This window comes from Chionomys nivalis, chromosome 19 (assembly GCF_950005125.1).
Source record: "Chionomys nivalis chromosome 19, mChiNiv1.1, whole genome shotgun sequence".
Lineage (NCBI taxonomy): Eukaryota > Metazoa > Chordata > Mammalia > Rodentia > Cricetidae > Chionomys > Chionomys nivalis.
The window spans coordinates 59,339,132-59,474,715 of NC_080104.1; the positions used below are offsets into that span (position 1 = coordinate 59,339,132).

The 135,584-nt window shown below is 47.2% G+C and overlaps 2 protein-coding genes across 6 annotated transcripts; one reads left to right on the top strand and one right to left on the bottom strand.

The window, feature by feature from the left end:
- Positions 1 to 13,734: 13,734 nt before the first annotated feature.
- On the bottom strand, positions 13,735 to 75,715 carry Mapk14 (mitogen-activated protein kinase 14). Of its 3 annotated transcripts, none has more exons than XM_057794412.1 (12): positions 75,202 to 75,709; positions 52,064 to 52,193; positions 50,115 to 50,173; positions 39,189 to 39,300; positions 38,531 to 38,560; positions 38,213 to 38,260; positions 36,714 to 36,828; positions 36,252 to 36,323; positions 22,459 to 22,538; positions 21,356 to 21,434; positions 17,202 to 17,375; positions 13,735 to 16,012 (listed from the first exon to the last, which is right to left on the bottom strand). In XM_057794412.1, exons 1-12 carry the CDS (start codon positions 75,315 to 75,317, stop codon positions 15,945 to 15,947), a joined length of 1,083 nt encoding a protein of 360 aa, XP_057650395.1. In that variant the 5' UTR covers positions 75,318 to 75,709; the 3' UTR covers positions 13,735 to 15,944. The 3 variants fall into 3 exon arrangements, with proteins under 3 accessions (XP_057650395.1, XP_057650394.1, XP_057650396.1); XM_057794411.1 differs by lacking the exon at positions 22,459 to 22,538 and adding an exon at positions 26,953 to 27,032 and having other exon boundaries at positions 13,736 to 16,012; positions 75,202 to 75,708; XM_057794413.1 differs by lacking the exons at positions 13,735 to 16,012; positions 21,356 to 21,434; positions 22,459 to 22,538 and adding an exon at positions 26,953 to 27,032 and having other exon boundaries at positions 17,217 to 17,375; positions 75,202 to 75,715.
- Positions 75,716 to 77,175: 1,460 nt separating this feature from the next.
- Positions 77,176 to 130,427, top strand: Slc26a8 (solute carrier family 26 member 8). 3 transcript variants are annotated; one of them, XM_057751310.1, is made up of 20 exons: positions 77,176 to 77,238; positions 83,758 to 83,953; positions 94,104 to 94,243; positions 99,347 to 99,463; positions 100,438 to 100,619; positions 102,478 to 102,642; positions 104,289 to 104,438; positions 107,276 to 107,358; positions 111,043 to 111,190; positions 112,298 to 112,411; positions 113,726 to 113,803; positions 116,153 to 116,248; positions 117,033 to 117,139; positions 117,228 to 117,297; positions 118,236 to 118,328; positions 118,416 to 118,547; positions 120,828 to 121,208; positions 123,768 to 123,822; positions 123,917 to 124,101; positions 129,484 to 130,427. In XM_057751310.1, exons 2-20 carry the CDS (start codon positions 83,772 to 83,774, stop codon positions 129,970 to 129,972), a joined length of 2,967 nt encoding a protein of 988 aa, XP_057607293.1. In that variant the 5' UTR covers positions 77,176 to 77,238; positions 83,758 to 83,771; the 3' UTR covers positions 129,973 to 130,427. The 3 variants fall into 3 exon arrangements, with proteins under 3 accessions (XP_057607293.1, XP_057607294.1, XP_057607295.1); XM_057751311.1 differs by having other exon boundaries at positions 102,478 to 102,606; XM_057751312.1 differs by lacking the exon at positions 94,104 to 94,243.
- The last annotated feature ends 5,157 nt before the right edge of the window (positions 130,428 to 135,584 follow it).

The window sequence follows — 135,584 nt, forward strand, 5'->3', positions numbered from 1 at the left end:
GACATACACAAAAATTTTAAAAAATATTAAAAGAAAATAAGGGGAGATAAATTAGGAAGACATCCCAGCATTGAGTTCTGGTCTTGACAGGTGTATGCACAGATACGTGCATAAAAAAAAAATCCCAACTGGGTGGTGGTGGTGAATCTCTGTGAGATAGAGACTAGCCGTGTCTACAGAGTAATTGCCAGGACAGCCAGGGCTACACAGATGCTGTGCTCTATGTGGTACCATACAGTTTGCGAGCTTCGGGCAAGGGGCTGGAGGTTGAAACATTCAAAGACACACAGACAGGGAGACACGGACCTCTAGTCACTGGTAAGAAGCCCTCTACTCAATAGCACCACGGAGGCTAATATACCCAACAGTCAGGTGGGCCGACAGGTGAAAACTTTATCCTCTGATCCTCAAGGCCAAGGCTCGTGAAGCAGAGCTGGTAAACAACTTTGACACAGCTTTCAGTAACTCAAATCAGAAGGAAAGTAAAGATCTCTAGTAGGAAAGAGCAGCTGGAGGCCAGGACTCCAAATGGTTCCAACACGCAGAGAAACCCCAAAAGAAAATTAACAATTGGGTTCAGCCAGGTGTAGGGCCGAGCCCCAGGTGTGGAAAGAGGCGCTCTCCGGCCTGCTTTCCTATGGCGCCCCCTGGTGGAAAAAGGCAGTAAGAACAGCTCATCTAAGAGATGCCTCTCAGGGGTCTCTCCATTCCGGACTCCTTGATCACCTCCTCACAGCCGGCTCCCCATGGCTGGGAAGATGTGGTCCCAGGCAGGTCTGACTTTGTCATTTTTACCAGTTTTGTGCCCTGTGAGTGTCTGGATACTGTCCTCATCGCTGCTGGTCCCCAGGCACTCTGCTTGTTCCCCTGCTCAATAAATTCTTTTTCCCCTTCTTTTTAAAGATTTATTCGTTTTTATTTTTTATGCACATGGGTGTTTTGCATACCATATGTGTGTAGTACCTAAAGAGTCCAGAAGAGGGAGGCAGATCTTTTCCATTGGAGTTACAGTCGGCTGGGAGGCATCCTGTGGGTGCTGGGAATTGAATCCAGTCCTCTGAAAAGGAATCAGTGCTCTCAACTGCTGAGCCATCTCTCCAGCCCTTTGTTACGACGTTCTTGGTGCGCAAGTGGCCAGAGATGATTGGATTTCTGGGTTCAAGTGGAAAGGAGGTGGGTGCCATTTGAAGACCCAGAAGACTGGATTGGAGGCAGTAGTGTGTGCTTGGAATGGGGTCCACTGCGGAGCATCTAGGGGTGGAATCGCTGTTCAGTGGCCTTGATCTGTCATGGGCTTTGTCTGTTTATTGACAGGATCTCCTACAGCCCTGGTTGATTTCAAACTCATTGTATAACCAAGGGTGTCCTTGAACTTCTGATCTTCCTGCTTCCACTTCCCCAGTGCTGAGATTCCAAGTGTGGGTCCCTAAACCCAATTCTGCCTTGCTGGGGATGGAATGCCAGGGCTTTGTCAACTGAGCCACATCCCCAGCCCTCTGCCCCTTTTCCTGATGCCAGAAGTGAAGTGGTGTTCACAAAGTTCAGCCTAGGGTGATAAAGGGCCTGGCTGGAATCCGGGGTCCTCTCCACTCTCTGTGCAGTCACACCAAGCTTCTATTCTGGTGGTGACTGTTTCCTCCAGGCAAACGTCCATGGTGGCCTTCAGAATCCCTGGGCCCCAAATCAGGACAAGGAAATAAATGAAAGCGTGGCTTGGTGATCATGGTTATGGGGGATGTTAGCCTTCTCGCACGGCATCATCTATCCCTGCTGCCACCAGCCGGGTCTATGGCCAGCGAAGCTGTAAGATTTAAGAGGGGGCTGGGTGGTGGTGGCACATGCCTTTAATCCCAGCACTCAGGAGGCAGGGGCAGGGGGATCTCTGTGAGTCTGAGGCCAGCCTGGTCTACAGAGCTAGTTCCAGGACAGCCAGGGCTGTTACACAGAGAAACCCTGTCTTGAAAAACCAAAAAAAAAAAAAAAAAGAAAAAAATTAAGTTATAAGATTTAAGATAGTCTTCATGAGTCATCACCTGTGCTGGGACATGACCTGATGGTGACTCAGCTGCTCATGTCTTTCACACTCCTGCAAGTAACCCCAATAAACTCATTGCTCTGCCAAGCTGGATGTGGAAGGGATCCCTATCTTTGTTGGTCTGTGGCCTGCCCCTGGGCGGGGGGCGGGGGCAGACCTCTCTCTGTATTTCCCCAAGAAAAGTCATGAATCCTATTGGAAAACACGGTATGGGCCAGTGAGAGGGCTCAGGAGGTAAAAGTGCCTGCTGCCAAGCCTGACGATCTGAGTTTGAATCCACTGGGACCCATGCGGTGAAAGGAAAGAATCAATTCCCACCAACTGTCGTCTGACCCATACTCGACGGTATGCACACGCTGTTCACACAAGATGAATAAATACAGCCGGGCGGTGGTGGCACACGCCTTTAATCCCAGCACTCGGGAGGCAGAGGCAGGTGGATCTCTGTGAGTTCGAGACCAGCTTGGTCTACAAGAGCTAGTTCCAGGACAGGCTCCAAAACCACAGAGAAACCCTGTCTCGAAAAACCAAAAAAAAAAAAAAAAGAATAAATACAATGTAAAAAAACTCATAAGGGGCTAGAGAGATGTCTGAGCCATTAAGGGTGTGAACTCGTCTTCCAGAGGTCCCAAATTTGGTTCCCAGCACCCATGTCCAGGGACTCACAAGTGCCCGCAGCTCAGGAGGTCATACTCCTCCTCGGGCCTCCTCGGGCACCTGAATTCCACACATGCACTCACACACACACATGCACACATCACACACGTGCACACATCACACAGACACGCACACATGCGCACAAGCACACACACTCACACACGTGCACTCACACACACACGCACACACACACATCATTTTAAAAGTCATTAAAAAGTCCCTTTAAAGCAGGATCCTCCCTGCCTCCTCTAGATCCCATGACTCCACAGAGCCCCTAGGTTTCAGGGCACCCACACTTCCTGGGTGTGCTCCTGTAGGTCAGTGTCAACGACTAGGTCACACCCTTTACAGCTGTGTGACCTTGAACAGGTGAGCGCAGGCCTCTGGGCTCTGTCACGTGTTCATGTTCACGTGTTAGTCTGGATGCACATCCACCTTATCAGGAACGGAGGAGGTTGTGATGACTGACACGAGGCCCTTGGAGTTCCAGGCCTTGCTTGAAGCTCTCCCTCCCTGCCTGCAGAACTGGACACAGCCACAATCCACCACCGCGCCTGGCCTCACTGTCCCCAAGCCCTTCTGTGACTCTCGTTAACGCGCTGACTGTTCCTCCAGACGAGAACGCTGAGTTCAGGAGGGTCAGGTCTTTGCCTGATGCGTGTTCCCAGAGCCCTAGTAGCACCCATTGGTGGCAGAGGAGGGAATGTCAGGAGTGGGTGGGGCTTCATCACAGGCACTCTTGGTACCACTGTGTAGCTGTCATTTTGCACCTGATGTGTAAGCCAGCTTACCTTCCTGCCTGGGGCTGTGCCAGCTCACATGTCCTGCCAGCTGTGGCGATGGGGTCATGACCCTGCCCAGACTCCCGAGCATCCTGCCTGCCACCTCAGGGCCAAGATGCTTCTCCAGGACAGAGGTCACTGGGTCTGACTGTTCCACTCCTTCTAGGTAAATATCTGTGTCTCCGATCAGGGTCAAAGAGACCAAGCAGGCCTGGGCTGGCAGCTGTGACCCTGACTGCAGCTCTGAATTTATGTCCTTGGCTGTGTGGCCTTAGATAAGCCAGGCAGTCTCTCTGGCTGCATCAACTTTTGAATATATATGTGTACCAGCCTGGTCTATAGAACGAGTTCCAGGACAGTCAGGGCTACCCAGAGGAACCCTGTCTGGAAAAAAAAAACAAAAACAAAAACCAAAAAGAATTGAACTGGAGTCCTCCGGAAGAGCCAGCAACCCCAGAGTGGCCAGTGTTCCGACGGGGTCCAGCCAGTCGCTCCTGCCAGAGTTCCTCCAAGGAGTCCTCCTCAGCCACACTTGGGAAGGGCCCCCTGCTCCCCTTTTGGGATCCAATAGGAGCTCTCTTGACTTCAGTTCTGCACTCACTTTCCAGAAAGTTCCATCTGGCTTTATAATCGTGGCTCCCCTTTTCATCACTATGCAAATCTCATGACCGGACCCCTTTTCTCCTGGAGAGACATGGCCAGTGCTGGATGAGAAGACAGCTCTAGGTCAGAGGCGCACGGAGGCAGAGTGTGTATCAGTGGCCATGGTGAAAACACCTTACCTCACCAGCTCACCCAGACCAAACCACAGCCCTGGACGTGAGGAAGCACCGAGTACTGGGCACCAAGCCTAATGTTTTTTGAGACAGGGTTTCATATATATATGTACATATATATGTATGTGTATATGTATACATATATATGTATATATAATTGTTATTATTATTTAAGAAGCACTTTAGAAGAGACGGAAAAGAACATCTCAGAGCCAGGCACACGGTGCCGTGACACAATCAACACATACACCGAGAAAACGAGAAAGGAAACTGAATAGCATCTTGATTGACAGGGATGAGCTCCTCCCTCATAGCGTCTTCTGCCACTCCCTCTCACAACCAGAGGCCGCACCACCTACCTCTGGGCCCCGGGAAGGAGGCTCCGGAACAGTCTGGCTCAGTGTGAGCCTGGCCTGATTGATGGCCTGCCCCGTGATACCCACCCTGCATCTCCCAGGCACCTCAGGGCAAATCCTCACCATCTTTCGCCCTCCTTGAGGAGTCTGTGCCTTCCCGGATGTCTTCCTTGTCTTGTAGCACCCACGCCCGCCATTCCCGCATCCTCCTTACTCACGGAGCCGCTCCTTGGACTGTCACCACTCCTGGGTGTTTGGTCCTGTCTGGAAAGTCCTTCTTTGATTTGCTGAGGTCACGCCCCCTCCCCCCCCCCCCCCCGACTCCCCCAGTCTGGCTCAACAGCGACTTGGGCTGGTCCCTAGAGCCTGCGCATACAGGTTTCCCCTCCTCTGGTAAAAAGAATTAAAAATGAAAACGGTCTGGAAGTTTTTAAATGAGTCCACAGTGCAAGTTTTGGGAGGGCAGAAGCAGCTCCTTTGTCCCTGAGGTCCCTGACTACTTAGCAGTGTGCAAGGAAGCTTTGCTTTGTTTATTCCGAGGTGACTGGGCACCTACCAAGACCCTGAGGGCGCCACTGAGTGGTGGTGCACACCTTTAATCCCAGCACTCAGGAGGCAGAGGCAGGCAGATCTCTGTGAGCTTGAAGCCAGCCTGGTCTACAGAGCTAGTTCCAGGACAGGCTCCAAAGCTAAAGAGAAACCCTGTCTTGAAACAAACAAGACCCTGAGGGTCTGGGGACAGTGCCACATGCTTGTTCTCAAGCCGTGTCTGTCCTTGGGGAAGAAACTGCATAGCGGACCTGCTGCAGGGTAGCGGGCCTTGAGGACAGCCAGCCAAGAGGAAGTTCGCTCCTTCCTTCCACCCTGTGGGCCCCAGGGATCGAACTCAGATCTTCAGGCTTAGCAGCAAGCACCTTTACTCGTGGAACCATCTTGCTCCCCCCACCCACATCCATGTCTAGTTATTGGCTTCTCAGCCCTGACCCCACTGTATATTCACTCAGGTGAGCCCTCGGCGGTGGGAGGGACTGCCCTCACACTGCAGAATGTTTAACTTATTCCCGATCTCCCCCACCCCACATGCTAGGATCATGTCAAGGGTGAGAGCCCAAAGTGTATTCTAACCCTGCCAATAGCCCTTGGTGCGCAGATTATACGCGGCAAAGAAGGCAAAGTCATTTGAGTTTCTATGATTTAGAAGTTTTTACATTTAAATTTTTTATTTAATTAATTTGTGTGTGTAGGGTGTGCACATGCCACAGTGTGTGGGGGTAGGGTCAGAGGACACACTTTTGGGAGTCCGTTCTCTCCTTCCACTGTGTGGGTTCTTCTGGGGATTAAACTCAGGTTGTCAGTCTTGGGAACAAGCCCCCTTACCCACTGAGCCATTTCTCCAGCCCTGATACAATTCTCTGTGTGTGTTTCAGATCATGGCTATGTTGCCAGGCTGGCCTTGAACACTGGATGCTCCTACCTTAGCCTCTCAAATGTTCCGGCAGAGGATTGTGACCTGTGAGTCTACCCCTAAATAAATAACCTTTTATTATACTCAATTCTGAGCGAGTATGGGATTTCTTTTTAGCATCCTTCTTCAGCCCTCTGCATCAGCAATCTCCAACAAGCCACGGAAACCCAGGGACTGAGCACGGATGGTGGGAGCCCGGAAAGCAGGGGTCTCTGAGAGCAGCATGGGTTTACGAGCAGAGCAGCCACCCTGCCCTGCGCCTGTAGCTGGGACACTCTCCATCCATTGCGGCCACAGCCCTATCATAGTCATAGGATGACACGCCTTCCACGGGGGTTCCATCGCGCCTGCGCAACAGCCCAGAGGAACCGGGTCTTAGTTTCACAGTAGATGATTGCCGTCACCGCAGTGGGCATGGTAGAGCCCGCTCAGCAGGTCCAGGAACACCCAGGACAGGACACACAGGCCTTGTACTCTCAGCAGTGAGTCAGGGAGATGTTCAAAGGTGCGTTTAGCCTGGAAACGGCCTCCAGCGATGGGCACTGGGAGGCTCTGCTCTAAGGGCACCAGGAGGGTGACAGCCATTGCACACAATTGTCTTCTCCCATCACAAAGTGGGTATCACAGCGGGAGAGAGATTCGAACTAAAAATTGGACGTTTTAAAAATATTTATAAGTGCCGGGCGGTGGTGGCGCACGCCTTTAATCCCAGCACTCGGGAGGCAGAGGCAGGCGGATCTCTGTGAGTTCGAGACCAGCTTGGTCTACAAGAGCTAGTTCCAGGACAGGCTCCAAAACCACAGAGAAACCCTGTCTCGAAAAACCAAGAAAAAAAAATTATAAGTATGTGCACATCTGTGACTTTGTGTGTGGGTTTGTGCACAGGAGTACAGGTGCCCTTGGATACCAGAGACCAGAGGCATGGGATCCCCTGGAGCTGGTGTTACAGCAATTGTGAGCCACCTGCCAGGAGGGCTGGGAATCAAACTGGGGTCCTCCGTCTCCCCAGTGCTGGGATTAAAGGTCTGTGCTGTCACTGCCCCTCCCCCCAGGCTTTAATTCACTTTTATATTTTATTTAAAATGGAAGCCAGGTATGGTCGCTAAAGCTTTTAGTCAAAATATTTGGGAGGTAGAGGCGGGAGGATCTCTGTGAGTCTGGGGTCAGCCTGATCTATAGACTGAGTTCCAGAATAGCCAGAATCCCTTGGGTCTCAAGGCCTCTTCATATGTAGTTCTCGCAACTCACAGTGGTTACACTGTGATCAATCGATCTGGCAGCAGATCAATGGATCTGGAGTCAGGACTCTGCTGATACGACCCTAGGCGTTTCCCACACACCTGAACGTTTGTAACGGCTCTGTCCCGGTCACACACCTGACCCGAGGCTGTGGGAACTTTAAGCCCAGGTTCTTCACTTTGAAACCAATTCTCCCCTGTGGTCCACTGATGGATGACCCAGCTAAGAAACCCGTGGAAGCAAATTCATTTAATGACGAGATTTCCTGTCTGTGGTAATGAAGGTTGCTTCTGAACAAAGTAGCTCAGTCCCTCCATCCCCCCTGCCCCCGCCACGGTTTACTTTTGAGAAATGGCCTTCATCCGCGTGCACTAGGGTGACCAAGGAAGAAAGAGCCCCAACGGAGGAGTTGCTTCCATTAAACTGGCCGCTGGTCACATCTGGGGGGCATTTTCTTGATTGATGATTGGTGCGGGAAGGCCCAGCCCCCTGTGGGCGGAGCCACCCTGGGTGGGTGGTGCTTGTACTTGAAAGCAGGCAGAGAGCCAAGGGAAGCAAGCCAGGAAGCAGCATTTCTGCAAGGCCTCTGCTTCAGTTTCTGCCTCCAGATTCCTGCCTTGACCTCCTTCAGTGGTGGGCTGTAACCTGTAAGCCAAACAAACCCTTTCCTCCCCCAAGTTACTTTTATCACGGCAATATAAAAATAACTAATACAGTTTGGTACCAAACATACTTTATCCTTTTATTGGGGAGAAGGGACTCAAAAAAAAAAAAGATTTAATTTTATGAGTAGTCTTGTTTTACCTGTGTATGTCTTTGAGCGTATATCTCTATACCATGTTCGTGCAATGTGGGCAGAGGCCAGAAGAGGGCGTCGGAGCCCCTAGAGTTCAGACAGCTGTGAGCCACCATGTGCTGGGATTCGAGCATGTGCCATCAAGCCCCACTCGCCGCGCCTCATTGGCTTTCTTGGCTGTGAAGTATTTCTGTCTGCACACACTGCTGCCGTGAGCCGGGAGGTCGGCTTCACCTCTCTGTCGGTACAGGAGATGCTGTCTGTCTGCCCTCCAGGACAGTCACACTGGAGTGGGACAGTGGGTTAGGCTCCTGGCGGCAACCAGCCTCACGGAGCCCTGCCATTTCACCCTCGGCAAACCCTTTAGCTTTGTGGTTTCTGGGTTTCATTTCCTCCTCCATGGCCATTCTCCCTCTGTCTGGCAATGATTGTGGCTCCCAGAGAGGAAGCAGCTACTCAGTCATTCTGACGCAGCTTGCTGACGTCATGCACGTATGATTCCATCTACATTTTTTATGACGGTTACTTACTCTGTGGTGTGGGGAGCACATGAGCCATGGCACGTGTTGCGAGTCTAAGGGCAGCTTTCAAGAGTCGGTTCTCTCGCCACCCTGTGAGCCCCTGGATTTGAACTCAGGTTCTCAGCCTTGGAGGCAAGCACTTTTACCTACTGGGGTTATAGGTGAGGCATGCCTGAGACCTTCCTTCTGAAATGTTTGAATTTTTTCAAGACACATGTCAGTCTTTAAAAAGGTCATTTATTTTATTTTTCCCAAGACAGGGTCTTACCACGCAGTTCTGGCTGTCCTGGAACTTACTGTGTAGACCAGGCTGGCCTCAAACTCATAGAGATCCACCTGCCTCTGCCTCCCAAGTGCTAGGATTAAAGGTGTGCGCCACTAGGCCCAGATAGCTGTCTATCTGAGAGCCTGGCTGTGAGACCCTGCAGCCTTTAATCCCATGGTGCAGATTGCTAGTTTTAAAAGGCATTTTCCAGGGACATGAAGACAGCAGAGTCAAACAGATGTACTATGATCCTACACACATAGGCTCATGCCCAGCCCCCTCTGACAATTTAAAGATAAAAATATACAGCATATAAAGTCTTAGAATATTTAGAAAAGAATACAAACTATCTTTTTTCATTTTACATAATCCCAGTTCCCATTCCGTCTTCTTCTGTTCCCTTTAAACCCCTCTCCCCCTCACCCCGTCTTTCTTTCAAAAGAAGATAGCCTGTGTCTGGGATGTCAAAGCCACATCTCCATGTTACAGCAGGCTACAAGATGTTGCACTTGAATGTGTTCTCAGGAACAGAGGCATGGGACTCCTGCAAGACTTCAGATTATTTTAAACTGGTAATATCTGTAACATCTGTGGCTGGTACACATGGGGGAAGGGAGCATGGGTGCTGCTGGCGTCTAGAGAGTGGAGTCAAGGGGCGTCTAGAGGGTAGAGTCAAGGGGATATCTAGAGGGTGCAGTCAAGGGGGCATCTAGAGGGTGGAGTCAAGGGGGCATCTAGAGGGTGGAGTCAAGGGGGCATCTAGAGGGTGGAGTCAAGGGGGCATCTAGAGGGTGGAGTCAAGGGGACATCTAGAGGGTGGAGTCAAGGGGGCATCTAGAGGGTGGAGTGATGGAGGAATTACTTTCATTTAATAAAGAAACTGCCTTGGCCCATTTATAGGCCAGCCCTTAGGTGGGTGGAGTAAACAGACAGAATGCTGGGAGAAAGAAGCCGAGTCAGGAGTCGCCATGATTCTCCCACTCCAGACAGACGCAGGTTAAGATCCTCCCTGGTAAGCCAGCTCGTGGTACTACACAGAATATTAGAAATGGGTTAGATCAATATGTAAGAGCTAGCCAATAAGAGGTTAGAACTAATGGGCCAGGCAGTGATTAAAAGAATACAGTTTCCGTGTAATTATTTCAGGTAAAGCTAGCCGGGTGGCGGTGGGAAGCAGCCCTGCCGCTCTTATTACAACAGTGGAGTCAAGGGGGCATCTAGAGGGTGGAGTCAAGGTGGCCTGCAAAGGGTGGTTCTGTGAGAAAGAATTATCGGGCCGAGATGGCAGCAATGGCAAAGTTAGAAACCCTTGCTTCAGATCCCCCAGAAACGCTGACTGTGGGGAGGAATTCACCAGGCCCTCCCGCTGGGGTATGGCCCCTCCCCTCTGGGAAAGGACTCCTCCCCTCTGGGGTATGGCTCTCCTGCAGCCAGGAAAAGGGTTATGAGAACCAGGTCTTCAGGCCAGGTTTATTCTTAAGATCTTCCTCGTTGTGATTAAGAACCAGACATTCTAGCTGCAGACAGCCAGAAACGCTGATGATGTTTCAGGGTGTAAACCTCTAGGAGACTCTTGGCCATAGCTGGGCAGAGTGTGCCACTCTCAAATCCGAAGACTGGGACGTCCATTTTAGATCTTGGAGTTTCCGATTAGAGACACCCAACTGTTAACTCTGAAATCCAAAATGTGCCTGGTCCCAAACATTCTGGGGATCCTCAACCTTCACCACTGAACAGTGAGAAAGGGGGAGGGCATACTTTGGGAATGTCACTGCTTTATTTCCCACCATGCACCTCTGATGACAACCGTGGGTCTATGTGGGGCTCCCTTGCACAGATGGCCTCTGTACTGGATGTGTTTGTGTGTTAACTCGACACAGGCTGGAGTCATCATAGAGGAAGGAGCCTTAGTTGAGGACATGCCTCCATGAGATCCAGCTGTAAGGCATTTTCTTAATTAGTGGATGTGGGGCGAGCCCAGCCAACTGTGGGTGGTGCTGTCCCTGGCCCGGGGCCCCGAGTGCTATAAGAAAGCAGGCTAAGCAAACCAGGGGGAAGCAAGCCAGTAGACAACTCCCGGGCCTGGCCTCCACATCAGCTCCTGCCTCATTTGAGGTCCTGGCCTGACTTCCTTCAGAGATGAACAGCATTGTGTAGTGTAAGCTGAATAAACCTTTCCCTTCTCTACTTGCTTTTTGGGACTAGTGTTTCATCACAGCGATAGAAACCCCAACTAAGACAGCCTCTTAGGTTGTCTCCAATACCTTCTACCAGGGAGAAGGTGGTGCTCAACAGCTGTTTTCGTCTTGCACTTAAGAACTTTGGGATGGGGGGCTGGAGAGATGGCTCACTGCTTAAGAGTGCTGCTTGCTCTTCCAAAGGTCCTGAGTTCAATTCCCAGCAACCACATGGTGGCTCACAGCCATCTGTAGTGAGATCTGGCGCCCTCTTCTGGCGTGCGGGCATATGTGCAGAATACTAAGAATACTGTATACATAACAAATGAATGAATCTTAAAAAAAAAAGAAAACTTCGGGATGTGTATGTAGCCATAGGTGCTGTGGGTGTGTTCATATTAGAACACACAGAGTGCATAAAGGAGGCCCCCATTCTATGCATTGTTACTGAGTCCTCCTAGTTACCAGAGAGAGGTCAGTCACCAGGATAGAAACACTGATGGCAGATACGAGGACCTGCTGGTTGTGTTCTCTGGACAGCCTTTGGATAGTCCGAAGCATAAGCCTGTGTCAAATAAGACCGAGTAGATTCACTGCAACTGTCTCCTGTCTTGCAAACGATGATGGACCTGGTGAAACAGATACAAAAACTAGACAACTGCCGGGCGGTGGTGGCGCACGCCTTTAATCCCAGCACTCGGGAGGCAGAGGCAGGCGGATCTCTGTGAGTTCGAGGCCAGCCTGGTCTACAAGAGCTAGTTCCAGGACAGGAAACAAAAGCTACGGAGAAACCCTGTCTCGAAAAATCCAAAAAACTAGACAACTAAAATCTCCAGTAAAGCTACCGAAAAGTGGGAAGTTAGACTCAGTTAACAGTAAGGGAGACGGAGGGTACTACGATGTATTGGTAGGTGGAGAGGCCATCAGGTATTCTTAGTCTTTTTGTCTGCATGTTTGCATGTATGCAGGTGTGCATGCGTAAGGCTAGAGTCATTTCTTAGGCACCGTCCACCTTAAAAAATTATTTATTTAATGGATGTTTTGTCAGCATGTGTGTCTGTGCACTGCCTCTGGTGCCTTCACAGGCCTCAAGTGGACATCAGGCTGCTTGGAACTGGAGTTGGCAGCTGTGAGCTGCCAAGAAGGTGCTGGGAATTGAACCTGAGTCTTCTGCAAAAGCAGCCAGTGCTCTTAACTGCTGAGCCATCTCTCTAGGCCCCACGTTTTTTGAGGCAGGCTCTCACTGTCCTGAAGTAGACTATGCTGGCTGACCAGGGAGCGTGAGATCTGCCCGTCTGGGTTTGCACGTGAATGCTACCCTACCTAGACATCTGTACAAGGTTCTGGGGATTGACTGGGTGCTTCTGACTTGCAAGGCAACTCCTCCGCTGACAGAGACATCTCCCCAGTCCACCTTTTGGGCTTTTACAGAAGTTAAATCTGTGACCACATTGCAAAATACAAATGATACTGTTTCATTTGAAAACCGAACACTGGGATAATTCTTTGTTCATGGATATGAATTGTAAGTTAGGAACACATTTTTGTTAGCTGTTTGGGGGTAAGAGTAGCAACCAGAGGCCTCCCCTTTCCTCTTCCCGTCTATATCCTAAGAGGCTCCGGTTACCATGTGAAGTTCATTCACCCAAGTTTCTGGGTCAGTTCTCCTTGGTCTAAGCAGGCCCATTCATAGCCCCAGGAGAGCTGGGTCCAGGTCTGTTAGCCCCCCAAATTGTTTAATTTGTATTTTTATTTGGTTTTATTTTATTTATTTTCAAGTTTCTCTGTAGCTTTGGAGCCTGTCCTGGAACTAGCTCTTGTAGCCCAGGCTGGCTTCAAACTCACAGAGATCCTCCTGCCTCTGCCTCCGAGTGCTGGGATTAAAGGTCTGATTTTTATTTTTATTACATTAAAAAATTCTGTTTATGTGGAGGTCAGGACAACTTGAGAGTTGGTTCTTTCTTTCCACTATGTGGGTTCCTAGGATTGAATTCGGGTTGGCAGGCTTGCTGACAAGCCACTCTACTCCTAAGCCATCTTGCTGGCGTAGCTGAGTTTTACCAGAGCCACCCACACCTGCGTGCTAGCTGAAGCCACCTTCTCTCATGCTCACAGGAAGCCAGGGGATAAGAATGGAGCCTACACCAGTGTTGTGGCTATCAACATTATTTCCAGCTGGCCGCCAGAAAATGGCTCTCATGGGTCCAAACGCCCAGCTGTGTGCTTCCTTCACTGTCCTCTCAGGATAGCCGGGGACCCTGAGAGCCTGGCTATGAGACCCTGCAGCCTTTAATCCCATGGTGCAGATTGCTAGTTTTAAAAGGCATTTTCCAGGGACATGAAGACAGCAGAGTCAAACAGATGTACTATGATCCTACACACATAGGCTCATGCCCAGCCCCCTCTGACAATTTAAAGATAAAAATATACAGCATATAAAGTCTTAGAATATTTAATCAGAAAGCAACTTAAAATTCACTGTGTAAGAGTGGTCAGTGGCGCTGACAAGGGCCAAACACTAAGCAGACAGGTGGTGAATCCCGTGGTTTCAGTCTCAATGCAGCGAGGCCGCCTCAGAGGGCGTGGGGCAGACTGGGCATTCTCCCATCAGAATTTCTGGTCACTGGGATTCAACTTGTACATCAGTTCACGCATGCTACAAAAAAATAATCTTTGGACCCTTTCAATCACATGACACTGTGGAAACAGATGTTTGCCGGCACAGCCCAGGCTGCTCTTACCATGTGTGAACTAGACAGCTCTAAAGGGTCTGCTGGAAACACGTGCCAGGCCATGCTGAAACCATCACGAAGAGGAACACAGTAAACTTGAGAAAGCACTGAATTTGAAAAATAGGCTTTATTTACCCAGTGGTATTGCCTGACATCCTATGGCGTATGGGACTACAGCCGAGTTCATGAATACACACAGAACAGCAGTTCCCTCATTCCCTTGTTTTCTGGAGGAGAATCTGGGAGATGGCAGCATTTGGCTATGGATGCCAGGAGCTCTTCAGCCAGCTCCAGTGAGTCCGGGCCCTGGAGCACGGCCTCTTAACACAGCATGGTCACATGTGCAAAGACATCTGCAATAAAGTAATCTGCGCAGAACTGTCGGGAATCACACTTGCCTTCATAACCAGACATGCCACTTGGATGCGTCCTGCGGGGTGTGGGAGCCGAGGTGCACACTGAGTGGCAAGGCCTGGCAGTCTGCCTCCTTCTTGGCTCCGGATGATGCAGGGTTCTACCCTGGCAGTCTGGAGCATGCATGTCCCTGCACTGATAGAGAATAGAGACACCTTGACCTAAATACAAGACCTGTCACAAACACTGGGATTGGCTGTACATTTTCTTATTACACAAAAGGCTTAAATATATGGGTCCTCATATAGCACAAAGTGCCTGAAATTCAGAGTTATGCAAACAGTTCTTCACCCCTGAGGATTTCATCTTTATAAAGGTGAAAATACAAAACATTAAAATAATTTGCCCTTTCTCCCCATCAGAAGGAATCACATTCTCTCAGGATTCCTAAAACACACAAAATTCCAAGACAAAATTGATTTCTCCCCAAATCAACACTGAGACCGCCAATCAGTGTCAAGCTGCCGGGAGGACCCTTCCAAGGAAAGGTGCCTCTGACTGCCTGGCTCTGCCTTGTTCTACTGAGTGTTCTACTGAGAGAGACTGGAAGGAGTCCTGGCTCACAAGCCTTTGCTCCTCACTTCGATTCAGAGTTTCTTAGCTGGTTATCACAAGTGAGGAGAACACGATTTCCAGAGCTGAGGACATTCTTAGGAAAGGCCTCGTTTCCCCTTGATTGGTGACAGTCAGATGGCAAGCCTCCAGGTGCTGTCCGTCCCGTGTGTCACTGCACCGTGAGCACCTGGAGGATCAGCTGTGCTCAACACAGAGGAGCGCTGGAGTGAGGAGGCAGGAGCGTGCCCATGGCATCAGCTGAGGCAACGTGGACTAGGGTGGCCAGGAAGTCTCCACGTGCCCGGCAGTCAGACGGGGTTGTACAAGCATGCAAACACAACCGCACTCTGCTAGACGTGAAGAGCACACAGGAAGCGGCTGACGGCAGGAACCTGCAGCTGGCACTGGAGATCTCTGTACTGAGGTGAGGGGTAAGCACAGACACCGCTCACTCCTGGGAGAGGGAGGGCGGCCACACAGACATGCATGCACATGCGTGCACGCACGCGGAAACACGGAAACACACAGACACACAGACACACAGCCTCCCTGAAGCTGCCTTGTTTCTTCCAGCTTACTACTGGCCACCCAACAGCCTGCGCACTCGCCTGGCTCAGAATGTCAGCAGCTGCAGTTCTGGAACTATCTATGCGTCCTTCTCCTTTTAAGGCACAGACTGGCAGCTTTGGACACACCTGTCAGGCTCTGGGGACCACGGTGAGCAGCCAATCACAGCGAGAGCCCAGGAGCTAGGTGCTCCTCTTCGGCTGGAGGCAGGGCTGGGGGACGGCCTCTCTGTACCACTGTGTTGTGTGGTAAAGGCAGGGACACAAGAGAAGCCAGATTGGCAAAAGTGTAACTAGGAATAGGGATAATTGTACTCTGCACTTAATACATCCCTAACAAGACAGTAGTTTCCATCAGGCTGCCCAGACTCTGAGAAAGCAGGCAGAGGCTGCCATGGAGCATCCACAACTCATGAAGCGACTTCCATCCGCAAAGACAGACAGACAGACACACACACACACACACACGAACACTATGCACATACATGCACCCCCTTCCACCATGAAGGAATCTTTCAACAAGAGGCACTTGAATGATATTTGGAGAGTTCCCATGAAAAGGCCTTCCTCTCACAGTGAAGTGGGATCGACAGAACAGAACCAGGTGTTCAGGACTCCATTTCTTCTTGGTCAAGGGGCGGTGGCACAAAGCTGATGACTTCATCGTAGGTCAGGCCTGTGACCGGGAAGGAAGGGTGAGCTGTGAGAACTGAGACACTCCCTCATCCACCTTGCTACTTGCTCACGACCTGCAGCATGGATTCACATGGGAGGCTATCCCGCCACTCATTACTGCTCAGGGGCAGTCAGCACCAGGTACTGCAGTGGACAGGCCTAGCTCTGGGGGCTAACTGGAGAGCTGACCTTGTGATTTATGAAGGAATTTGACATTGGATGAAGGAGATGTGGCTCTATTCATGGCAGTTCCTAACAAGGCCAAAGGTAAGCTATAAAAACTCTTGCCCTGGCTGGGCAGTGGTGGTATACACCTTTAATCCCAGCAGAGGCAGAGGCAGGTGGATCTCTGTGAGTTCGAGACCAGCCTGGTCTACAAAAGCTAGTTCCAGGACAGGCTCCAAAGCCACGGAGAAACCCTGTCTTCAAAAACCAAAACCAACCAACCTCTTGTCCCAGCTCTATCAACTGGAACACTGAAAATGCACTGGCCCTGCTTATTCCAGAGATGCTGTCAATGCAACCACGCCCCCGAGTCTCAAAGCTCTGTCAGTGTGCAGAGCTGTACACTCTGAGAGCGCGCCTACAGACTACATCAGGGAACGTATGCACCAAAGACCATGGCTGTAAGTTTAGTGAGCTGGCAATAACCATTCACAAGGGCTTTACTGAGACAGGATCTCATGTAGCCTCGGCTGGCCTCAAACTACCTATGTATGCAGTGTGAATGACCCCGAGTACCAGAACCACAATACTAGGTGGCCATTGATGAGTTCTTATTTTTCCCAGAAAAGTTTTTTTTTGTTTGTTTTTTGTTTTTCAAGACTGCTTTTTCTGTGTAGCCCTGGCTCTGTAGACCAGGCTGGCCTCAAACTCACAGAGATCTGTCTCTGCCTCCCAAGTGCTGGGATTAAAAGTGTGCGCCACCACCATTTGGCCCCAGAAAAGACTTTTAAAAATAAGTTCTCGGGCTGGTCATGTGGTTCAGTGGTAGAATGCTTGTGGAGTATGTGTGAAGCCCAATAAGCCAGGCATGGTGGTACACATTTTTCAGCACTTAGGAGGCAAAGGTAGGTCTGGTCTACAGAGTCAGTTCCAAGAGAGACAGCCAGCCCTACAGAGAGAAACAACAAACCAAGAATAAACTGAAATCAAGCTCTTGAGCCATGCTAGCCCGCCGCTGGACCTACTTTTCCACTCATCTATTAGGAGGTCCCTGCTTTCGAAGGACTGGTCGTAAGGGTCGGCCACAGGCTCGTCATCAGGGTCGTGGTACTGAGCGAAGTAGGCATGTGCCAGGGCTTGGGCTGCCGTGATCCTCTTATCTGAGTCCAGGACGAGCATCTTCTCCAGCAGGTCCACAGCTGTCCACGAGAAGAGAACACATGACATTAGTGCCACCACCACGACAGCCAAACAAAGAATCTTCTCAGGTATCTGCTCCTGCATGCAGCCCCTTTCCTGTGTGTGCATGCATGAAGCTAGCTGGCACATTTGAAGAAAATTACTGGAGGGGCTGGAGAGATGGCTTAGTGGTTAAGAGCACAGGCTGTTATTCCAGCGGGCGGGGGTTCAATTCCCAGCACCCACATGGCAGCTCAAAACTGCTTGTAACTCTAAGATCTGATTCCCTCACACGGACATACATACGACAAAACATCAACGCATATAAAAAATAAAAATAAACTATATATGTGTGTATTATTTAAGAAAAAAAATTACTGGACTGGGCAGGTATGTATTTCCCTGAACATTCTTCATGTCCTGGGTTTGAAACCCAGGACAATAAACAAACTGTTAAAAGAAAGCGTAGAAACAAAAAATTTGGGTTGGGCGAGATTGCTCACACCTTTAATCCCAGCACTTGGGAGGCAGAGGCAGAGGCAAGAGGATCTCTGTGAGTTCGAAACCTGCCTGGTCTACATAACAAGTTCCTGGACAACCAGAGCTACATAGTGAGACCCTGTCTTACCACCCCCAAAATAACCCCTCAAAAACAAAGCAAAATATACTCCCCAAAACCAGGCTTTGAAGAAGCTTTCCTGCAATGTCAACACTACACTGTGACTACTGAACCAAACTGTATTGAAAAGGAGATTGAAGGCTAAAGCAATCTATGAGGCAGGCTGTTTGACCGAAGGCCCCCCCGCATACTATACAACAGTACATAATGTTATATACTAACAATATAAATAAATATTCATCCAGAATTTCAAGCAATTAGCAAGTTGAGGGCTTCCCAGAGGGTCACAGGAGAAAAGATACTTCTCGATAAAGATATCTGATCCGTATGAACCATAGAGTGAAAACCCGAGATCCAGAACTCGCTGTTAAAACAGCAGGGCACCCATGCCCCATGCATGGGCATCAGTCCACGTCTGACAAATTTCTCACCTTATTTCTGTGCTTCTCCTGAACTGTTTGACGATCACTAGATGACAATGTACAGCCCAAACACTGCAGCACAAAGACAGCGTCCCGCAGACCACGACACTGTCATTAACCCAAACCCAGTTCACAGCTGTCTCCTACAACTCACTTGTTCAAACCAGGATTTGCATATGGGGCTCTCTCTCTCTCTCTCTCTGGCTTTTCTGAAGCTGTCTCATCTAGTCCAGGCTGACCTTGAACTCACCCTCCTGAGCACACTGGCATATTCCAGATGTGCAAGCAGATAGCCATCACAGGTTTCCACTACTTCTCTGTGCTGATGTACCCACCCTCCCATTTTCCGATTCTTTAGATATATCAAAAATAAATAAATAAGGTCTAAACGAAGTCAGGCACACGGGGCACAAACACGTCACAGGCCGTGGTGCTCTGAACTGGTGGGCACGACAGCCACTTGCTCCACTGCCAGCGGAGCTAACGGTGACGGCATCTTGACAGCGCTTCCTTCTCTCCCCGCCTGAGTCATCTGGGAATATTTTGGCTCCTGGTGAGTATCAGTCACTTTCGATAATGGTTTCAGCATTACTGATCTTTTTCTCCCCAGTGTCATGGCCTCATTAGAGGCTGAGGTTTCTTCACAGTGGAGGGCTGTGGGTGCCAAGGAGGAGGAAAGCTTCCTGAGGACATGATCCTCTCATGTCCTCTGCTATCACAGTAACCAAGCGTCTCGCAGCCAGAACTCCAGAGTCATCCATAGGAAATACAGGCTTTGAGGGTGCAGAGGAGACAGGAAATATGCAGATGCTCAGACTTGTGAGCCTATACTTTAGAGAGGGGCTGGGATGTAGCCTGTAGAGTGCTTGCCAAGTGTGCACAAGGTTTTTGATTCCAAACCAGCAGTGCATACACAGAGTATGGTGGTGCACACTGGAACCCAGCACTTGGGAGAGGAAGCAGAGGACCAGAAAACAGGCCACATGACACTGTCTTCAACAATACTGAAGCACTAGGAGAACTGCCTAGATATTCTTCTCATGGTCTTCCACAAATCTGTTGATTTTATACTGAACACAAATGGGTGGGTGCCTGCCACACTATGGTAAAAAGTTACACATCCTCAGGACCAATGCACTTAGATGAGGACAAGGTCAGAAGAAAGAAAAAGACTTCTCAGGGATTGTGGCAGACAATGAAGTTCTCAGTTATGCTTTGTTCAGGAACAGCAGTGATGCGAAGCCAGTGTCTGACCACAGGGCAGCTAATGTATCACTGGTATGCAGCCAGCTAGCACGTTGGAGACGCTAGTGATCGGTCACAGCGTGTTCCCCCTGACATAAACACTTGGCAATGGGCTGTGAGGCACGTTTGGATATGAGAAGGCTGTGCAAGTCTGGACTGACTCCTGGTAGCTGGTTCTTTTCAGTGTTTAAGTGGGGACACCTATCAGGATGTGTGTGACTTCAGTCCTTTTGAGGCAGACAAGAGGGAGTCAAACAGGCACTGATGCATCTGAAATGTGGGGTGCTGGGGTGGACTCATTTTCCATCCCCCTAACATCCTGGAGACCTTACAGATCACAGACCTCTACCTGGATGCTGCAGCTAAAGCACATCACGGAGGACCAATGAGACCATGTCACGAAGGACCAATGAGACCATGTCACGAAGGACCAATGAGAACATGTCACGGAGGACCAATGAGAACATGTCACAGAACACCAATGAGAACATGTCAAGGAGGACCAACGAGAACATGTCACGGAGGCTACAAAGCCAACCCAACCCCTCTGCACCCTGCACACCCAAGGCCTGACTGATGTAGCTTAGGCTGGACTCACTCCTCCAAGAGTCCGGGCATCTCTCCTGCCACAGAGAGTGCACAGCCCACTGCACAGTGGCTATGGATGGCATTCCTGTATGGGAAATAGCTTCTGAACCCACTGCCCTGGCCCCCAGCTCTCTGGAGGCAACAGCTGACTCTGGTCCACTCTGGTGCAAGGCTTCTGGAGGCCTCAGAAAGTAACATGACCCACACAGAAGCGCGAAGTGCGTGCCGTGATCTTTAAAAGCAGCCTGCAGTAATATCTGCAGGAATGTGAGGAGGCCAAGGACACTAGCTGCCACACCCACTCACTCCCTTCCCACTGTAGCGAGTCTGTGGTCTGGCCTTCTGTGTCTACTACTGCCCACTACAGTGTCCCCGAGTAAGGAACTAGCGCCTCAGCAGCTGCTGGAATCACCTAAAGTACATATTAGCCCCATCTTTAAGGAATAGTAACTGGAGTTTTGGCTAAGGCATATCTTTTTTTTTAAAAAAAAGATTTATTTATTTTTATTTTATATGCACGTATGTCTGTGTGAGGGTGCCAGATCACCTGGAACAGGAGTACAGACAGTTGTGAGCTATCATGTGGGTGCTGGGAATTGAACCCAGGTCCTCTATAAGAGCAGCCAGTGCTCTTAAATGCTGACCTATCTCTCCAACCCCCGGGAAGACACATTCTTAGCTACCACTGTCACTTCCGTTTGCCAGGGGATCCTAGAGGTGATGGGGGCAAGAAGGAATTGAGCTGAAGTCTGAGACGGCAAATTAACTCTGCAGAGGCAGCTGGTTAGGTCCAGAAGGGCAGAGAGAAGAGCAAAGAGTCTGTGAGAGTGGGGCAACAGGATGTGGGCACTAAGCATGGCCCGCCTCTACGTTCTGCCCTCAGCTGGGCCCCAGCTGCCACCAGCAGCTGTGAGGATCAATGTCTGCTTCTAGTCTCCTACCTTCTTCCTACAGTTTTCCAGTGTCTGCTACACGCATCCTTTCTCCCTCCATATTCGGTGACCCATTGTATGATTCTTCTTTAAATGTGACAGCATAAGCAGACAGTAACAGCCATATTTATTAAGATCCAAAAGACATTTACAGAACAAAATTTCAAGTCCCCAAATGAACGAGATCAACTTACCCAGGGGGTTGGCGCCAATAAACACATTTGCAAAGTTCATCTTCGGCATCTGGGCCAGGGACTGAATGTAGTTTCTTGCCTGTAAAAACATGGACTCTCAGAATGACTGTGTTCGGTACTGTTATTGCTCTCGGAATGTCAGCAGCCCAGTGCGGATCACTATCTCAGCGGTTCTTCTAGCCCCTCAGCTCCTCGATTTGAGACCACTGACTGTATTCCTGCTGTCCACCCACAGCTGTTTCACGGGGACGAGACTGCTGACCAATCAACTACCCTTCATTAGTTTTCTCATCACAGATAGGGTCGGAGGTTTGAAGAGAACCGAGACTTCTAAGAAGTGGTCTTTTCCTGGACTGTCTTCCTAGTCAGCTACATCTGGAAGAGGAGCTGGTACTGCAGCAGAGACTAACTTGTAGTCATAGCAACAGACACATGGCTGTCATCCCTTCCTACATAGCCATGCAGACTGGAAGAAGGAATTGAAGAGAGAGATAGAGACCCATCTCCCCCAGAGAAGCCGTCCTTCAGTGCAGACAAGGAGAGTGTTCAGACAGGGCTGAAATGCAAACAGTGCTGCCATGATGGTTTGTTTGTTTGCTAACCTGGTTCCCCAAAATACCAAGGGCCTGTGAGAAGTACCCCAGTCACCTCTGACTACAAATTGGAGATAGGGTAATGATTATGAACTGGTCAAGAACCGGATTCTATCTGAGTGCTCATATTTAATATGGACTACTTGTGTCTTTAAAAAACACAGCAATCCATTAGCAGGAGGTGTTTCACGCCTGTGATGAAGCTGTAGCACATACTAACTACACACACCAACAAAGACACACAGGGCCTCAAGGACAAGATTCAGAAAACCAAACACCAATGAACATTATTTTGTACTTACAAGCCTACACTATCTCACTGCCACAGTCTGCATGACATTTCATCCCAAATGCCAGTACCCTGGCAGCACACAGCCAGTCACTGCCGCAGCAGTCCTCGGGGCACATGCAAGCATTTGGTGACATCAGAAACTGCTGGTTAGACACAGACATTACAACGAGAAGGTGGCCTCTGAGTTAGACCTCCCTGAATGTGCTGTTTGTTCTCACCTCATGGCTTGGCATCCTGTTAATGAGATAAGCAGGGGGTGTCCCCGTCAGACGCATTATCTGCTGAAGCTGGTTAATATCTTAGACGCCTAGTCAAGGGTATTGTTAAACACACAGTGCAAAAATCAACTCTAGCTGTGTTTTTGTTTTTAAAGTCTAAAAGCCATCCCCAAAGAAAACAGCTCTATTTCCCATCTGCCCCAGCTCAGAGTCTAAGGTACGTGCTAAAACATTTTTTTTTAGATTTATTTATTTATTATGCATACAATGTTCTGTCTGTATGCTTGCTGGCCAGAAGAGGGCACCAGATCTCATTACAGATGGCTGCGAGCCACCAGGTGGTTGCTGGGAATTGAACTTAGGAACTCTGGAAGAGCAGTCAGTGCTCTTAACCTCTGAGCCATCTCTCCAGCCCCCAAAACTTTTTTTTTTTTTTTTTTTGGAGAATGGCAGGTACTATTAGGCACCTAGCCAGTGAGTAGCCATGCAGACACGAAAACTAGCTTTTCCCTAAGTGTCAACTTTACTTTAAATAGTTCAAGTTTCCTGGAAGCAGAACGCTCCTTGATCCAGGATGTTAGCCAGAGAACTGTTTTGAAGTACCAACAGTTAAAACCTGTCTGCCACAATGGCAAAGACGGAATATGGGGACAATAGTGACTAAACGCGGGAAACTGGAAGATCTACTAGGCCCACCCGGGAAGAGACTGGGTGCTGGGGACACAGGTTCTCTAGGAGTCACACCCCAAGTTGAGACAGGAGAGTGGGTGTTGAGCTATGCCAAGTCTCAAAAACACTGGCAATGTTACATTTAAGATGCATGCCACAGCTGAGCGGTGGTGGTGCAGGCCTTTAATCCCAGCACTCGGGAGGCAGAGGCAGGCGGATCTCTGTGAGTCTGAGGCCAGTCTGGTCTACAAAGTGAGTTCTAGGACAGCCAGGGCTACACAGAGAGACCCTGTCTCAAAAAAAAAAAAACAAACCCAACAACATGCCACAAACACATAGGTAGGCAAAGAAGGGTACATTACGAAGCTGATGGCAAAAGCAAAACAGAAGGCACAGGCTGGTACCAGCACACCACAATTACGCCATACCTACAGTGAGTGAACAACACATTAGCGTCAATGAACAGAATGTTCAAAGCGCCGTGTTTATCTGGCGGGGAAAGCTTTACTCACTGCACTTCTACAGTGTTTGTGCGTGGCGGTAAGGGCAGGTCACACACACCACTCATGCGTGCAGGTCAGGGGCCTCTAGGTTGTAGGAGTCAATTTTCTTCTCCCACCGTGCGGGTCCTAAGAATCAGTTTACCAGCTATAAGTTACAGCTCCTAAAATCTAAGAGCCCACTGCCAGTGTATCACACACTCCCTCTCAAAACAGAAGTGATGACGGCATTTAAATCTTAACATGGTTTAGTGAGTTTCCTTTCTACTCCCTTAAGTATCAAGTTCATCCTTCAACTGACGTCTCATCTTTAATAAACACCAAGCCAAATAATAGCACTTCATCATGGCTCCTCTGAATGCCGCTTCCGCATTAGCTCGAGTGTGCCAAACGCTGTTTGACGTCAGGTTACTGTTAATATAACTGCCCTTCTCACTGAGCCCAAAGACGGGCTGGTCCCTCTGACCAGACTCTAGACTTACCCTCCAGCAAACTACATTCTGAACAATACTCTGCATGCTTAGAGAAAGAATAAACAGGGCCTCAGAGTGAACCAGCCAGGGCAGGATTCAGTTAGGTCTCATACACCCAAGTCCTGCCAACTCTTTCCTTGGGAATCACATGTACAAGATCTGGCTTTGTCTGCTTTTGTGAAACAGGATCAGACACCCCTGCCCCTGCTGCCCCCCTATCTAAGGATCAGAAAGACTTCTAAAGGGCTTTGCTTTCTTTTTTTTTTCTTTTGAGACAGGGTTTCTCTGTGGCTTTGGAGTCTGTCCTGGAACTAGCTCTTGTAGACCAGGCTGGCCTCGAACTCACAGAGATCCGCCTGCCTCTGTGATTAAAGGTGTGTGCCACCACTGCCCGGCTAGGGCTTTGCTTTCTTAATATTGTGGTTTATTCCTTCTCTGGTTAATCTAGGTGCCAGGCCAAGTCAGTTCTGCCCTCGGGCCTCCATCATGACTATTTAACCCATCCCGACATTCTGCTACTCAGGTCCTATGTGCCTGTCTTGCTGGCGTCACTGTTCCATTCTTCCTGGGAGGAATGAAGTATCTATAGCATTCTGTTGACTGCGAGTCTTCACTAACGTCTTTCATTTTTCAATTTTCTCAGTAATTTTACTCACCTGGCTTTTTCCCCACCTGTACTTAGGCACTTTGTGCTCTTCACCCTTATGAGCTTCTGGGAAAGAAACCCATGGTCTTGTTGATGTAACTAAGCTACAACTCAACACCTGGCTTCTTTGCATAGCCCTGGCTGTCCTGGAATTCAACTCTATAGACCAGGCTGGCCTCAAACTTGGAGATCCACCTGCCTCTGCCTCCCTGAGTGCTGGGATTTAAGGTGTGTGCCATCATTGCCTTTTTTTTTTTTTTTAATAATGTCTTACAAATTAGCCTAGGCTAGCCTCAAAGTTGCTATGTAGCCTAGGCCACTTTCAAACTCCTCAATCCCTCTGCCTCTGCCTAAGTGCTGGGGTTACAAGCTTATACCATCACACCTGGCATCATGTGCTTTGAGATTCAAAAGTACTGGGTGGTGTCATCAACATTAAATCAACCTTGCCAAAACTTTTAAACATGTAGATTACCCTGATCCACTCATGACAGTTATGTAGGCTAAAAGCTCCTTTCTCATTACTATGTTTAACAGAATATTATTGAGAGGATGCTTACTTTGGTACCTGATTTAATCTTGCCCAGGGCTGCAGTAGAACTGTTGAAATGTATGATGTCCATTTCATGTTAAGATAAAGACATCTCATTACTAGGCCACGTGTACAGCATTGTTTCTTAAACAGAGATGATGGGTTAGTGGTGGTACATATTACCTCTCACATAGGTGTGTTCCAGAACCTACAGCAAGCAGCACACACCTACAAGGCAGACGGTGGTGGGAAGAGGACATCTCAACACCATCCTCTATCTAGCCGGACTCCTTCCCAAGCCCCACCCTGCCCCATGTCCTCTTACCAGTCTTTTTTTTTTTTGAGACAGAGTTTCTCTGTAACAGTCCTGGCTCCGGCTGTCCTGGAACTTGCTCTGTTGACAAGGCTGCCCTTGAACTCACAGAGATCCACCTACCTCTGTCTCCTAAGTGTTGGGATTAAAGGCGTGCACCACCACCACCACCACCACCTGGCGTCCAGCCACTCTTTTAACACGCTAACACAAACCCCACAGCCCTTCCTTTCTAAAGGCCCCTCGTAGCTTTGGCTCTCCGGCTAGGGCCCACCCTCTGACAGTGACTTTCACACTGATGTGCAAGTGCAGGAAGATGAGCTCCCATTCCCAGAGCACCTGGGACCCGCTGCCTCTGCCCAGTGACTCAAGGTGTGAGTCAGGCAGTCACGGCTTCTGTGTCTTCACTTCCTTATCTTAACAAGCAAAGGATGCACTATGACGTGTCTAGCACACCATTTTACACACTCAGAACAGAAACTCAAAGCTGTTCTGAGCTCCACGACCCTTTATATCACATACTGGGTCCTGACCTTCCCAGACGAGGTGATATGTTACTGTCTGCTTCCTGTTACCCAACTGGGCAGAGGGCCCCTGTACTGGGAAGTGGTGGGAGGACCTAGGAGGGCACAGCTGGGGCTTGGCTCCTCAGTTTATTTCCATAAGAGGGAATGAGGGGCTTTCCTAGCTTCCTCAAAATTTCTGGCCTCAGAAAGCAACCAACAGTTTAAAAAAAAATTGCTAAAGCAAACTGGAGTCACCTTCTTAGGGCCTCCATAGGTCACTGTATTGACCAAGGTACCTAGAGGAGCTCAGAGCCGTCTGCAGATTGTCAGGAGTGGAGCAAGCTTCTCTGTGTGGTCTGGGGGTGGGTGGGTGGGTGGGGGACAGGAGCCCCATGAGAAGGCTCCCTGCACAGGACGAGCCCCTCAAGGGAAGTAAAGAAGCAGGTGACCCCCCCAGAGATGATGTCAGACTAGCACATGGTAAGTGCTCAGAGATTATAGACTCTCAACAGAAAGCAGAAAGAGCCTTTGACCATGTGGTCAATCTCAGAGAGAAGCGAGAGCTCAGAAGTAGACAGATTTCCCATTAATCTCTTAGCATGAACTGGAATCTCAACTCTCAGTTTTATTAGCATACAACTGCCCCAAAGGGGTTCCCATGATCTTAAGTCCACACCCAGATAAAGATAGAATAAAACACACTCATGCATGCAAGCAGGCACATGCAGGCTCACATGTGTGCATATACATGCACAGAGCACACACACTCACAAACATTCAAAGGTCAAAGTGCAGAATGACGGAAGGCAAGTGGCTCCCAAAAGGGCAGTAATTACAATCAAGGCATTAACTCACAGACTCTGAGGAGATTTTCTTCAGAAGCTCAGCCCCTGGGGTTCCAACGAGTCTTAAAATGAGTTTCAACTGATCAATATCTAATGGTGGACTATAAAGGAAAATGTCGGGACAAAATAAAAGTGGAAAAACAAAAACAATGAACAAAATGAAACAGAACAAACAAACAAAACATCCCAACAATGAAAATTAAAACCCCCAAACAAGATCAACATGGTGAAAGAGCCTAGGTGGAAGGAAGGTTTCTGCAGGCTGCACTTCCAGGACACACTCCTCCTGTACAAAGATTCAAAAGTGCTGCCACACACACATCTGTCAATATCACACAGCAGAAGTAAAGCCACTGGGGTTGGGCTTTAGACAGCAGAGGAAAACAAGCCGTGCTACGCAGCCCATGGTCCAGCCTACATCTCCATCTCATTTCTACCAAGGTACCAGGAGGCAGCTAAGCAGGGAGTGCTAGCAAGCAGAGGGCTGCAGAGAACAGCAGCAGAGCACACAGCTATGTGGTCTATTTCTGACTATTCCCCTAAGGCTTGACCTAGTCAGTTTGCAATCTGACAGACAGTTGGGAGACCTGCTCTGATCCCAAAGCCCGCCCTCTTGAGAGTGCCTCTGAACACCTCCCCCTTCCCCTACGAGGCAGAGCACTAGGAACAGCCAGCTGGCAGAGGGAACACACTATGGTTTCTATCAAGAGTGGCCCAATAAATTTGAGTACACCGGGCTTCAACCTTATCAATGTGAAGGAATACAAAGGTTTAGCTAATGTCACATGTAATGTTTTAAGCACAAAGACAAAGGGCCCATATTCATTCTGGCATTCAGCACTTTGCTGTCTACTCAGAACAAATGTGCATGTATCCACCAGAAGATCAAACACTCCACTTGTTCACTGCCTTTAGTCAGAGGAAAAACACCTTGAAATGGCCTTTAGTATTTTCTGTGAGCATCTAAATAGCTTATTCAGATCTATGCCAATGACCAGGATCTGCATGACTGTATCCTTTCTCCACGTGCCAGTCTAAACGCCCCCTCCCAACCTCCTGACACCCCTTACTCTTTGAGCACTGTCTGTGTGCTTGTGCCTCGTCCCTTCAGCAAGTGCACAGGCAGGCAAGGCCAGGCGTGTAAGATATCTATCCCTGGTTACTTTCTCAGGTGGGAAGCAGCTCTTGTTCATTTTGCAGGTTATGCAGCCCAGGCTGGCTTTGAACTCAGGATCCTTCTGCTTCACCCCCGCCCCCAAGTGTTGGGATGACAGATGTACGCCATCACCCACATTCTATACCTAATTTCTAGATTATTATCTAGTACATAAAAGGTACAAACAACACTTAAAGTGCAGACAGAGTAGATGACAATATTCTTGATTTGGTTTTCATAGAGGTAAGACAGCATAACTTAATAAGAACAGCTCTGCAAACCACAGCACAGCTGCCTAGTTATTGGAACTGCTTATGCAATAAGATGGCATCTTGCCTTAAAAAAAAATCTGCTTAAAAAGAAGATTCTAGAAAGATGACAGTAAGGCGCGACCTGTTGCTTGTTTCATACATGAAGCTTTCCTGGAGTGCAACAAGGCTGTGTATTTGCTGTTTGCACACTGGTTCACAGCTCACAAGCGTACAACGGTCACTGAGCTGGCCCTTTAAGAGATAAACCAACACACCCAGCAACTGCATCCTACAGAAAACTGAAGGCAAACCAGAAGCAAGGCCACCCACATAAGATATTTCTCAAGGTAGAGAATGGTTTAAAAAACCAAAACCAAAACCAAACAAAACAACCCTGCCACTGCAAATATAAACATAAGCTCTAAGTGAAGCTTAAGGCAGGTGTGTCCAGGTGGGGACAGAGGGAGGGTGCGATGTGCACTGGTCACTCGGGGTAGACAGGAGGATCTTCCTTGAAGACAGAGCCACCTGGTTTCCATAAATCCAGCTCCACTCACACCTCGACCTCCCAGGAGCATGCGATCTGAGTAGCTGCTGCAAGATGACACGTGCAACAGGAGGAAACAGATCCTTCCAGCCCCTGGCAGCTGGTTTTGCGGTGTATGCCTCAGAACTCTGCGAAGTGGCTGAGGAGTACGGGTCTCCAGTCTGGCTTGTATCCTAGCTGCTCTGAGGAGCAGCGGCCTTTCTGACAAGGGAGCTCACTCAGCAGCAGGCAAGCGCTCCACGCCTTCTCCCTGTCTGCAGGTGCGAGCACTCCAGGGTGAAAGCCCTAAGTGACTCAGCAGCTTCGCACTCATGCCCCTCTGTGAAACGTCACTACACTTTTTCTGCCTGTCTCAAACTACTATTCTGGAATGGAGTCAAGGCTTCAACTCACAGCCAACATCCAGGCACTTCTAAGCCTCTTTATGCTTGTTATGAAGGACAGACTTTACTCCCCGCCATGAAGCATTTTCTCCTCTTCCTGACCCTTCTATGTTTTGTTCAAACAGGAAGTCTTTCTGGAAATGCTTATTTGAGACTGGCCTCAAACTCACTATGTAGCCAAGGTGACCTAAACCAAGTCTCCTCCCTCCACTCCAGGACTGGGGTTACCAGAACGTACATAGCAGTTATCTGGAGTCCTAATTTACGCTTGGTTTTTCTCCCCAGTAATTTTTCTATACCTCTATTAAACATTCCACCTTGTTTTTCCACCAGAGGAAGATTTCCGTTCAAGTCACTGCCATCTCTTCTTGCCAGCCCAGCCTGACCACTCTGGTTTAGAGGGCAGGGTGGCATCATCTATCTCCCCTTGCCTGGAGCAGCTGGCCTGACAAATGCTGGCTGATCCGGAGACTTGCAATATGCTTTTCTTTCTTTTATTGTTGATTTTTCAAGACAGGGTTTCTCTGTGTAGCCCTGTCTTTCCAGGAACTCACACTGTAGACCAGGCTGGCCTAGATCTGCCTGCCTCTGGGATATGCCAGCATGTGTCACCACTGCCCAGCTATGCTTTTCAACTTGACTCACTGCCCTATTCTCAAAGCCCACAACAACACATTCTATGCAGTTTATACAAAAAGAAACAAAGTAGTAAGAAGCTTGCTGCTTTCAGAGTCTAAAGCGCACCCCATGAGCACAGCGCCCAGTGTGGAGGAAGTGGCTGCAGCACAGCCTGGGAGCTGGAAGGCAGTAAACACATTATAAAAGAAACCGCCTTAGCAGCTGAAAGCTGTTGGGCAAAGCACGCAAACACCACCGCTGCCACCACTGCCACCACCAATGCTAACACTACTACCTACGGCAAAGCTGCCAACCGGCTTACACCTCAGAGCACAGTGACACTCACTGCAGTCTGCCATTCCCACAGTGGGCTGCCCCTCGCAACTGTGCAGCCCTTCTTCCCCTGCACAGAAGCTATGTTTACTGTCAGTTTAAAATATGTTCCAATTAGGGTGACAATACCAAAATTTTAACTCATAAATTTCCTGAGTCTTTCTATAAAAATATGAAGAAAAAGACAATTTAGGCCCAAGGTTACTTTTGAAATCAATTCTCTGTTAACAGAAGCCAAAGGCAGAATATCCAGGTAAGGGGAAAGGATAATAATTTGAAAATTAATGTAACTCAAGCTGACCTCAAACTCACAGAAATCCCCTTGCCTCAGCCTCCCAGGTGCTGGGTCCTCATGCCGAGCTCAACAAGTCTCCGGGAGGGAAGTCAGTCCTTCTAATGATGGGACAGGACAGGAGAGGAGAGGACAGGCTCCAGTGGAACCCACCTGCTCCCTTCTCTTCTGGATTATGGACATAGTCAAATTTCACTAGCACACACACAAATATTTCCTAAGGGTTTGGACAAACATGAGACATCTGCTCTTTTCTAGGAAAATACATTTTCAAGGACAAAGAGCAAACAACAAACTCTGCAGATGTGTCAGAGTTCCACAGTAGCCTGGAACGGGGCATAGCAAAGGCTTATTTATCTGGGGACAAACTCACAGCAAGGGTGGACATCCAGTCCTCTCTCTGCACTGGGAACTGGAACTGAACCAGCAAAAAAAGGGCCGCACGCACTTTTAGTCTGCACTTACAGTACATGAGACCACGCCCAAAGTGAGCAAATACCTTAAAGGATATTGAGTTCCCACAACAACTCTCACAAAATACTTTTCTTCTTCAACATACACTTGTTTTTTTCTTTTTTCTTTCTTGAGACAGGGTTCCACCATGAGCACTGGCTGGCTTGGAACATGTTAGAGCAGGCTAACTTCAAACTCAGATCTGCCTGCCTCTACCTCCCAAATGCTGGGCTTAAAGGTATGTGACTACCATGCCTGCCGTCGGACACTTTTTTTTTTTAATTCAAGTATTTGTGTCTGTGTGCAGACAGGTCAAAAGATCTGTAGTTATAGGCAGTTGTAAGATGCCTGACATGGGTGCGGGAAACTAATTCCCTCCCTCTTCAAGAGTGGCTGGTATGGAGGCTCTTAACCACCGAGCCATCTCTCCAGCCCTAAATAAGATACTTGCCTTCAATGTTTGAGGAAGAACTGTGGAGATGCAGCTCAGTGGTACAGTATCTGCCTAGCATTTATAAGTCCCTCCCTGAGTTTAAGGAAAGAAAAAAATGAGAAAAATAAAGAAACTCAACAATGGAAAGCAATGGACAAGATATGATATGATAGATACTCTAGTGGGTTTGCTTAACTACCCACATTTCGTCATCTGGGTGGAGCAGACACGGGGTTCATAGGACTATTGTCCTGTATGTCTGCAATGTCCCTCTGCATGCTTGGGGAAGAAGAAAGGACCGACACTGCACTGCGACTGACCTGATACACGGAGGACATTACATAGGTCAGAGCAGCAACAGCAGCCCAGCACCGCTCATGCGCATCCTTTTGTTAATCTTTACTTTCATGTGCACGAGCTTTGCCTGTGTGCAGATGTGCATGCCTGGTGCCCACAGAGACCAAAAGACACCGGACCCCTGAGACTGGAGTTACAGATGATTGTGAACCATCATGCTGGGATTTGAGCATGGGTCCTTTGGAAAGCCAGTCAATGCTCCTAGCGACTGAGTCATCTCTCAAGAGCACAGTTTACATCTTAAGAGTAACATGGCCATTATAATGGGGGGAGGGGCTTTTATGCACAAAGGAAATTTATCTGATTATATAGGAAAGAAAAATAACGAGCTGTTGGTGGTTTGAAGGAAAATGGCTCCCACTGGAAGTGGCACTGTTAGGAGGTGTGGCTTTACTGGAATAGGTGTGGCCTTGTTGAAGGAAGCATGCTACTGTGGACTGGGCTTTGAGGTCTCCTATGCTCAAGCTAGGCCAAATATGGCACAGGGTTCACAACCTGCTGCCTCTGGATCAAGATGCAGGCCTCAGCTCCAGCACCATGTCTGCCTGCATACTGTTATATATCACCATGATGATAATGGACTAAATCTCTGAAATGCTAAGCGAGCCTCAATTAAATGTTTTCCTTTATAAGAGCAGCTGTGCCTCTTCACAGCAATAAAACCCTAAGACACAAGCCAAGGCTGTAATCACTGGTAGATAATGGATACACATAAGGAAAAGGCTACACATTTCCCCGCTCTTAGGCTGAATGAGGTACTGGCACCAATGACTCCAATACCTAACACTCACAGATTTCAAAATTGGTGGCATCTGGGAAAGGTTAGGATTCCACTTGGCAAGACAGTCTACAGTCTCCCTCTTTTGCTCTAAGTCCTGTTGGCTGAACTCACTTGATACAGAGTCAGGCAAGCTTCTAGAGAAGGGCTTACTCTTTACACAACTACTATGAACACTCTTATTAAGCCAGATGGAAGTGTCTTCTAGAGTCACAAGCATAGTAGTTAGAGGCAAGGACTGTCCAACATCATGAATTTAATTAGTGCTGTTAAGTTAAAAAGTTTAAAATTGTTGAGGTTAATTTTGTTAATGGAAATTTTATCACAATGGGAGTAAATTAGTGAATTTTACATTATATACACTTTCCCACAAAAATCAAATCAGTCATCAAGTAACATACACCACAGGCTTGTGACAACACCCATATAACAGATCCCAAAGGCACAGTGACTGAGAGAAGCAAACCACAAACCCATAGGAGACTGAACCCAGCAGAGAGGCAGCCTGCACACTGTTTCATCAAGGAGCCCCTCAAATCTCAGGCCTTCGAGGCCAGCTGCTGTGGAGTCAGCATGATCTCCAGAGGCCTTGGGAAGAACTCTAGAAATCAGAACAAGGCAGTGAGGAGAACCTGACTCATCAAGACCTTAAGAAAAATGGAAGAGGTCTGCTAAGCCTGCTTAGTTCACTCCGTTAAACTAAACCCAAGTAGGTTAACTCCTATTATACTCAAGCCACCAGCCTGGCAGAGCTGCCCAGAGATGGGACTCAGCTGGAAAAGTGCTTGTCAGGCACACCGAGTTCTAGTTTCTAGAACCAGCACAGCAAGAAAACTACAGTTCCAGGTCTATCACTGGAGGCTCAGGGTGCTGGCAGCTGAGCTCCAAAGGGCTTGGTCAGCCCTGAGCACCAGGCACAGGCAGCTGGTATTTAGGAGCTGGTAAAAGGAGCACTGTGAGGTTGAGGCTGCTGGAGATGCACAGTGAGTTCTAGGTCAGCATGGGCTACAAACTAAGACCGGCTCAAACAAAATTCCATGCAGAGAAGACAAAAAAATCACCAGAGACCCCCCCTAACCACTGTAGGTTCAGGCTACAAAGTGTAAACTCATCCAAAACATCCCTAAAAAAAAAGAGCACCTCCAGAACCCCTGCCCACTAAGGGCCACTTAGGAAGTGTCTTCCCAGGAATCAGTCAGTGCTGAGCTACTCACAGGTCACTGCAGCCATGCTCCAGAAAGAAAGAAAAGCGAGCTACTGCCCAAGTTGGCAATGAACCTTGGTGTCACTCACATGATACTGGTTTTTGAGACATGCAGAATCCAAGGACAGGGTGGCCGAAGTATCCACCAGACTTCCAAAGGAAGTCTGGGAAGCTTGGCTATGTACGCTGGGGCTGGATTTCCTGTGAGTGGCCCGAGAGCATGACTCATGAAGCTGTGAGGGTGAAGCTGATGATGCAAGAGGTCCAGGAAACACAAGTACCCAGAATGTGGACCGTGACAGCTACAGGCAGTGAGCCAAGAGAGAGGCCATATGGATACACCCAACAAGGTCATAGGAGCTGGGCTGCTCAAGCCCTTTGGAACTCAGCTCACACCACCCTGGCTCTCTAATGACGGACCTGAACTATGGAATTTTAATGCTGTGTTTCATGTTGCTTTGGTCTGGTCCTTCCTTACCTTTGGATCAGACTGTTTATGCCACTGAATACTGGAAGTATATAATCTGTTTTTAACAGGGGCTAACAGCTCAGAGTTTGCCTTGCACTTCTGAGACTCAAGAGGACCTGGACTCTTGGATGTGGTCTGAATGCATTTTGCTCTATAAGATGAATATGGCCGGGGGCTGGAGAGATGGCTCAGCGGTTAAGAGCATTGCCTGCTCTTCCAAAGGACCTGAGTTCAATTCCCAGCTACCCACATGGTGGCTCACAACCATCTGTAATGGGGTCTGATGCCCTCTTCTGGCCTGCAGGCATACACATAGAAAGAATATTGTATCCATAATAAATAAATAAATAAATAAATAAATAAATAAATATTTTAAAAAAAAAGATGAATATGGCCTTTAGAGGCTAGGGCTAGGATGTTAAGTGCCTCCTGCTGAAGGTCTGGTCCCTGGTTGGCGATGCTATTTTGGTGCCAGAAACACTAGGAGGTGGGGCCTGGTGGGAGGAAGTAGGTCATTGGGAATCTGTCCTATTTTGTCCCTGGCTTCTTTCTTCTCCCATCTCCTCTCTGTTTCCTGGTTCTTGGCTACCATGAAGTGAGCAGACTCCTCTGCTTTGTGTTCCCGCTACCACGATGCTCAGTCTCACCATGGACTGAGACTTCTGAGTCCATGAGCCAAAATAAATCTTCCTTTCTTTAAATCCTCTCTCAGGTATCTGTGGTCATGGCAAGTGGCTGACATAGTCATAGTGAAGATGCTGCTAGCACTCCCTGGTGGCTCACAATCACCTTCTGGACTTTACACTAATGTCATGTTATGGTTAAGGAAACTGAGAAACACCAAGCTTGGGAAACTTGATCAAAGTCACATAATTCGAAGTAAAAGGGCTTAAATCTAAATTCCAGGGTCTGGGCCCCTAACCCATGAATATTTGGACTACAAAAGTGAGGAACTGAGAGGTCCCCTACAGATGTTGCTGTCTGTCTGCCTATAAAGGTATGTATGTCTAGGACTAGCCAAAGCGGAGCTGGAGAGACACAGGAGGAAAGAGACCAGAGGGCAGCGTCAGGGCAGGCTCAGAGAACAGCAGAAGGGTCCTCTCTGCCTGGACCGTAACAGATGTAAACCAAAATCCCACGGGAAGGAAGATGTTCTAGGTGCTGATGTCCCAGAGAGTGACAGGGTGAGCTGAGCAACAGGGTGAGCTGAGCACGGGGAGGCTGGACTCTGGTCCAGTAGCACCCAGAGGAGCTGAGGTTCCGCTTCACAAAGACATTGTCCAGAAGAAACAGCCAGGACAGCACGTGAGTTCACAGACTCGGGTGTGGCAGGTCATCTAGCCCTGCAGCTAGATGAAGCCCGGGTTGCTGTGTCGTTTCTAAGAGCCCAACCAAAATCACTTCCAGGCTATGACAGGCTGTGCAGAAACGCTTCCTGAGGACTGATTTTAAGCTTGTGTTTTAACATTCTTATCTAAACATTCTCCCCAGGCAGAGTTGGAGAGAGGTCTCAAACCATATTTGGCGATATTATTACTAGGTCACAGAACACATGCCCAGCAGATAGAAAGGGTGATTGGTGCCCAGAACCCAGATGGTGCGGAGTATGAGACTCAAGTGGGGCTGGCTCTAACCAGGGACGATGTTGTGTGGAAAACAAAATCACAACAGGAGACTCTCTCCTCTTGCTTCTACTGCTTGTTGTTCAACAAAAAGGACAAGAGTCAGCAGGCATGTCAGAACAGGGCCACAGGCTTTTTAGTGTAAGCAAATGTGAGAACATGATCCCTCTGAGCTCTAGGTGCTGGGCACGCTTGCTAAGGGTTTGCAGAAGACTAAACTCATTCATAAGGACAGGCTGCAAAAAGACGACAGCTAAGTTTTAAGCTTGTTTGCTTGGCAAGGTGAGCTATTCAACAAGAGGACGGACCTCCAAAGCAACACCTGAGCCTTCCTCAAAAATGAGTAAGGGAAACACACATCTACAACAGCCGAACACAGATGAGAAGCAGGGCAAAAACGTGGTAAAGGATACGGTCTGTACCAGGAAACAGCGTTCTTCCGGTCAACAGCTCAGCCATGATGCAGCCCACGGACCAAATATCCACTGGAATAGTAATGAGAACACAAGCACAGACATGGTTTCTATTCATGTTCATGGCCACAGATTGGACTCAAACTGGGAGTGAAAGATTCAAATCAACACTTAAGACACCTGACGTTCAACAATCATTTTTTTTATAGAAATAAATAAGCTTATTAAAACTGTCACCCAATAAAGGGCTCCACAGGTCGTGTAAGTTAGCATATAATTAAGATAAACAAAATATCTCACAAAAGGGCACTTTCCTTACTGGTGAATGCTGGACCTCCCGGGAATACTGAGTTGTCAGCCCACTCTCCACTGGTAAAGACCCAGCATGAGTCATCTGCAAACCATGTTAGCAGCACCCCTCCCCCATCTGGGTCAGGTCTGGGCAGGTGACTGGAGCAGCACCTGTCTGGTTGTAGTGCATCCAGTTCAGCATGATCTCAGGAGCCCTGTACCACCTGGTAGCCACGTAGCCTGTCATTTCATCATCAGTATGCCGAGCCAGTCCAAAATCCAGAATCTAAGGGCAAGAGCAGAGATCAGGCATGGGAGCAGGCAAGTTCTGCTACCTTATGACAAAGAAAATGGTATTTCTCTCATTCCATGGGCTTTGCCAACCTGACTCAAGATACACGGCAAACATACTCGAAGAACTTTTTAAAAAGAAAGATGCCAGCAAAGCACACTATCCCCTGCTAGGAGTTTACTCAAGAACAACAAAGCCATATGCCCACACAGAGGTCTGCACAGGGACGTTCACAATAGCTGTATCTCAAACCAGAACAGAGGCAGGTGCCCAGTCACAGGAAGACAGGCTACACATTTTGGTATGCTTCTGGGATGGGCTGCTACTGAGCAACAGAATGAGAATAATGATGCACACAATCCAGACGAAGAACCCGTAACACAGTAATGTGCATGATTCTATTATAAAACAATAATTCAGAGTCAGAAATCATATCAGTGGCTACCTGGAGCACGGGGAAGGGTAAGGGGCAAGGGTCACTAGGAGGAGATACTCAGAATTTTTGAAGTTATGGAGATTACTATGTTATAATGGTAGTAGTTATATGGACATTAGAACGCTAAAAAAGGTAAATTTAAAATGGGTGTATTTTACTGTATTTTTTTAATTTTCCAATTTTATATGTATGGGTATTTTGATTGCCATGTATGTTTGTGCCCCAAGAGCATGCAGTGCCCAGAGAGACAAAAAATGGGCATCAGATACTCTAGATTCAGTGGGTGCTGGGAAGTGAGCCATCTCTCTAGCTCCTTGTATGTTACCTTTTTCAAAAATTCATTAAAAATTGTAGTACTACTTACTTTTTACAGATGGTTAGTTCACTTCTATCTTATTTGAATCATTGAGTTTCTGCCATTTTTCTTTTCAGAAAACTAATAGTGAGTGTTCCAGGAATGCTTAACATCCCTAAACACGACAGACAGATTATAATGCCCTTTATTACAATTACCATGTTATATTTCTTTCTTTCTTTTTTTTAAAAGATTCATTTATTACGTATACAGTGTTCTGTCTGCATGTATGCCTGCAGGCCAGAAGAGGGAACCAGATTTCATTACAGATGGTTGTGAGCCACCATGTGGTTTCTGGAAACTGAACTCAGGACCCCTGGAAGAGCAGCCAATACTCTTAGTCTTGGAGCCATCTCTCTAGCCCAACATGCTATATTTCTAATTTTCTTTTCTTTTTTCTTCTCCCCCACACCCCTGATACAGGGCTTCTTTATGTGGCCCTGGCTGTCCTGGATCTCGCTCTGTAGACCAGGCTGGCCTGAACTCAGAGGTCCGCCTGCCTCTGCTTCCTGAGTGCTAGGATTAAAGGTTTGTTAATGAGATCTACTTTGAGGTCAGAGTTCAAAGTTCTATGCTTTCTTCCTTACCTTCAGCTCACAGTCCTCATTCACAGCTAGGTTACTAGGTTTCAGGTCCTAAGAAGCAAGTGGAGAGAACAGTATCAAGTTGATGTACAATGAGTCCCCTCACTTCCTGGTACAGAGGACGCAGACACACAGAAGACAAGCAGACTGCCAAGCGACAGTCAGTGTCCGAGACAAATCAGCCCTCAGCAGGTACACAGGCAAGCGCTCCTCTACCGGCCTACACCAAGCGCAAGGGTGAAGCCATCACTATTTCGACAGAGCCCTCAACTACTGTCGCTCTTCCAGCCCCGCCCACACTGCCAAAGGCGCAAGACTTACCCTGTGAATTATGTCAGCTGAATGTATGTACTGCAAAAGAGAAGAGCGTCAGTTTCCACGTCACATCCGGTACACGCCTGCAGTGGTCTCCCTCGGCCGGTAAGCACTGTCCAGGCCCACAGGGGGTTCTCGCTACTCGGTTGGTGACACTGACTACGGTCCCCACCCCACCTACTGGGGCTGTCAGCCTTCTCTTTCTTGATGGCAGCCTCAGTAAGAGCTCTGATCTCTGAAAAGCACCCTCCCCTCCAAGACCAACCCTGGATGGTCTGGCACCCATCTATTGCCCACAGTGGTCCTCCTTCCTCTACCTCTCCAGTCCTGAGAGCAAACAGAGAGGCCAGCCAAGGCCTGAGGATGCTTTAAAGACAGAATATCATACTGATTACACAAGATACAAGCTTGTATCAAGACTTTTCAACATGGTCAACAGCACCCCCTCTTGGATATTCAGACTGAAGGATGAAAGGAACGGATGATACAACACTTAGACTTGTTTCATAGAAATCTGTGGCCTGGGAAATATATGACCAGCAGGGCTGGCTGATTCTGTAACTCTTCTAAGTCTCTCATAAGAAAACCCGACTGTTGTAGGTCCTCACTAGACAGAAAAGAGGGGAGAATTCATTTCCCCACACGACACTGTTACTGGCTGTACCTTCAGTCCTCGGAGGATCTGGTAGATGAGGAACTGAACGTGGTCATCAGTAAGCTTCTGACACTTCACAATGTTGTTTAGGTCTGCCCCCATGAGATGCGTCACCAGGTACCTAGAAACAGAAGAGCAGTTACAGACAATCCAGGGAAGACCACAATGACAGTCAAAACCTCATCTGCAAGTTGGCAATCTAATCTCACCACATTTATACCCATTCCTGCTTGCTGAATCCTTTTCCACATTCTGTAAAGAAAAAACTGAGGTGAAAAGAAAACATCGAAGATGGTGATGATTAAGTGATTGTTGGGGGAGGGAGATAAGTCCATCGTGGGTGGTTCTATAAGAAAGCAGGCTGAGCAAGCCATGAGGATCAAGCCAGTAAGCAGCCCACCATGGCTTCTGCATCAGCTCCTGCCTCCAGGCTCCTGTACGAGTTCCTGCCTTCACGACTTCTGATGGTACGGAACAGTAGGTGAATTAGCACCCCATCACCACCAGATGCTTTTGGACATGGTGCTTCATCACTGCAAAATTGACCCGAAGACAGGAGGTGTGTCCTTGTTGGAGGTTTCACTGGAGGTGAGCCCACACCAGTGCCCCCCTCGCCATAATAACGGCCCTTCTAAAAACTCTAAAACTATAAGCCCCCAATTAAATGTTTGCCTCTGTAAGCTGCCTTGTTTGTGGCGTCTGTTCACAGCAACAGAACAGTGCTGGAGATCACACCTAGGGCTTCAAGAATGCTAGGCAGTCCTCTAATTCACACCCCAGTCCCGTCCCATCAGCTTTCTTACTTTTGCAGGAGAAATCTACAGTATAACTAATTGCATGCCCATAAGGATCACATACTTGCAATCTCATCATCGTACTTTTACCTCATTGTAAATCCATGTTGTAGGTTGTTTTATTTTTATGTGCATTGGTGTTTGACCTGCATGTCTCTGGGAGGGAATAGGATCCACTGGAACCTGAGTTATAGACAGTTGTGAGCTGTCATATGGGTGCTGGGAATTGAACCTGGGTCCTCTGGAAGACCCAACTTAACTGCTGAGCCATCTTTCCAGTCCTATGTTGTAGGTTTTAAAACAGGTGTGCCCTTAGATTTTCAAAGTGTAATTTTCTTTTTTCCAGGAATGACTAGCAAAAGGCTGTTTACTGGCACTACCCTAAAGGAAGCAGGAACAGGGCAGTCCAGAGCTTCCCATAGGTGTGGTGCTGAGTAGTAAGCCTGCCTTTATATGGGAGTGACTGCATTCAAGCCCAGCAGGTTTGCCACAGAGACTCTAAAACCCAACATCTTCACCCCACCAAAGAGCAGAGCAGAACCACAAGGCTGAGTTTGTAAGGGTAGGTGTGTCTCCTCCATGACAGAAAGCTCAGCTGCCTCTCACAGTGCTCAGGTGGTCTACTGTCATAAGTAGACCAGAAGGATTTGGCCTACTTGTGACTTTAAAGTGAGATTTTAGCCAGTTTCCTAAAACTTGCATATTTATACAGCCTTAAGGAAAAAGATGAGCTCTACATGTAATTTAAAGAGTAAATTAGAAGGTTGGAGAGATAGCTGGTCAGCGAAAATGCTTCCTGCTCTCCAGGGTACCCGAGTTCAGTTCCCAGAATCCATGTCAGGTGGTTCACAACTGCCTGTAACTCCAGCTCGAGATACATACCCTCTAACATATACATATAGTAATTCTTTTTTTTAAAAAAAAAATATTTATTTATTTATGATGTATACAATATTCTGTCTGTGTGTATGTCTGCAGGCCAGAAGAGGGCACCAGACCTCATTACAGATGGTTGTGAGCCACCATGTGGTTGCCGGGAATTGAACTCAGGACCTTTGGAAGAGCAGGCAATGCTCTTAACCACTGAGCCATCTCTCCAGCCCCATACAGTAATTCTTAAAAATATAAAGAGTAAGCCAGGCAGTGGTGGCACAGGCCTTTAATCCTAGTACTCGGAAGGCAGAGACAGGCAGATTTCCATGAGTTCGAGGCCAGCCTGGTTTACAAAGCAAGTTTCAGGACAAGCTCCAAAGCTATAGAGAAACCCTATCTTGAAAAAACAAACAAACAAACAAAAAACCCAAAAGAGTAAATTAGACTCTCTGAAGTGTTTTCATCAAGGTAGTTTTTATTTCAGTGATGTTCCCAGCCTCAAAGACTATAATCAAAGGCAGCTGCCAAGGCTGACGACTTGAGGGCCATGTTCAGGACCCACACCATGGAGAGAACTGACTCCTACAAGTTGTCCTCTGGCCTCCACATGCAGGCTGTGTGGCATGAAAATTTACACAATATGCACACATGCATACATAAATTAATAAAATTTTAATATTTTAAGATGTCACAATAACCAAGGATACCTTATCTCTGGATGATCTATCTATCTATCTATCTATCTATCTATCTATCTATCTATCTATCTATTATTATGTATACAATATTCTGTTTACATGTATGCCTGCAGGCCAGAAGAAGGCACCAGACCTCATTTTACAGATGGTTGTGAGCCACCGTGTCGTTGCTGGGAATTGAACTCAGGACCTTTGGAAGAGCAGGCAATGCTCTTAACCACTGAGCCATCTCTCCAGCCGCCCTCTAGATGATTTAATAGCTTCTGAATATCTAGTGAAGACTGTCAAGAGCACAGCACTATCCCCTCTTAATTCCATCCGTTCATTTTTTTGGTAGTGCTGAGGACTGAACACAGTGTCTCGTGCATGCTGGCAGACACTCTTCTGAATCACACCCCCAGTCCTGGAGCTTTTGAGACAAGGTCTCACTATTTACCTGGGCTGGCCTTGGACTGGACATTCTTCTGCTTCATCCTCCTGAGCGCTGGGATTAGATGTGTGCAGCTCAAATACCTGCTTCAGGAACCTATCTTATTTTTAGTCTCCAACTGGCAGACAATCTAGTAAACATAAGAACACTGACTGGGGCACTGTGATAGCTCAGTGCATGAAGCACTCACCACGAAATCCTAAATTCAACCCCTAGGACTCATGGTGGATGGAGAAGAACCAACTCCCCAAGTTGTCCTCTGACTTCTGTACGTGCACCACAGCACACATGCTTCTGCACCACCACAAACACACAGCACACATAATAGACCACCCGCCCCTGTGTAACTCTCAGTGCCTTTCTCTACCACACATAACTAACTGTATGGGACGATCTGGAGATGAATGAATGGGCTCAGTGCTTCTAATGCATTTTATCACAGACATGTCTAGGAGGCCGAGTCCGTCAAACCACTGCACAATCACACAATCGGTCATTTCCATAGAAGAAATCGGACACTGCTCCTAGAATACAGCACTACTTGTGGTAGAATTATTATTTCATTCCATGCTGTTCCCACAAGGTCCAAAGTCAATCTAGGCCCACCAGGTATCAAATTTCAGCTTACATATAGAAGGACCTCCAAAGCAAATCACACAACAGAGGACATGAGCCAGCACTATCCAGAGTTTCTGTTCATGGCAGTGAGCAGGACATGGAAGGACAAGTACAGATGAACTCACTCAAAAGTCAAGCCTGGCTCCACCTAGCACCATGGAAGCAAGACAGACACTTGGAAAGGGGCACTGCTGGAGAGCCATGTGTCTCTACAGGATTTGATTCCGGCGAGCGTACTTCATGACATTTGAGAAGACACGCCTAACACCATCACTGGACTAAACAGTAAATTCCTAAAATAAGGAAGTCTGCAGTGCACTGTAGCTGGAAAGCTACCTAATACTAAATCTTTAAAAGATTAAGTGAGATTATATCGTAAGTTGAAGGCCAAAATGATGACTTCACAACCAGATTCGAATCTTGCTTCTCTCTTGAGAAGGTGGTGCCCTCTAAACTTAAGTCCCTCACATATCCCCCGGGGACATGAATCAGTGAGATGCACTGGACCAGCACCAGGTGGGACTCAGGACTGGCAACTTCCAGGACGCTAGACTGTGCCCTGTCTCAGAGCCCCCTTTACTAAGTCCTGCCTGGGTGACACCCAGTTGTCAAGATTTCCCCTCCCATACCTTTTGAAAGCATAATACAATGAAGGTTCAAAACAAAACAAAAGCCTCTTGCTCTAGCCTGCTATCTCCACCAGTACTGGCTCCACTCAAAGCAGTTACAAAAAGGCAGAGCTTGCCTTCCATATTTAAACAGGGCTTAAACCCACTCCAGGAGATGACACTAACCACCAGTCCTCACCAAAGAGCAGACAGAACACTTCTTTTCAAAAGCGAAAATCAGATCCCAAACGTTCCTCCCTCAGGATAAGAGAGAAAACCCCTCCAGACTGGAGCTGAGCTGCTACTACAACCAGCTGGCACCACAGATCGTCTGAATGTTTTAGTTTCAGCTCGTGGCTGCAGTGGGCCATGGTTCTGGTCTTTATTTGTTTTGGTTTTTCAAGACAGAGTTTCTCTATGGCCCTGGATGTCTGGAACTTGCTATGCAGACAGACCAATCTGCCTCTCGCTGCCTCCAGAGTGCTGGGCTTAAAGGTGTGTATCATCATGTCTGGTGGACCATGTTTGTGAACTAAGGAAGTGTTTCCAGGAATCCAAAGCAGAAAAGAAGCTGACAGCAGCTAATGAGGAATACCACTATATGAAAAAAGCCTCTGTTCCAGCCGCTAACCAGTCCAGTTCTGACCCTGTTACACTCAGGAGAAAAACTACTCTGCTACAAGGAAATCTCCTTGAATATTGCGGAGTGTCTGTGCTGTGAGCAACTGGAGACGGAGCTGAAAGGAAGTCACACCACATAAAAGCAAAGCCTTTACTCCCCTTCCCAGCCCCACGCCATGCCCCGGACCTTTTGATCTCTTTCCTGGGGCAATCTCCTTAGCTTATAAAGTCATGAATAACCTAGTCCCCCACCACTTCAGCTTCTCCCCAATATACATCTGTTTTTTTTTCTTCAAGATTTATTTATTTTGGGGGCTGGAGAGATGGCTCAGAGATTAAGAGCATTGCCTGTTCTTCCAAAGGTCCTGAGTTCAATTCCCAGCAACCATATGGTGGCTCACAACCATCTGTAATGGGGTCTGGTGCCCTCTTCTGGCCTGCAGGCATACACACAGACAGAACATTGTATACATAATAAGTAAATAAATGTTAAAAAAAAGATTTATTTTTATTTAATGTGTATGAGTGCTTTGCCTGTGTGTATGTATGTGCACCACGTGTGTGCCTGGTACCCTTAGAAGCCAGAAGAGGAATCTCTTGAAATTGGTGTTATAGAGAGTTGAGAGCCGCCATGTGGGTGCTGGAAAACAAGCCACAGTCCTCTGGAAGAGCAGCCAGGGCTCTTACTGCTGAGCCATCTCTCCAGCCCCATTGCCATGACAGCCCTTGAGCTACTGCAGTACTTCACCCCCAGTTCTCTCTGGATATCTGGCTTGGCTCTCCTTTCTTAGTCTTTTCAACGCCAACTGAGCACCAGCTCAGGGACTACTTGCACAGCATTCTCTGGAAACATCAGCTGGGGTGGGTAGCAATGTCTGAGACCCCCTAGTACTCTCTACCCAATAGGTGTTTGCATTTATTTCTTCCATAAGTAATACCTGCAGGCGTGTGCCTGCTGCAAACACTAACAACTCAGGAAAGGAAAGCAACCTCTCTAATAGACTCACAAGGCACGGGAGCAAACAGGCAGAAATATAAGCTGACAACTTTACAAAGAACCCAGCAGACCAAGGGACACAGTGACTTGGGGTTACAGCTCAGCTAGGAGCACAGGGATTCGACAGGAAATGAGAGCCAATCAGCAAATGTGGAGAGCTTGGCCATGGTGGAGACCACACAGAGGCTTTGTCGGGGATATAGCTGGTTGTCGGTATTAGAGGAAGAACACAGGGACAGAGGCAGAAGTGGAAAGTAAGTCACATGAGGTCATTTCAAGTGCAGAGACAGGCCACGGGGGGGTGCTCTCCAAATCTACTACACTGCAAAACATGTGCTCATTTAAATTTTGCTTTTCTTCATCAATAATCTCAACACAGTGATTATAGACTATGTGTGCTTGCTGTCTTCCTCAAGGGTGAGAGCTGTGTCTGGTAGAGGTAGATACAAACACCAAATAGGATCAATAAAAGCGAAGCCTGAAGTCTTCACTGACTTGATCCATTCAGTTCTAGTTAACTGAACCAGAATGTTCAAGCTTATTGGGGAACTGCACTTTCCACAGGGACAAGGCCAGCCTAGTGATCAACTGCTCACCAGCTCTCATCAAACGAGGGCCACTGAGAAGCTCTTGTGTCTCTTCATGAACAAAGCAGGGGACTGGGTGTGGCTAGGTTGATAGAGGCAGAGTGCTTGCTTGGCATGCATGAAGCCCTGGTTCTATGCCCAGCACAACATAGACTGGGTATGGTGCTTCCTGCTTGTTATCCAAGCACTGGGAAGAAGGCAGAGAAGCTGGAGATCAAGGTCATCCTTGGTTGCATAGTAAATCTGAAGCTACCCTGGGATACATGATATCCCACCTCAAATACAAACTAATAAAGAGCAAAGCAGAAATGGAACAAGAGGCAGATCTCTGTGGATTCCATAGCTGAGATACAGAGTGAGCTCCTGTCTCGAATGAATGAATGAATGAATGAATGAAACAAAGAGAAGGAAGGACGAAACCAGGAATGAGAAGCTATAAACAGGGAGGAAAGGACTTGGAAGACTCATCTCCACTTAACCCATGACAAGTCAGTTCCCAAGAGGAGTCCTAAAATTCCCCCTGCCTACTCCGCTAGGGCAGAGAACCACTATGGTTAAGAATGGTTGGGAGAAACTGCAGCTCTTTCTGGATTCCAATACCATCTACTGAAATTTTCTGCATTTCCAAATATTTGCAGTATGAGGTCAGAATGCACACCAATGAAATACTCCAGGCGATAACTGAGAACACCCAGAGAAGTGCTCACATGATCTCCTATGTGTGTCTCTGTAAAAATTTGCCACCTGCCCCACCAAGTGAGACAGCAGTCAAAATTAGATATGCTCATTTCCCAAGTCATCCCAGTGCCCGCAGGTTGCTGGTCACAAACAAAACGCACAACCTACTGTTCCCTTCTGGCAGGTATATGTGGTCTTAGCGATGAAGCAAAAATCTGAATAAGGAAATGAAAAGTGATACTTGAAACAAAGGCACAAACACAGGAAGAGGATAGACAAAAGTGAACTGTACACCTGAAAGGCAATTACAGGTTTTGCTAATTAGCATGGGAAATGCATATCAAAATCAGAGCCTGCTGTGCATCCAGCAACCTTCATCGTTGGTCCTCAGGGTGTTGTTTGATTGCCTATTTTTCTCAGTGGACACAAACATTTTTAGGAGACCTAAGCTCTAGCACAGACAATGGTGTAACACCGGACAGAACTGTTATCGGTGTGGCCCTGCAAACCCTGCAATTGTACTGAAAAAGTTTGTTCTCTTGGGTATGCTCTTTACTGGCTCTGAAGAATACAGAAATAAGCACTGCTCTGGACAGGCGCTAATTTTTGACTGCTATCAACATCACAAAAGTCAGCAGTAAAACACTTTCCTAATAGGCCCAGGTTCCCCGTTTCTAGGTAGAGCACATTAGTCGTCTGGCAGGGACTCAGCGTTCGGGAAGTGTTCACCAGGTAGAACCTGAGAGCTGCTCAAGTCACAGAAGAGCTGGGGCTCAGGGATGAAGAACACTGGCTGCTTTCCTAGGACGCACACCGTGGCTCACAACCACTTATAGCTCTAGAAGGAAGATGTGAACTACACAGACACCAGGTACAAACACACACAGCCACTCTTAGACACATACAAAATAATAAAAAATAAATCTTAAAAAAAACAAAAACAAGCTGGGCGATGGTGGTACACCACCACTTGGGAGGCAGAGGCATGTGGATCTCTGTGAGTGTGAGGCCAGTCGGGGTCTACAAGAGCTAGTTCCAGGACAGTCAGGAGTGTTACAAAGAGAAACCCTGTCTTGGAAAAAAACAAACCCCACAAAAGAAGAATTGTTAGAATCTAGCTGGAGTTAACAGAAGACAGATGCTTTGCTCCAGTCATGGACTTGCTCAGTCAATGAAGGTAACTTTAGTTTGCTAGGGAGACACTAGATAGTTGGTGGGCTTCCCTATGGGGATAAAATTATAATCAGTAAAATTTAACCCTTCAGATAGGTCTCAGTCTTCAATGTAAGAAAACAGGCTCATTTTCCATTCCAGGACGCTCAATTAAACCAAAACACAACACTTACAAGTCTATAAACCATTTTTTTTCCCTGTTAAAGTCTATCCTCAATAAAAAATCCTAGGGTAAAACTCAGACCTAACTGACATTTTCCAAAGCAAATCACAGACACAGCAGTAGCATTTGTTCCCCATTCAGACTCCACAACATTCTCTTTTCCAACCACAGCTTGCAGCAGGCTCCATGGTCTATGCTCAGCTGTGTGGAGCCTCTGGCAATCCTTGGAAGCCTCTGTTCTGGCACTCAGACAGGGCTGTGGGAACAGCATGTCATTCTTAGTTACTGCCAGTCCTAAACTTTCATTTGCAGGGTCAGGTTAATGCAGCTGAGCTCCTGCACATGGGCGGAAGGGCCTCTCCTCCTCCTCTCCACCCGTCTTTGTCATTTACTTCTCCTTCTGTTTTTTCCCTTCTATTAAGGTAACACACAAGTGAAAATGTATCTGCCTGCTTGTTTTTGGGAAAAGATTAAATACCCCCCCCCCCCAAAAAAAAAGATTGGAGAAAAGTTGGTTTGCACTGGGAGCATTGGGAATGAAGTGCCATAATCTGGACGCTGAGTGACCTGCCCCCCACCCCCACCCCATGTGTCAAAGGGTATTAGGAGCAGTGAAACCTCTGGGCAGCAGGGCTTAGGTCATTAGGAATATGGATTTGAAAACTGGAATCCTGGTCTTTTTCTTCATTTTGCTTTCTAGCTACATGATGAATGGTCTTTGTTATACCAACATTCCCTACCATTGTACCTGGCACCCCTAGCAGATACCTAAAAGCCACGGGCCTGACTATGACCTGGAACCTCTAAAACCATGAACTGAAAAAACCTTTTTCTCTTGACACAAGACAATGTTCTCAGGCATGTTGTCACAGAGAAAGAAAGCTAACATAGAAAGTTCAGGACGAATAGTAATGTCCTACAATTCTGTTTGACTTTTACAATAAAGATCCTTTCCACTTAGGAATGCAAGCACCGCAACAGGACCAAACGTCTAACTGTCCTTGAGACGTTTCTTCTCCGGGCTGAGAGAAGGCTCAGCACTTATGAGCAAATGGCTGCTCTTCCAAATGGACCTGAGTTCAATTCCCAGCACCCACAATGGCTCACAACCATCTGTAACTCCAGTCCTAGAGGATCTGACACCCTCCTCCCTCCTCTGTGGGCACTGAATGCACATGGTGCACAGTCATACAAACAGGCAAAAGATCCATTGACATAAAAATGTTTAAAAGATGTTTCTTCTCTTACAGCACAGTGTGTCTCTAAAGCAGGACAGGGCAACTTAAGGGAGAAGGTTGTACTCTAGTTCACAGTTCATCTTAGTGGGGTCACAGCCACAGGAACCCAAGACAGGTGACCACACTGCAGCAACAATCAAGCAGAGTGAGTTAGATGCTAATGCTCAGCTTGCTTTTCTCTGTCCTATTCAGCCCCAGATGCCCTGCCAAGAGAATAGTCCCAGCCACAATTGATGTGGGAGTGATCTCTTTCTAATCTGTTGCTTTCATTGGTTAATTAATAAAGAAACTGCTTTGGCCCATTTGATAGGCCAACCCTTAGGTGGGTGGAGTAAACAGAACAGAATGCTGGGAGAAAGAAGCCGAGTCAGGGAGTCGCCATGATTCTCCCACTCCAGACTGACGCAGGTTAAGATCTTTCCTGGTAAGCCAGCTCGTGGTGCTACACAGAATATTAGAAATGGGTTAGATCAATATGTAAGAGCTAGCCAATAAGAGGCTGGAGCTAATGGGCCAAGCAGTGTTTAAAAGAATACAGTTTCCGTGTAATTATTTTGGGGCATAAGCCATGCGGGCGGCCGGGTTATTACAACACACAATTTAGATGGCTCTTCCCACATCTATTAATTCACTCAAGATAATCCCCACAGGCATGCCCAGAAGCCATCAGTGACCCTACGGGTCTATCAAGTTGAAAACAATACAGTGTTAATCAGGTACTAGGGAAGCTGTCGTGGTGGGGAGGCATTCATCAGCAGTGGAGCGAACCTTAGGCGCGATCACCAGACTGGTCCCATCTGAGTGCATTCTGCCGTTTCCTATGCCCAAGTGCTCTCAGTGGTGACTGGCCACTACAACACATCCATGCACGACCTTTCCTTCCTTCCTTCCTTCCTTCCTTCCTTCCTTCCTTCCTTCCTTCCTTCCTTCCTTCCTTCCTTCCTTCCTTCCTTCCGTTTTAGAGACCTTTCCCCAGCTCTCTACTCCCGGCTGCTGGGACAGGATCCCAGGCTCTGCTTTCCAGGAGGCACCAGACTGGAAGAAATCTTTTCCAACACGCAGGGGCTGCCATCTGCCCCAGTACAAAAACTTTCAAGGATCAGCAGCCTCATTATCACCTCCCTATCCCTGAGGGCTCAAAGAGGGAAACATCTATGTGGACAGGCATTTTAAGAAAAAAAATTATAGTCAAAATTCCATCACTCCCTCTTTTGCAACTCTTTGAAATTTTCTTAAGGACTCATTGCTGACTCTGAACAGGCCACACTGCGCTGGAGACAGTAAAAGTGCTAAAGTGCATCATGCATAATCTTTACTTTCTATGCTTCCCACAGGAGCCCAGGAGAGGTGGGGGACAGAATACTCTCCTAGAGTCTGAGCACTGTTGAGCAGTTCTGTGGGCTACCTGCTCATCCTCATCCTCCAGCTGATGTTGCAAATGCAAGAGATTCACTCACACATCATTGAATTCCTCCAGGGACCTCGCGGGCGTAAACACATCCAACAGACCAATGACCTGCAAGAACACAGAGAAATGAATCAGTAGGAAAGCAGTGGGCTCCCACAGCACCCACCAGGTCTGCAGTGGAAAGAGGACAGGTTCCAAATCCAGTTCCACTGGTGTGCGAGGACTGACTTGCTTACCCCACTGCATTTCTGTTTTAGACCTGTTAACATCATTTCTTCTTAGGTATTGGGGGTGTTGAGGATTGTTTTTAAATTTAAGATATGTAGTATTTGCAGACAAGCAAGCAAGCTCTGTCCTAACTGTGCAGACAGCTAAGGATGCAGCTGGTAGGCTGCCTCTCAGGGACCGGCCCTTGAGCAGGTGTATGAGAGCAAGGCTTCAAGTTCAGTCAAGAAAAGGCCAGCTGACTCAGCTGGTTACCCTCATTGTGACTGTGTCTCTGTCATTTGCTACCATTAGACGTTTTTGTATAAAAGATTGAATATTGTGATGACTTCTAAGAACCTGGTTATGGTTGTTGCTATTGTCTTTGGAGGTCAAACTTGCTGGAAGTTTTGTTTTTTAAATATTTAGAGTGTATGAGCATGTGATGTGTATCCTGAGAGGCCAGAGGGAGGCACTGGATACCCTGGAGCTAGAATTACAGGCAGCTGTGAGTCACCCAATGTAGTTGCTGGTAACCTCTATAAAAGTACCAAGAGCTCATAGCCACTGAGACATCTATCTCCCCAGGACAGTCTTGGCTCTTCACGGTGCAGAACTGCTTCTATATCTTAAGTGCTTAACAAATGTCTGCAGGATAATCTGAAAGCTGAGACAATTTCTATATTAAGTGTAAGTTTTCTGGTCTTTTCCCATCTCCCCTTTAAACATGTCAGTAGAAAAGAAAATTGAGACATTCAACTTTGTGCCTGCTTTTTAAAAAAACAAATCAATGGATTGGAGTGGGTCAGCAGTTCCAATCCAGCCAGAGCTACGTAGACTGACCCTGTCTCAAACAAACAAACCTTTAAAAGACAAAACCCACTAATATCTGAGTATGGGGCCTTTAAGACTGGGCCCTGACCATCCTGACATACAATGACAGTGCTGCTAAGCAGCAGTGTGCATAACCAAAACCCATCTCCTGGGGTGGCAGAGGGGCTCGGCCATCCTTTCGGGGCATGGAGTTCCCTTCTCAGCATCACAGTCAGGTGTCTCACAAGCACTGTGACTCCAGATACCCTCTTCTGTTCTCCACGGCACTGCACACATGTACACAGACACACATACATAATTATAAAACTTATAAAAAGTAAAACTCCATCTTTCCTCAAAAACTCTATCATTTTGTGTACATAGGTATTTTCGCCTGCATGTTATATCTGTGAACCACATGTGCACAGTGCTAGCCGAGGCCAGAAGTGCGTATCTGATCCCTGAAAGTAGATTTACAGACCACTGTGGGCCAACTTCCACAAGCTTCCTTTGACATCACATACACATGCACACATGCAAATACACATACCCATAAAATAAAGAGTTACATACAGAGAAAGGTACTGGGGGCTGGAGGGCTCAGCAGTTAAGAGCACTGGCTGTTCTTGCAGAGCAGCCAGGTTTGGTTCTCAGTACCCACATAGTGGCTCCTAAGCACCTGTGACTCCATCCAGTTCCAGGGAATCTGACATCTTCTAGCCTCCAAGGGCCCTTTACCTCATGATTCACATAAACTCAAGCAGGCAGACACAAATCACAGAAACTATACATAAATTTTTTTAACTAAAATAAAAAAATCAAGTGCTTCTTAAGATCCTGGAATAAAACTACAGTTCTGGGAAGAGGCACCACCATCATCCTCAAGCAGCACAACCCAACCCGACAGCCCCAGTGTGGTGTGTGTGCATCTGCAGCAGTGCACACAAAGCCCTTGGTCTGTGCAAGGACATGAGAACTTACATTCTCGTGTTTCATGTGCTTCAGCAGGCGCAGCTCTCTGTAGGTCCTTTTGGCATGAATGATGGACTGAAACGGTCTTGACAGCTTCTTCACTGCCACACGATGTCCTGTCTTTGTATCAAAAGCAGCACTAAGGAGAAAAAACAACAACAAAAATCCATCATTAAGAGTGCTCCATGCCAGGTGATGGTGGCTCACGCATTTAATCCCAGCACTCGGCAGGCAGAGGCAGGCGGATCTCTGGGAGTTCGAGGCCAGCCTGGTCTATAAGAGCTAATTCCGGGACCGGCACCAAAGCTACAGAGAAACCCTGTCTCGTAAAAACCAAACCCCCCCCCAAAAATAAATAAATAAAAAAAATAAAAATAAAAAAGAGTGCTCCAAAAACTACTTCTAATACTATCAAGGCAATTCCACTTCCAACTTAAATGTGTGGCAGGACACAGAAAGAAGAGAGACTAAGATGAAGACTACAATGACTCCGCCCACTGCCTACATCAGTGCTAGCAAGTGCTTCCCAGAGAGGTACAGAGAACAGGGTTTTATACTCTCCAGACCCTAGGTAAGGTTCCTCACACTCAGCTTGCAGTTGTTGCCTGAGAGCAGCTAGAGAATACGAACCTATAAAATGGGTGTGGCTGAGTTAGAATACACTTCATGAAGCCAGGCAGCCATCTGTCCAAAGGAGTATCTTTATTTTATTTTTTTTTTTCCTTTGGTTTTTCGAGACAGGGTTTCTCTGTGGTTTTGGAGTCTGTCCTGGAACTAGCTCTTGTAGACCAGGCTGGTCTCGAACTCACAGAGATCCACCTGCCTCTGCCTCCCGAGTGCTGGGATTAAAGGCGTGCGCCACCACCGCCCGGCCCATCTGTCCAAAGGAAACAACACTGATAATCTCTGTATGTACCCTGTGACCAGGCTTCTGTCACCTTGCTACAAGATGCTGATCAAAGGAAAGGCCTCAGAAATCACCCTGCTTTCAGAAGAAGAAGCTCTTTCCAAAGTGTTGGGCACTTTCGAGACTGAGGTACAGTGGGAAGCTCTCTGGGAGCAGGGAGGAGGGAGGAGTGGCAGAGAGGATAAACACTTATAATAGTGATGGACACAGTGACCTCGGAATAAAGATGGGAGAAAACACTGACGAGCGACAGCGCAGCATCGCCGTTAGCTAGGACGATCGATGCGCTAACTTTCCCTTACTCCAGGAGTCCTCCTCTCACCCCCAAGCCTACATGGATCCTCAATCATTAGCTGTCAGTTTGATTTGTGTAACACTTGGACCAGTCCAGCCTCCTTTCTGAGCCTTGTCTACCTCTCTATGCAGTAAGCTAAGCAGACACTTCCGACAGTCCTGCCATCAGAGGGCACTCTCTCTGCACACACGCATCCCTGTAAGCACAGGTGTCTTACACTGTTTCAAAACTACTACTTCCCATTTGCTTTCCTGTTTGCAATTCTGAAAAACCCTCAGCCCTGCTGTTGTTATCTATTGACTAGAATTTTCCATCACCCACCAAAATTCTGTCCTATCAGAGAGTATCCCTCCATTCCCAACTCCTGTCAACATTCTTGGCAACCACAACATCCAAGTGGAGGGCACATCCAACGCCCTTGTTTCCTGACCCTCAGGAAACTCCACCTCAGACAGCCCTTCAGGGTCGCACTCCAGCACCCCACCCTGCTTTTCAGTTTGCTTTAGTTTACTCCACCTTGACTACCGCGAAGCTGCCGACCTAATCATCACTCTGTCTCTCCAGCCGCTCCTTCTTCAGTCTCCTAATTACTCAATAGTGATAATCACTCCCTTGTACCCTCCCCTTGGATAGCCGAACCTCAGGTGACCCCAACCACTTAGTTACCCACGTCTGAATACAAGGCTAACTGTGGTTGAAGAAAAAAAAAATGTACAGACTAGACCGGCTGACAATTCTAAACTTCTGAACATAATTTCAAATATGTCCTAAAATAGTGCCACCTTTTTCATAGGGCCATTCTCTACTCTAAAATAATCAGTTGACATTTTTGCCTCTCAACCTTCCCCCTCCCCCAACACACACACTTTCCTTGAGAGAATATAAACTGTCAAAGGGAGTTCCATCCCTTCATGCACACCTGTTACCCCAACTGCCCCTGGACCATGCTTTCCACAGCCTCTCTTGCTCTAAGGCATCCCCTCTGATCAAAACCCCAGACTGACAGTGTTTTGAAGCCAACCACATCTTCTCAGAGACATTTCTCTGCATCCCCCTTCTTTCCTTGTAATACTGGATTATACTATTTGTATGCACATGTGTGTGCACATGTGTGTGTGGGTGGATGTACGGACAGAATGACAGAGACAGACTGAGAACTGAACCCAGAGATACCACTGGCTCAGGCTCACTAAATCCACCCTCTACTGGGTCATTCATTTCAGAATATGCTCCAGAAATTTCCCATTTTATTAAAGTTCTTTGACAACACTCCACCATAGTTAGAAAGTTCTCCAAATTCTCAAGGTATGGGAACCATTCATGTTAGCTTCACTCGAGGAGTTAAAAAAGCAGAACACCATACTAGAACTGCAATCAGAAACTGAAGAAAGGCCAGTGGTTTGCATTTTCTGATCCTTCATGCACTAAAATAAGAGTTCCTAACCTACATCTCTGCTGTTCAAAGTATACTTCAGGGACCAGAGGCCCTGGCACTGCCTGAGAGGCCCCTGAGAAGGCACAAATTCTCAGATAATTCATACAGTTTGGAATCTGACGCTTGTTCTCAGCTCCCGTTCCTCCTCCAATCCTGCCTGCTGGAACTGCTGCTCTTCCTTCCCAAGTCCATTCCTGGCCCAACGACCACTTTCCTGGATTAGCATCTGGCATGGTTACCACTTCCACTTCTTCTTATTAATCCCTACAGACATCCATATCAACATTTCTACAGGCTTTCTAGAATGGTCTCTGCATTGTGTACTCCTGATAATGGAGTTCTTCAAGGGATGTCCTGGGCAGCCTCCTACATTCTCCTCCCGACAGCCTCCTCTATACCTAGGTTCAACGTGGCATGCCCTCCACAGGTGCATGTGTTAAAACACTTGAGTCCCAGCCGGTGACACTGCTGTTTCCTTCTGTTACTGTTATTAGACAAAGTCTCAAATAGTTCAGGTTTGTCTTAGGCTCACTAAATAACTAAAGGTAACTCCTGAACCTTCTGCCCCTACCTCCAGAACTACAGATGTGCCACCATGTCTAACTACAGAGTCTTGAAAACTTAGGAGACAGGAGGGCCCAATCAGATGGGCCTGACAACCTGAGCTTGGTTCCTCGAACTCAAATAGTAGGAGAAAAACAACTCAAAAATGTCCTCTGACCTCCACCCCCACAAATTGAACAAATATAACTTTGTTGTTGTTGTTTTTACTTAGGAGGTGGAAGTTGGCTGGAAGGAGGTCGCTTGGGTTGGGCATCTTATCTTTTCTATCCCCATAATGCTCTGCTCGAGTCTATGGGTCCAGGTAACCACACAAAGACTCCGAGAAAAGAAGAGTTGAAGTATCCTTTGCTCCTTTAAACCATTCGTCAGGTCTCTGGTCACAGAAATGAGAAAACTCACCACACAGCCCTCCCAAGCCTCCCCCTCCAGGCGGCCACATAGCAGGCAGTGCTGGGGAAGGCGGGTGAGCACCGAGAACCCCACAACAGCTCCCGTCCTGTCGCTGTCACTCGGGTGAACGGATGACCATCTGGTTGCTCCAGCCACCTTTGCTCGGCAGGTAAAGGTGCTGCTTGTCACCAAGCCTGATGACCTAAGTCCAATCCTATATGTTGCTTACCCCCCCCACACACATATACACAATCTCAAAAAAATAAATAGGGCCGGGCTATGATGGCGCACGCTTTCAATCCCAGCACTTGGGAGGCAGAGTTCAGGCCACCCTGGTCTACAAAGTGAGTTCCAGTACAAACCAGGGCCGTTACCCAGAGAAACCCTGCCTCAAAACACTAACAAACAAATAAACTGTGACTAATTTCCTTGGTGTAGAGAATAAGATGTAAATCTCCTACCACAGCCTAAAGGTCAGATGAGATGACCTGGTCCGGCTGCCCACCCACCAGTGGCGCCCACATGTGCATCCCATCAGGCCCGCTCCGCGTGTGCTGCTGCTTTCGGCTCCTTACACCACTTGGACAGGCTGCTACTACTGCTCCTTCACCACCAGCCCCGACTCGCCCCCCACTAAATCTCTGTTCTTCAAGGGCTCATTTAGTCGCCCCCACCCCCTCCAGAATGTACCTACCTGGTCTGAGGGAGACTCTGGGAGTCTTCAGCCCTCACGCTCCACAAACCCTAAGAAGACAACCCTCCTTTTCCACAGTGTGTGAGTCCTGACCACTCTTTAAACTCAGTTCTCTAAATTGGTTTGTAAGTGGGGAAATGGCTATGGCTCCTACATGATGTGGCTTTTCAACTTCCACCTTGAGTGTCCTCCCTTGGGGTGAGCCTGTGGGGAGCAGGGAAGGCCAGCAGTGTGACTGCACATACAAGTTCAGCTTGGCTGGGGAAACATCATGACGACCACCTAAGCAGGCCATTCTCAGCTGGCTCCAGAGCAAGGCATGCATGTTCTACCCACCTGACTCCATTCGCTGGTCAGTGGGTGACAGATGCTTCACTGGGACTCAGCAGCTCCCAATAATCACAATGATTATTATATGTTTATTTATCACCCACCAGGTAGTTAAACAAGGGCTAGGCTCTGGAAGTAGACTGTCTGGGTTTTAATACCAGCCCTGCCACTTAATAACCGTATAATCTTGAGGAAGTTAATTAAATTCTATCAACCTCATATATAAAATAAAGATGATGTTTGTATCTAATCTAAAGTACAAGCTTTTATGGCAGGTTTAACAAAACCCTAATTTTGTAAAACTCTAATACCAGACATTAATAACAGCTGCTGTTGCCACTCACCCTGGGCATCTTGAGGGCAAGAAGTGCATCAGTTCCCTCACCGTCATGGTACAAAGGGCTTACCCTAACTGCCAGGACACTCTCCAGAACTGTTTAACAAAAGTACACCAGAGAGTATTTTATAATGTAGTTATTCTGAGATAAGGAGGAAAAACCTCGGTTCCCTCAGTTGTCTCTGAACAGTCCCCTCAGGGCTGGACACACAGCAGACAAGTGCTAGTCAACAAACTGCTTTGCTTTATTTCGAGACAGGATCTTGCTAACTTGGTCTACATTGGCTTTAATCTATAATCCTCATGCTAGGCACTTGTGCTGGGATTAGAGACCAGCCACCACTCATGGTTTATTGTGTTATTTTTTATAGTTACAAAGAAACAGTAAGTATAATAGCTGATGTCACAAAACTTATCATCTATTTGTGATAACAAATATATATGATTCCAGGAATGCCCAATAAAACAGCCAAGAGACAGTTTAACATTTCTCAAAACCCAGGATCTGAAAATATATATATTGCCAGGTGTGGTGGCACATCCCAGTACTTGGGAAGAGGCAGAGGCAGGTGGATCTTAAGTTCGAGACCAGCCTGGTCTACAAAGTGAGTTCCAGGAGAGCCAGGACTGTCACACAGAGAAACCCTGTCTCCAAAAAACAATATAAACAGCCAGGCAGTGGTGGCGTATGACTTTAATCCAGCACTCAGGAGACAGAAACAGGCGCATTTCTGTGAGTTCGAGGCCAGCCTGGTCTACAAGAGCTAGTTCCAGGACAGGCTCCAAAAACTACAGAGAAACCCTGTCTCGAAAATAAAAAAATAAATAAAAATAAAAAATAAAAAAATAAAAAGCATACATAAAAAGCATACATATTGAGGCCTGATGAACCAGTTCAGCAGGTAAAGAATCAGAGGGTAAAGGCACTCTGTTGCCAAGTCTGAGAACTCAATCCCTGGGACCCACATGGTAGAAGGAAAGAACTGACTACTGCAAACTGCCCTCTGACATCCACAAGTGTGAGCCTATAAAGATGCGTGCGCGCACACACACACACACACACACACACACACACACACACACACACACACTGAAGCTGGGGGTAGTGATTCATGCCTATAATCCTAGCGACTGAAAGGGAGAGACAGCAAGAACATGGTAGAGGCCATCTGGACTACAGAGGAAGACTTGTCTCAAACACACAGACAAGACACAAACAGAGTAGGGTTCAAAGTATATGGCCTTTGCAGCCTGGTCACAAGAAACTGCTTGAAACCCAACAGGAAGAGTTTAAAGTCTAGTACATTCTCATGTCTCACACATGCAGCAATCAGCAAGACTCTACTTCTTTCAGGTATTGAGGGCAAAGAACGAGTTTCAGAAGCAAAGATGATCCTATCGTAGGGAAATTCTGAATCCGTACAGAAGAAACGTCTAATATATGCCAGACTTTTAACATTTTTGAACTGTATGTGTTTCTATTTTCAGATTTATTCTTTTTTCTTTTTTTTTCTTTTTTGGTTTTTTGAGACAGGGTTTCTTTGTGTAGCTGTCTTGGAATTAGCTCTGTAGGCCTCAAACTCACAGAAATCCGCCTGCCTCTGCCTCCCAAGAGCTGGGATTAAAGGGGTGCACCACCACCACCTGGCTATCCTCAGTTGTGTGTGTGTTTTAACAAGCTTCCATCTCTCAAAGAGGTCATTAGCTGAGTGAGAAGCATGAATCACAGTGGTGCTCTGTCACTGAGTGGCACTGTCAACTTAATGAAACTACTAGTTAGCAGCAATTATATTTCCTTTGAATGATACGTATATGGTCATAATCACCATATGTAAATCTAGAACCTATATCCCTAAACCATAAACATTTTTCATTTTACCAAATAATTTTCAAATCTGTATTTTGCAATATTCTCACCAATGCAGTCTACCCAATCACCCTGTTACTGATAGGAGCTTAGTCACACACATAACAAAATACCATCTCAAAGAACATCTATCTCACCGCTTCTTCCCAATTCACATGCTATATCAGAACATACTAATTTTTACCACAGAGGACACACACTCCCATTAAAATACAACTTACACATAAGAGACATGCAGGAATTACTCAGACACTGTTCTCATGTGTTGCTAACCCTCCAGCAAAGGCTGCTAAAGTCCTGGCTCTACGCACTAAAATTCGCTTCCAAGGCTCCTTCTTCTCCGTATCAAAGCAGTATTTGAAAAGAAGAGAAATTATACTTTCTGCCCTAAATTACAAATGTCCAAAAGCAGAAATTTCTTTAAAAACCCTTAAATCATGTGAAAAACAAATGGAAAGCTCAAAGAGAAGAAATTCAAACTCTATTTCACGTGTGGTTATGATACTAGAATCTGGCACCATCTCGTTCTTTTGACTTGAAAAGGCAGTTTGTTTAGTTGTTTTGGGTTGTTTTGTTTTGTTTTGAAGACAGGGTCTCTCTGTGTGGCCCTGGCTGTCCTGGAAATCACTCTGTAGCCTCTGTCCCCAAGAGCTGGAATCAAAGGCGTGTGCCACCACTGCCAGGCTGGAAAGGGTAGTTTGAGACACAATTGATTTCTCACTGGTCTGTAACTTACCGAGTAGGCTGGACTAGGAGGCCAACATGCCCAAGATCTGCCAGTCTCTGCCTCCCCTTTTTAAAAATGCGGTTTCTAGGGGAACAAAATGTCCTCTCTGTTGAGAACCACTATCTACAGGAAGACTTCAAAGCAGCCCTGTGCTGAGATCTAAATAGTAAGGAGGCCCTCTGCCAACGGCCATGAGGATGAGTGTCCTTCCAAGAGGACCCTCCTGTGCAGTCAAATCTAAGGGTGCTTATTTTATTGCCATACCCCAATTGTGGGTTTCATGGGACATTTCCTGCATTCTGAGTATGCTATGCCTCCCTATTTTCTAAAGAGTCATTACGATGTACTATCAGAGACACTTCTCTATTTCTGTTTCAAGAGCAGTAATTTTTAAAGTAATCATAAATAATTCATTCAAACAAATCTGCTATACCTGACTAATCATGTTGCACTGAAGTTCTTACAAGCATGGAACAGGTTTCCACACAACAGCTCTTAACTCCGTATCTAGGCTACAAGCATGTGTTGCACATTAACTGCATGGGACTGGTGTCTCCACAGCACAGAACTTAGGGTATTACCTTCTGCTGGATAACAAATCACCCCCAAAATCTGGAGCTTTAAACATGGTTTATTATCTCCCACTGCTGCGAGTCAAGAGCTAGGGAGTAATTTAGCAAGGTGGCTCTGGCTCACTCAAGCTGCAGAAAGACATGGACCACAGCAAGTCTCCTCTAATTGCTTTTAAATTTTATTTCTGTATGTGAATGAGTGCTTTGGCTACACGCACCGTGAGCATGCAGCAGCCACTAGAAGAGGATGTCAGATCCTTTGGCACTGGAGTTACAGCCAGGTGAGGTGCCATGTGGGTGCTGGGTATCAAACTCAGGTCCTCTGGTCCTCTGGAAAAAGCAGCCAGTGCTCTTAACTGCTGAACCATCTCTCCCCGAAGTCACTTTTACATTTGACGAGGCTGAAACTCCTCTTCCAAGGTGAGGCGCCCTTATGGCTAATGTGCTTGCCATCTACGCCTCACAGTGCTGCGTCACAGGCTTCCAGTAGAGGGTCTGAAAAGAGGGCCGTTTTGTCCCCCAGAGGACATCTGAGTCATTCTGGGTTGTCACAACCAACTCTTAAAGCAAAATGTAATTGGCACCTTAGCAGGTGGTGTCCAGAGATGCTGCTTGCTAAGCATCCATCCTACAGCAGACCAGGCAGTCAGCAACTATGAACAACTACTTGACCCCAAATGCCAAAGTGTATCAGAGCTGAGAAACTACGCTCTGGAGCAGGGGTGTCCAACCTTCCAAACTGTGGGAGAATGGTGTCATCTACAAATGTGTTGGGTGGAATCCAGTTATCCTGAGATGCACATGGCCTGGGATGCAGCCTGTGGGTCACACGTTGGACATGCCTGCTCCCACAGGAGTGATCCCAGAGGAAAAGCAAGGCAGGAGGAACACCTTATCAGTAACCCCTGCAGTCACACAGCAGAAAACTGAGCCACCAAGTACAGTCCTCATTAGAGGGGAGGGGAACTAAGGTCTGCCTCCCAACAGAAGGAGCATCTTCATTCTTTAATCAGACTACAGATGGTCTCTAACTTTGGTTCTACTAGTCCTTTAAGATAGCGAGACAGTGACAAGCATTCAGTACCAAGTACCTAGAATTCTGGTGGGCCCTTCCACAGGCTGCTGAGTAGTCGGATGCTCTCCCGATGCTCGGCGACAGTGTCCGTCCAGTAAGCCATGTGCTCACACTACAGTATACTGTTGCTAAGGCAAGACACTGAGGTGGATAGGTGTTTTCGGAGCCCTGGGACTTACTATTTCAACTTACAGGATTTTGTTTTGTTCTGGGCAAACAAAACAAAAACAAACGCAAAACACAAATGCAGCTGAGAGGTGGTGACACATGCCTTTAATTCCAAAGTCAGCCTGGTATACAGAATGAGTTCCAGGACAGTCAAGGCTACACAGAGATCCTGTCTCAATATAACAAAATACAATAAAACAAAACCAATGTAAGCCAAGGAACACCTTGACTGTTTTTATTGATCTAGAAAATTCCACTTAGCAAATTTAAACATACACACTGCCATACAGAGAACAAACCAGTAATGGAAAGATGAGTTCTAGTTTGGGTTGCGGACCTTCCCAGCAGGTGATCCCAGACAAAGCTCTCACAAACCTGTTTCCACATAATAACCCAGGGAGTCCCCAGCACTGCCTGACTCAAAATGCTAGGAAAAGGCTCAAATAAGGTTAAGTTCATGGGTGTGCTTCACAAACTATAAAAAGCTAGTAGTTTTAAAAACTATCTTATTGGCCGGGCGATGGTGGCGCACGCCTTTAATCCCAGCACTCGGGAGGCCGAGGCAGGCGGATCTCTGTGAGTTCGAGACCAGCCTGGTCTACGGAGCTAGTTCCAGGACAGGCTCCAAAGCCACAGAGAAACCCTGTCTCGAAAAAAACCAAAAAAAAAAAAAAAAAAAAACTATCTTATTTTATTTTTAATCTTGTGTTTGTGTCTGTGTGTGGGCTTCTGCACCTGAGTGCCATTAGATTCCCTGGAGCCGGAGTTTACAGGGTATAAGCTGTAAACTTATTGTGTTGTAAGCTTCCCCACACTGGTACTGGAAACAGAACTTGGATCCTCTGCAAGAACAGTATGCACTTTCCACAACCGAGCATTTCTCCAGCCCCAGAAGGTAGTTTTAAATACTCCAAACTGAAATCAACACTCAACTATAAAGTAAGTTTGTACCTGCAGCTTCCAGCATGGAACTTTACAAGTAGTAAACCCTGAGATATTTAGTAGATATTTTTATATCTCTTTCTCTCAGATTGGAACTTGATCAGATCTCTAAAGTAACAGTAAAAAAGAGATTATTAAAATATAATTGAGAGTCCTTGATCATTTGTTTCTATGGTTACCCAAAGTCTCACAAGTTAAAAGCGTACATGAATTCAATGACTCTTAGATGGAACCTGGGACCTACTGTAGTCAGCAACATAGTATAGCCAGACCTGTAGAGACTGAACTCAAAACCACCATCCATATGCTTGTTTCCTCCTCCAGGCTGTGAGAGAGCAGAAGCTGTGGTTTATCTTTATTTTTGGCATCTAGTCGTGACCTGAACATAAAGCAAAAATAATAAACACATACCAAGAACAGATCACTCCTGACCTGAAGAATAAAGAAGCCCGGGGAGTTAGAAAGACAGGTGTCTGTAGACAAACTGCTACACACTGCAGCAGAACAGCACTCTGCTTCCTCCGACCAATCCCTGCCGCAGCTTCAGACACCAATCCTTTCCTCAGTACACATCAAGGGAACAGCTCTCTGCTGCCTACGGATGCCCTGCTAACCAGGAACACGGCTGACTATTCTGACATCTGCACAGTTAAAGTTCCACAAATGACTCTGAACCGGTGAGACCCACAGCTGGGTCAGGCTGGTCCTCTCCACATCTGTTCACTCACCTGCTATCTCAAGATGTTTGTTCCCTTTCATCCTCCCCACCGAGGAGTTTACTTAGTTCTCAAAATAATTCTCAAAACTTTTCTCCTCCATGAAAGCATTCTAAATATTATAACCCACAAAGCCACCACTTCTGCGTATATGTCCACACCAAGGATCTGTAGTCCATCAGTCTTATCTCTGACATACTGGTAAACCTTCAACACTTTCTGATGGATATCAACAAATTTTCCTCACCACAGTAAATCTAAAACATAAATATAAACGTGTACACACATGTACACACGTGTACACACACACACACACACACACACTGTGATGGTTAGTGTTGACAGGATCTAGAATCATCTGGGAGACAGACCTCCCTGGGCATGACTGTCTTATCTTGATGATATGAACTGAGCTGGGAACACCCAGCCTTTCTTGGCTGAGCTCGGTTGTGAGCAGATCAGTAGGGAAAGGAAGTTAAACTGCAGCATGAACTCCTGGATCTCTGTTTCCTGACTGTGGGTGTCATGTGACCAGCTGCTTTAAACTCCAGCCTCCATGATTTCCCCACCATAAAGGACTGTATCCTTGAACTGTGAGCCAAGATAAACCTTCTTCACCAAAGCGACAGGAAAAGAAACAAGACACACACATTTCAGATTTCAAATCTTCAACTGGCTCATGCTCTGCTGTAATTCCCACAACCCCTCATTTACCAGTGGTAACAATAAGATTCATTTTTTAAAGATTTATTTTTATTGATGAACACAGGTGTATGTATAGGCAAGAGTAGGTGTCCTCAGAGGCAAGGGTAGTCAGATTCCCTGGACTTGTAGTGACAGCAGTTTTGAGTTTGCCTGATGTGGGTTTGGGTTCCTCTGCAAGAGCAGTGTACTTTCTAACCACCAGGATTCCTTTAAATACCAACTTCCTATCTATGTAAGGCTGAACCATACAGATATATGATGTAAATCCATGCCAAGAAAGCCATTGTTCCATCTTCCAAGAGCATCCTGTAAAAATGTGCAAAGGAAAAGTAGGGTGCTATGGAAACATTTTAACACTCCAATAGACCTGGAATCCACAAGATTAGATCTTCTAGTCTTTGAAATAGGGTTCTCATGCTGTAGCCCAAGCTGACCCAATCCTCCTGCCTCAGCCTCTTGAGTGCTGGGATTACTAGCCTCTACCACCACACCTGGCACAACAGAGGAGTCCAAAACAACACAGTTACTTCTTTTGTTTTGCTTTGTTTTCTGAAGACAGGGTTTCTCTGTGTGGTCCTGGCTGTCCTAGAACTAGCGCTGTAGACCAGCCTGGCCTCGAACTCAGAGAGATTCATTCACCTGCCTCTGCCTCCCAGGTGTGGGATTAAAGGTGTGCGCACCACCACCAGCAGCAGGTACCCCCCAATTTGCTTTGCAGAGGATTGAACCTAGGGCTTTTGTGTCTGCTAGTCAAATAGAATTACTACCATGGAATTACATTTCCAGAAAGACATTCTTGAAGTTCGAAATCACAGTATATGAACAAGCAATGGATGAGGCTTAAGACAATGCATCCAAAAGGATGTACACAAAGAAAATACAATTTAAGAATGAGTCATGATGCAAAAAACAAAAGATAATAAAAAAGAGTAAAACTGCCCCAAAGATGAAATAAGATAGAGAAATATGGAGAACAAAACAGGACACTTTGAGGATATCTGAAAATGATCTAAAATGGGGGATCTGTGGGGACCTAAGTTCTAGCCCAGAACCCATGTAAAAGTGTTGGCATACTGCTGTGTACCTATAATCCCAATACTGGAGTAGAGACAGGAGAGGAGGATTCCTGAGGCTTGTTAGCGGCCTAAAGTGAGCTCCAGGCCAATGAGAGAGACCCTGTCTCAGAGATGGCAGACTGTATCCCCTAGCTCCACACGAACAGATACATACACACAAATGGAGATATAAAGAACAACATTAAACATTAAAAATTGCATATCCTAATACAGAATTTGTTACTGCCACATCAGAGCTCTTCAAGTACTACCATAGGTAATTCAGGAAAACACCAAAACATAAGTCTAAATAAGAGGCACTAAATCAAGACTAAAGCTAATTTTCCTCAGTTACTGCTGAGATCCACAAGATTACTAAGAAATTCACCCTTTGTTATTGCCTAATGTTTTAAAGACTAAAATGTTAAGAATCTTCAAAATGCAGATAAAGTAGTGGCGCATGCTTGTGATCCTGGCAGGAGAGGTAGGGCTGCCGTGCATCTGAAGTCAGGCTAGTCTGCAGTGTGTTCCAGGCCAGCTAGGGCTGTACATCTAGACTATGTTAGACAAACAAACCGGGGGGTGTGAACTGCTAGTACGTTTGCTTCTTTGTTTACTTGACAGTCTTTTGCTTTGCTAACATTTTTATTTTGATGGGATCTCACTATATAGCCCTAGCTGGCCTGAACATTATATTTTTAGAACTTTGATATCTACATAAAGAAGATAGGAGAGAAAGGGCCAGAAAATACCAGAGATGCTGTGGGAAAACACTACCTTTAGTTTGGACTTAATGTTAATGTCCTAAATAATTAGCTTTCCTTTCCAGAAACATTTGCAAATCCTAAGTGGGTCAGGACCAAAAGAAAACAAGTCATTCACATACATTGTTTCTTCACAACACTATACAGTTATTCCCATGGTCAATGACAGCAGATAGCATTCTAAGCCAGCTGTCCCAACCATTAAGCTTGGGACCTAGCTAGTGTCCCTGATGTTCCCTGGAATAAGGAAGGTCATGTTGAAGGAAGAAGGAAGCATTCCTCCCTGCTAACAGGTCAAGTGTTCAAGTCAGCCTCGAGTTCTCACCCCAGAACAATTCCCTAAATATGTACAGCTGTGTAAAAGTTTTCAATTATGGGTGCCTGTTTCCCTAGACTGGCGCCCAAACATAAGGCCATGTCTGTAAGACAATTTTGGCTGTCACAATGGGAAACTGCTATAAATCTTGAGATGAGGAGACAGCACTACTGTTAAACGACAATACCCTAATCAGCCTCCACAACAAACATCAGCCCCACCCAGAATGTCTGCAGACTGAGGAACCCTGTTATACTATGTCTGGGGATGTAAACGGATTTCGGGCATGCAAAGTAACAGACATACGCTCTTTTTTTTTTTTTTTTTTTTTTTTTTGGTTTTTCGAGACAGGGTTTCTCTGTGGTTTTGGAGCCTGTCCTGGAACTAGCTCTTGTAGACCAGGCTGGTCTCGAACTCACAGAGATCCACCTGCCTCTGCCTCCCAAGTGCTGGGATTAAAGGCGTGCGCCACCACCGCCCAGCTTAGACGTACACTCTTAATCTGTGACCTTTCAACCTTTTGCCTAGCATCAGCATCAATTAACATTGAGACTGCTCATTTCTAAAGAGATGATAAGGCACTTAGAACACTACACAGGAATCAGAAACCTATGCAAGCCAGACTGCAGCATCAAAGGAGGGGTGACAAAAGCTGGGGAGATGGCTCAGTTGGAAAAGTGATTACACTAGCAAGTATGAGGACCGATTTTGATTCCCAGGACCCATATAAAAAGGAACAAACAAAAACCAGGGGGCTGGAGAGATGACTCGGTGGTTAAGGGTACTTAGCTGTTCTTCCAGTGGACCTGGGTCCAATCCCCAGCACCCATATGACATCATACAACTGTCTGTAACTCCAACACCTGATACTCTCACATAGACATACATGAAGGCAAAACACCAATATACATTAAAAAAAAAAAAAACCCAAACCCCAAAAAACAGTATGATGCTATGTGCCTGTAATCAACTCCAGCATTTGAGATTTGGGGATGGAAACAGGAAGGTCCCTGGGGAATTGCCGGGCTGCTAGTCTAACCAATCCATGAGCTCCAGATTCACTGAGAGATAGTATACTTTAAAAAAATAAGGTAGAGAGTGACAAAGGACAATACCTGAGGTTAACCTCTGGCCTCCACACACGTATACGCATATGTGTAAGAATGTTTACACACACACACACACAATCATGGAATGACAGAACTATATTAATACAAAATGTCAACATCAATATTCCCCTGCAACCTAACACAAGCATTTTTAGGGAGGAGGGTTTTATTTTGCTTTTTTTCCCCTTTTACAGATGAGAAAGAGAACTAAAATCTTCATTAGCAACTGGTAGACTGGAGAGAAAACAAACAGAAACTATGTATTCCTAAGTCTAAGTTCAAGGAGGTTCAAGCTAGCAAAAGCCCTAAATGAGAGGTTTAAGAGGGAGGGCAGAGGGAGAGAGTCAGCTTCCGAGGATACTAAGAATAAAGAAATTATTTCTGGGAATTAAATTAGTCTGCTACCGGAATGAAGAAATACAAGATGAACTCAGCACTTGCACAAGTCAGACACCCCAAGTTGAGTGTCACAGAGAGAGCAGAGGCAGAACTGAGCACAAGACACTGCGCGTAGACACAGCTAAGGGCCCAGGACCCAGACCAATTACTCTCAGACCATCTTCTGCTAAAACAGCCTCCCAGAGCCTTCACACATCAAAAGAGGTTTTGTTTTGTTTTCTGACCTCTTGTGGGCACATGCTGACGTCATCCTTTCCAGATTTGAATCACCAGATGGAAAAGCTTCTCTGACACAGATTTCCAATACATATCCTGGCACTAAGCTGTCCTAGGTGTGACAAGCTACTAGAATGTCACTGAACTTGAGAGACAGAAGAGTCTTTAGAGATATAAAGGGAGCTCTGAGGTGACAAGATTCACTGAACAGATGTAAGAAGAAAAGCTACAGAGACTTCCGAAGCAACCTGGGGCCCTTCCTGCTTTTCTGTGTCTAGGTCAGAGGTTGACCTTACATGTCTTCCACCTTGTTTTGAGACAGGCTTTCTCACTCAACCTGGGAGCTCACCAACTTGGCTAGGCTAACTGGCCTGTGCTAGATCACGAGTGTGTGCCATGCCCAGCATCTAACTCGGGTCCTCATGCTTTCATGCAAGCACTTCCTCCTCCCCAGTTCCCTTGCTTTGGCCTTACACACAATGCCTAGCACTAGCAAGTGTACGATAGCAAAGGAGCAGCTGCTGCTGTTTTAGGTATGAGTGTGCTGTATGCTGACTGCAAGCTTGGAGATACAACCACCACACACTTTGGGACTAGACCTGCAGCAGGGCACACAACTTCCTCCATGTCACAAGCACAGTGGCAAGGCCTACGAGGAGGAGGCTTTGAGGGAAACAAGGAAATGTGTAAGCACATCCTTCAGTGCAGCAGGAGCAAACACGCTCAGGGGCTGCAGCCGGTCAGACAGCAGGTCTAGACAGAAGAAACACTTGTTCTAATACCTTTCTGTTGTGTTGCCATGGGAATCTGTGTTTGCAGGAACTCACTTTCTGCAGCCAGACAGTAGAGCAGTAAAAGGGGACAGCTTCCAAGAATCAAGAAAGGAGCTCAATGAAGGCAGCCCAGACAGGACAGAAAGCAGTTACAAGTATCTGTAGATGCAGATCTGCCCCATCTATTCAAGTTAACAGTCCTTGGAGCCTCATAGCCAAAAACACCAGTGCCAGGTAACATGAGGAGGGAAAGGCAGAGGAATGGAAAACAGACACAAAGCCAAAGAGCAAAATAAATGGGATCTTAAATACTCAGATACCCTAAGGAAGATAAAAACAACTCTAAGCCAAAGACGTTAGAAAACGTTCAGCCCTCCAGCCGTTCATCTTCCTTTCTCAGCTGAACCCAACAGCTAATCTCTTTGCTCCCTTCCTTTTGGCAACAAAACGCTGAAAAAGTTGAAGCAAGCCCATGTCATTTAGAGAGCTGGAATGGAGTACCCTGAATTTCTGGCACTCTGGGACTGGTGGAATGAGAGCTTCAGGCATAGGTCAGAGCTTTGCAATGATTCATCTCTCTTGTGCTATCCTAAACCACAAACAGTACCTTTGTCAGTTAAGGAACAGAAAGAAAACTATGGAGCGAAATTCCTCTTCTGTCTCTTCTCGGCATAAAAGTTGGCCCTTACAAGGGCAAACACGACCTTACAGGAAGGAGCCTTACCAGCTGCAAAGTCCTTTCTCCTGATTGCTGCCAGACGCATCAGCTCTAGCTGTGCTGATTACGTAGCACAGGTCTGTGTTTTATTAATCCCCTCGCCCCACCATGCCCAGCACCTCAGCTGAGATCTTTCCTGTCACTTCCACCACTGTCCTCTGGCTTATAAGTGCAATGGAGGATGGCGAACAGTAGAGGCCTGTGTGGCATTTACAAGGACCAAAGTTCCTCAGCACTGGGAAGAGGAAAAAAGAAGGAAGAGGAGGAAGAGGAGAAGGAGGAGGAGGAGGAGGAAGAGGAGGAAGAGGAGAAGGAGGAGGAGGAGGAGAAAAAGCGAAGCCACTTTGCTTTCCTTGCTGTGTCTCGTATTCCCAATGACACTGGCACCATAAACATGGCTTATTTATTTTTCCACTGTCAGCACAGCACAGCACAGCTTCAGACAGGCGAGCATTTTGTACTTTGTTAGCATCCCACATTCTGTAGCTGAAGAACAAGCCCCACAGTGAAGTGAGTAACCATGTCCTTGGAGAGACCAACGAACCTACAATCCTGTACCTTTTCGCACGTCACCATAATCTATCCATTTCCCCAAGACCAAAACTTAGGGATTGTCACGCTCACCCTATCTCACCAGCAGCCTGGGATGGGAGCATGCTCAGAACTCTGAAACAACCTGTAAAGTGTATTTCACAGACACTACCTTTTCTTCCCTGTAACAAATTCTTAAAGGCTTGTCCACTGGAAAACTGGTTAATCCTCACTACAAATGTAGCTTATAAAGCAATTTGCAAAGATCAATCTTCTAAAACTGAAATTAAAAAAAAAATCAAATTTAAAGAAAGTTCTGGTCTTGTTTCCTTAAAAAAACAAACTGTACACAATGTGCACATCCACGAGGAGCCGAGCAGAAACCCGTCAGGACCATCATACTGACAGGCGCTGATATCGCAGCAACCAAACCCCTTTGGATAGGACAGATTTCACAAAGAATAAAAATCTGATGTATTTTTAAAGGCCTAGCAAGGCTTATTTCATTTTCATATACTGTACTTATATTATACAACAGCAACATGGTTGGTCTTAACTTTCCATAAGTATACACTGATAAATTCCAAATGAATGTTAGTCATAAATCCAGAAGTTCTTCGGGGGGGGGATTTCATCTGGGCATTAATTTCATTTTTTTAATTTATCAATTTCTGAGGGAGTACATGACTTAAGTGGGTTGTCATTTACCCACAGTGACCCTGAAGAGTCCTCTGTCCTGTAATCACAACTATCGCAAAAGACTACACAAGAGGCGCTGTCCCCATACAACCAGCAGACACACTGATGAGAAAAGACACTACTCAAGTGCTGGAACCCCAGACCCAAAACCAAAGCTGCTCTGGCAAGCGTGTCTCTTTTAAATAAGCCCAGCTCATCCACAAAACTAGGTTAAAAATGCCAGCCTGAAGGCTGGGGTGAAGCTCAGTGGATAACGTGCTTAGCATGCACATGACCTGTCACTCACTAGCAATACAAAGGGAGGAGAGCCTCCTGGAGCTAGAAAAGGAGTAACAGATAATGCTTGAAATGAAAATGACCGACCGACTACAGAATCTCATAAAATGCCAGCTAATACCAAAGTGACTGAATCCAAAGAATTCTTCTACATTTGAGCGCAATTCACAGCATTGTCCACAGAAGGCAAAGGCAACACAGATCATCTCTAAGGCTGAATTAAAGAGAAATCAAAAGCAAAAGCAAAATCAAAAGTGGCAGATCTGAGAGGCCTTGGGTCCAGTGGGAAGCTATGAGTGGGAAGCGGAATTCAACAGAACAGAACTATTGGCTGAACACTTAAACCAGTCCTTCTTCAGTACTCACACAAACCCCTGCCAGTGACTGGGGCCAGAGAGATGGCTCAGTGGCTACAAGCACTGGCTATCAGAGGACCTGGGTTTTGTTCCCAACACCAACATGATGGCTCATGACCATCTGTAACTCCAGTTTCAGAGGATAAGAAGCCCCCTTCTGGCCTTTGAAGGCACCAAACACACTGTGGTATACAGATACACATTCAGACAATACACATAAAAATAAATAAATCTAAACACGCACATACACCCTCTTGCCAGTAACCACAGGTGGTTTTGTCTGTTTATGTTTTTCTCCAGATGGCTTCATTTTCACTCTGCAGGTCAAACTGGCCTCAAACTTGTGGCTGGGAGTTAATAACTATATTTAAATGTTTCTTATTAAGACTGGTAACATACAGGTAAGTACTCTACTTTCAGTTACGAAGGCAGTAAGTGGAAGGTATGTCAGCTAAAAGCATCTTGGTGGCCCATTCCAGTGGTACCTGCAGTAGAGAGCCTCAAGCAAAAGGATCAAGAGTTCAAGGCCAGCAGTCTTGAAGGAAGGCACGGAGGGAAGGAAGAGGCTCGAGCTATTTATTAGAAGAGAAAGTTAAAAGCACAGACTTCTCACTGGTCAAGAGAGTCATCTTTTCATACCTAACCATGGAGGTTTTGTTTTTTACCTTGGTTTGTTAAAATAAAATTAATGGTGAATGGCTAGTAACAGTTTTTAAAAAGCCTTATTTATTTTTGTTATATTTACTGGAATAATCTTGTCCTAAATAGTGCATTAAGTTGCTGGTTTGTTAGAAGAACTTACCATCTTCCGCTACTTTTTGTTATATGTTTACATGCCGAACATAAACTGTGCATCACCCTGCCTGCAACACAGCAAGCAACCCATAAAAAGTAGCCACTGCACTACCAGTCCAATGATGGAATGAACTGTCTTCTCTTGTCTATCTCAAGAACCCAGCCACTACTTGGTGGTATGCAATAGATATTGAAGGGTCAATGGCTACAGATGATCTAGAAGTAATTCTCAATACTCACGTGCAATGTATGGTGCCCAAGTCAGCCCAGCAAGGGGGCTGGAAAGAACCCCTTCCCCAGAGGGAAGGGACTGAAGTTCCTGTTTGTATTTCCTTAAATTCCCCACAGAGATTGTCCCCTGTGCCCAAACCACAAAATCAATGCTTTGCAACAATGTGGTCTGAAGCAATTTTGCTTCATTTCCCTCTACAGACAATGAACAAAGTTCCTTAAAACTTGAAGACTTGGTTTAGTTCCCTTTTACTCTTTTTAAAAGAAAGATATCTGTGTAGTTGTATCAACTCTCAAATTTCTAGTCTGACTGCCACGCTCTTTGACTCACAGTTGGTTACTGCACACTTGTACTTGGTTTGTTTTGTTGTTGTTGTTCACTACATAGTGCAAATTAAAATACAAATAGGCGTGAACGTAAAAAAATAGTTACACATCAAAGTGTACCATGTCCCATTCAAAGATTCCTTTTTCCAGTTTAATAAGCCATACAAGAAATGCTGTGACATTTATTATAGGTCTGCCCTCACCAACACAAGACATTGTTACCAGCTGCAGTGCCTTCTCTCAAGGTTTCAGTCTAAATCCCCCTCAATTACTTGCATTCAAATGGACTTCCTTATTTCCAACACCAAACTGTCTCAGAAGATGAGATGGAGAAAAGGAACACAAGCCAAAGTAGGTTAAAAAAGAAATTCAAGAAGCTAGGCGCAATGGCACACATCTTTAATCCCAGCACTTGTGAAGCAGAAGCAAGCAGATCTCTGTGACCCCAATGCCAGCCTGTCTACAGAGTGAGTTCCAGACAGCCAGAGACACACAGAGAAACCCTGTCTTGAAAAACCAAAAAAAGAAATTCAAAAAGGTATTTTCAGTCGCACTTAAAAAGCTGCTAACAGAAATCATAACTCTGACTCTTGAGGAGGACCCGGATTCAATTCCCAGCACCCACGGAGCTGCACATAATTGTCTGTAACCCCAGTTCCACGGACCCATAGCACCAGGCATTCATGTGCAATTATATGTGCATGCAAGCAAAATATTCATATACATAAACATTTTAAAAAAAATCTTCAAAACCCCCCGCAACTTCGAACTTGAAAATGGTATTTGCTCAATCGATAGGTTATAGGTCACATCTTAACTCTGTAGAAACTGCCTCTCTGAAAAGACATGCAAGGAACTGAATAGTGGTTGTCACTGAAGGAAGAGAAAGTAGGGCTGGGGAACTGTGGCATACCTTTCTGAACTTTACACATAATGAATTGCTTTGTGTTGCTGGGGATGGAATGCAGGGCCTCCCATAGGCAAGGCCAGGGCTGTACCAAGAGTTACATCACTGGTCCCGCATCAACTACTTTTAAGAAGCTGTTAGCTAAAAGTCCTTTCAAATTGTGAGGCTGTGCTCGATTGTGTTTCATAGACAAGAACACACTGGAGGAAGTGACAAGGGCTTTAATGGCACTTCACTACTGACCGTCACTGCAAACCTGCTCTTCTGCCAGGGCAGCAGTGTCCATGGGAAACCCTGCAAGTTTACCCACCCAGATGGCCTACAGTGGATCTATTCTGTTGCATCACTCCCTGAGCATTCAAATGGAAACAAAAGCCTGATACTGTAATAATTAGGAATGAAAAATAAAGGTATGCTAATGAGCTATTAAATATTAGAAAAATAATGAATATAACAATCCAATCGCAAATACACATGAGAAATGTGTATTACTGCCATTTTATTAAAATGTAAACTACCACAATGTAAACAGGGAGAAAGGCGGCAAGGTTGGTACCATCTGCAACATAACTTATGCAGCTTGTACCAGCAAATGTAATATGATCTGTTGCTGGACACGATTGCACAATCTCAATTACCCAGAAGATTCTACCAAACAGGAAATTCATGGTGTGACTTTAAGTAACACAGGACTCATACTTAGAGATTAACACATCCAGAAGCCTGGAATTTGTTCCAAAACAAAACAAACCAATTCTCCAGACTCTTTGGAAAGCAGGAATGCAGATGAATTACTAAAAGACAGAAAGAGCTCATCTGCTGACCCGTATGCTTACTTTCAGATCGGGAGTTCTAATCTGATACCAAGTCTAAAAGAAACTGTAGGAATACTTGAAAGTTCCTAAGACATTTCTGGAGTGGAAATTTTATGGTATGGATTTAATTTTAAACCTATTCCCAGAGGCTTAAAATTGAAAAACATCGTTTCCTTTGCTATACATGTTCCAGGTTCTCACGAAAACCACTATGTACCTCGGTCCTTAAAAGCTGATAAAGCTCCCCTTCGAAGGGGCTTTAAAAAAAAGGCAAGCATCCCCAGGACTTGTTTCAATTAAAAACCTCCAAGCCCTAGTCCTACTTTTCTGATCCTAAGAAAGCCCAACAGGTCAGAATCCCTCCGGCTCCGCACTGAAAAACTATTTTGTCAAACAATACTGAAATGAGCAGTGGTATGTGACTAAGCGGCGAGCAGTAGCGTCCTTGCAGGCGCTGCCACCCTCCCTCCCCCGAAAAGGAAATAAAGCTTTCGACCGAATCGGAAACACACCACGCAAGCTGGCACCGCGCTCCCCGAGATAAAGTCGGTATTTTAAGCTCTTCGGGGTGCTGCTAATTCATGTGCGAATTCCAAAAGAACGGTTCGTAAACCAGGACTTTTCTATGGAGGATTGTAAAAGAAAAAAAAAAATAAGAAAACAAAACTTCGGGAAAGGAGCGCTTTTTCTTGCAAGTTTCGTTCAGGTGACCGCAGTCCCCGGGTCAGGCTTTGCCCTACTGCTCCCCGCAGAAGCTCCGCCCGGCTCGTCTGCTCTCCAGGACTCCAGCGTCCTAAGTGGCCGCACCCGGGGCCAGGGTCCTTCGGCTGCACGGCTGCAGAGGGACCCCGAGAGGAACAATCTTCTAAGCAGAGAGACAGCGCTGGGTGGAGCACCATCGCAGGGCGCCCACCGCGGACCCGCTCCTGCACATGGCTCCCGATCTACCTGCGAGTGCAGGGTGAGGGGTGCAGGACACGCACCGCTCCGACTGCCCCTGCACCCCCACACACGCCCGGAGAATTCCTGCCGCTGGGCGCATCGCTGAGCTGTGGGGACAGGCCTGGCCCTCAGGCATGCATGGCCACCCTGCTTGCTCCACCGCGTCCCTCCACCCGAGGCCCGGCGACACTCACCAAACCGAGCCATAGGCGCCCGAGCCCACCGGGGACAGGTTCTGGTATCGCTCGGGCACCTCCCAGATGGTCTTGTTCAGCTCCTGCCGGTAGAACGTGGGCCTCTCCTGAGACATCTTCCAGCGGCGGCCGCGGGGCGAGGAGGTGGCCGAGCGGGGGGCCCCTGCCTGCAGCCGCACGCTCTCCTCTGCGCCTGCCGCTCGCCCGCCCTCCCGCCCTCCGCGCGGCTGGCCGGACCCTGCTGCCCCAGCCGCCCGCGCAGCTCCGGACACTGCGACCCCCGGCGCGCGGCCCCTGTCAGGCGCGGCGGCTCCGACGAGCCTCGGCAAAGTGCGGGAGCCGGCTCTGCGGCTCGAGGCTGCTTCCGCCGCGGTCCCCCTGCAGCCGCTGCCCGGGCCGACACCGCACAACACCCGCTCGCGCCACAGCGCCCGCTCGGGCTCCTGTGGCCGAGATCCTCCAAGCAACGACCGGGAGCCTCTCGTGGAAGTCTCGCGAGAACAGACCCCGGAGACAGCCCTCGGCCACCCGAGATCTTACCCAATATGGAACCTGCCCGGGGGGGGGGGAGGTTCGCGAGAGGGAGGCAGCTCTCGCGAGAAGAGAGACCCAGCTGCGGCGCCGAGGCAGGAACTCGGGGACTGGGCTCCTCCAGGGCGCGGAGGAGGAGGCCGCAGCGCATGCCGCGCGCGCCTCTTTGTGGTCGGCTTGGCGAATGCCTGGCGCCATGGCGGAAAGCCACTGACTGTGACAGCGTCGGGGGGGGGGGGGGGGGGCGCAAAAGATCTTTGAACTGCAAGCCACCTGCTCCAATGGAGCTCGCAATTTCCAAGAAACCCTTGCAAGAACAGACTGGCCCTGTCCAGAAAGCTGTTGCATTCCTGTCTGCTCAAGGACACATGGCTTATTCCTGGGGGTGTTGACGAAATCTGCCCCTTAAGGAAATATTAACCCTGCCTCAAAGCCGAGGCTTTCCCTCCGGACGCTTCTAGTAGCTCTTAAATTTTCTCAAGCTTAAGAACCACTCTGGAAGTTCCAGAAGGAAATTCCAGGGACCCACAGGGAGTAGAATGGACAAGATCAGAATAGACACCAAGAATGTGGGCTGTCAGGCTGGAGGCCAGCATTTGCAAGGTCTTGGGTTCCATCCCCCGCACTGGAAGGGAAAGAGAAATATGTGTACATACACACACATATATATAACTACATAAATTATTAGTAGGTAAGTCATTCCATTTCAGGAAAGTCTCCTCTTACACACACACAAACACATATTCATGAATATAATATGTGTATGTATATATGCAATGTTTATATGTTTTATACACACACACACACACATTATACAGCCTGTAATCCCAGCATTTGGAAGGATCAGCAGTTCAAGACCAGCCTCTGCAATGTAATTAGAGGCCAGCCTGGGCTATTACGAGATCGTATGTCAAACACCCCAAAACCTGTTACTGGAGTTTGAAACTGACTCCTGCCCTTTAGAGTCATCCAAAATATAGAAATTTAAAGGAAACTTTGGAGAATCTTAAGAATCTAAACTTAGAGAAATTTTTAGACTCTGGGAGTATTGGGAGCAGGGCGACAGTCTCGCTTTTAGGCAGATCCATTGACCTTACTTGGGCCCTGACTCCTGTGTCTACACGAGAAATCCTGCCCTACATTCCCACCTAGTGGAATCTTCTGTATAAGCTAGTAATAAATGTGAACGGGGCAAGTTCAACCCATCCCTACCCACATCCACCCTGCCATGACCAACGCATGCCTGTGTTTGTTACACGGAGACGGAGGAAAAGGACTTCCTATTTTCGTGGCTGTTTCTAGATGGTTCCCACGGCCCAGGGGTGAGGAGGGCAGCCAGGTACCCTTCTCCTCGCCCCAGACGTCACCCGCACAGCCGGAACGCCGGCGGGTTCTGCAGCAACGGCTCGGGAACTGCCGGCCTCCGCGTCCGCAGCGCCGCCGCCCGCCAGGCTGGAGCCGAGTCTGACCCCAGCGTCAGCGCTCCCGCCGGCCACCGGGAACCAGGTGAGTCTCGGTCGGGGGCCATCGGGAGCACTGGCTGCAGCCCGGGACCCTGGGGGCTGCGGCGCGTCCCAGGGCTGGGCTGTTTGGGTCACCTGCAACCCCGGAAGGTCCCCGGCACCCTTTGAATGATTTGCGCAACGAGTGGGTGAATGAATGAATGAATGAATGGCGGTGGTCCCTGGAACTTCTCTCTCGTATCGAAAGGCCGCGTGAAACAGTGACTAGAGACAGTGGATTTTGCAGGCTGGGTCCTTCAAAAACTCTCCGTATTGTCAAAAGCTGAGAGAACCGGTCTGTGAGCTTCACCACACTTCCACCTGATCAGTGTCCCCATCAGGCCTCAGCCCAAGGCTCCTTATCCTTTCAAACCTCATTGCTTTCGTTCATTTCGTTCTTTCTGGCTAAACCCTGCGCTCCACCTCAGCGCCTCCCACCTCATCCCCACCCGCACCCTCACCCCCCACTCCCCGTCTCGTCTGTCTTCCAGTCAAATCCCTATTTATAGATTATATATTGGGTCCGCCCATGAAACCTTCTCCATTCAGCCCAGTGATGAGTCGCTCTCCAACACACCCCGTTGTATGGCCCTAAAGGAAGGTGTCCGTGTTTTACGTGACCTGTGATCAGCAGCTGGAGGGCTGTCACCTTCAATTATCTCCTGACACTAGACAACACTATTTGCGAACACCTTTGCAGTGCGTGTCCCCTGTACACTCTCCATCAAAACTGAGAAGGTCACAAACAACGAGTAGGTTTTGGTTGGGAATTACACGTGCTATTTTTAAAACTTGGAAGTGAATTTTGCCTAATGGTTATAGGAAACAAATAAAAAATGACTGTATCAGGGGAAAGATATTCTTGCACCTTAACTTTCAGGGTTTCTTTTCTGTTGGGTCAAAATTTTATATATCAAGTTACTTTTTTGCATTTAAATATTTCAAATAGAGATTCTTTGAATCAGTCAGTGGCTGGGTGGATGGACGGATAAGACGGATAAATGAATAAGGGCAGTAGATGTTTTGAAAGAGCTGGGTTAAAGTGCTTGTATTTTAATAGTATTCTAAATTTAGCACTTAGAGCCTGATTAAAGATAATTAAAGGCTAGGACTACGGCTCAGGGTAGAGCAGCCTAGCATGTGAGGCCCTCAGGTGCATTCCCAGTTCAGGAAGAAAAGAAAGGAATTAGAGCATGCACAGCAGCGCATACCTGTAATCTCAGCACTTGATAGGTGGTGCAGGAGGACTGGGAGTTCAAGACCAGCTAGACTACATGAGATCCTGTCTCAAAAATTAAAATTAAAAATTAAAAAAGCCAAGACCGGAAAGATAACTAGCTTCTCTTAGATTATAGCACCCTCTATGTTACTCTACATCAGAGTCATGCCGCTGCTGCCTCTCTGGCTAAAACAAGGTCTTCCTATGTCTGGCCTGGAACTCCGAGACCTGCTTGCCTCTGTCTTTCGAGTGCTGGGATTAAAGGTGTGCATCACTAATCTGGGCTCACCCAACTCCTTGAAGCACATTTCTGTGCTGCCCCAGAACTTGTGATTCAGGAAGTCTTGCTCGGTGTGGCCCACATGTCCGTAGGAGTTCTGCACATCCCAACATGTGCAGAAAAAGGTTGGCGTGTGAGACGTTGCTGGGGTTTTATGAAAGCAAAAAGAGATGGAAGGGCTGGGGAGATGGCTCCATCAGGAAAGTACCTGTCTGGCTGAATCAGTGCACTCTTATTGAGTAAGAGAACCTGTTTCAAAAATAAGGTGATTAAGAAGCTCTTGCAGAGGACCCGGGTTTAATTTCCAGAATTCATATGGTGTCTCACAACTATCTATAACTGCAATTCCTGGGGATCTGACACTCTCTTCTGTGTCAGAGGACACCAGGCACACACAGTGCCTATATATACACATGTAAAAGTAAAATAAAGGCGGGCGGTGGTGGTGCACACCTTTAATCCCAGCACTCGGGAGGCAGAGGCAGGCGGATCTCTGTAAGTTTGAGGCTAGCCTGGTCTACAAAAGCTAGTTCTGGGGGCTGGAGAGAATGGCTCAGTGGTTAAGAGCATTGCCTGCTCTTCCAAAGGTTCTGTGTTCAATTCCCAGCAACCACATGGTGGCTCACAACCATCTGTAATGAGGTCTGGTGCCCTCTTCTGACCTGCAGACATACACCCAAGCAGAATATTGTATACATAATAAATAAATAAATAATTTAAAAAACAAAAAAACAAAAGCTAGTTCTGTTACACTGGGAAACCCTGTCTTGAAAAATTAAAAAAAAAAAAAAGTAAAATAAAAATAGAATAAGGAAATCTTTACCAAAAAAAGATGGAGAGCATAGACTCCTGGCCTCCACACATAATACACATACTCACATACACTACACACATGTGTGCATACACACACACACCACACTTACACCACATACATGCATGCACTCACACAAACATGCCACACACATGCATACACACACAAACACACCACACAATACACCACATACATGCATGCATACACACAAACACACCACACACATACACTACACACATGCGTGCACACACAACCACACACATACACCACATACGTGCATGCACTCACACAAACATGCCACACACATGCATACACACACAAACACACCACACACATACACCACATACATGCATGCACTCGCACAAACACGCCACACACATGCATACACACACAAACACACCACACACATACACCACATACATGCATGCACTCGCACAAACATGCCACACACATGCATACACACACAAACACACCACATACACACATGCATGCATACAAGCACATATACAAAGTCATGGAGTTGGAGCCATTGCTGAGACTTCCAAAGAAACTCATAATAAGGAAGTCATGTGTCTCCCTTTGATGTTTCAGGGAGACATATGATCAGACATCACAGGCAGCGTTCCACCTGTCTCTCCACTGGGGCTCCATGGTTTTGTTTGCTTGGTCAGTTGGTTTCTTTCTTTCCAACTTATTCTAAATGACTTACTAACCTGTCCCTAGATCATTATGATGCAGAGGGTCTCTTAATGGTGCTTTTGCCTTGACCTCTCCTTCCCCAGCCCTGTTCAAAACAGCTTCTCCTACTGACAGAAAGTTTTATATCTGCACTGGTAGGATTTAAATTTAAAATTTTACTTTACGAAAGTTAGGTTTAAGTAGTAAATTTATTAGCCGATGGCTCAGCATGCTGGACCATACAGCTCGAGGCAGCGTCTCTGATTCAATGTCTCCTTAAGTATATCCCATACGTACATGACTCCTTCTCCAACTCCAGATCCTAGGAGATCCAAGACAAGTCACACCTCCAGGGCCCTCTTGAAATGACTTTTGTTTGGCATGTGGTCTTGTTTGTTTATTTTGAAATAAGCTCTCATATAACCAGGCTGACCTCAGACTTGCTATATAACAGAGGCTGGTCTTGAACCCTTGATTCTCCTCCTGCCTCTGTGTGCCAAGTGCTGAGACTACTGGCATGTGCCACCACACCCAGCTCCCTGTAGAAACAGTTAAGCTGCTTATTTTGTGCGTGTGCTCGTGCACGCAGGCCACACTGCCGAGTACAGGTCAGGACACAGCCGTGGTAGTCGGTTCCCTCCTTCCACCACACGGGTCCCGGGATCCAGCTCAGGTCATCTGGCTTGGTGGCAGGTGCCTTCCCCAGCAGTCAGCTCACCGGCCCTCCTCTAGGATACCTTTACCCCTCCCCCTCAGTGTAAAGCAGACATGACTCAGATCTTTTGAATTCTTTGCCTTATATCATCTCTGATTGTGTCCAGTCCTCTCCCGGAAACGGCTATTCCTCTTCCCTGATTTGAGTTGAGTCTCAACTCACCTTCTCAGGGGCCATCAGTATCGCCCTAGGTTACATGGTTGAAGACTTGACATCTGTTTTACAGACAGGGCCTGAACTGTGGCTGTGACTGAATCATTGTGGTGTGCTGAGGAACTTTCTACACCTGTCAGAAAAGACGAGTCTGGCGGTAGTGAGGAAAATACCAGCGTCTTCCCAGTGCAGAGCTACATAGTGAGAACAAAGATAGCCCCACACACACACCCGCACACGTGTGCGGCCACACACACACCTGAGCGCACACATGCTACCACACATAGTAAGTAAGCAGTAAACACTGAAGTTGCCTAAATTCCTGAGCTGTGTTCTCATTTGGGGTCTTGCGTCCAATTGCTCTGATAGGCTCTTGGTATGTGGCCCAGGATGATCTCAGCCTCATGGTCCTTCTGCCCCTGTGTCTACAGTGCTGGGACTGCAGGCCAGGCTACCACACCTGACACCTTGTCCATTTTGAACATGAGAATAACATGTCCTTTGAGAGTAAAATTATACAACACGGAGGAAGAGTCTTATCAAACTGCAGTGCAAATGTAACATCATTATGTATGAATTACATTCCCATCAAAGTATATTGAAAGGCAGGCACAGTTAGACACGCCCCTGGTCCCAGTGCTCGGACTGAATTAAGGCACTCGCTGAAGACTCATCATTCAAAACCAGACTGAGCAACAAAAAAAGTTTCTAGTTTAAAAAACAGACACAGGGATAGTAGGCCACGTATGTAACCCCATAACTTGGGACATGGAAGCTGGAGGATCGTGAATTCAAGGTTATCCTTGGCTACATTGTGAGTTTGAGGCCAACCTGGACTACAAGAGACCTTCTCTCCAAAAAAAAGCAAGCGTACTGGAGAGATGGCTCAGCCAATAAACGCAGACACAGCTTTTGCAGAGGACCTGAGCTTGGATCCCAGTAACATGTTGGAAAGCTTATACGCACCAACTCCTGCTCCCGTTTCAGGGCTTGGAGAGCACGTGTACTCACACGTGAGCACACACACACAACACATACACAAATAGTAAAAGTATCTTTTTTTTCTTTCTTTTCTTTCTTTTTCTTTTCTTTTCTTTTTTTCTGTCCTCGCCCCTTCCGCCTTCAATCCTCCCCAAGGTCCCCATGCTCCCAATTTACTCAGGAGATCTTGTCTTTTTCTACTTCCCATGTAGATTAGATCTATGTAAGTCTCTCTTAGTGTCCGCATTGTTGTCTAAGTTCTCTGGGATTGTGGTTTGTAGGCTGGCTTTCTTTGTTTTATGTTTAAAAACCACCTATGAGTGAGTACATGTGATAATTGTCTTTCTGTGTCTGGGTTACCTCACTCAAAATAATGTCTTCTAGCTTCATCCATTTTCCTGCAAAATTCAAGCTGTCCTTATTTTTTTCTGCTGTGTAGTACTCCATTGTGTAAATGTACCACATTTTCCTTATCCATTCTTCGGTCGAGAGACATTTAAGTTGTTTCCAGATTCTGGCTATGACAAACAATGCTGCTATGAACATAGTTGAGCACATGTCCTTGTGGCACGATTGAGCATCCTTTGGATATATACCCAAAAGTGGTATTACTGGGTCTTGAGGAAGGTTGTTTCCTAATTTTCTGAGAAATCACCACACTGACATCCAAAAGGGCTGTACCAGCTTGCACTCCCCCCAGCAATGCAGCCGTGTTCCCTTTTCCCCACAACCTCTCCAGCATAAGTTGTCATCAACTTATGTTTTTGATCTTGGCCATTCTTACAGGTGTTAGATGGAATCTCAGAGTTGTTTTGATTTGCATTTCTCTGATGACTAAGGATGTTGAACATTTCCTTAAGTGTCTTTCAGCCATTTTAGATTCCTCTGTTGAGAGTTCTCTATTGAGGTCTGTGCTCCATTTTTTTTTATTGGATTATGTGATCTTTTGGTGTCCAATTTCTTGAGTTCTTTGTATATTTTGGAGATCAGACCTCTGTCTGATGTGGGGCTAGTGAAGATCTTTTCCCATTCTGTAGGCTGTTGTTTTGTCTTGTTGACTGTGTCCTTTGCTTTACAGAAGCTTTTCAGTTTCAGGAGGTCCCATTTATTAATTGTTTCTCTCAGTGTCTGTGCTGCTGGGGTTCTATTTAGGAAGTGGGTTCCTGTGCTAATGCGTTCAAGTGTACTTCCCACTTTCTCTTCTATAAGGTTCAGTGTGGCTGGCTTTATGTTGAGGTCTTTGATCCATTTGGACTTGATAAAAGTATCTTTTTAAAAAAATCAAGAAAAATGCTTATGACTTAAATTTCTAAAAATGTACTTATCTTTTGAGATAGGGTCTCCCTATGTAGTCCTGGCTAGTTTAAAAGTTGCTATATAGACCAGGCTGTCCTCAAACTCATAGAAATCTTTCTATCTCTGCATGCCAGGTGCTGGGATTAATAAACACCTAACCCTAAATATTTTGTGTTACGTTGATTTATCTGGTGGTAGGAGTGGCGTATGTTACCGCAGGTTGTATGTAAAGTCAGAGGACAGTTTACAGGGACAGGTATTCTCCTGTCATGTGGACCCCAGGATCACACACAGGTCATCAGGTCGTCGGGCTTGCCAGCAACACCTTTTGCCACTGAGCTGTCTGGTCTCATCGACCCTAACACCCATTTTCATCTCGCGTCTTTCCAGCTCACCCAGGAAGAATGCAGACAGAGAGAAGCATCCAGAGTCTGGGCAGCAGATACAGGCAAATCCCCTTTGCATATGATGTCAAGCGAAACGTGTACAACGAAGAGAACTTCCAACAGGAGCACAAGAGGAGGGCTCCCTCTTCTGGGAACGTGGACATCAACATCACCACCTTCAAACACCACGTCCAGTGCCGGTGCGTGTACTCTGCCTCTCAGTGGCCGCCAAGCCAGGCAGGAGCCAACTCTAACCGGACTCCTCTGCGGCCCCCCCCCCCCTTCTCTGGATCCCTGTTGTCAGAACCGTGCTGTTTACTGTGTGATGTTTTCTGTTGTTGTTGGCTGTGTGTGTGTCTGTCTGTCTGTCTGTGGGCGTTTCTGTGTGTGTCTATGGGCATCTCTGTGTCTGTCTGTCTGTCTATCGTCAGTGGGTATCTGTGTGTGTGTCTGTGTGCCTGTATATGTCTTTCAGGGCCCTCTGATTATAAACCTCTTTGGCACTGTCTTTGAGCCTGTTTTCTAATATTCTACTATAAGCAAAGGCGCAGGCTGAGTAACTTATAAACAAAGATTTGTTTGGCTCATGGTTCCGATAGCCAGTGGGTCCAAACAGTCCTGGTGAGGACACCCTGCTGTGTCACAATGTAGCTGAGAAGTGGAAAGGGAAGCTGCCAAGTGGTCAAGGCATGGAGCAGCCTTACTCTATAAAACCCGCTCTCCAGATGCTAATTCAACCCCACAAGAGCTAGATCCAGGCATGGGGGAGCAGCTCCCACAGCCACGGTCTCACTGTGTGTTACTTCCAAACATTGCCTCCTTTGGACCCAAGCTCTCAGCACTTGAATCTTTGTACAAGACTACACAGTCCAGCCTCTGTAGCCATAAAGACCTCCTGTAGTATCTCGGGATGATGTCTAATGAACACATTGTTAGATCAGGGCAGGCAAAATGGCTCAGTGAGTAAAAGGTGCTTGCTGTAAAGCCTGAGGACTTGAGTTCTAGTCCTGGGACCACATGGTGGGAGGAGAGAAATGACTCTACAAAGCTGTTCCCCATGACACTCCACACTAAACAGATGTGATAAAACACCAACCACCACTAGCAGTCTTCCAGAAAGACAGCTCTGACGGACTAAGCAATAGTAACAGAGAGGACACACCGCCTCTACCTCCCCCTGACTAGCTAGGGATTCTGAACCTGTTCCTGTGCCATGAACCTCTTAGCAAACTGACAGCGTAAAAGGATACTTTTCACAATATTTTCTTTCATTAATTTTGTTTTGTTTTTTTTCTTTTTCAAGACAGGGCCTCGTACTCTCTATGTAGTCCAGCCTAGCCTGAAGTTCTGAGCCTCCTGCTTCCACGTCCCCAGTGCTAGGTCTGTAGGCACGCACCCCCAGCTCTATATGCGCTCACTGCCACCCCCAGCTCTATAGGGGCGCACCGCCACTCTCAGCTCTTTTGCTTTTTATCCCCAGTACTGGGCCTTGAACCCACAGTTTGACATATGCTAGGCAAGCACTCTGTCATAGATTTGTGTCCTCAGGGTGCCATTGTGTGCGTGTGTGTTTATTATAGTAAAAAATATATAGTATGCCCTGGCTGTCCTGAAACTTGCTCTGTAGACCAGGCTGGCCTCGAACTCATAGAGATCCACCTGCCTCTGCCTCCTAAGTGCTGGGATTAAAGGTGTGTGCCACCACTGCCCGACTCTGTTTTGACCATTTTTTTTTAATTTATTTATTATGCACCAGATCTCACTATAGATGGCTGTGAGCCACCATGTGGTTGCTGGGAATTGAACTCAGGACCTCTGAAACAGCAGTCAGTTCTCTTAACCTCTGAGCCATCTCTCCAGCCCTGTTTTGACCATTTTTAAGTGTGGGATTTTGTGACATAATTGTTATTGTGCAACTATCACCACAGTCAATTTGTGAAACTTTTTCATCACCTCAAACAGACACTCTGTACTCATTAAGCAATGATTCCCTGCCTCTCACCCCACCCCTACTGTCCCTGTGAGTCTGCCTCTTCGAGATGGACCTATGAACCCGCCCCTTGTGATTCAAGCAGAGCCACAGCATTTGTCTTTCTGCGTCTCTCTTGTTTTATTTAATATCATACTCTCAAGACCCACCCACATTATAGCAAGGGCCAGCACGCTTCCTTTTTTCTATGGCAGAGTAATAATCCATTGTGTTTTGTATACACTTTGTCTGTCCATCCATTGGTTAATAGATACTTGGGTTATTTCCATCTTTTGGCCTCTGAGAATAATTTTGCTGTGAATGTTGGCACAGATCTGTTTCAATCACCATTTTTAATCCTCTTAGGACCCTGCCTAGGGGTAGAATTCCCAGATCATATGACAGTTCTCTGTGCGGTTGTGTGTGTACACATGTCCATGTGGATGTGCACATATGTGTGTGCACAAACACACAGAGGCCAGAGACTGATGTCAAGCATCCCTCTCTATCACTTCCCACCTTCAGTTTTGAGGCAGGATCTCTCGCTGAAGCAGGAGCTCCTGGGCAGGGTCTCTCGCTGCACCGGGAGCTCCTGGATTAAGCTAGGCTGGCCGAGCAGTGAGCTGCAGGGACCCTTGGTCTCCACTGCCCCAGCTGCAGATTTCAAGCTACATTGCCCACCTGGTTCTTTCATCTTCCACGTGCTGAAGATCTGAATGCCATTCTCATGCTTGCACAGCAGGTCCGTTGCCAGGTGAGCTGGCTCTCTGCCCTTTTTGTTTCTTTGATATGGGGGTCTCACTATTAGTTCTGGCTGGCCTGAGACTCACCATCCTCCTGCCTCAGCCTCCTGAATGCTAAGATCCCAGGCTTGCTAACTGTTGAGGAGCTGGTATGTTAGTTTCTACAATGCAGGCACTCTTCTACATTCCTGCTGGAGATGTACAAGGATTCTAATTTTATGCACTCTCCAAAATTTCCTTTCCATCGTTTGCATTATCCCCATCTTAGCATATATGAGGTGGTGTCTCTTTGTGCTGGTTGCTTTTTTTTAAATCTTGTTCCATGTCTTTCTCATGAAGATATGAGCAAGTTTTTCCTGTGTTTATTGGTCATTCTTGTATCTTCAGAGACAAAAATGTCTCATTTCTTTTCTCCTTTCAACATCAAGTCATTTTTCTTTTTTATCATTGAGTTGAAAGATTGTTTTGTTTTGTTTTGTTTTTGAGACAGGGTTTCCCTGTAGCTTTGACTGTCCTAGAACTAGCTCGGTAGACCAGGTGGTCCTTGAACTCACATAGGTGCAACTGCCTCTGCCTTCCAAGTGCTTATGGGCCACCCCTATCTGGCTGAGTTGGGGATTTCTTTAAATATTCAGTTCTTTTCTGATGATTTGTAATTTTTTTAACCCTTTAAGTTGTCATTTTCCTCCATTAAAGTCTTTTAAAAATATTTATCTTAGCCGGGCGGTGGTGGCGCACACCTTTAATCCCAGCACTCGGGAGGCAGAGACAGGTGGATCTCTGTGAGTTCGAGGCCAGCCTGGTCTACAAGAGCTAGTTCCAGGACAGGATCCAAAAGCTACGGAGAAACCCTGTCTCAAAAAATCAAAAAAAAAAAATATTTATCTTGGGGAGTCACAGACAGGCAGATCTCTGTGAGGTTTAGGCTAGCTTGTTCTACAGAGTGAGTTTCAGAACAGAAAAAAACCCTGTCAGAAGAAGAAGAGGAGGAGGAGAAAGGAAGGAAGGGAGGGAGGAAGGAAGGAAGGAAGGAAGGAAGGAAGGAAGGAAGGAAGGAAGGGAGAGAGGGAGGAAGAAAGGAAAGAAAGAAAGGAAGAAAGAAAGAAAGAAAGAAAGAAAGAAAGAAAGAAAGAAAGAAAGAAAGAAAGAAAGAAAGAAAGAAGAGAAAAAGGTCTTTATGCTAGACAGTGGTGGCACACGCCTTTAATCCCAGCACCAGCACTTGGGAGGCAGAGGCAGGAATATCTCTGAGTTTGAGGCTAGCCTGGTCTACGGAGTGAGTTCCAGGACAGCCAGCACTACACAGAGAAATCCTGTCTCAAAAAACAAACAAGCAAAAAAAAATTATTATTTTTAATTATGTGTAGTTGTTTGTGTCTGTATGTGGGAATGTACACATGACAGCTGGGAACCAAACCCTGGACCTCAGGACGAGCAGCCAGTGCTCTTAGGCACTGAGCTCCCTCTCCAGCCCTGAAAAAATTTTACTTTGATAAAAATTCAATCTATGTTTTAGCCTAAGAATTTTATACTTTGGCTCCTTTTCTTTCTCTTTCGGCTAGAGGTTGAACATGGGGCCTCCCACTCATGAGGCAAGGGCTCCACTGCTGAGCTGTATCCAACTCTCTTCCTACTCTTTTATTTTGAAACAAGGTCTTGTTAAGTTTCCCAGATTGGTCTTGAACTCACTCGATAGCCTAGGCTGGCTTTGAACTTAGAATCTTCCTGCCCCTGCATCCCAAGTAGCTGAGATTAGCAGGCCTGAGCCACTATGCCTGTCAGTGTTCACTTTTGAGTCTTTGATCTATTTTTAGTTTTTAGTACCTTGTGTAAAGTCAGGGTCCAACTTTATTCTTTAATTTATAGATATTCCACTTTAACAGCAAGGTCTGTTGAAGAGAATGTTACTTTCCCATTCTCAGCACCAGGCGGTGGTGGCGCACGCCTTTAATCCCAGCACTCAGGAGGCAGAGGCAGGTGAAACTCTGTGAGTTTGAGGCCAGCCTGGTCTACAGAGCAAGTTCAAGGATAGGCTCCAAAGCTACAGAGAAACCCTGTCTTGAACAACCAAAGAAAGGAAGGAAGGAAGGAAGGAAGGAAGGAAGGAAGGAAGGAAGAAAGGAAAAGAGAAAGGCCTCAGTAAGAATAGTTTTAATTTAATTTTGTTTGTTTTTTCAAGACAGGATTTCTCCGCATAACAGTCTCGGCTATTTTGGAATTTTCACTGTAGACCAGTCTGGCCTCAAACTCACAGAGATCCTCTTGCTTCTGCCTCCCAAGTGCTGGGATTAAAGGCTCGTGACTTTTTTTTCCTGTTTTTGTTTGTTTGTTTTTCATTCTTAGTTATGTGTATATGTCCGTGGGTCTGTGCATGACACTTCAGGTGCCTGCAGAGGTATCAAATCTCCTGGAACCAGAGTTACACATGGCCGTGAACCACTAATGTGGATTCTGGGAGCTGAGCTCAGGTCCTCTGTAAGAGTAGCACAAACTCTTAACTGATTAAGTCATCTCTCTGCCCAATAACTTATTAATATATAAAGTAGATAAAATTATAAGGTAAAACAGTTGTATTAAAATCTTGTGAGCCAGATGGCGGTGGTGCACACCTTTAATCCCAGCCTTTAGTCCATATATGTATATGTGTGTATATGTGTGTTCGTGTGCATGTGCCTAGTAACTACATAGTGAAAACCATAGTTTCAAGGACGTAAGGAATGTAAATAAGATGTGAAGATACCTGTCACAGGAGAAAAGGGTACCTATGGCAACAGCGATGCTCTGCTTACAGCAGTCAGTTCTGGGCTTCTGTTTCAGTTTATAATCAATATCCCTAACTGAAGGAGCCTGTCACAACCCCAGGGAGTGTGAGGCGGAAGGATTGTCATGAGTCTGAGGTCACCTAAATTACATATCCAATGCCTACAATAGCTTCAGAACAAGTAGTCTCAAAACAAACAAACAAAACATAATTGAAGGAAATGTGAAATTTAGTCATGAAGTTAGTGGAAATAATGACTCTTTTAGCCCCAAATTCACATTCACCTCCAATTCTGCCTGAGACTCCAGGGTCCACTAACCGAGGTTGAGAATCCTGTGTGAGCTGCTTCACGACGGACGGCAACTCTCGCCGCTCCAGTTGCCCTCCCCACATCCGGCCTTATCTGCCCCAATCCCCTGCTTGCCTGTCACAATCTGGCCTGCAGTTGCCGATAGCAAAGTCCGCTGCACCTCTGCTTCCGATGCCCCACTCCCTCTATTCATATCCTGCCTTGTGCAAGCTGCAGTTGAATGTCCCCTCTGTGCTTCCATGTCACCACCCCAACTTCCTCCACCTCAGGCAGCAGAAGGGAACATGTGCCAACGGGGACATTTCTCACCAGGGCGGCCCTGGGTTCGACCCCCAGAATCCCAGCAAGCAAAGAGACAAAATGATTGTTTTTAATAACTTTACCCTTGTAAACAATTATTACTAAGGCTATTTCAACTTATTTGGCCTCTGCTTGCTCCACCATTCCATCTAGACACTTAAATACGACTGAGTCAGCTTCCTGTGGGCCTTTTATTTTATTTTTAATTTAAGGTCTGGGTGTGGTAGTACATGCCTTTAAGCCTAGCACTCAGCAGGCAAAGAGGCCAGCCTGTTCTACACAGAGTTCCAGACCAACCAGGACTACATCATGAGACACTGTCTGCAAAAAGAGTTGTGTGCTGTTTGTGTGTCTGTTTTATTTATATGTATGTATCTGTATACATGGATGCCATGTGTGTGCAGGTGTCCTTAAGGGTCAGGAGAGTGTGTTAGATCCCCTGGAGTTGGAGCTACAGGCAGTTGTGAGCCACCTGACAAGGATCTGAACTCTGGTTCTCTGCAAGAGTTCTTAACCTCTTAACCTCTGAGCCGTATTTCCAGCCTCTCCTGTGGGCTTTTATAGATGTTCTGAGTCTCAGCTTCTATTTTTAAAATCTTTTCTTTTATTGCACACATTTTTCTTTCTCTTCTCTTCATATTCCCACTTCTAAAACACAGTTCTGGCCTCTTCTGAATTTTAACCAGAAATCTAGGCCAGCAGGGCACTGAAAGCATGGCTCTGATCTCAGGGTGCCCAGCTGTGTGGCTGTTGGTAACTTATCTAGCCCCCCCCTTCCCGTGCCGCCTCTCCTCTGTATAGTGGGGCTGATGATGGCACCTGCTTCGGATCTATAAGGAGGATTTAAAGGATATGTTGGTGGTGTTTTTTTTTTTTTTTATGTCTAGAAAATAGTAAACACTATGTAAGTGGTTTTGGTTTTCTGGTCTTGAGGAACATTTTTAGTAAACAAAATAATCTATCAACTCCATCTCTTCCTTTCTGCAGAAACACATCTTATCTCTTCTCTCATTTTCTTTCTCTTGATTAGCCCCTTTCACATCAAAATGCGCTGTGCTGTCTTACCAGCTCCTGTATTCCTCGCTCTTTCACTTGGTCGCAGACAGCTCAGGCGGCCCTCAAATTTACTGTGTAGCCAAGGATGACCTTGAACCACTGGTCTTCTGATTCTCTACTTCCCAAGTGTTAGGGATACAGACGTGTGCCACCAGGCCACACACATTCCTTGCAGGTGTGTGTGTGTGTGTACCCATGTGTGGAAGTCAGCTAACAACTCTGGGTTGGTCCTTACCTTCCCCCGCGTTAGAGATACTGTCTTTGTTGTTTTCTGCCGCGTACGCCAGACTGGCTGGCTGTTCAGCTTCTGAGGATCCTGCCTCCACTCCGCATCTCCTGCAGAATCATTGAGATTACAAGATCTTAAACTATGTGTCTGGTTTTCACCCTGGTCCTGGGAACTCAGATTCAGGTCTTCATACTGTGCCACGCCCCGAGCCCACGTTTCTCACTTAATCAGACTTTCTCTCTAAATGCCTTCCGTCTCCCCCATCAGCTCCTTTTGTTCTTTGAGCCATCTCCCTTCTTGGCTCTGTGTCGCTCAGACCATCTTGATTCCATGCCCACTTCAGTTTTCCCCGATGCCGACTCTCCAGGGTTAGTGGTCTTCAGGCGGATGCGCGTGTCTGGGAGGGAACACTGCTCCAGGTGGTGGCACAGGTTGTCTCAGCACCATGTTCTGGGTTTCCATGCACACCAAGATCACTCTGTCTGATTATGATTGTACACCTACCTCGAACCCAGCGACCCACATGGAAATAACAGCTCAACCTTCCTCCAGAACCTGTCAGCAGGGGGCTCCGAGTCTGTAGAGAGGAGAACACTGAGCTCGGTGTCAGGAGACGGGCTTTCTGCCCCAACTCTGCTCATGTTTGTGACACTGACTTTGGGGAAGCCATTCCTACTTGTCTGGCCTCATCTACCTTAAATATGCTTATGGTCATGTAAGACAAAATACATGGGATCAGGGCTGGGCCGACGATGGCTCAGCAGTTAAGAGCATTTGTTACTCTTGCAGAGGACTCAGGTTCAATTGCCATTAGCCAGTTGGTGGTTTCTAACCATCCACAACTCCAGTTTCAGAGGATCTAGCGCCCTCTTTTGACCTCCTTGAACACTGCATGCACATGGTACACAGTCATACAGGCAAAACACTCATAGACATAAAATAAATAAATCTAAAAATGTTTAAACACGTGACATTGCCTCTTTTCTGAGTGCACATGTTAGTGTTCCACATGGGGAAGTTATATTTGTTGCCATAGTTAAATCTGTTATCTAGTCCAACATGTACATGAGGAAAACCATCTAGTCTACCGCCAGTCCATGCCGAAGTGTAAATGGCAAAAGGCAGTTTAAAGCCAAACTAGTTTTACTCACCGATAGGTTGTTACCTTCCTCTACAGCGGTGGTATTCAACCTGTGGGCTGTAATACCTTTGGGGGTCAAATGACCCTTTCACAGGGGTTACCTAAGATCATCGAAAAACACAGATATCTACAATACAAATAACAATAGCAAAATTACAATTATGAAGTAACAATGAAAATAATTTTAGGGTTGGGCGGTCACCACAGCATGAGGAGCTGTATTAAAGGGTTGCAGCATTAGTTGAGAACCACTGCTTTAGATGACCTCAAGCTGCTGTAGGGTTACTCGGTCTCCGCAACACTGACATTTTGTTTTTGTTTCGAGTTAGGGTGTCATTATGCTGTCCAGGCTGGTTCCTGGGCTCCGGTGACCCTCCTGCCTCAGCCTCCACAGCAGCTGGGACTGCAGCTATGTGCCTCTGGACTCAGCTTTTCATGCTAACATTCTGGAGCATGAATTTGTTTCTGCTTTGGTGGTAGTGGTGGTGCTGTGTTTTTTTATTTGTTGGTTGGTTGGTGTTTTGAGACAGGCTCTTATTGTGTGGCTCTGCCTGGGACTCCCTTTGTAGACCAGTCTGGCTTTGAACTCACAGAGATCTCCCAGCCTCTGTCTGCAGAGTGCTAGAATTAAAGTGTACCATCACGCCTGACAATGCTCCTTCCTTCCTTCCTTCCTTCCTTCCTTCCTTCCTTCCTTCCTTCCTTCCGACAGGTTATGTCATCCAGGTTAGTGGCAAAGTCACCGTGTACCCAAAGATGATCTTGAACTTAGTCTTCTGCCTCCCCCCCATGATGACTGAGATTATAGGCATGTAACACATAGACCTCAGCTGGTCTGTGTGGTGCTGGAGACAGCTCAGGGCTCCACGCATGCTAGACAAGCTCTCTGCCAACTGAGCCACATCCCCAGTCCCCCACTCCCCAATTTCTTTCTAGTAGAGAAATGTCCTGTCAATTGTAGACTATTTATCTGTATTCCTGTTAACTCTCTCTACCACCCATTGATTTCATACCAACAACAAAATGGTTTGTTTTTGTCTTTTTAATGTGGAGTGTTTGGCCTGCATGTATGTGGGTGCACCGTGTGTGTGCAGTGCCAGCAGAGGCCAGAAGAGGGATTAGATCCCCTAAGACCGAAGTTACAGATGATTATGGACAATGATGTGGGTGCTTGGAATTTAACCCAGGTTCTCTGGAAAAGCAACAAGTGTCCTTAACCAATGAGCCATCTCTCCAGCCCCCCAAACACGGTTATCATGAAGAGACAGTGATACTAGTTCCTTCTCTACTAGAAGTCCTTAATCCCAGCACTCAGGAGGCAGAGGCAGGTGGATCTCTGTGAGTTCGAGGCCAGTCTGGTCTACAGTGAGTTCCAGGGCAGCCAAAGCTACACAGAGAAACCCTGTCTCAAAAAACAACCCCCCCCAAAAAAGGGAAAAAACAAAGAAGAAATAGGTAAGTTTGAAGTTTGATTCTCTCTAAACAGCCAATAAAACACAAAACTGGCTCTATACTGGACATGTGAATCTCAGTTCTTACAGCCTTGCAGGTCCTTGCTGGTAGTTTTGTCCTCTGGGGGTATTTCTCAATATCCTTGGTTCTCTAAGCCAGGGGAGGAGAGTACTGACATCTCGTGACAGAAGCCAGGATGCTAAACATCCTGAAACACAAAGGACAGTCGGTCTCACAACAAAGAATATTTTGGTCCAATATGTTAAAATGTCAGCCATGCTGATGAGAAACTGCACTATAAGGGAATGAGGGTTGCATCCTGTGTCTTTACTTGGCCAGGGGATTCTCTCTGGAGAACCTAATTGAGTCTCTGTTCTTCTTTCTCCCAGCTGCTCATGGCACAAGTTCCTACGATGCATGCTTACGGTCTTTCCCTTCCTAGAGTGGATGTGTTTGTATCGATTCAAGGACTGGCTTTTTGGAGACTTACTTGCTGGTTTAAGTGTTGGTCTTGTTCAAGTTCCCCAAGGTAAGGGCAATCCAAAACCTTCTTACCAAAGCTGATCTCCTAGACCTCAACGCCTTCCGGGAGCAAGCAGTTCTGCTGGATGAACGGAAGGGAAACACAGGAGTGGCGTTCTTACTGTCATCATTTCTCCCTGTAATCCCCAGGTCTCTAACCCCTCCAGGTGGTTCCAAAAGATGTGATTGAATTGAGACCCGTGAACACTTCCCACAGAGTTTGCAGTCCCTACTCCTGGCCATTTTCTGCCCTTGGGTGGTTTCACACTCGTGATGACAGTAGATCTCAGCAGGCGTTAATTTTCCTTAGGAAAAGATGAGCGCTAGGGAACAGGGCACCTGTCTCTCCAGCAGGGGACACACCACAGCTGCTAGATGAGAGACCCCAAGGTCTCACCGGGCTGTAGAAAGCTCCTTTCTACCCAGGAGAAGTAGAGCACACCTGCAGCCCCAGCACCAAAAGGTAGGGACACGCTTCTTGAGAATTTATTGAGAAACAAACAAAATCTCCACTCCAAATAGGAATCAGTAACTCTTTTGTCTGTTTATTTTTGTGACAGTTTCATGATGGAGACTGGCCTCTGTGTCACAGAGCTCTACCTGCTTCTGTCTCCTTAGTGCTGGAGTAAAAGGGCTGCGCTACCAGGCACAACTATTTTTTTTAAACTTTCTTTTTTTTTTTTTTTTAATGTGTAGCCCAGGCTGGCCTCGAACTTGTGATCCTCCTGCCTCTGCCTCCTTCAGCAAATACTACCGGCATGCGCCACTACAACCAGCTTTTTTTTTTTTACTTTCTTAACATTTATTTATTTATTTATTTATTTATTGTGTGGTGTATGTAGAGGTCAGAGGATGGCTTAAGGGGGGGGGTGTCTGTTCTCACCTTCCACCATGACATGGGTCCCAGAAATCAAATTCAGGTCTTTTATGCCCTGAGCCATCACACGCACACCCTTTTTTTTAACCTTTTTTTTTTTAAACACACAGAGAGAGAGAGAGAGAGAGAGAGAGAGAGAGAGAGAGAGAGAATATGTTGAATTTATTAAGGGTTCCACAACTGTTTTTTGTTAGCTATGTGTTTAAAGAAATTTCCATTTTCTCTTTTTTCGTTGTGTATATTGATTATATGTGGTAGTATGTTACACAGACCTTTGATTTAAGTATATACTATGCACTGAACAATCTCCTCATCCTCCTCCCTTTCTGCCTCTTAGTCCCCTGTTCTCCTAGGCGGTTTTACTATATACTTACATGTTCTATGTACAGTCATGATTTCATAAGACCTAGGAACCACATGTGATAGTAGACATCCCATATCTGTGTTTCTGAGACACAAATAGTTCACTTCCTCTGATGGCCTCCATTTTCCTGCAGATGACACTTCACTCTCGATGGCCGGGGACTCCCCTTGTAGCTACGCCATAGTTTCTTTATCTGTTCCTCTGTTGCTGGACACTGGGCTCCTGGAGCCAGCCACTGTCTTAACAGTCCCTGAAGTGTCGTTTCTAGGACCCCCAAAAGTGAGTGACAAACCAAGTCTGAGGAGTCCCTGTGTTCAGAGAAGCCCCAAACCAGGGCATCCCCAGGCTCCCTGCAGATGGCGCGTGCTAACAGGGCTCATTTTTTGCCATGCCAATACTTCTGGTAGCACTGATATTCTACTGTTATCCCATCTCCGAAGACCAGAGGTGACGATCACTGTGAAGAGGCTGAGTTTCCTTACCCTTGGCTCCCACTAGTCATGGTTCCCACGTGGTCATGCTGGAGGTTGACTTAGGGCCCTGTGCACACTAGGGTGCTCAGTGACTACGCCTACCCTGGGCCCCCCAAGTCTTTACTGACCGTATCCACCTGGCAAAGTTTGCCAATATATGCTCAGTAAATATGCCTTAGGAGTTTTCATGAAACATATGTAAAATCTTGAAGAATTTGTTTATCTGTGGACCAGGAGATATATACAAGAATACATCCCTAGTTTAGACCCATCCCTGGACCGGAGGCAGAGTATTGTGAAATCCTGAGGACGACAAGAGCAGGGAAATGGCCTTTTGGTTCTAGTTTCTCATGAAGTTTGACTGTCCTTCATGTCCTCATAATAAATTTACTAGTTAGTATAAGCTAATTTAAGCATAGCTTCCACTTTCTGTAATGCATAGAGGTTGATTAAGAAAGAAATTAGGGCTGGGCAGTGGTAGCACACACCTTCAGTCCCAGCACCTGACAGGCAGAGACAGGTAGATCTCTGAGTTCAAGGCCAGCTTGGTTACAGAGCAAGTTCCAGAACAGAAAAACCCTGTCTCCAAATATCCCCTCTCCAAAAGAAGGATAAAATTGGTGACACATGTAGCAGGCTTTCTTTTGGCCTCCTAAGTCATGATATGGAGATATTATCAGTTCTGAATGCTCAGCTTTAGCTGAGCTCTTGTTTCATCTCTTTCTCTTTATCCACATTTTACCATGGGGCTTTTACCTTCCTTCCTTCCTTTCTTTTTTATTTTATTTTATTGGTGTGAAGGTGTCAAATTTCCTGGAACTGAGTTACAGACAGTTGTGAGCTGCCATATGGGCGCTGGGAATGTTTGAACCAGGGTCTTCTGGAAAGGCAGCCAGTGCTCTTAACCACTGAGCCATCTTGTCAGCCCCCTTTCCCCTTTTCTTTTCTTCCATCTGCCCTTCCTTTCCTCCTTCCCTTTCTTTCTTTCCTTCCTTCCTTTCCTTTCTTTCCATCCTTCTTTCCGTCCTTCCCTTCCTTCCTCCCTCCCTCCCTCCCTCCCTTCCTCCCTCCCTTCCTTCCTCCCTCCCTCCCTTCCTCCTTTCCTTCCGTCCTTCCTCCCTTCCTCCCTTCCTTCCTTCTGTCCTTCCTCCCTTCCTCCTTTCCTTTCTTCCTCCCTTCCTCCTTCCCTTCCTTTCTCCTTCCCTCCCTCCCTTCCTTCCTTCCTCCCTCCCTCCCTTCCTTCCTTCCTTCCGTCCTTCCTCCCTTCCTCCTTTCCTTTCTTCCTCCCTTCCTCCTTCCCTTCCTTTCTCCTTCCCTCCCTCCCTTCCTTCATTCCGTCCTTCCTTCTTCTTCTCTTTCCTACTTTCACTGCTTCTCATGTCTAGCTGGCTGCCTGGCAGCTGCCTGGCTTCTGGCCCTGGGCCTGTCCCTCTCTTTCTCATTCTCACCTCCATCTTCTCTCTTGAGCTTAGATTCCTCCTCCTATGCCTCGCCTATCCCTCTCCTGCCTAGCTATTAGCATTTAGCTTTTTACTAGACCAATCAGGTTCCTTAAGCAGGCAAGGTGAAACAGCAGCACATCTTCACATAATTAAACAAATAAGCACAAACAAATGTAACACATCTTTGCCTAGTTAAAATAATTTCCAACGACAGACTGGGACTGGGGATGTAGCTCAGCTAGCAGAGCGCTTACTACCTGATGATCTGAGTTCAACCCTCAGAACCTGAAGGAGAGAACCAACTCCATGAAGTTGTCCTCTGACCAACGCGCGTGCGCGCGCGCACACACACACACACACACACACACACACACACACACTGTCTCTCTCTCTCTCTTTCTCACACACCCTCTCTCTCACACACACATACACACACATACAAACACATTGTGGTACAGATGTGTGCACACTCACACACCACATAATAATAAATAAGCGTTTTGGTGGTTTGGTGTTGTTTTGGACAAGGTCTCTCACTAGGAACTCAGTATATAGACCAGGTTGGCCTTGAACTCAGAGATCTGTCTACCTGTGCCTTCCCAGTGCTGCACCAGCACACCCAGCCAGCCATAAATAAGTGTTTTTGAAGCCTTGAATAGGAATACTAAGAAAAGACACTGGGGTGGTTACCATAGAAAAGACAGATTGCATCTGGCAAGCCAAAAATCAAGTGACTTTTGTGTGACTTCTGCCTTGTTCTCCAGCTCTATCTTTGGTCCTGGAGGATTCCCAGGGTCGCCTTTTTTCTCTTATTACTTCATTTATGTATATATATAATGTGTGTGTGTGTGTGTGTGTGTGTGTGTGTGTACATGTTAGTACAGGTGCCACAGAGGCCAAAGGCATACAGTTCCCTGGAACTGGAGTTACAGGAGGCTGTCTGCTGCCGAGCCTCAGTGCTAGAAACCAAACCCAGGTCCTTGGCAGAGCAGCAAGAGCTCTGAGCTGCTTGCCCATCTGTGCAGCCCTCCAGGCCCTTGGAGCTGGGAGGGATGAGCACTGCACAGGAAGCTGAAGCTAGCACTCAGTGCCATGTCTCCTCTCCACGTCAGTGCTGCAGCCACTCAGTGAGTCCATGACAGAGCTAAGATGGAGGGTTTGTAGCTCGGGTGGTAGGGTGCCTGCTGGCATTCACAAGCCCTGGGGTCCACTCTCCAGCACTCACAAACTGGCAGAATGGCTCACACCTGTAATCCCAGCACTCGGGAGCTGGAGGCAAGAGGATCAGAGAGGTTCAAAGTCATTCTCTGATACGTAGTGAGTTTGAAACCAGCCTGGGCTATATGAGACTCTGTCTCCAAAAACAAACAACAACAACAAAAACCCAAAAGCTAAGCTATAAAAGCTGGAGACTACCGCAGTAGAGGAGCTGTTTGCACACAGCTAAGCATTCATAGCCATTTTATTTTATTTTAACTAGGACACTATAGGAGCTGTTTGCACACAGGCTAAGCATTCATAGCCATTTTATTTTATTTTAACTAGGACACTATAGGAGCTGTTTGCACACAGGCTAAGCATTCATAGCCATTTTATTTTATTTTAACTAGGACACTATAGGAGCTGTTTGCACACAGGCTAAGCATTCATAGCCATTTTATTTTATTTTAACTAGGACACTATAGGATCTGTTTGCACACAGGCTAAGCATTCATAGCCATTTTATTTTGAGGTAATTTTTTTCTGGTTTCTCGAGACAGAGTTTCTTTGAATAACAGCTCTAGCTGTCCTAGAACTTGTTCTGTAGACCAGGCTGTCCTTGAACTCACAGAAATTCGCCTGCCTCTGCCTCCCCAGTGCTGGGATTAAAGGCCTGTGCCACCACTACCCGGTGTAAGGTAACTTTTAAAGCCAAGCTACTGTCTTTGCTTAATTAAGTTATTTTGCTTTTCAGGCCTGACACTTAGTTTGCTGACAAGGCAGCTGATTCCTCCCCTCAATGTCACTTACGCTGCCTTCTGCTCTTCAGTCATTTATGTAATATTCGGATCATGCCATCAAATGTCCATTGGTGAGTTCAATGCCGGAGCCACGGGAGCTAGATGATCTGTCAGTTATCTACTTGTTGCTTAGCAACCAGTGCCAGTTACCTTTCAGTCACCATAGAGAAATGCTTGGGAACATGGGCTTAAACAGGAACGGTTTACAGTGGCTCATGCACACAGACACAGGCACAGACACGTTCACACACAGAGACACACATGCGCACATACCTGCAGACACAGACATGAATACACAGACACATCTTTGTATGCATGCACAAATGCACCCACATGCATACATAAACATGCACACAAGTATGCCCACAAGACACATGCACAGACACACAAGCAGACACATGCACACACAAACACAGACACATTAACACACACAAATATAGACACATTCATGTATGCACACATACACATGCATGCACATACATGTACAAACATGTACATGGTTATACATATACACACATCTATGAATGCGCACACATAGACACACACATATGGGGCAGGGGACAAGAGTCACTCCTCAAGTGCATGTCTTCAAGGACCTACTTCATCCATTTCCAGTAGCATGAACAGCCAAGACTTCAACATATGAGCTTTTAGGGAGCATTTGAGGCCAAAGCATAGTGTCTTAACCCCAAAACCCACATCTGTCCCATAGTGCAAAGTACATCAGTCTTTCTCTAAGTCTCTCTCCATAGTCTTTACAGTTCCAGCATAGCTCAGAAGTCCTGAGGTTAAAGGAGTATGCCACCATGCCTGGCTCCATCTTCTTTAACTTAGTCTTGAGGTGAGGCACAGTGGCTAAGCCTGACAGTGACTTCCAGCCAGCCTGTGCTTGTATTCCAGCCTTTATGCCCATGTTACAAAGAGGTGAAACTCCCGAACCACCCAACCTGTGAAGCCCCAATTCTCGTCCCTGCTTTCTCTTCCTTCTCAAGGATGATTTCAGTTTTTCTGAGCTTGCGATCTGTTTCCCACACTTCCTTCACAGGCCCCTTCTTCCTCGTGAGCGCTCTGATGATCAACGTTCTGAAGGAGAGACCGTTCAACAATGGCCACCTCATCATGGGAACGTTCGTCAAGGATGACTTTTCTCTCCCGACCTTCTACGAAAACTATAACAGATCTCTGAGTGCGGTGGCAACCACAACTTTCCTGACGGGAGTTATTCAGGTAGGAACTGAATCTCTGAATTTGTAAAGAACTAAAGAACAGGTCCGTTGTGGTTTGAATGTGAAATATTCTACTCCTGTGAGTGGACACTTGGTCCCCAGCTGGTGACACTATCTTGGAAGGCTCCAGAACCTTTAGAAGACAGAGGCCCATGGAAGAATTGGCTCCCAGGCAGGTCTGGAAGTTTTGTTCAGTCCCACATCTTGTCTGTTCTTTGCTTCCTATTGTGCAGGACGTGAGTGCGGGGAGCGAAACGCCATTTGTACCATTAGCCCCACCTTGCTGGGCAGTTAGTCACCGTGGTAACTCACACAGCAGCTGTGAAGACTCACGTGTCCAGAGTCGCAGGGATTTGTCCCCTCTCTGAGGGCTAAAAGTGTACAGAATTTTAAAGTACAAGAAAGGGAGACTTGGGCTGGAGAGATGACCCAGTGGTATGGCAAAGATTTTTAAGAAAGTTCTATTGAATCGTTCTTTTTGTTGTTGGTGGTGGTGGTTTTTTGAGATAAGGTTTCTGTCCTGGAACTCTGTATTTAGATCAGCTGGCCTCAAACTCACAGAGATCTGCCTGCCTGTGTCTCTAGAGTGCTGGGATTAAAGGTGTGCGCCACCACGGCAGGCCCATTGAATCATTCTCAATACACAGGAGTCACAAGGCCGGGAAGTTTGATCTGGTGCTTGGGTTTGCTTGCTTGTTTGTTTTGGGACAGGAACTCACATAGCCCAGGGTTCTAAAACTCACTTTATAGTCAGAGATGACCTTGAACTCCCGACCCTCCGGCCTCCACGTCTGGAGTGCTGAAGCTTCAGGTGTGCACCACCACCTCACCTTCTCCCTCTCAGTTCCTCTTTGCGGCCCTCTGCCTTTGTGGAAAGCGGCGCTTTGGAAAAGATGGGTCTTGTGACTGTCAGTATCTGTCGCTGATTCCTCCGTGTCCATCTAGAGGGCAGAGGTTCTAGGGGAGAAGCCTAACAGCTGCCAGTGTTTCAGAAGGAAAAGAAGAATGTGGGCTGAGGCTTGCTGGGAGCCTCCGAGTCAACACTCAAGGACCCCAGTTCACCGGGGAAGGAGAGCCTAAGGAGGCCTCCAAGGCGCCCCTGGTCTTCGGTTGGGAATCTGTTTTGAGCAGAGGTCGTGATGTTATTGCTGACTTGATGGCTGTCTTAATTAGGGTTACTATTGCTGAAACACTGTGACGAATGCAGCCTGGGAAAGAAGAAAGGGTTTATTTCCATTATCGCTCCACATAACAGTTCATTATTGAAGTGTTATGAAGGCAGAAAGTCAAGCAGGGTAGGAACCTGGCAGCTGGAGCTGATGCAGAGGCAATGGAGGGAGCTGTTTACTGGCTTGCTCCTCATGGCTTGCTCAGCCAGCTTTCTTATAGAACCGAGGACCACCAGCCCAGGGATGACATCGCCCACAATGGGCTGGGCCCTTCCCCATCAATCACTAATTAAGAAAATGCCCTAGGGGCTGGGGAGATGGCTCTCCAAGAGGTCCTGAGTTCAATTCCCAGCAACCACATGGTGGCTTACAACCATCTGTAATGAGATCTGATGGTCTCTTCAGGCCTGCAGACAAACATGTATATATAATAAATAAAGCAAATCTTTTTAAAATAGAAAAAGAAAAGAAAGAAAATGCCCTACAGGCTTATAACCTGATCTTATGGGGTTGTAGTCTCAATTGAGGTTCCTAATGCCCTACAGGCTTACAACCAGATCCTATGAGGTCATAGTCCCATATAAGGTTCCTTCCTCTCAGATGACTCCAGCCTGTGTCTAGTTGACACAAAACTAGCCAGCACAATGACCCAAGTCTCTTTGATCTTTTTCTTTTCTTCCCACCCCACAGCTGTCAATGGGTATGATGGGAATGGGCTTCGTGGCCACATACCTTCCGGAGGCCGCCATCAGTGCTTACCTCGCTGCTGTGGCCCTACACATCATACTGGCCCAGATGACATGCATCTTTGGGATCATGGTCAGTTTCCATGCTGGTCCCATCTCCTTCTTCTACGTGAGTAACCTCAAACCTCTCCCAGAGTTCACATACCTCTCCTCTGGCCTAGGAAGAAAACTGGGCCTGAGTAGACAGACTCCTGCCTGTACCAAGAGGGTAAGAGGGGCCCAGAAGTAACTCTGTCTCCTGCAGATTTAGGGTCTTGGTCCACTACAGAAGCTGACTGGAGCAGCAGCTCACTTCAGTTCAGCTTCTAAGCTAGATGGTTTGCATTAAAGTTTGTCCATGGAGCACCCCCTCAACTCCAGCACTCGGGAGGCAGAGGCAGGTGGATCTCTGGAAGCTAACCTGGTCTACAGGGTGAGTTCCAGGACAGCCAAAGCTACACAAAGAAGCCCTGCCTCCACCCCCCCCCAAAAAAAAAGATTGACCATGGATGGGGTCAGTGACATGATTCAGCTGGTAAAGTTGACTGCCAGCAAGTATGTAGACTTACGCTGCATCCCTGCAGCCCACCTGCTAGAAAGAGTGAACTATTAAAAGTTGTGTACACACACACACTTACACACTCGTATAATAACTAAACGTAAAATTTTAAATTTTGTCAGGAAGTTACTATTTAGTTGTAGACAAAGACTGTTAGTTCATTTCCTGTCGCCCAGACCCAAATAATCACACAGAAGCTATATTACTTGTAATACTGTTTGGCCAATAGCTTAGACGTATTCCTAGGTAGCTTTAACATCTTCAGTTAATCTGTTTCTATTCATCACCACGAGGCTGTGGCCTACTAGTAAGGTTCCAGTGGCGTCCTTCTCCTTTGGCAGCTGCATGGCGTCTCCTTGACTCTGCCTACTCTCTCTATCTTTGTTTGGGTTTCCCTCATGACTTTATTCTGCCCTACCATAGGCCAAAGCAGCTTCTTTATTAACCAATGGTAATAAAACATATTCATAGCATACAGAGGGGAATCCCTCATCATTTCATTATTCTCCCTATCACATGCCACATAGCAGACTTGTATCCTAAACACACAGAGTGTGTAAATAGGCCATGAATGCAAAAAAATGAAACGAAAATTCAACTAAATAGCATTCATGGCCTTAAAAATAACAGTGGACAGGTTAACAGATAGAACTCTTACACTCTGGAGGCAGAGGCAGGCAAATCTCTGTAATTTTGAGGCCAACATTTTTTATATAACAAGTTCCAGGCCAGCCAGGAACCTCTAACCCCCTAAACAGATTCTTAGGTCCTTTCCCTTACAATGAGACAGAAGTATAATAATCATAAGTATATTCTCTCTTTATTTAGCATTATTGCCTTTTAAAGTATCTACTCTTCAATTTAAAAAATAAAATAAAAAACATTTTAAGCTACATAAGGCTGATGGCTCAGTCTTGTAATCTCACTTGGGAGGCTGAGACAGGAGGATCTCGGGTTCAAAACCTGCTTGTGCTACAAGATGAGTTCAGGGCCAGCATGGGCCATTTAATGAGACCTTGTCTCAAAAGAACAAAATAGAGGGCTGGAGACACAGTGCAGCGGAAGAGCACTTGCCCAGCACGAGCGAGGCCCTGGGTTCAGTCCCCAACATGGAGAAAAACTACCCAAACCGCACAGCCCTCATTCCTGCCCCTCATGTTCCCGTAGAGCCCAGGCGGTATCCCTAAGGAAGCGTCTGCAATGTCTTCTTCTTTCAGAACATAATTAACTACTGCATCGCTCTCCCCAAAGCCAACTCCACCAGCATCCTGCTCTTCCTCACCTCTGTGGTGGCTCTGAGAATCAACAAGTGCATACGCATTTCTTTCAACCACTATCCCATCGAGTTCCCCATGGAGCTGTTCCTGGTAGGTGTCTCTGCGGCCTGACGCCACAATTCCACCAGTGATTCTAGACACTCGCTCTTGAAAGATGCACAAAACATATAACCTAGGAGGGCAAAGATAACGCTGTAAAAGAAGAACCACAGGCTTAAAAGATGGTTAAAAGTGTTTGCTGTACTTTTGATCTCAGCACTTGGGAGGCAGAGGCAGGTGGATCTCTGTGAGTTTGAGGGCAACCTGGTCTACAGAGTGAGTTCCAGGATGGCCAGAGCTACACAGAGAAACTCTGATGGGGGGGGGGGAGAGAGAGAGAGAGCAAGAGAGCGAGTGTGTGTGTGTGTGTGTGTATGTGTGTGTGTGTGTTTGCAGCTCCCAGAGGGTCTGAGTTGTGTCCCAGTTGCAGCTCCAGGAAGCAGATGTCCTCTCCTGGCTCCACGGACACTCCTCCACACATACACCACACACACAAACACACAAATAAGAGTAACATAAATCTCTCTTTAAAAGAATTGTAAGGAAACATTAAATCAGGTCAAAGCTGATATAGGCTTTTGTTCTGTTTAAGAGTTATTTATTTGAGTTATAGGTGTTTTACTGCATGTGTGCAAGGCAGCACATGCATGCCTTGTGCCTGAGGAGTCAGAAAAGGGGGTTGGGTCTAGGCTGGAGAGATGGCTCAGAGGTTAAGAGCACTGACTGCTCTTCCAGAGGTCCTGAGTTCAATTCCCAGCAACCACATGGTGGCTCACAGCCATCTATAATGAGATCTGGTGCCCTCTTCTGGCATGCAAGCATACATGGAAGGAATGTTGTATACATAATAAATAAACAAATCTTTAAAAACAAAAAAATAAAAAAGGAGGGGTTGGATCCTCTAGACCCCAAGTTACAGAGGATCCAGCTGCCATGGAGGTGCTGGGAATTAAACACAGGTCCTCTGCAAGAGCAGCCATTGCTCTCAACCACTGAGCCATCTCTCCAATCCCCTAAATACAGTTTTAAATGTATGCTATTGTAAAATTCTCTTTGTGACTCTGGTTCTTGTTCTCTCTTTTGTTCTCTCTCTCTCTCTTTCTCACTGGTATTTTGTTTTGTTTTGTTTTGCTTTTCGAGACAAGATTTCTCTGTAGCTTTTGGAGCCTGTCCTGGAACTAGCTCTTGTAGACCAGTCTGGCCTCGAACTCACAGAGACCCTCCTGCCTCTGCCTCCCAAGTGCTGGGATTAAAGGCCTGCGCCACCACTGCCCTGCTTCTCATTGGTATTTTAAAATTGAGTCTCACTATGTAGCCCAGACTGGCCTCAAATTCATAACAGTCTCCCTGCCTCAGCTTCTCCAGTGCTGGAACTTCTGCCACATGCAATCAAACCTGGCTGTGACATGTTTTGTTTTTATTTTATTTTTTTAATTTATTATTCTTATGTATAAGCTGAGCACACAAGCACCTAAGGTCTACAGAGCGTGGGGGAAGGTCAGAGAACAGTTTGGTGGGGTCGACCCTCTCCTTCCACCGTGGGTTCCCCGGGGATTAGATTCGGGTCATCAGCCTAGCACCCAGCAAGTGCTTTGACCTTTTAAATCAGTCGTGTGTTTTGGTTTTTTAAAAAATTTAGGTTTTGGTCAGGCATACTTGACCATAGGAATTTTATATACTTGCTTACACATGGAGAGAGGTTTTGGCATGTTATAGGTTTGTCAAATCAGCGCCTCTACCACCACACAGGTGTCTCTCCTTTGCTTCTTTGTCTTCATTTGAAACAGGTCTTGCCAGTCAGCTCTAGCTAGAATCCAACTCTCAGCCTACCCTCAAGTTCTGGGGTATAGACACAAAGCCCACGGCCAGCTAACAGATACAGAGCCCACGGCCAGCTAACAGACACAGTGCCCATGGCCAACTAACAGATACAGAGCCCATAACCAGTTAACAGACACAGTGCCCACAGCCAGCTAACAGATACAGAGCCCATAACCAGTTAACAGACACAGTGCCCACAGCCAGCTAACAGATACAGAGCCCACGGTCAGCTAACAGATACAGAGCCCACGGCCAGCTGACAGACACAGAGCCCATGGCCAGTGATCATCTTTTCATTGTGAGAACATTTAAGATCTATCGCTTTCCCAGTTTTCACGTCCCAGTACGCTATTGTTAACTGTAGGCCCCAGGCTGTTCCAGTGATCTCTACCGGAATGCTTATGTTTTTAAAATGTGAAAATGTGTTATGTGTGTGATGTGTATGTATGCACACCTGTGTGTTTGAGAGTGCTTGCCCACATGGGCGCATATAGAGGCCAGAGGTTTCCTCCTCTGTTGCTCTCTACCTTGGCTTTTCTTTGAAATTTTAAAAGGTTTTTTAAAAAATTCCCTGTATGTGTGCATGTCCAGGGAATGTCCATGTGAGTATAAGTGCCCGCAGAGTCCAGAAGAAGATATTGGGTCCCTGGAGCAGCAGTCACAGATGTGGGTGCCGGGCACTGAACTTGTGTCCTCTGGAAGAACAAGCCAGTGCTCTTAAGCTGAGAGCACCTCTCCATCCCCTCCTCTTTGTTCTTTTGAGAGAGACTCTCACTGAACCTGGAGTCTGATTAGCCAGGCTGGCTGGCCTTGGGCTTCTTGGTACACACGCAGCGGTGGGGTCTGTGCTGGAAGCCGGAGAGAGAAGCTGCGGCACTCCCCAGTCCCCATCCGAGTATCAGAGACCAGGCCACAAGCAGCCTGGAGAATGAAAACATAAGACCTCTCTTGACTTTGATGTCAGGACGGCCACATTTCATTCCCTGTCATGCTGGGGCCTCTGCACCTCACTTCTGGAGGCAATGCACGATATTTAATCATATGCTTCTCCTTTTATCTCCGGACAGATTCTTGGCTTCTCCATACTTACGAACAAGATAAGCATGGCTACAGAAAACAGCAAGATGCTGATTAACATGATTCCATACAGGTCAGTCATTTCACTTGCCTTTCTTCTCTTTTGTTTGTTTTTGTTTTTTAAGATGTATTTATTTATTTTATATATATAGTGTTCTTCCTGCATGTATGCTTGCGGGCCAGAAGTGGGCACTGGATCTCATTAAGGATGGCTGTGAGCCACCATGTGATTGCTGGGAATTGAACTCAGGACCTCTGGGAGAGCAGCCATTGCTCTTAACCAATGAGCCATCTCCCCAACTCTGTTTTTGATTTTTTGTTTTTGAGACAGGGTTTCTCTGTGTAGCCTTGGCTATCCTGAAACTCAACCTGTATACCAGGCTTGCCTTGAACTCAGAGATCTGCCTGCCTCTGCCTCCTGAGTGCAGGGATTAAAGGCGTGCACCACCACCGCCAACTGGCGTCCTTCCACCTTTCAAGATTGCTTTTCCTTTATTTTTCTGTGACAGGGTCTTGCTTTGTAGCCCAGGTTGGCCGCAGGGATGACAGACGTTGCCTTCAAGGCACTGTTCTTCCCTTCTGAGCACTCTCCTCAGGCCTCCCTGCACACAGCCCGGGTCGTAGGCATCCCTGGCCATACTTGGCACAGGTACAGTTCTCAGAGTTTCAACTGGGATCAGGTGTAGAATGGAGATTGTGAACAATCAGGCCAGCACATCTCCTGTTTCTTCTTTACTCACCCCCTGTCACTCTTCTCATAAGAGAGCCTGTCAGCTGACTAAGACACCTGCTGGGTGCCCAGAACACCAAAGCCTTGATTCTTTTCTCTGTAGGCATTATGGGTCTCACAGAGCCCCACCCTTGTCTGATTAACTTTCAAGAGCAGAACAAAAACGCCAGGCATGTAGTGCCCATGTGTCATCCCAGCATTTGGGGTGGAGGGGGAGACAGGAGGCTCAGGAGTTAAAGGCTAGCTTTGGCTACACATCAATCACCAGGCTAGCCTGGGCTGCTTGAGACCACCCTGTCCAATAAATAAATAAATAAATAAATAAATAAATAAATAAATAAATAAACAAAAAACCAAAAGAGGTGGGATGATTCATCTTCTAGTGTCTCTGATAGAAAACAGGGTTCTGTGTTCAGAGGAGACCTGTTGCTTTGCCATTACCCACTTGAAGGTGAATTACACAGAGTCCACCTGCTCTGCCTCCCGGGTACTGGGATCAAAGGTGTGTGTACCACCATGCCCAGCAATTTGCTTTCTTTTTAAAAATTTTTTTCTTTACGTCTGTGGAGGGAGGAGCGTGCATGCCAGAGCGTGCACATGGAGGGCAGAGGACAATTTACAGGAGTCAGGTCTCTCCTTATACTGTGCGCGTCCCGGGAATCAGGCTCAGGACGGCAGCCATGTGGAGAGCATCGGTGAGCATTACCCCCGAGCACTCTCAGCCTGGTTCGTATTCTTCATGACTTCCAAAGCACACAGTCCACTTCAGCTAACCTTCACCATAAGATTCACATATAGAGAAGAAAGCATTTCAAACTCCAATTTACACATTGCTTTGAATATTCTTTATTTGAGCCACCCCATTTTTTAGTACATGGCTGCCAGGAACGGGTAAATCTGGACACTGTGACTTAACTCCTGTTATGCTCATGTTTCCTGGTGTTGTTTTCTGTTGCTTTCAGTGGTGGTTTTGGCTTTTGTGATACAGGTAGTCCAGACCAGCGTTGAATTCCTGATTCTCCAGCGTGCACATCAAGTGCTGGTACTATAGATGTGCTCTATCATGCCCAGCTTCTGTGTTCTTTTTTTTTTTTTTCTGTGTTCCTTTTAATCCTAATTTGTTGGTAAGAATTGAGCACAGGGTAGTGGTGCACACCTTTAAACCCAGCACTTGGGAGGCAGAGGCAGGCGTGAGTTGGAGGCCAGCCTGATCTACAGAGTAAGTTCCAGGACAGCCAGGGCTACACAGAGAAACCCTGTCTCAAAAAGCCCAGAAAGAGTACAGCACAGACAACAGCAGGCGGGAGAGCCAGCGGCTTGTGTTGCTGAGTCTGTGTGGTCAACGGTGTTTATCGTTTACCTCTTTAGTATACCCACGTTCTCACCCACCTTCATAAATAACCAAAGAGGAAGAGGTGGGCTTTAAGCATGAACTAAGAAGTTTTAATTAGATAAGCTTTTATCTGCTCTGCAGAAAAGTCTACCACAAAAATAGAGAAAGGAAAGATGGAACATATCCGTGCTCCTAAATTAGGTTTAAAGGATTGTGTCAGCATGAAGTTATATATACTTCATACATACATATCTATATCTATATAATCTCTCTCCCAAACCACCAGGATTTCTTCTCCTTTTTTTGTCTTTTCCTACCATGAATGATAAACACACTTGCAGGTTAACGCTCTCCTGTCCTGTCATGTTACCAGTTTATAGGCCGGTCAGATCTCTTCCGTTATAGCCATGAAAAGCGTTGGCTGGGAATGTCTTTTTCTATAATGTCTGCAGCTTCCGGAAGTTCCTATAAAACTGGCATGATCTCTTCCTTACGCACTCAGTAGAATCCACCAGTGCAGCTAGATCGGCCTGGAGGTTTCACTGTGAGAGGGAAGGTTCTTAATTATAATTCAGCTTTAAGTGTGCGAATTTTTAAAGTTTATTTTTGAGATAGGGTTTTAGGCAGCCTAAGCTTGAAGTCTGTCATTGAGCTCCTCCAGATTCTACTTCCCATGTTCTGGGTTTTTCACAGGCAAATGCTCATACCCAGCTTGTATGTTACTAAACAAAACTCCTATTGTGTCTCGGTCCCTTTCTTGTGGTAAAATACTCTTTGGCAAAAGCAACTTAAGGAAGAAGGGGTTTAGTCCAGCTTACCTGCAAGTGCACAGCCTCTCGTGCCGAAGGAGGTCAAGGTGGCAGAGCTTACAGTGGCTGATGACAGGGTAACCTGCGTCAGGAAGCAGAGGGCGAGGAGTACACGCCGTGCTCAGTTCCCTTCTGACTGGCCACACTGGGCAAATCTTCCCACCTTAAACAATGCCGTGGAGGGAATTGCCCGGAGGCTCATCTCCCAGGTGACCAGATACTTCAAGTTGACAGTAGTCACCAACCATCACACTGTTTGATCATTGTGTCTACTTTGGGTTATCTGTCTCTCCTGGAGAGTACTCATTCATCTGAGCCATTCAAAGTATCTATTCATTTATTCTGGATGATCAAACACATTGGCATAAAGTTGTTCGCACCACTCCATCATCTCGTTGATATCCGCAAGATTCGTTCTTTACAGTACACAGTTCAATGAGCCAGGCGTGATGGTGCACAGCTATGGCCCCAGCCCTGGGGAGGAACTCCAGGTCAGCCTGGGATGTCTGAGGTTCTGAGTCAAAAAGTAAAAACAAAACAGTCCAGGAGAGAAGGTGCGGTGGAATTTGTGTGGACCTGGAAGGGAGAAGAGCCCTGTCGTGGAGCCGCTGAGCTCTAAAGCATCCAGGATGTAGGTCAACCTCCCCACACACCCCAGGATGCTCTCAGACAGCAGCGGAACATCCTCCTCCGATCACATCTGGGGCTTGCCCTCACTGTAAGGTAGGAACTGGGACCAGTTCCTTTGTAGCTTGGCTCAGTTCATTGGCCAGATGCCGCCTCCATCGCTGTCTGTCCTGCGGCCTGCCTGGCATGAAGAGGGGTGGGAGAGGTGCAGTAAGGGACTCCCCGCCACCCGGCAGTAATCCCAGTATTCTGTTCCAGCTTCGTGTTCCCGGAGACTCCAGAGTTCGGCATCCTTACCAGGATTATTTTACAAGCCATGTCTTTATCTTTAGTGAGCTCCTTTCTGCTCATATCTCTGGGCAAGAAGATTGCCAGCTTACATAACTACAGAACCAATTCCAACCAGGTGAGGGATTGTTCTCTGCTGTGAGCCTCACACCAACATTCATTACTCTAACCGGTCACCAGGACCATAATCTGACTGTAATCACATACGGGTTCTGAAAAGTGGACGATGTGTAACTCTGAACCCGCTTGAACTCATACAACACGTTATTCCCCTAGAATGGATACGGGGCAGAGAGGCAAAGGAGTTAACCAGGTGGGGAGGCACATGCTTGCTGTCCCAGCACCAGGGAGGCAGATTGGCCAGTAGCCAGGCAGGAAGTTTAGGTGGGACAATCAGGCAGGAAGTAGAGGCAGGGCAACGAGAATTCTGGAAAGAGGGAAGTTTCAGTCTGTAGTCGTGACCCAGCTGCAGAGAAAGCAAAGTGTGACTGCCTCGCCATAAAAGGGACCAAGACACGTGACTAACACAGACAAGAATTATGGACTAATATAAGTTATAAGAATTAATAAGAAGCCTACTAGTTAGTAAGAGCTACTAGGCCAACCAGTTTATGGTTAATGTAGACCTCTGTGTGTTTCCTGGGGACTGAGTGACTACAGAACCGGGTGAGACAGAAACCTCTGTCAACACTTCCCTGTGGCCGAGGAAGGTAGGTGCATGCTGGGGCACCAGCACCACGAGATCACACACACGGAACCAGGCTGCCTGTCACTACGACAATACCCTCCCTGCCTTTGGCCTTTGCTTTTATCTTTTAGGAAAAAAATCTCCAACTACTCTGAAAGTGGTACTTTCTCAAAAAGTCAAGAGGGACACAGAAGCAAGTGGTGCCCCAGCCAGACACTTAGGTTAGTGTAGAGGGCGAGAGGCCAGCACTGAGCTCTCTCTGTGTGTCTGAGTCCCAGGGGTCACGGGAAAGAGGAAAAGGCAAGCGTCAGTTTCATTACTTTCAGAAAGTACTTCCCTTACGGTCAGAGGCTAGGGCAGAGACCCAGCCTAATGTAGGTCAGCTCGGCCCTCCCCGTGCGCTTCCTGAGGCTACGTCCAGGTGCTGTCGGAAGGGCGTAAGGACCCTAACCTCAACTCACAAAGCCGTGTGCCTCTAGCTCGAAATCAGAGTCCTCAACAGAATGTGGGCTCAAAGGCTCTGCTGTTTCTCCACAGGATTTAATAGCCATCGGCCTTTGCAATGTGGTCAGCTCTTTTTTCAGATCGTATGTGTTTACGGGTGCCGTGGCCAGGACTATTATCCAAGACAAATCCGGAGGAAGACAGCAGGTGTGTTGAAAGGGAATCCCGTTCCTAGTGTGTCCCCATAAGGAAAGAGATGTACATCTATCCCCATGGCTGTCTGCATGTCTGTTTGCAGAAGGGCTTCATCTGGGTTGATTTCATTGTAATGTTCTAGTCAGTGGAAAGACTCTGGGAAAAGTTTGGGTTCCACGCTCACCTTAATTTTTGCTCATATTTTGTCCTAAAAGTTACCGGGGGAGGGGGGCGGTTGGAGAAATGGCTCAGCAGTTAATTGCTACTCTCCCAGAGGACCTGAGTTCAATTCCCAACACCCACATGGCAGCTCACAATTGTCTGTGACTCCAGTTCCAGGGGATCTGTCATCCTCATAGACATACATGAAGGCAAAACACCAGTGTACATAAAATAAAAATAAATTATTTTTTAAAAAAAGTTATAGGAAAAGGCACATGGTAGCATATGCCTGTAACCCCAAGCACTCATCTCCTGCCATATTGGGGGTCTGGAAGGATGGCTCAATGGTTAAGAATACTTCTACTCCTAGAGAGGACCCAGGCTTGATTCCCAGCATCCACATCAGGTGACTCACAAACATCCGTAACTCCGGTTTTGGGATATCCAGCATCATTGTCTGGACTCCTGGGGCACCAGGCATGCACATGGTGCAAATACATGCATGCAGGCAAATTCTCGTCCACATAAACTAAAAATCACCTTTAAAAAGATGAAACACACCGGACATGGGGGTGCACACCTTTAATCCTAGCACTCAGGGAACAGAGACAGGCAGATCTCTGAGAGTTAGAGACCAGAGTGATCTACAGAGGGAGTTCCAGGACAACCAGGGCTACACCATGAGATCCTGTTTCAAATACAAAACAAAGAAAAGATGAAGCAGACTGAAGCTGGGAAGTTGTCAAAGCTCCCAGCAACACAGGGACAGATGGGGCCTTTATTTACCCAGGAGGTAGAATGGGTGGAACTTCGGGCTGCCAGTGAGGGGGTCTGCTTGGGGGTGGAGTTTCTAGGTTGTGTGAGGAGAGGCTAGAGTTTCGAAGGAATGTGAGCCGTCTGTGTTAGGAGAGCCAGAGCCCTAAGCGGCGACAAGAAGGATTACAGGGGAAACTGGAACTTTGCAGTCAGCAGTCACGTGACACTTAGGAAGTACCTACTAAGTGAGGTGCATTCCACTAAGATCCTAAAAGGCAGATGTGCTCAACCCTCAACTCCCCCTAAGAAAAGCAAATGGCGCACTTCCCCGCAAACAGAAGGCCTCAGTTGCAGACAGGGAGCAGCACGCTCCTGATGGTTTCTCTCCAACCGGCTCTATCTCCTCAGTTTGCATCTCTGGTAGGCGCAGGTGTGATGGTGCTCCTGATGGTGAAGATGGGGAACTTCTTCCACAGCATGCCCAACGTAAGTGGGACTGAGCGGCTCGAGGAAGTCGGGAAGGGCGGGACCCGGGCCAGCACCCACATTGGCAGCTCGCAACCTTCTATAGTGAGTCCCCAGGGATTCACTGCCCTCTTCTGGCCTCCTCAGGCACTTCATGCATGTGACACACATGCAGGCAAACATGCATTCACATAAAAATAAATTCATCTTCAAAGGAAGAAAGATGGAATCTTGGTAGAGCGTTCCTGCAGAGAATTGTATTTGCCTGGTTCCCAATCTTTTTTTCTTAAAATAATGACATCTTGGAGCCAGGGAGATGGCTCAGTGGGTAAGGGTGATTGATATTCAGCACCCATGGAAAAACCAGGTGTGACTCTATGCACCTGTAAGCCCAGTGCTAGAAGGAGGTGGGCAAAGGCAGGAGGATTGCTGGAGCCTGATGACTAGCCAGCCTAGCTTTAAAAAAATGGTGAATGGTGCCACATGCCTGTAATCCCAGCGTGCAGTAGGCAGAGGCAGTCAGATCCCAGTGAGTTCAAGGCCAGCCTTGTCTACAAAGTAAGTTCCAGGACAGCCAGGACTGTTACACAGAGAAACCCTGTCTCGAAAAACCAACGGGGAAAAAAATTGGTAAGCTTCTGGTTCAGTGAGAGACCTTGTCTAAGGAGAGTATGGAATATGGCGAGGAGTGACGACAGCAGGGCCTTTGAGGTTCTCCTCCGTCCTTTTAAACTCGTGGACCAACTCAGACAGCAATAATCATGGTAGTGTCTCCATTATGAGTTAAACATTAAACATGATTGTAATACATGTATATGTTCATGTAAAGCAAGATGATGCTAAACTCACAGTGAGTGGTCCAGAAAGAGTCACAACTGGTCTCATTGAGGTGCAAGCTCAGCTGTAGGAGTGGGGACTCTGTAATGACAGAGCCAGAGTCAGAAGCGTGAACCCCATTGCTAGTGAGACTCACTTAGCTGCTTCCAGAAGGCCTTTGTCTGCCTTTGTGTCTGCACTGGTCCTCCATTGCTGTCACACAGCCTCTCGGTTATGCAGAGCATTAGAAGACAGGCCTGCAGACTGTCTCCTGCCTCTGTGTTCAGCTGCGTGTTTTTGCTTCAATGCATCTCTTCTTCCCTTTGCTTGAGACATGACCTGACCTTTAGCCATATTGTGTGTGTTTATTACACCTGTAAGCAAGTGACTCTAAGCAATAATACAGGCTGATGCCCAGATACACGGAACATAGCAGAATGTTAGCAGTGGCTGTCTCTTCAGTGATGGAAATAACAGAGACCAGGTATGGTAGCATACACTTATAATTCTAGCACCCAGTATACAGAGGCAGGAGGATTGCCTGCTAGCCTGACCTATGTTGTGAGTTCCAAGGTAGCCAGAGCTACACAGAGAGACCTTGTCTCGAAGAAACAAAAATTTTTAATGACATTATATAGGAATGCAATTAAATTTTTTTAATATTTATTTATTATGTATACAATATTCTGTCTGCATGTATGCCTGCAGGCCAGAAGAGGGCATCAGATCTCATTACAGATGGTTGTGGGCCACCATGTGGTTGCTGGGAATTGAACTCAGGACCTTTGGAAGAGCAGGCAGTGCTCTTAACCACTGAGCCATCTCTCCAGCCCCCAATGCAATTAATTTTTAATGAAGCAAATGTTTCCCCTTAATATTCAGAAAGGACACAGCTTTGCCGTATGTGGCTTTACAATGAGATTTGTTTCCTAGGGTGTTCCTCGCCTCAGGTTAAAAGAAAAAGAATCCGATGAGGCGGTGGTGGCACCCACTGTTAGTCCCTCGATGTCTGTGAGTTCGAGGCCAGCCTGGTTTACAATGTGAATTTCAGGATGGCCGGGGCTAGACAGGAAAACCTTGTCTCCAAAAACAAAAACAAAGGAAAGAAAAAGAAAGAAAGATGAAAGAAAGAAAAAGAATTCTACAAGCCCCTGTGAAGTTAAGATGCCTCCCTTTTCTGCAATTTCTGACACTGTTTTTTTGGGGGGGGGTATTTATTTGTTATTTTGGTTTTTCAAGATGGGATTTCTCTGTGTAACAGCCCTCGCTGGCCTGGAACTCACAGAGACCCGCCTGCCTCTACCTCCCGAGTGCTGGGATTGAAGATGTGTGCACCTTGCCTGTCAGACTTCACACACTATTGAGTAAACTGGAGAAAGACGGAAAGGGCTTTTTGTGTTTGAACCATGAACCAGACCTTGGGCGTGCTGTTCATTTAAAAAAATAAAATGAAACAAACTCACACAGCACTTGTAGAGGCAAGGCTAGATTTTGTGGAATGCCATCCCTGAATGGAGAACCAGGCAGTTAGGGCGGTTCATCTTTCCCTCACAGGCTGTGCTGGCAGGGATCATCCTGAGCAATGTGATACCCTACCTCGAAACCATTTACTATTTACCCAGTCTGTGGAGGCAGGACCAGTACGACTGTGTGAGTACAGCTGCCAGGGGGTGGAGAGGTTGGGGGGAAGACGGATGGAGCTGGAGCATGCACGGGGAACAGAACCAGCCGGAGCAGAGCTGCAGGCAGCATTGCTAAACATCTTAGAAGGGGCCATCAAAGGCTTCGTCTTTCAGTGCTCAAGAGCCTAGAACCTACATAAGGAAGCTGGGCATTGTGACACACACTCAGACTGCCAGGACTGGAAAGGCAGAGGCAGGGGGATCCCTGGGGCTCGCTGGCCATCAGCCTAGCCTAGGAGCTCTAGGCCAATGAGACCCAGTCTGAAAAACACAAAGTATATATAGTTCCTCTGGTCTCCACATGCAAACACACACATGTATACTCACCTATGCACACACATATGACTCCCACACCAACATGAGCACTCACATACATACACAAAAGAAAAAAATTTTAAGCCGGGCGGTGGTGGCAAACGCCTTTAATCCCAGCACTCAGGAGGCAGAAGCAGGCAGATCTCTGTGAGTTCAAGGCCAGTCTGGTCTACAAGAGCTAGTTCCAGGACAGGCCCCAATGCTACAGAGAAACCCTGTCTCAAAAAACTAAACAAAACAAGACAAAATAGACTAAATATGCATAATAGCTATTACAGACATTTAACTATCATCCAGGAAAGAAATAAAGGAAGAGATGTCAGGAATGTATCAGAGAACATCCAGACAGCCTCGAGGGCCAAGTCTTCTGCGACAGGCTGGCACCTCTCCATCTGCTCATTTTCGCGGTCTCCCTCCCCTCCACCCTTTCCCACAAGGTTGTTTGGATGGTGACGTTCTCCTCCGCGATCTTCCTGGGCCTGGACGTCGGGCTGCTGATCTCCTTGGTCTTTGCCTTCTTCATTGTCACTGTCCGTTCGCACAGGTACTCAGCCTTCGGGGGTGGGGTGGGGTGGAGGACAGCCACGGCCAGGCAGGGCGCTGGGACCCAAGACAAGCCCATTTCCTTCCAGGACCAAGATCCTCGTCTTGGGTCAGATCCCCAACACCAACATTTACAGAAACATCAATGACTATCGGGAGGTAAGGAGCCAGCCCAGGTGTGGGGGAGATGGCTCAGTGGATAAAGCCGGTGCCATGCATGTGTGAGGAGTTCACTTCCTCCGAGCTCACTGGGATCTCAGGCTTGGGAGGCAGGAGAGGACATCCCTGGGACAAACTGGGTATCTAGGCTCAATGAATCCTAGAGCTCTGGATTTCTGTGAGAGACTCTGCCTCAGTCAACAGTGGACCGCAATTGAGGACGACTCTTGACCTTAACCTCTGACCTCCACACATGCACCCCCTACAATCAGTGTACACGCACACACATGTGGAAGGGGGTGTGGAAATTGGTCAGCTCAACCCCAAACCCTTCACCAAGGCACTGCAGCCCACTCACGGGCTATGGGCTCCAGGGGACAGGTAGTGTCCACACCCCCTCCAGCCAGCAGGGGGCCCTCTCACTGTGGACTCCAAGGAGAAGAAGGCTAGATAGCAGTAAGACATGGAAGAGTACACCAAAGCAGGGGGGTGGCAGCTATGGAGTTGTTTGCTTGCCTTGGACCTCAGCGTGCTGGGGCAGAGGCAAGCACAGGTCCAACTCTAGTTCCGAGCTAGCAAGAGGTACGTAGTGAGGAAAGAGAGAAAGAGAGAGAGAGAGAGAGAGAGAGAGAGAGAGAGAGAGAGAGAGAGAGAGAGAGAGAGAGAGAGCGCTAGGAGCTGGAGGGGGGAGATTTTCTAGCCCTCAACTCACTGAGGCCAGAAGTTCTCTTCCTCCCCCTTCCCAGCCCTGCCCCCCCCCCAGAGTTTCTTTGGAACCTGTTCTGGCTAGCCAGAACTCGCACTGTAGACCAGGCTGACCTCCAACTCACAGAGATCTGCCTGGCTAGGCCAGAAGCTCTTGAGGAGCTATTAAAGCTGTGTGGTTCTTACTCCCTGAAAGAGCAGAGGCCTGTGCCCCACCTCAGCGTGTCTTGCAGGCGATGCTCATCCCTGGGGTGAAAATCCTGCAGTGTTGCTGCTCCATCACGTTTGTCAACGTGTACAAACTGAAGCACAAGTTGCTAAAGGAGGTGAGGACCGCCCACCAGGCACCCCTCACACCCTGGGCCTCTGTCTCCACTGCCTGCTTCCTGTGTGACCCCTCTTCTGTCTCCCAGGTCAACATGGTGAAGATACCTCTTAAAGAAGAAGAAATATTCACCCTCTTTAATGAAAGTTACACCAATTTATCGGAGAACAAGATCTGTAGGTGTTTCTGCGACTGTGAAGAGCTGGAGCCAGAGACCAGGGTGAGCCACGCCTGTCCTTCCTACTTCTCCACCCGTTTCCTGTAAAAAGGAAACAGCCATCCCCTTTAAGGAAAAAACAGTCCATTCCACACACACGAATGCACTAAATGGACTCTGGCCATGTGAAGTTGGGAGTGATGGTGGGGGTAGAAGAGAAATTGGAGTGGAAGAATGTGGGGTGGGTCTGATCTCAACAACATAGTGTGTGTGTGTCTTGTCTGTCTTTCTTTCTTCCTTTCTTTTTTTCTTGTTTTTCAAGACAGGGTTTCTCTGTGTGGCCCTGACTGTCCTAGAACTCACTCTGGAGACCAAGCTGTTCTTGAACCCAGAAATCGCCCTGCCTCTGCCTCCCAAATACTGGGAGGCAGGTAGTGAATCTTTTCACCAACTGGTTATCTTTTAATATTTTAATATTAATATTTAATACATACATATACACACATATATCTCACACATGCACTCGAGCACATGTGTCAATGCACATATTTTTTTAATTAATTTTTTTGGGGCAGGACTCACTATGTGTCCCTGGTTGGCCTTGAACTCACAGAGATCCACCTGCTTTCTCCTCCCAAGTGCCAGAATTAAAGGTGTGTACCCCATTCCTTCCTACTGCCTCTGCTTCCCAAACGCTGGGATACCACCACACCCAGCTTGTTGTTAAGGTAGGATGTCACCATGTAGTCCAGGCTGGTCTCAAGCTCACAGTGATCATCCTGTGATATCACAAATCCTGGAATTACAGACGTGTGCACCACACCACACCGAATGGCTTTAAAATTTAGCAGTCCATAGCTAAGCTTGTTTTGCTTACCTATTCAACCCCCAAAATGTGTAAGATTGGTTTAAAGCACTTCATGGGGTTTAAAATTAAATTAGGGAGTCAACTCTCCAATAATGTGACATAAAGTCAGCATCTTCCACATTTCTGATTTGTATAATTCAAGCATAAAATTTTAATATTTTCTCCTTTCTAGATGGTAAATAGTGGTACAATTTGAATTTTTTATTTTTCAATTTATGTATATGTCTATGTGTATGCATATGTATGTGTATCGTGTATGTTTGTATATCTATGATGTATGTATATATATGTATATGTATGCATGTATGTATACAGCATGTATGTATATGTATGTGTGTATGTATGTATCTGTATGGGTTGTGTGTATGATGCATATATATGTGTGTGTATTCATGGTATATGTGTGTATGGTGTATGTGTCTGTGTATGGTGTGTGTGTATATGCATGTGTGTATATATGGTGTGTGCGTATGTAGGCACTTACACAGGTCAGAAAAGCATCAAATCCCCTGGAACTGGAGTCACAGATGATTGTGAGCCACCTGAAACGGATGCACGGAATTGAGCTCTGATCCTCTTCGGGAGCAACAGGCGCTTTTAACCACTGAGCCATGTCTCCAGTTGGACTAAGAAAGTAACTTAGGAGCAGTGCAGTACAGCAGCAGATGAGTTTGCACCCCTGAACAGTGTTTAGCTCCTCACAGCACAGACGGCTCTGGTGTACAGAGAGTGGCATGGGCTGCTGAGAGACACTGACGCTAGTGCTGGCTCAGAAGACAGGGTTCTCTGTACCAGAGACTTGGCAAGGACCCCGAGGCTCTCAGTCAGGCACAACGCGGTGGAGGGTGAGGAAGAGCGGGCAGGGGAGTGATCATGAGTCCAGTGACACCCCACTTGCAGAGGCCACGCTAGGACCGCGCACAGTGCGGCACTTCCTGCTCTTGGTGTCAGCTGCCCGGGTCTCTTGGGAGACTGGCGGAAGTCGTCAGAGAGAAAGACAGGCTTCCCAGAAATGACCTGCTGTAGTCCTGAGAAGGCCGAGGAAAGCCTGTTGCACACATGCAAGAAGGTGCCGAGGAAAGCCTGACAGAGCATGTTACAGGTCTGAAGAAATGGCTCAGTCGCTGATTGACAGCACACACTGCTCTTCCTGAGGATCTGGGCTTGGTTTCTAGCACCCACAGAACAGAAGGTGGCTCACGACTGCCTGTAACTGAGTTCTAGGGGAGCTGTCACGTGATGTATTCAGCCTCATGTATATGCTGTATAATACATACACATGCATGTAGAAAGAAAGAAAGAAAGAAAGAAAGAAAGAAAGAAAGAAAGAAAGAAAGAAAGAAAGAAAGCAAGCACCTTACAGGAAGTCATGAGGTAAAGCTTCAAAAGAGAGATCGGGGAGCTAGGGGACACACTTCCTTTGCCTTTGCCCTGCTTGAGCCTCACCAGGGTCCCGCCTTCCCCTGTCATCCCAGGTGGTCTACACAGAGCGATATGAAAACAAGCAGGAGCAGGACCACTCGTCCATCAACCTGATCCGCTGCTTCTACCTGGGCAGCATAGACACGAGTGAAACCACTTCCGAGGAGCAGATCCCCAACACCGTGTCTTCCACGTCGCAGAAAAATCTAGGGCAGAGCTATGAGGACACGGAGAAGGCCTGGCTGCCCAGCAATGTCTCAAGGACCAGTTCACTGCCTCCGCCTGAGCCCTCAGAAAGCTTAGCGCAGAGTCGGTCCAGATCTGTCATCGTCCCTTACTCAGACTCGGGTGTGCAGTTCAGCACCCACACCATCATCCTGGACTTCTCCATGGTGCACTATGTGGACAGTCAGGCTTCGGTTGTGTTAAGGCAGGTAAGTACCACAGAGGCCTGGCCCAGGCTCTGACCCCTCCCACCCAGCCCCATCCCGGTGTAATCTGTGAGTCATGGTGTTGCTCAGATCCTAGAGTGGGGACACCAAAGGTGGCGTAAGGTCAATCGGAATAAGAAGGAAATGAACCAGGGCTGGTCTGTGGAACTAGAGCAGTTAGTTCCCTAGACGCGGCTCATTCATTTCTCAAGGTTGGGGGCGTGCTTCTTAATATTGCTGAGGCAGTATCTGTCCCACCCACTGTGGAACTCCAGGACAGCTATGGAAGACCAGACACCCCCTGCCTTCCCACCCGCCCCTACCTTCCACCTTTCAGCTGCTCCTGGCCCTGCCTATGGGGTGTCAAGAGGGTCCCCTCCTCTACTCTCTGCCGAGCCTCTGCTTCTGCCACAGAGCAGGCAGTGAGGCTGCCTGATTACCACGCTGGCTTTGTTGTTTTTCCTTTTCCTTTCAGACACTTCTCTCTGTCCCCGCCCCCCTTGCTCACAATGGCTCCCTCCCAGCCCCCATGGATCTGCCCATTGTGAGCTGCGCTCCTTTGATGGGCATGCCCTCTTCTGACTTGGATCCGGGTTTATGAAACCTTCACACTCCTGAAGTAAGCAAGCTTCTCTCTTAAGGGAGCCTGGCTCTTTGAGCTGAGGCGTGAGAAGCTTTTCAAAGCCGGAAAACCTGTGACTGGCTGTGCAAGGTGGGCTCCCTAGAGTTCCCGAGCGAGCGCTGTCCCTCTGCACCTCATTCCTGAGATGCCCAGTGTCTATTCCTCAGCAGTAGCCCGTAAGAGTTAACATTGTGAGCATCCCTAAGACTGGAGATGTGGCTCAGCTGGCAGAGTATTTGCCCAGCACACTTCAAGCTCTGGGTTCCTTCCCCAGCACCAAAGAAACTGGTTGTGGTGGCACACACCTATAATCTCAGTGCCTGGGGGTGGAGGCAAGACCTTTGGTGGCTCAAGGTCATCACCAGTCACTTAGAGAGTTTAGGCCTGAGATCCTTCTTTACTTTTATTTATTTTGTTTGTTTTTCAAGACAGGGTTTCTCTGGGTAGTCCTGGCTATCCTAGAACTAGCTCTGTCGACCAGCCTGGCCTTGAACTCAGAGATCTGCCTGCCACTTCCTCCTGAGAGCTGGGAATAAAGGTGTGTGCCACCACTGCCCAGCAAATATCCCTTTCACCACTTTTTTTTTCTTTCTTTCTTTTTTTTTAGCCCTGGCTGTCCTGGAACTTGCTTTGTAGACCAGGCTGACTTTGAACTCTCAGAAATCTGTCTCTCTGTCTCTCTGTCTCTGTCTCTGTCTCTCTCTCTCTCTGTCTTTCTCTGTCTCTCTCTCTCTCCCTCTCTCATTTTCTTATTTAGACAGGGTCTCACACTGTGTAGCACTGGCTGGTCTGGAACTCTGGAAGTCACTATGTAGGCCTACCAGACTGGCCTGGGACAAACAGAGATTTGCCTGCTTCTGTCTTCCAAGTACTGGTGTTAAGTGTGTGCTCCACCACGCCCAGCCCTCTCAACCCGTTTAGATCCAAATGTATTTGATGTGGTCTCTTTTCCAAACTTTCCATCGTAGGCCTTTGCGTGGGGCCAGGCTGCCTTCCTCTCGTCTGGTGCTGTACTGATTCCTTTAGAGTGACTGAGGTCACATGATCAGATGCAGCCTGCAGGATGGCTGCTCCACATACGCACACCTTTGCCTTCCATCCTCCCAGCAGCCCCCATAACAGCCCTGTTTGGAAAAGTCCATGGCCTTGTGCTTCGGAACTTCAAGCATCTGGCTTTTCCTGGCTCTTCTCATCTCCCCTCTCTCGCCTCCCGTTAGAGGCACCCACATCTGACCCACACAGGAGGCCTTCTGGTCTAGGCAAGCCAGGATCCTCTGCCTTACAGCTGTGAGACGCATGGTCCACAGTTCTGTCCTGCAGTCTAGGCTTCCTCATGCTTCTGCAACGGTCCTGTGCATCTCTCACTGTAGGAATTTTTTATGGTCCACTTGCCCTAAATAAAGAATACGGGGTGGAGAGATGGCTCAGTGGTTAAGAGCACTGGCAGCTCTTCCAAAGGTTGCAGGTTCAGTTCCCAGCACCTACATGGCAGCTTACAACTGTCTGTAACTCCAGTTCCAGAGGGCTGAATGTCCTCTCTGCCTTTTTGAGCACCAGGCACACCCTGCAGACATACAGACTCACACACATGACTAAAAATACATCTTTTTTTGCAAGGAGGGTAACTCTTTGTAACCACTATCTAGAATGTTCCCAAAAGCATCCTTACCCCATCTATCCTTAGCTGCCTCATGTAAACATCATCATGGGAACAGTCTTCGTGCTTAGGTTTTAAGCACCCCTCCCCATCACTCCCCACCCATATGAGATGCACTGACGGGTATTTGTGTTCCCAGCCGTGGTACTCAAAGGCCCACTCACCCAATGCTCCTGGGCTTGGAAGGAAGAAGTAGGGAGCGGCTGACGAGGCGTTAGACCCAGTCAGTGGGTCGTTTCTGGTGCGTATGCAGCGCTCTCACCTGGGCTATCTCTCCCTGCAGATATGCAATGCCTTCCACAATGCCAACATTTTGGTGCTCATTTCGGGGTGTCACAGTGAGTACCCTTCCCCCGTGAGAGATTGTATGTCTCCTCCCCCAGTGCTCTGCTCCAAGGCGCTGACACCTGTGTGTCTGGCTTTGGTTTGTAGCCTCTGTGGTCAAGTCATTGGAGAAGAATGACTTCTTTGACCAAGGCATCACGAAGGCCCAGCTCTTCCTCAGCCTCCACGACGCAGTGCTGTTTGCCTTATCGAGGAAGATGCCCGAGCCCTCAGAGTTAAGCTTGGATGCAACTGAGACAGTGATACACGAAACCTACTCGGAGTCAGACAAGGTAGGATGCTGTGGAGCCTCAGGGCTGGGGGAGAAGTGGGGAGAGGGGGGTGTCTGATGAGAGGTAAAGGGTGTTCACAGAAGGTTGGGCTGCACCTGTGCCAGAAGCTGACGCTGAGCAAGCTCTGGGACCAATCATGAATGGCAGAGACTGCCACAGCCCCTGGTGTCCCATGCAGGACTCCCGCCCCAGCCCGCCCAGCAGAGGCCTCAGGTGTCCTCGTCCATCGCCCTATGGCTAATGTCACACCAATTGCTAGAGATGTGAGACCCTCGCCTGGCCATCCAGACTCTAGAGCCTCCCTTACCACCACCTCCAGGGGAGTCTTAAGTGTGATGAGTAGAAGCCATGTCTGCCCTCCCAGGACTTGGGTGATTATTTACATTGTGGGTAATGAGGATTCATGACCAGATACAGGAGAGGAAGACACATACATCCACAGTCTGAACCATTTCTTAACCCTAAATAGAGACCTGAGAGGGCTTTGGGCTTCCCAGATCAGAGTCCGCAGGGAAATTAAAACATGGGTAGGCGTGCAGTGTTCTCTAATGGTCGGGAATTATTTTTCAGTCAACTCTTTTGTTTCTGACCTGCTGGGCTTTAATAGTTTGCGTTTTTATGACAAGAAAAATGTACCGCGATAAGGTTTTTAAAATTATTGGAGAAGTGAAAATGATAGAACCCAGCTCTTCTTCATCCCCCCTCCCCCGGGCTTTGCTGAGGTGTCTCACAGGTCATGTGGCTCATTTTTCCAGAACAGTTTTTTTCCCTGTCACCGAGATCAGAACGTAGGGCTTCTGGTTTGCTCTGCCACGCACTCCTGTTTATAAACCTCAGAGCTCTTCAGGTTCACCCCTGCCCGGAGCAAGAATTCTCCTGAGGGGGGGCTGGAGAGATGGCTCAGCGGTTAAGAGCATTGCCTGCTCTTCCAAAGGTCCTGAGTTCAATACCCAGCAACCACATGGTGGCTCACAACCATCTGTAATGAGGTCTGGTGCCCTCTTCTGACCTTCAGGCATATATACAGAACATTTATGCATAATAAATATTTAAAAAAAAAAAAAAGAATTCTCCTGAGGACTGGCAAGATGACTCAGTGGTAAAGGCACTGTGGTAGCATTGGAATCCACTGGGAAAGACTGTAGTTTAGACTGATGAATTCATTCTTTATGCTAGCAGAGGGACAGCAACCCAAGAGCCAAACAGCACTGTGTGCGGAAGGGAGCTAAAGGCAAGGTTTGTAAGGTGATATCAAAGGCGCACATCACACTGTCTGCGGCATCCAAGGCTGGGCCAGAGGACTGGTTTCTCCTTCCCACCGCAGGGTCATAAAAAGATCTCTGCACTTCATTCCCAGCCCACAGGATTGGGCGAATTCACAAAGCAGGAAGCAATGGTTAAAGGCCTGTCAGTGGGGACGCCATTGTCCTTTTTTCTTGGTTATTTGTTGTTTGTTTGCCCTGGCTATCCTGGAAGTGGCTCTGTAGATCAGGCTGACTCTGGTTCTGGGGCCAACACCGCCTGACTTCATTATCCTATTCGAATCTCACAGGCATTCAAGGGCAAAGGTCAACAGCCCTTAAGGGCTGCCTGGTACCATGGGAAGTTTCTTTAGCTATCACAGGGGCATTATGTGTAAATTATTACACAGGTCTGTGCACTCTGGGGGAAGTGTCTCTAGTGGCTGGGGTAGAGCAGGCGGTGACAGAGTGCCATCAGGCTCAGGCCAGCTGTCACGTCCCCACAGCACTCACTGCCAAGCCTGGTGACCAGAGTTCTATCGCTGACCCACACGGTGGGGAGGAGAGAACCAACCAATATACTCCCACAAGTGGTCCTCTGACCTCCACACAGGCGCCATAGCACACGGTGTACACACACACAAATAAACAAACAAATAAATGTTTAAAAAAAAACTTTTTAAAAATTCTTTTAGCCAGGTGGTGGTGGCACACACCTTTAATGCCAGCACTCGGGAGGCAGAGGCAGGTGAATCTCGGAGTTCGAGGCCAGCGTGGCTGGTCTACAGAGCGAGTTCTAGGACAGGCTCTAAAGCTACACAGAGAAACCCAGTCTCAAAAAAAACAAAAAGAAAAGAATTCTCTTGACAGTCTTTCTGGCCAAAAGTGCCCTTCTCACTCCCGGAGCTTCCACTGATTCTCAAGAGTTTGTGTCTTTTGGAAACACCTGCATTTGTCACTCAGAGGACAGCGGGGCCCTCTGGCTCCAGCCCCCCGCATTTTTGACTCAGTGGATCTTGGGTGGGTATCAAGAGTCTCATCTCTACTAAATTACCAGGTGATGTTTGGATCTAGAAATCACCGCTAACTGAACTATTTCTCTTGTTGGAACTAGAGGTGCTACCCTGGAGGTGGTACAGTCCAGGGTGGCTCTGACCTCAATTCAAGGCTTGAGGCTTTTCTGGCCCATCCAATGACAGAGTGTAGGTAGTCTCCCTATAGCTCTGCCCCGAAAGCCATAAAAAGCGAGGAGCAGCTGGGTGGCTCTGCCAAGACTGTCAAACAGCCACAGAACAAAAGTGGCCCCAACTCCCAAGCTCACTCCTTGATCTTTAACCATCTCCCTAGTTGTGGCAATTTTCAGGGTGACTTTGATTGGTGTTATGGTATCTTCAATCAGAGGTTGTTGTTTTGGTTTGGTTTGGTTTTTGGAGGCAGGGTTTCCCTGTGTAACAAACAGCCCTGGTTGTCCTGGAACTCACTCTGTTCTGTAGACCAGGGTGACTTCGAACTTAAGAGATCTGCCTGCTCTGCCTTCTGAGTGCTGGGATTAAAGGTGTGAGCCACTGCCTACCCAGCTTTGTTTCTTTTTCTTTTTCCTTTTTTTTTTTTTTTTTTGAGAGTCAAGCAATCCTGATGATTTAATTGCTAATCCAAGACTACGCCTCTCTTTCCCACCACAGTAGGTATTAAGTTCCAACATCAGTCTTGAAGGCCAGACAAATGTTAGCACCTGCTGACCTCTATTGAGTAAGCCTTCCCCATTCCCCGGCTTGAGAAACTATTTTCACATAAACATTTTGTGAAAACATTTATAGCTTAGGGGTTTGTTGTTGCTTCGTTGTTCTGCTGGCACCATGCTGTTTTGATCAGCGTCACTTTAGAATACATTCGAACACTGGTTAAGAAGTCTTGGGTTATCAGCATTCTAGTTCCCAATTTCCTAACTCATTATTACCATTATTCTTCAGGCTCCGTCCTGTCCTCAGAGAGGCAAACAAAATCCCTGTCAAGGTTCCCCGAGAATCACCCTCAAATACAGAGGAGGTTGAGATGTGTATTGTTCCACCTTTCCTTTCTTTCTGGGCACGGGTTCTCTGCACTCGTTTAGTCTCCTAGCATTGCAGTCACAGGAAGGTGGCTGCCTCCAGAGACAAATCCCCTGGAGCAGGAGTTCTAAGGTCTATGTGCTACCTGATGTGTGTGCCAGGAGCAGACTTGGGTCCCTCAGGAAGAGGCCAGTGCTCTCACTGCTGAGCTGCCACGCCCCCTTTTACTTGTTTTTGTTGTTAATTGCCTTTCAGAACCAGTCTTGGCCACCTGGGTGTGCTGGTCCACTTATTACCCGCCTGCTCAGGAAGCTGAGGCAGGAGGATCAATCACCTAAGCTCACAAGTTTGTCAGCAGCCTGGACAGTATAGCAAGACTGTCCTTCCCAATCCCAAACTAAAAACCACCGTAAAAGTAACTTTATTCTGCACCAAATGCTCCAATAGACAGCCGTGCAAAGCAGGCAGAAGGAAAACCCAAAGGACAGGAAAGGATAAAGTTTAAAAATTATTTGACCAACTTTCTGGAGAGTTCTACCAGTCATGAGAGGGTTCATTATTATTTCTCATGGATTTTCTTTATTAAAAAAATTACAAAGTTATCAAGAAGGCTCAGCAAGTAAAGGCACTTATCACTCCAAACCTGACAACCAGAGTTCAGTCCCCAGGACCCACGTGGTGGAGGGCGAAAACTGACTCTCTTGAGTTTCCTCTGACTTCCACATGTGTGTCCACCCACACACCTGTGTCTCCTCACACACCTGTGTCTCCCCACACACATGTGCCCACCCACACACCTGTGTCTCCCCACACACCTGTGCCCACCCACACCACACTTGTGCCCACCCACACCACACGTGCCCACCCACACCACACTTGTGCCCACCCACACCACACTTGTGCCCACCCACACCACACGTGCCCACCCACACCACACTTGTGCCCACCCATACCACACGTGCCCACCCACACACCTGTGTCTACCCACACACCTGTGCCTACCCACACACATGTGCCTACCCACACACATGTGTCTCCCCATACACGTGCCCACCCACACCACACTTGTACCCACCCACACCACACTTGTACCCACCCACACCACACTTATGCCCACTCACACCACACATGTGCCCACCCACACCACACATGTGCCCACCCACACCACACATGTGCCCACCCACACCACACATGTGCCCACCTACACACTGCACTTGTGCCCATCCACAGCACATGTGCCCACATACACCACACATGTGCCCACCCACACATCTGTGCCCACACATACCACACATGTGCCCACCCACACACCACACATGTGCCCCACATACACCTATGCCCACACATACCACACATGTGCCCACCCACCCACCATACATGTGCCCCTACATGCCCCCCCACACCTGTGCCCACACAAGTGCACACACACACATGCCTGCCCATGTGCCCCCCACATATACACACTCACAAATATGTAATAGTTTTTTTATTTACTAGCACTTATCTACTATTTCTTTTTTTTAAACATATTTATTTATTTATTTATTATGTATACAATATTCTGTCTGTGTATATGCCTGCAAGCCAGAAGAAGGCACCAGACCTCATTACAGATGGTTGTGAGCCACCATGTGGTTGCTGGGAATTGAACTCAGGACCTTTGGAAGAGCAGGCGATGCTCTTAACCACTGAGCCATCTCTCCAGCCCTTATCTACTATTTCTTGTGTTAGAATTCTTCCTTTGATAGTACATCCTGTTGCTGAAGTCAGGGTCCCCAAGACAAGGGGAGCAGGAGTGATAGGTCTTGCTTTGTTGCTGGATTGATGGGAGAAGCTTCTGGAGTGTGTGCACTAAGTCTGGAGTGAGTGTGGCTTCTGGTGGGCATCATCACCAACGTCCTTTAACAAGCACCTCTCTGCTCGCCTGACATTAAGGGCCTGGAGCAATGGCTCTGCGGTTAAGAGCATGCAGGTGCTGGGAATTAAACCAGGGTCCTCTGGAAGAGCAGTCAGTGCTGTGTTCTGAAACCCTTGACTGCTTGGAAGCGAAATTCACTGGTAAGTCTTAACCCTCCAAATGTGTGTTGTTTCAGAATGGCGATCTGAGACATCAAACCGGCGGTAGCATCTTAGAAGCTCCCCAACGTGCAGGCTCAAACTACATCAAGACCCACCAGCCCATCAAGGATGATTTGGATTTTGACCTGAACCTGGATTCTAGACAGAACAGTGGGCTGGACCTGAACCTGGACTTGGACCAGGAGTCAGAGTTGGAACCTGAGTCTGAGCTGGAGTCTGAGATCCAAGCCAGATCTGATCTGGAGACAGAGCTAGAGACAGATGCCCAGACAGAGCCTGAGACGGAGGAAGAGCCAGAGCCAGAGCTGGAGTCAGAGAAAGAGAGGAGGCCCCAGCCTAGGACCCGGACCAGGGCTCACAGCCCCTGGCGGAACTACTTCACTGCCTATCGCTTTGGGAGTTCGAGCTCCCAGTCCCGTATCCCATCTCAGGTGCCTTCAGAGGAGAAGAAACAGCCGCGTGCTCATCCAAACTCGCCCTATGGCGATGAGGACACTTGGTAGGTGAACTGGGAAGAGAGCGCAGGCAGATTATTTTGGCGAATCCTCCCTGCCCAAAGGCACCACTGGGGCATGAGATCTAGACTGGGTACAAGCCACCGGTTCTGGCTCTGTAACCCTGCACCTGCTGACTTCCTTCTTTCTGGGTTCCGGGATCACATGCCCATCACACACCCAGGCTGCGTGACTCAGGGTCCACAGTTGTTTCTGAGGTCTGTCCCCAGGAGTCCCAGACTTCACCTTCGGCAGATTTCCAGCGCTGGCTTCCCTGCACACACTCCACGTCTCTGCGAACTGTGCCAGATTGTCTGTGACTACCTCCTCTCCTCTCCGTCCCCCTTTCTCCAAAGAAATGAGGCTCAAATAAAATATGTGACTATACTTAAAACATTCAGACTTCTCCTGCCTGTCTCTGTATCCCACAACCCTGAAGAATGCCAGGTGGGAGGGACGCCAGAAGGGAGCCAGCAAAAGAAAACCCAGGCAGCATTTGGAGCTGACATACAGGAAAATATTGCCACCATACAGAGGGGCCGGGCAAAGGTAAGCTGGCCTTCAGGCCTGGAGCACTGGGACCTGCTTAGCAGACAGCGCTTTTGCCATCCCGCTTTCCCTACTTCTGGCTTCGCAGCCATCCAGAGGCGCCTGTGGCAGTGGACGGTGACAGCCATTACCAGACTCTCTAGTCTGGACAATGCGCTCAGCTACAACTGCTCTTTCTTACAGGTTTTCCAAGCCAGCCTGGAGCCATTACCAGACTTAGTTTAAAATGTGTGATGGGTGGGAGCAGTGGCTCAGCTGTTTCTGGCACTGACTGCTCTTGAAGAGGACCTGAGTTCAGTTCCCAGCACCTACACTGGGTGATTCCCCAGGGCATGGAACTCCAATTCCAGTGAATCTGATGCCCTCTTCTGGTACCCAAGGACACTACATACATGTGGTGTACATACAGACAAGCAGGCACACATACACATTAAGAAAAAAATAAACCTAGCTGGGCACTCCTTTAATCCCAGAGGCAGAGGCAGATGGATCTCTGTGAGTTCGAAGCCGGTTTGGTCTACAGAGTGGGTTCCAGGACAGCCAGGGCTGCACAGAGAAACACTGTTCCAAAAAAAAAAAAAAAAAAAAAAAAGATAAAATTCAAAACTGACAAATACAAGCCCCACCCCCAGGACTAGAAAAAGTCATTCTAGTTTTATTCAAATCCCCTTAAAGTTTCTTTGTTTCTTGATTAAAAATAGCTAGTAATAAGGTAAGCCTAGAAGAGACGGCAGATCCACCACCCATACACTTTACTTCTGGTCAACAAGCGTGACTTCTCTGCATTCTCAGTTTCTCTTGTTGGCAGGTGAAAGATGCCTTTGGGTGATGGAAGTGGCTCAGGGAAGAGCACCTGATGAAGCACCAACGCTTGCGTGCACCTCTCCAGCACACACAAAAACAGCTGGGCCTTGGGCATGTCATGCCTGCAACCCTATCAGCACAGGGTACTCTCTCACTGGTCACCAGCCTAGCCAAACATGTCCAGCTCCAGATGCATGGAGAGACTCTGTCTCAACAGGGGAAGGACACTCAGTGCCTTCCTCTGCCCTCCGCACAATGTGTTCACATGCACATGAACATACAGACACACCTAATCACAGAGACGACACATGTGTCCCCTCAGTCTGGCACAAGATTCATACTTCTGTCATGTTGTGCTAGGTATTGTCTCCAGAACTGAAGCTGAAGGGTGACTATAACAGGCAGCAATAACAAACTGTCGTGAATGTCCCTGGGAGGTGGCTAGGCAGTAATGTCTTTCCTGGGAGTGGTGGCACAGTCTGCAACCTCAGCCCCAAGGAAGCATGGACAGGTGCATGGCTGGGGCTCACTGGCCGGCCAGCCTAGCCTACTTAGTCAGTTCCAGGCCAGTAACCGTGTCTGTCTCAGGAAAAAAAAAATGGTGATGGCACTTGCAGAATGACAGCCAAAATTGTCTTCCTGCCTCTGCACACACCTGCACAAACATATTCACCTGCACACATGTGCACACATACATACATGAACACACGCATACAGATACATATGCACAAAATTATCTCTGTTTTGTAACAAATGAATGAGTCACGGAGATGGCTCAGTCACAAGCACAGGACCTGAGTTTCATTCCTAGAGCCCATATTGAAAAAAAAAAGGGGGTGGGCTGGAGAGATGGCTCAGAGGTTAAGAGCATTGCCTGCTCTTCCAAAGGTCCTGAGTTCAATTCCCAGCAACCACATGGTGGCTCACGACCATCTGTAATGAGGTCTGGTGCCCTCTTCTGGCCTGCCGGCATACACACAGACAGAATATTGTATACATAATAAATAAATAAATATTAAAAAAGAAAAAAAAAACTGAGCATGGTGGCTCACATCTGTGATCCCAGTACTGGGGAGGCAGAGGTGGGAGGAGTCCTGGGGGCCGGGGCCATCCGGTCTAGCCTAGCTGAGAGTTCAGACTAGTGAGAGCAAGACCCTGTCTCAAAAAAAAAGAAAGAAGGTAGACAGAACAAGAGGACTGACACCTGAAGATGAACTTGTGCACACATATGCTTTTGTACCCATGTGTGCAAGCACATGCACACACGCGCATACATACACGCAAATTAGGAAGTGCTTTGATAAAATAACCCACCTCCTAGACTGGAGCCGTGACTATGGAAACAAAAGCATGTACCGCTCTCACAGAGACCTGGATCCAGTTACCTGGCACCCACGCCCTCACCTGGCCTCCGAGGGTGCTTGTACACACGTGCACATGTATACACATACATGTATACACATAAGCACACACATATAATTAAAAATAAGTAAGTATCTTACCCTACGTACTCTTCTCTTGTGGAGATTAAGAAAAGCCACCTGGACCAGGCATCAGTGAGATGCAGAGAAAGATTTCCTCCTGGTGGCCACACTGAGATGAGAAAGAAGCCCCAGCTGGGCAATGGTGGCTCACGCCTTTAATCCCAGCACTCGGGAGGCAGAGGCAGGCGGATCTCTGTGAGTTCGAGACCAGCCTGGTCTACAGAGCTAGTTCCAGGACAGGCTCCAAAGCCACAGAGAAACCCTGTCTCGAAAAACCAAAAAAAAAAAAAGAAAAGAAAAGAAAAGAAAAAAAGAGAGAGAAAGAGGCCCCAAGACCCTCCAGTCCACCTTTGGGGTCCTGATGTGAGGTCACAAGGTTTGCACAGATAAGCAGACCTGGTCAAAGTGTAGCTCTGCCCACTACTGATCCGATGCTGTCTGAGCACCAGTTTATCTTCCTGCAAGGTGGCCTGAGAGTTGTCAGAACAGTGAGAAAATGTCTTCCCGGGAGACAGTTCCCCCTAGCTGGTGCCAGGCTTCTTCAGCCTTTTATTTCTCTCAGAATTAGATTGCTGGGGGGAAATTCCAGTTCCTTAGGGACCATTGTTTCAATAATGTGATGGTCCAAGGGAGGGGCACAGAGTTCCCCCACCCACCCCCATCTCCACATACACCCACAACCACTCACAGGCTTTCAGGCAGCCCAAGTTGACCTCAAATATGCTGTGTAGCTGATAAGAACCTTAAACTTCTGGTCCTCCCACCTCGACTACCTCCAAGTGCCAGCATTGCTGGCATGCGCCACCACACCAGGTTCGTGGGGATCAAACCCAGGGCTTTGTGCAGACTGGAAAGTACCGGGCTTCATTCCCACAAGAATGCATCTTTAGACCATCCTCATTCCTCCTGCGGCTGCTTTGTTATCAGGGGCCCTTTCTTACTACAACTTTGTTTTAGATTGAGACACGATGAGAAAATAGCCCCCTATAAGGGAAGAGGCAGAGAGAGTCCCCTTCCTAGCACTCAGGAGGAACCAACCTGCACCCCAAGCCTCGAACTTCCAGAATTTCTGCTGCTGATACCATGACAGTGGCTTGTTCTAGTGACTCCAGCAGCTAACACAAACTCTCTCTGGCTCTGGAGATGGGTCCTTCCCTGTCTGGGTCTGGAGTGGAAACTCAGGTTGCTGCTGGGCCTTCGCTGCATCGGCATCTCTTTGGCTCCCCTTAACCCTAGCCACACTTCCATCCCTCCAATAATTTATCCTCAGTTATCCTTGTTCACAAAAATGGGGGCTGGAAAGATGGCTCAGTGATTAAGACTGCTCTTCCAGAGAGGACCCAAGTTCAACTCCCAGTACCCATGTGGCTGCTCACAACGGTCTGTAACTCCAAGATCTGACACCCTCACACAGACATGCATGCAGGCAAAACACCAAGGCACATAAAATAAAATAAATAAATTAAACATACGCATACAAATACCATCACAAGGGCACGAAAAGGTTCCTTTAGGGCTCTCTGTCTACACAAACAGCAGGACTTTTCTGTCATCAGAAAGCATCTGGTACAGCTTCGGTTTCTGTTGTTTATGCTATCCAGTAGGATTAAGGGATGCCAATAGGGGACTTGCCACTTTGGATGTAGTTCCGGTAGTGTAATATTTTGTCACCCTCAAGATAAAAGAATGTCTGAGTTCCAGGACAGCCATGACTACATAGAGAAACCCTGTATCAAACAAAACAAAACAAAAAGATAAAAGAATTTAAGTTGGACTTGGTGGCTCTCACTTTTAATCTCAGCATTCAGTAGGCAGAAACAGGCAGAGCTCTCCGAGTTCAAGGTCAACCACAGTCACTTATTAAGACCCTGTGTCAAAACAAAATAAAGAGAATGTAGCTGGGTGCGTTGACACACACTTATAATCTCAAGAAGCAGAGGCAGAAGAATTGCCTGGAATTTAAGGACAGCCTGGATGTCATGGCAGGACCCCATCTCAAAGAACCCATGACAATGACAAGGACAGAGAACTCTGGGCTTGAGGACACCTCAAGTATTCAGGCTTAGGTGATTGGATTTAGACACTGCCTCAGAGGTGTTGGGGGAGATCGCGAGAACAGCCTTTACAAATATGCTACTTGGAGAGGAATAGGATGGTTTTCAGAAATTAAATTTTGACACCGCCCATGAGCAGCCAAAAATATGATGGCTTTTGCTGTCTGAATAATTCTACTTTTAAAAGACTTGCAGAAAAACAGCTGGGGGAGGAGGTATGTGCATCTAAGAGGCGATGCATGCCAAAAAACCAGCCTCTTCTCTTTAGGACAGGGCCTCAAATCGCACAGACTAGCCTTGAATTGGCTTTATGACCAAGGATAACCTTGAATGTCTGATCTTCTCACCCCTATCTCCCCAGGGCTGGGCATGTACCACCTCAGTTTTATGCAATGCTGGGAAATTGAACCCAGGGAATCCTGCTTACAGGCAAACACTTTATCTACTGAGACAGAGCCCCAGCCCATAGCTACCCCTATAGAATGATTTCCAGAAGGGTAGGAAACCAGGCAACCTTCCTCGCTGGTGCTGGGGAGTACAGGAAGGTATGGAGGGCTATGTATATTAAGTAAGAAGCAGAAAGCAGGAGGCGGTGGTGCACACCTTCAATCCCAGCACTCGGAATGTGGGGCAAAGGTGGGTGGATCTGTGAGTTTATTTGAGGCCAGCCTGGTCTACAGAGTGAGTTCCAGGACAGCCAGGGCAACACAGAGAGACCCTGCCTGGAAAG

Bases quoted from the DNA above. Each gene is read 5' to 3' on its own strand.
- Slc26a8 (XM_057751310.1), top strand. From the start codon at position 83,772: ATGCAGACAGAGAGAAGCATCCAGAGTCTGGGCAGCAGATACAGGCAA. The intron at 83,954-94,103 runs GTGCGTGTACTC...TCTTTCTCCCAG, and splicing joins AAACACCACGTCCAGTGCCG to CTGCTCATGGCACAAGTTCC. The intron at 123,823-123,916 runs GTGAGTACCCTT...TTTGGTTTGTAG, and splicing joins GCTCATTTCGGGGTGTCACA to CCTCTGTGGTCAAGTCATTG.
- Mapk14 (XM_057794412.1), bottom strand. From the start codon at position 75,317: ATGTCTCAGGAGAGGCCCACGTTCTACCGGCAGGAGCTGAACAAGACC. The intron at 52,194-75,201 runs GTGAGTGTCGCC...TTTTCTCCTTAG, and splicing joins GGCGCCTATGGCTCGGTTTG to TGCTGCTTTTGATACAAAGA. The intron at 38,561-39,188 runs GTACAGCCAGTA...TCTCTTTTGCAG, and splicing joins AGATCCTCCGAGGACTGAAG to TACATACATTCAGCTGACAT.